This window comes from Elaeis guineensis, chromosome 1 (genome assembly GCF_000442705.2).
Source record: "Elaeis guineensis isolate ETL-2024a chromosome 1, EG11, whole genome shotgun sequence".
In the NCBI taxonomy this organism is placed as follows: domain Eukaryota; kingdom Viridiplantae; phylum Streptophyta; class Magnoliopsida; order Arecales; family Arecaceae; genus Elaeis; species Elaeis guineensis.
In genome coordinates, this window is record NC_025993.2 from 128,431,686 (window position 1) to 128,575,864 (window position 144,179).

General features: G+C 39.0%; 1 protein-coding gene, 1 long non-coding RNA gene and 1 other non-coding gene across 7 annotated transcripts; 1 reads left to right on the plus strand and 2 right to left on the minus strand.

The window, feature by feature from the left end:
* Window positions 1-23,703: 23,703 nt before the first annotated feature.
* LOC105061299 (WRKY transcription factor SUSIBA2) lies at window positions 23,704-88,242 on the minus strand. 5 transcript variants are annotated; one of them, XM_073261879.1, is made up of 6 exons: window positions 88,110-88,242; window positions 87,538-87,975; window positions 53,672-53,851; window positions 26,224-27,101; window positions 25,956-26,114; window positions 23,704-24,617 (listed from the first exon to the last, which is right to left on the minus strand). In XM_073261879.1, the coding sequence occupies exons 2-6, from the start codon at window positions 87,886-87,888 to the stop codon at window positions 23,984-23,986; spliced, it is 2,202 nt and encodes a 733-aa protein (XP_073117980.1). In that variant the 5' UTR covers window positions 87,889-87,975; window positions 88,110-88,242; the 3' UTR covers window positions 23,704-23,983. The 5 variants fall into 5 exon arrangements, with proteins under 5 accessions (XP_073117980.1, XP_029116594.1, XP_029116592.1 ...); XM_029260761.2 differs by lacking the exon at window positions 88,110-88,242 and having other exon boundaries at window positions 23,704-24,259; window positions 24,386-24,617; window positions 87,538-88,059; XM_029260759.2 differs by lacking the exon at window positions 88,110-88,242 and having other exon boundaries at window positions 26,224-27,077; window positions 87,538-88,055.
* On the minus strand, window positions 41,580-51,120 carry LOC140859667 (uncharacterized). The gene is made up of 3 exons (XR_012143369.1): window positions 42,745-51,120; window positions 42,269-42,667; window positions 41,580-42,179 (listed from the first exon to the last, which is right to left on the minus strand). It is a non-coding gene; the product is annotated as an uncharacterized lncRNA (long non-coding RNA).
* A 44,833-nt stretch (window positions 88,243-133,075) lies between the features above and the next one.
* LOC114912753 (small nucleolar RNA R71) lies at window positions 133,076-133,182 on the plus strand. The gene has a single exon (XR_003798585.2). It is a non-coding gene; the product is annotated as a small nucleolar RNA R71 (small nucleolar RNA).
* The last annotated feature ends 10,997 nt before the right edge of the window (window positions 133,183-144,179 follow it).

Sequence of the window (144,179 nt, forward strand, 5' to 3'; positions counted from 1 at the left end):
GCCCCTTCTTAAGAAATCCTTCAAAAGAGTCAAGAAGAAAACAATGATGGTCACTTGGAGCAATAGTGAGGATTCTAGCTTTGATAAAGAACCTCAAGCGGTGGCTAACTTGTGTCTTATGGCACGTGAGTAGAAGATATGTTCTACACCTAAATTTGATTTTACTTTTAAAGAGTTAAAGATGCAGCTTCTAATCTTTTAGATGAATTCAAAAAGCTTAATTTGAAAAATAAAGAATTGAAAAGATGCAATCATGATTTTGCTAATGAAAAAGAAAACTCTTGAAAGAAAATGCTCTAAACTATTCTCTAACCATTTAAAAATTATTTTGAATCTATGGTAATATAATTATATTTTCTGAGACAAGAGAAATGCATTGTTGAAATTATATTTTCTGAAGCTAGCCATATTTAATCTAAATTAATAAAGGGGGAGATTTATTTTTTAAATTGAATTCTAAAATTTAAATGCACTTAAGCTTGATTTTGATGATTCATCTTAAATCCTTCCCTTGAGCTTTTTGATGATGTCAAAAAGGGAGAGAAGAGATGCTGAGTATATGCTTACGATGATTCTATGCTTGAAATACTTTAGTTGATCACTTGATATATTATGTTTGAGAGTATCATTTGCTTACTTAAGAAAATTATATGAAATGAGTATGTATTCTAAAATTATGATTTATCAATTTATTATGAAATATTTAAATGTTTACTAGAATTATGGTATATATGTTATCTTGTAAAAGTATTTTGATATGCATTGGAATTGAGCTCTCTACCTAATTATGTTCTCGATATTCTACCAATGGGGATTATACATTAGTTCTCTGAATCCTACCAATAGGGGTTATGCATTGGTTATTTGAATCCTACTAATGGAGGCTGTTTATTGATGCTTTGGATCCTACAATTGAAAGTTATGCAATGGCACTCTAATTATTATTGAGTCCATTATTTCTGTTCTTGCCTCATGATAGAATATAAGTGTCATCATGTTCAAAGACTGTTGAGCTATATGTCATTTATGTCGATTCATATTTATGATTATGTATATATATAAATATTTGAAAGAATTTGATTACATAAATTAGTATAGAATATATTTTTATATTTATTATGATATTTATTTTTGAATATTATATCTTATAATATTATTTGAAATATCTAGTTAATATATCCATTACTTACTGAGCTATCAAGCTCAACCTTTCTTTTCTTTTTAGATTTAGATACTTAATTACAAATATAGGTATTGTTTGAGAATGAGATTAGAAGCGAGATTTGATTATATCAACATAATTGAGTTGAGATCTATTATTATTATTTTTAAATTTTTAGTTAAAAATTATTGATGTAAGACTTTTAAATTTGGTTATCAGTAAGATTGGTTAACTAATTAAATTTTTATTTTTAGCTAGTTTCATTATGATGCATCGATATCATATTCAATTGCCTCACATACTTATGGAGAGAGTTTTTTATAAGTATGCAATAGCTACCATAACACTTAGCTTGCAAGTTTCGGGTTGAGGACATGACATTGTTAGAAGCTTTAAGACAATCTAATGATCTGCTTACTGCATATCGTCATTAAATACGATGAAGATAGATCAAGTGTAGTAAACCTAAGATGATCTAATTGATATATTCTCTATATAAAGGACTTTTTGATAATTCAAATTAATGTATGTTATCTTATCTTAGTTCTTAGTTTATCAATAATTTGTATTCTAGGAGTAGTAGTAACTTAGAATCTCTATTACCATAGCCTAATGTTACACCTTGATCCCTATACAAATCCATCTTCTTCGAATCATGGTGTGACAATGGTGAAAGTCTTTGAAGGTCAAGGTATCTAAATGCATGCTACATTTTATCCTCTCTTTGATCAACATCTTTCTGAATAATTTGTTGTCAGTGACATGCATGTGCACATATCTATCCCTACCATTTGACTTGTCACCCTTCCTCTCCACTAACAACTTTCATTGTGCACCCAAACAAAAAAGGAAAGGTCAAACATCCACTTTAATGCTCCCAATTGGATCATCATCTAATATGGAAAATATACTATAGTAGGTGTCTAATAGGTGAAAGGGCAAGTGCACAGTCCATTTACAATGGACTCTTTTTTTGAAAGTGCATTTACAATGGACCTATATTACATCCTAACATTGATACCTAGGACATTCAAATTAAACCATGAAATAAAAGAAAATTGTATACATTCACATCACATGCCATGGCCATACCACATGGGCACTTACTACAAAAATATTGACCCATAATTGTTAGTATATCTCATGTACCAATATGCAATCATTGTCAAAAATTGATAAACATGAGATTTCATCAAAAAAGATTCCAAATGAGCTTAGGACCTCTCACTGAACAAATATTCTATCATAATCAATTATGAATTAGTCCCACCAATCCAATAAAATCATCATCCCATTATGTTAACCATATGTTTACTCAAGATGATATGGGAGATGTATGCTCGTCTAACCACAACGTACGATAAGAAAGTAAGATGTGCAATGGGGTTGTAGATGAATATCCCAACAAGAATTAGGGCTGAAGTAATAGACATATATAGAAGTTGACCAAGTTGACTAGAGGATGTCATGCTAAAGGTTGAATATACAAAAACAAGAAAGTGAACTAATAAAAGATAGGCCAAATGGAGAGAACTTGTTAAACAAGCTTTGCTGTGAGAACTTGTTAAATAAGCTTTTTGACATGCCCATCCTTAGGCAATGAGAGAAGCTCCTCACAAGCAAGTTCTTTTTGGGACTCCTAATAGGACATCTACATAGCTAACATTATGTGATTGTAGAAGAAGTTCAAAGAAATAGCTACAAGTGAAGTGGATGTCACATTAAGGTCACCAATGGAGTAGTATGTAACATTTTCAGTTTTGATACTAGAATAGCCAAAAAAAAATGTTTTTGTTGTCAAGAGGTCACAATACATTCTGGCATTTTTTGTTATAGAGGTAACTGATTCTATCATCATAATGGACAAATCAGCTTATCAATCATTGTATGTAAGTGTTGCCTAGATAGCAACCTAAGAAAAGAGGGTAAAAAACTTTAAAACTAGATAACAATTAAGCAAACAAACACAAAGTTTTTAGGTAATCTAAAAATAAACAAGAATGAGTTTGTGTGTGGGTGAGAGATGGTGAACGAGCCAATCAACATGGTAGCAAGTAAAATGAAAATAAAAAGTACAATGCAAGAAAGAAATACAACAAATTTATAGTATTTGGAAGTCTGCTCACCACTACATTCACTCTTCAAGGCTACCACCTTGAGAATTTTTGTTATATTCTCAAAAATTTATAGTCCAACTAACTTTCAAATATTAGGCAAGCCTTATACACTACAGTTTTCTCACCAAAACTCTCTCTCTCTCTTAGTTGATTTTTAAGATTCAACCACTCGCAATCTGCTTTTGGATAAGGCCAAATCTTTCTACCCAAGTTTCACTCCAAAAACTCTTATAATAATTGCTCATATCATTTGATAATTCTTTTTTTAAACATTTTCAAGGTTAGTTATAGTAGTTTTCATGCTCATATAATGGAGGGAGTAGATGGATTTCAGTATATACTTGGTTGCAATATACTTTAATGAATTTTCATAGGAGCTCAACTTCTATGCCATTAATACTATAGAAGACTCTACATATAGGTGAGGACCTCTAATGATCATTTTTAGCCATAGGTCTTCTTAATTTAAGAAAAAATTATCCTTCTTTTCATTTAGACTGTTTGGAAAACTAACTATTATAGTTATTGTCATAGGAGGCTTCTCCTATCAAACTACTACTAACTCTAAAGCTCTCGGAGTCGGCCCTTGAAGACTAAGAGATAGGTCTTGACTATTCATTGTATTGTTCTTCACTGCATGAGGTGACTCCTGGAATATTGGAGGAAACTCCTGACTAACCTCTTCTTATACAGCATAGGGGATTCAACTCTTCATTTATTGGATATGATTCCTATAAGTATTAATTAGCTCCTACAATCAGAAGGTCGCTTATATAAATTTTGTAGTCAACTTCTTGACAATTGAAGATGGCTCCTAATTATCTAAGGTTGACTCTTCAAGTATTATGCAAAAATGTTGCCCCGAAAGATTAGCAACCTAAAGGAAGAGGAGTGAATTGGGTTCTTTAAAAATTTATACCAAATTTAAATTTAAATAATTATGGGCTTCAAATTAAACTAACTGAAGTGATTGCAATATATATTTAATGTGTTACAGTGAAATTAAGGTATAGAAGAAGCAATGCAAGACTTAAAAACAATACAAAGCAAAAATTAAAAGCAAGCAAAGTAAGTAAGACAAGGCATAGCACAAATATAGAAATTTTATAGTGGTTCGGTGCAATTTCATACCTACATATACTTCTTAAGCTCTTCTCAAGAATTTCATTATAATCAGCCTGATTACAATGCGATTATTTTACTTGGATGCACAATCAAATCCAATTGATTTTTTGAGATCATCAATCAAAATCTTTACATCGATTATTTTTTAGATTCACAATCAATTCAATTAATTTTATAGGATCACCAATCATAATCTTAAAAGTCCAATTCTGGGCTTGGATGAGTCTAATTTTAATTTCTTTCATCCTAAAGAGACTTATAAAGAAAACCCAACAATACAAGATATAGAAGTTTTTCAGCACAAATAAAAAATAAAAAATAAAATTTTTTTAGGTGCTGAGAAGAAGCTGAAGAATTGCTCTTTTGAAGCTTGACTTCTCTTTTTTGATGCTTAAAAAGAGGTGGATGATAATGGAGAGGATCACTCTTGATGACTCATTGAATTCTATGCACAAATTTTTTCTCTTTTTTTTTTCTCAAGGATATTCAATAATGCTCGCATAAAATAATGTGTTCCACTCTTTAATCTCTTTTTTCTTGCTTTTCAAATAATTCTCTAGCCTTTTGTAAGCTTGAAAGTGGCTGGAGAGTAAGTTTTGAATGTTGGGAGGCTTCAGCTGACTGTTGGGGTAGAGAAACGGCTATTGATGTAGTACAGAAAAATTAGCCATTACAGCTTCTTCATGTCAGGAGTTGACTCAAATTCCTCAAGAGTTGACTTAAGCTGCTGCCAAGTCGACTTGACCTTTTCAATGATCGACTCGATCTCAAGATTCAAAAATCTTGTATTCTGTCTTTGCTATCTTCATCAGTCAACTCGACCTATTTAGGGGTCGACTCACGCAGAGGTTTCAAAAATTCAATTTTCTATCTTCATTGAGAGAGTCGGCTCTTATTTCTCATAAGTCGACTCATCGTCTATGCCAGTGAACTCCAGCATACCAGAGTCGACTCACCACTCCTAGGGGCCAACCCCTGAACTTCATTTTTCTTCTATTTTCAGTCTGTTTCTGTTCAGGAGTCGGCTCCAATACTTTTGAGATCAACTTTACTAAGTCAAAAATTTAGAGTTTCATCTTTGAATTACTTTGACTTAGCTTCTTTGAGAGGATTTGTCTCCAAGATAAATTCTTCATTTTGAGCACCAAAAAAATTCTATATCCATCCCCAAAATAATGATTAGTACCATAATTATTTAATATTTTATAATTATCAAAATCAATCATAAGGTCAATAACCTCTCTTTTTTGATGATGATAAAATTTTTATGTACATAATAAAACATAATGTATTTCAATTAATTTATCTGTTGGTGCAAAAATCCGCCTGCGCCGGAGAAGCTGGAGCTGCGGAAGCCGCGGTCGCCGTCGGGACCTGCAAGGGAAGTCTAAACCGGAGGTGGGGTTGCTCCGGCAAGATCCTCCGACGCTCAAGTCAGTTCTCTGTCTCAACAAGAATGGAGTGCTCGAGCAGAGATTTTAGCAGAGTTTGAGATAAGGTGAAAGAGCTTGAAAAATAACGTATCTGAGTCCCCCTTTTATAGGCGGGGGAGGCAACGGACTAATGGCGACGTGTGTAACTGCCTGGTAGTGGGCCGCCCATGGTCAGGAGAATTGATTGCGAAAGATAATGGAGCAGACACGTGGGTGTCACCTCGACTTGCCACGTGGAATCCGTTATGAGGGGTGGAGCAGCGTCCGTCGTCAGGAGAATCGCATGGTATCCATCGCAGGAGGTGGAGCAGGTTCGTGGCCGTTACTGTGGCCTGCCATGGGGATAATGGAGCTGTGCGGAGTCCACCACAGGAAGTGGAGCAGGACGGCTATGGCTGCTGCGGCTTGTCAGGGAATGATGATACTGCGTGGAGTCCGCCACAGGAGGTGGAGCAGGGTCGCGGCCATTTTGAGGGCCTGTCAGGGGGCGTGGATCTGTCGATTGAAGCTCGGCAATGGTCGGAGCCGTCGTGAGCGGAGCCCGGCTCCTGTAGGAGTTCGGGCGGAGCTGTTCTGATGTCGGCGGCGGAGTCCGGCTCCCGTAGGAGTCCGGGCGGAGCTGCGCTGATGTCGTCGGTGGAGCCCGACTCCCGTAGGAGTCCGGGCGGAGCTGCGCTGCAAACAAAGTCAAGGGTGAAGTCCGGCTCTGATAGGAGTCCGGATTGAGCTTACCAGCGATTGATATTGAGAGTGGAGCCCGGCTCCCGTAGGAGTCCGGGCGGAGCAGCGCTTGCTGATGGCGGTGGAGCCCGGCTCCCGTAGGAGTCCGGGCGGAGCTGCACTTGCTGATGGCGGTGGAGCCCGGCTCCCGTAGGAGTCCGGGCGGAGCTGCACTTGCTGATGGCGGTGGAGCCCGGCTCCCGTAGGAGTCCGGGCGGAGCTGTGCTGATGCCGGCGGTGGAGCCCGGCTTCCCGTAGGAGTCCGGGCGGAGCTGCGCTGCAAACAAAGTCAAGGGTGAAGTCCGGCTCTGATAAGAGTCCGGATTGAGCTTACCAGCGATTGATATTGAGAGCGGAGTCCGGCTCCCGTAGGAGTCCGGGCGGAGCAGCGCTTGCTGATGGCGGTGGAGCCCGGCTCCCGTAGGAGTCCGGGCGGAGCTGCACTTGCTGATGGCGGTGGAGCCCGACTCCCGTAGGAGTCCGGGCGGAGCTGTGCTGATGCCGTCGGTGGAGCCCGGCTTCCCGTAGGAGTCCGGGCGGAGCTGCGCTGCAAACAAAGTCAAGGGTGAAGTCCGGCTCTGATAGGAGTCCGGATTGAGCTTACCAGCGATTGATATTGAGAGCGGAGCCCGGCTCCCGTAGGAGTCCGGGCGGAGCAGCGCTTGCTGATGGCGGTGGAGCCCGGCTCCCGTAGGAGTCCGGGCGGAGCTGCACTTGCTGATGGCGGTGGAGCCCGGCTCCCGTAGGAGTCCGGGCGGAGCTGTGCTGATGCCGTCGGTGGAGCCCGGCTTCCCGTAGGAGTCCGGGCGGAGTCGCGTTTGCTGATGGCGGTTCCGCCGTGGGTTCCGGCTGTGGGTATTTTATACCCAACACCAGTCCCCCCACATCCGAGTTTTGAATTTCAAACGAAGGAAGTACACAGAAGTACAGCCGGAACCGTCCCTTCGAATCCCGCGCCCTGCCGCTCCCAGATATTTTGGCATTAAATGAGCGCGTGCCGGAGTCTTTTCGAATTGGGGCGGTACGAGGGGACGCTTCGAAGACCCCGCAGGTATGCTATCCCAGGTACGGCACAATTATGGCCCTGCCAACCGCCAGCTGTCTTTAGTCGTCTGCCGCGGGGAGTGGGACACGTGTCGAGCGCAGACTGGCCTGGGGGGATTCGAGATCATTATGGCGCCGGATCCCAGGGTCTATTTAAACCCGTCCTCCCCCCTTCAGGTGTCCTACTCCATTTTTGATCTTCGCTGGCGTCTGTCATCTCCCCGAGAGTCTGCTCTCGCGAACGCCCTTTCGAGCCGTAGGCGCCTTCCGTCTCTCGCCCCCCGGGTCCTCAGAGCAAGATAGGTTAGTGCCCACCTTCTTTCCACCGCCTAGGGATCTTTCGTCTTTTCATTCTCTTCGTGTCTTCCTCCGGGTTGACCTTTGGCGTTTCGTTCCCCTCTCGATTTGCTTTTCTAGGGCCCTTTAGGTTTTCCCCCGAGAAAAAATGTCTTCTGAATCTTCTGTCCCCGCAAGTTCTGGGAGTTCTTCTGCTTCGAACCCCCAGGCCTCCGTTTCTGCGGATGAACCCGCGCTCGGGGCAGGGCCTCGCCCGGTTTTCGTGCCGGGCGCCATTTCGTGTTCGTCGACTCCGGACGAACTTTTCCTGATAAGGGCTCGATACGGGGTCCCTGCGGAGTACGACCTGGAGCTTCCTGGCCCCTCTGATAGGGCCAGCGCTCCCCTTCCCGGCCGCTTTTGCCTGTATCAGGAGGCCTTTCGTGCCGGGCTTCGGCTTCCGCTCCCAAACTTCGTCGCCGCCTTCTTTCGCTTTTTAGATATTTCACTTGCTTCTGTTGCCCCGAATTCCTTTAGGTTTTTGATAGGGTTTCTCTCTCTCTGCCATATAGCCGAGGTCCAGCCATCCCTCTCCTTATTCAGACATTTCTACACCTTCAAACGCCATCCTTCAGCGAAGGACTGGTGGTACTTCTCCCCCCAGTTCGGTAAGAAGGGGTTGCTGAAGGGCGCCCCTTCTTCGATTCACAACTGGAAGGAGAAATTCCTCTTTGTCTACTGCCCGACCTTAGAACTAGGTCTGCCCCGTTGGGGGGCTCTGAGGGATTCCGTCCGCCGGGCTCCCAGCCTGGGAGAGGACGACCTCCAGGCCGCCCAGAAGCTTCTGAGTTACCCCGCTCCTTCCCTTCCTAACCTTCTGAGGGAGCAGCTTCTTTTCAACATCGGCCTGAGCCCCCAGGATCCAGCAAGTATTTATCTTTTCTCGCCTTCTTTTTGTTTATTTTTTTTTTTCTCTCCTCTTCCTTTTCTCTCTCTTCTTTCTCTTCTCTCTCTTTTCTTTTCTTTTCTTTTTTTTTTTTTTTTTGACTCCGGACTGATCGATGTTGCTTCTTTTTTTTCTTCTTCTCTTCCCCCCTCCTTTTTCTTTAGCAATGGATGCCGAAGCCACGCGGATGCTCGCCAAGTCCATGAGAGCCCAGAAGAGGAAGGGCGCGACGACCTCTGGCTCAGCGAAGAGGGTCAAGGTGGGAGAGACGAGCTTGGTCGCGCCCGTCCAGGTGACCCCGGCCATCGACATTCCTTCGGATGCCGAACCAGTGGTCCCCCGGGCTCCCCCAAGGAGCCCACCGATCGAGGTCCCCATTCCGGAGGTCCGCCCCGCGGAGGCGCCCGCCGTGGGGAAGAGAAGGAAATCACTGGCCCGCAGGGCGAGCGGCCACCGAACTGCCGCGGACGAGTCCGTCTGCTCCGAGGGGGGATCGGAGAACCCCTTCAACGACAAGGTTCTGATCAGGCGGTTGCTCGACGGCTGCATTCTGCCCGATGTCGTGGAGAGGATCGACCATGCCGATCCCGAGCAGCGGGCCTGGGATACTCTGGGATCCTTTCTTGAGGTAAGCGGATGTTTATTTGCATGGTTGTTCGGTCTTTGTTGTAATTCTCTATCCGTCCTCGCAGATCGGGCACCAGCTCTTCGCCTACGTCGAGGCGTCGGGCCGCGCGAGAAGGGACCTTCTCCGAGCGAAGGAGCGCTGCCGGGACGAGGCTACCCATCTTCAAGCGAAGACGGCCGAGGTGGCCGCCCTCCGGGAGGCCCTGGAGAGAGAGAGACAGGACCGGGAAGAGGAAAGACAAGCCCGGGAGGAGGAGAGACAAGCCCGGGAGGCGGAGAGACGGAGCCTGGAAAAGTCGGTGAGGAAGGCGGAGGCCGAGGTCGCCCATCTGGCCGAGCAAACTCCGGTTCTGGTCTCGGAGGCCAGGACCCTTGCGGTGGAGGAGTTCAAGGCCTCCGCGGAGATGAGGGAGCTGAACGTCCAGTTCGGCCTGGAGGCATTTACCAAAGGGTTTGAGCTTTGCCGGGAGAAGGTGGCCAGCAGATATCCCGATCTTGGCCTCGAATTCTTGGAGGAGTCCGACGACGAGGCCGGCCCTTCGCCCGCCGCCACAGCAGTTGCACCCCCCGCGCCGAACTCTCCACCCCCCGCTCCCGAGGTCTGAGACCTCCGACCTTGTATCTTTCTTTTGTTGTCATGCTTCCTTTTCATTTGTCTTCAAGATCAATTAATAAAGTCGAATTTCTTTTTGTGGATGATTTTTTCCTCCCTCTGCTCCTTCTTTCCGGCCCTTCATCTTGTAACGAATCGGTCTTTGACGCTTGCCTCTTCCGATGGCAGTGTCTCGCTGAAGCACTCCCCTTGCCCCTGGGGGTCCCGCTGAAGTCCACTATCCGACGGTTGAAAAAGGAGGTCCTCCACTTGACAAGGAAGCTGAAGAAGTCGGAAGGCGAGCTCCGTCAGGCGAAAAAATGCTACTCCGAGGCCGCTGCCGAGGCCGCCCACTTCAGGAGTATTCAAGTGAAGGCGATCATGGACTACAGTCGGAGGAAGGCGAGCTTCACAAAAGAGCTTGAGGAATGTAAGAAGAGCGCCAGTGACCGAACTTGGGCTCAAGAAGCCAGGATCAGCGCCCTTAAGATGGAGCTTTCAGCTGCGCAGAGGAGGATTGGCCAGCTGGAAGGAAGCTCATCCCGGACCCTAGTGCGGGCTGACGATGCCCAAAAATGGTCGCAGAGGGTCTCCGACCTCCATAAGCAGCTTCAAGACGCCGAAATGAGCCACGACGTGCAGCGAGCTAGCTGGCGCCGGCAAGTGGAAGAGCACAAGAGGAGATTTCGGCAGGCGGCGGACGAGGTCGTTCGTCTTCAGAAGCAGCTGGTTACCAGGGCGCAGCTTACGAACGCCCAAGACACCGAAGAGCTTCGGGCCTTGAGAGGCACCGTCGAGGGGATCTCTGTCTCACTTGGGGAGAAGACGGCCGAGCTTCAACAAGTAAAAATTCAACTGGGACTTGAGTGGAAGGCCGTCGCGGACGCAGAGGCGGAGTCCGAAGTTTTGCGGAAGTGGCATCGGGAAGCGGAGGCTGAGAGTCGGCGACTTCGTCAGGCGCTCCAGGATATGCTGCAAAAGAAGGAAGAACTAGAGGAAATGGTGGAGACCCTGAGGCAGTCCTGGTCGGGGGAGGGAGGTGATCATCCTATGTTAGAGGGAGCAGGACCTCCTTAGAGCTCTTTAGTAGTCACCCCCTTTTTGTAGTTGCCCCCCTTTTCTTTTCTTGTCGTTTTGTCCCTCTTTTTCTGGCCGTCCTGGCCCTGTAGCACATATATCGGAAATGAGAAAAAGGCATTTTGTGTTACCTTGTCCGCGCGTAGCACTAATATTGTCGTTCGTTGACCCTTTCTCGTTGTTTGGCCTGTTTGGCTTAGAGGTCGCCGTGGGAAAGGGCTCTTCCCTTCCATCCGATCTCGTCATGTGGCCGAGCCTCGCCACCGCTTTTAACCCTTACTGGCGAAGTGGCGGATGGAGCCCGGCTTTCTTAGGAGCCCGGGCGAAGTCTTTCTTGGGGGCGGAACCCGGCTCCCGTAGGAGTCCGGGTGAAGCTTTACCTGGCGGCGGAACCCGGTTCCCGTAGGAGTCCGGGTGAAGCTTTACCTGGCGGCGGAACCTGGCTCCCGTAGGAGTCCGGGTGAAGCTTTACCTGGCAGTGGAACCCGGCTCCCGTAGGAGTCCGGGTGAAGCTTTACCTTGGCGGCGGAACCCGGCTCCCGTAGGAGTCCGGGTGAAGCTTTACCTGGCGGCGGAACCCGGCTCCCGTAGGAGCCCGGGTGAAGCTTTACCTTGGCGGCAGAACCCGGCTCCCGTAGGAGTCCGGGTGAAGCTTTACCTGGCGGCGGAACCCGGCTCCCGTAGGAGTCCGGGTGAAGCTTTACCTAGCGGTGGAACCCGGCTCCCGTAGGAGCCCGGGTGAAGCTTTACCTTGGCGGCGGAACCCGGCTCCCGTAGGAGTCCGGGTGAAGCTTTACCTGGCGGCGGAACCCGGCTCCCGTAGGAGTCCGGGTGAAGCTTTACCTTGGCGGTGGAACCCGGCTCCCGTAGGAGTCCGGGTGAAGTTTTACCTTGGCGGCGGAACCCGGCTCCCGTAGGAGTCCGGGTGAAGCTTTACCTTGGCGGCGGAACCCGGCTCCCGTAGGAGTCCGGGTGAAGTTTTACCTTGGCGGCGGAACCCGGCTCCCGTAGGAGTCCGGGTGAAGCTTTACCTTGGCGGCGGAACCCGGCTCCCGTAGGAGTCCGGGTGAAGCTTTACCTTGGCGGTGGAACCCGGATCCCGTAGGAGTCCGGGTGAAGCTTTACCTGGCGGCGGAACCCGGCTCCCGTAGGAGTCCGGGTGAAGCTTTACCTTGGCGGCGGAACCTGGCTCCCGTAGGAGTCCAGGTGAAGCTTTACCTGGCGGCGGAATCCGGCTCCCGTAGGAGTCTGGGTGAAGCTTTACCTTGGCGGCGGAACCCGGCTCCCGTAGGAGTCCGGGTGAAGCTTTACCTGGCAGCGGAACCCGGCTCCCGTAGGAGCCTGGGTGAAGCTTTACCTTGGCGGCGGAACCCGACTCCCGTAGGAGTCCGGGTGAAGTTTTACCTTGGCGGCGGAACCCGGCTCCCGTAGGAGTCCGGGTGAAGCTTTACCTTGGCGGCGGAACCCGGCTCCCGTAGGAGTCCGGGTGAAGCTTTACCTTGGCGGCGGAACCCGGCTCCCGTAGGAGTCCGGGCGAAGTTTTACCTTGGCGGCGGAACCCGGCTCCCGTAGGAGTCCGGGTGAAGCTTTACCTTGGCGGCGGAACCCGGCTCCCGTAGGAGTCCGGGTGAAGCTTTACCTTGGCGGCGGAACCCGGCTCCCGTAGGAGTCCGGGTGAAGCTTTACCTTGGCGGCGGAACCCGGCTCCCGTAGGAGTCCGGGTGAAGCTTACCTTTGCGGCGGAACCCGGCTCCCGTAGGAGTCCGGGTCTTCCATTTCGCTTGAGCCGGTGGCGAGGTTCTCGTCATCAGCCTGGCTTGTGGGGGCGCGTTAGGGCATTGTAAGGTCTCTCCCCCCTCCGATCTAAAAGAACCGGGCCTTCAACTTTGCTCATGTCAGGACGAGGTTCTCCTCCTGTTCCTGACATGGCTATGGGGGCACATTAGGGCGTTGCAAGGCCTCTCCCCCCATCCGGTCTAAAAGAACCGGGCCTTCGACTTTGCTCAAGTTAGGGCGAGGTTTTTCTCCTGTCCCTAACAGGGCTGTGGGGGCACATTAGGGCGTTGTAAGGCCTCTCCCCCCATCCGGTCTAAAAGAATCGGGCCTTTGACTTTGCTCAAGTTAGGGCGAGGTTTTCTTCCTGTCCCTAACAGGGCTGTGGGGGCACATTAGGACGTTGTAAGGCCTCTCCCCCCATCCGGTCTAAAAGAACCGGGCCTTTGACTTTGCTCATGTCAGGACGAGGTTCTCCTCCTGTTCCTGACACGGCCGTTGTTTTTTGGAGAGGTCATATCCAGTCATAATACATCCGCGTTAAGCAGGAGGAGTGCGTTAGCTAGAAAGAAAAGTAGATTCAAAATAAAACAGTAGGCAATACATTTACAGTTCTCCCGCTCCTCCTTGAGGCCCTCCGGCGATGGAGTCGATGGTCCCGATAGGAGGCCGGTCCCCGGGCTGCTCCTCCCTCTTCTGCGGTTCGGGCGGTGGGAGGGCTCTTGGCCGGTCTCCTCTACCCTCAGGCCTGCGGCGGATGAATCTGTCGAGCCGACCTCGCCGGATGAGCACCTCGATCTCGTCCTGGAGCTGGATGCACTCTTCGATGTCGTGGCCGTGGTCGCGGTGGTAGAGGCAGAACTTGTTGGGGTTGCGCTTCCCGGGGTGCGTGCGCATCCTCTCCGGCCTACGGATCAGCTCTCTGACCTCCATCAGTACCTGGGCCTTCGAGGCATTGAGGGGGGCGTAGCTGCGGAACTTCCCTGGCGGGGAACCCCACCGAAACCTGTTGTCCGGGCTTCTCTGCCTGCGTGCCCGGGGTGGAGTATGGGCGCGCTTGTGCCCAGGAGGGGATCGGGAGCGAGGCCGGGCTTCCCTTGGCCTCTTCTCAACTGCGGGCTTGCCAGAATCTCCCACCTGGCGTTCCCTTGCAGTCTCTTCATCCTTCATTTTGAAGGCCTCCTCCGCTCGGGCGTATCCTTCAGCCCGAGCCAGCAGATCAGCGAAATCCCTGGGGTACTTCTTCTCCAAGGAGTACAAGAGATCATTCTTCTGAAGGCCACCTTTCAGGGCGGCCATGGCCACTGACTGGTCCAAGTTTCGGACCTCCAGCGCCGCGATGTTGAAGCGGTTGATGTAGGCCCGTATGGACTCCCCTTCCCTCTGCTTGATGTTGATGAGGGACTCCGAACCTTTCCGGGGACGTCGGCTGCTGACAAAATGGGCCACGAATTGGTGGCTCATTTGGTCGAAGGAGAAGATGGTACCCGGCTTCAGTGCCGAGTACCAGTTTCTTGCTGCTCCCTTCAAAGTAGACGGGAAAGACCGGCACAAGATAGCGTCGGAGGCACCATGAAGCAGCATCATTGTTCGGAAGGCCTCCAGGTGGTCCACCGGGTCCGACGTCCCGTCGTAGCTTTCAAACTGGGGGAGCTTGAAATTCGGCGGGATCGGTTCCTGCATAATCATTTGGGAGAAGGGAGGGTCAGTGCAGATATCCTCACCGTAAGTGGGAGGCGCATGGCGGAGTTCTTCGATCCATCGGTTCATCTCCTGGAGCCTCCGGTCCAGGAAATCCTCTCGACTTCGAGTCTCGAGGGTCCGTTGGCAGAACGGGGGCAGGGATCTCCCAGGGGTGGAGCCGTGGTCCGACTGAGGGCTCTCCACCCTCGGATTCGCCTTCTCGGGAAGGACGGGGCGGCTAGCCCAGGTGGCCCGCCCCACCGCCGGGTTCTGGCATTCCGGAGATGCCCCTTCCGGATGCGCTGACGCCTGCGGCGGCTGCTGCTGCATCGCCTGTACGGCCTCGACGAGGCCCTTGACCTGCTGCGCCAGCAAGTCAAACTGCTCCGCGCCGACCGCCGTCGCCGGAGGGGGAGGAGGGGCTGGCTGAGACATGGGAGGGGAGGCCGGAGCCTGAGATCTGGCCGCGGAGGCCGTGGACCGCCGGGTGGACGCCCTGCACGGAGGCATCGGGTGTCGGTCTCGCCGGGGAGGATTAGGAGTAGATGACGGAGAGATGGCCGGAGGTGGCTCCGTTGAGCGCTCCTTCAAGAACAAGGGTGCCGCGAAGACACAGGCCCTTCCTCTAGCGCCAATCCTGTTGGTGCAAAAATCCGCCTGCGCCGGAGAAGCTGGAGCTGCGGAAGCCGCGGTCGCCGCCGGGACCTGCAAGGGAAGTCTAAACCGGAGGTGGGGTTGCTCCGGCAAGACCCTCCGACGCTCAAGTCAGTTCTCTGCCTCAACAAGAATGGAGTGCTCGAGCGGAGATTTTAGCAAAGTTTGAGATAAGGCGAAAGAGCTTGAAAAATAACGTATCTGAGTCCCCCCTTTTATAGGCGGGGGAGGCAACGGACTGATGGCGACGTGTGTAACTGCCTGGTAGTGGGCCGCCCATGGTCAGGGGAATTGATTGCGAAAGACAATGGAGCAGACACGTGGGTGTCACCTCGACTTGCCACGTGGAATCCGTTATGAGGGGTGGAGCAGCGTCCGTCGTCAGGAGAATCGCATGGTATCCATCGCAGGAGGTGGAGCAGGTTCGTGGCCGTTACTGTGGCCTGCCAGGGGGATAATGGAGCTGTGCGGAGTCCGCCACAGGAAGTGGAGCAGGGCGGCTATGGCTGCTGCGGCTTGTCAGGGAATGATGATACTGCGTGGAGTCCGCCACAGAAGGTGGAGCAGGGTCACGATCGTTTTGAGGGCCTGTCAGGGGGCGTGGATCTGTCGATTGAAGCTCGGCAATGGTCGGAGCCGTCGTGAGCGGATCCCGGCTCCTGTAGGAGTCCGGGTGGAGCTGTTCTGATGTCGACGGCGGAGTCCAGCTCCCGTAGGAGTCCGGGCGGAGCTGCGCTGATGTCGTCGGTGGAGCCCGGCTCCCGTAGGAGTCCGGGCGGAGCTGCGCTGCAAACAAAGTCAAGGGTGAAGTCCGGCTCTGATAGGAGTCCGGATTGAGCTTACCAGCGATTGATATTGAGAGCGGAGCCCGGCTCCCGTAGGAGTCCGGGCGGAGCAGCGCTTGCTGATGGCGGTGGAGCCCGGCTCCCGTAGGAGTCCGGGCGGAGCTGCACTTGCTGATGGCGGTGGAGCCCGGCTCCCGTAGGAGTCCGGGCGGAGCTGCACTTGCTGATGGCGGTGGAGCCCGGCTCCCGTAGGAGTCCGGGCGGAGCTGTGCTGATGCCGTCGGTGGAGCCCGGCTTCCCGTAGGAGTCCGGGCGGAGCTGCGCTGCAAACAAAGTCAAGGGTGAAGTCCGGCTCTGATAGGAGTCTGGATTGAGCTTACCAGCGATTGATATTGAGAGCGGAGCCCGGCTCCCGTAGGAGTCCGGGCGGAGCAGCGCTTGCTGATGGCGGTAGAGCCCGGCTCCCGTTGGAGTCCGGGCGGAGCTGCACTTGCTGATGGCGGTGGAGCCCGGCTCCCGTAGGAGTCCGGGCGGAGCTGTGCTGATGCCGTCGGTGGAGCCCGGCTTCCCGTAGGAGTCCGGGCGGAGCTGCGCTGCAAACAAAGTCAAGGGTGAAGTCCGGCTCTGATAGGAGTCCGGATTGAGCTTACCAGCGATTGATATTGAGAGCGAAGCCCGGCTCCCGTAGGAGTCCGGGCGGAGCAGCGCTTGCTGATGGCGGTGGAGCTCGGCTCCCGTAGGAGTCCGGGCGGAGCTGCACTTGCTGATGGCGGTGGAGCCCGGCTCCCGTAGGAGTCCGGGCGGAGCTGTGCTGATGCCGTCGGTGGAGCCCGGCTTCTCGTAGGAGTCCGGGCGGAGTCGCGTTTGCTGATGGCGGTTCCGCCGTGGGTTCCGGCTGTGGGTATTTTATACCCAACATTATCAATATGAATCATGAAGTAAATAACTAAGCATTGGTAAGTAGATACTTCATAAAAGTTTCACTTCATCTTAAGTTCAGAATTTTTAAACATTAGATACATGATATTCAAGAAGGCATTCAGCCATAATACATAATCATTTTAATTAATTATCTCAAGCAAACAAATAAGCAATTCAAGCATCTCAAGTATGTGATCAACTTAAGTAATTCAAGCATATACTCAACATACCTTCTTCCTCTTAACAGTATCAAAAAGTTCCAAAAAAAGATTTAGAAAATATCATCAAAATCAGCTCAAATCAAATTCAGATTTATAACTTGGGCCCCAAGGGTGTGCACTGAAAAATGCCCAACAATCCCTCTTTTTAAAGTATCAAAAAATTTGTATCAAATTTAGATTAAGAAAATAACACTTCTCCTCCTTTTTAAATAAAATAGATGAATCAAATAAATTCTTAAATTTAGTTATAAAATTGCTTCGAGCTTTAGAGTCCAAGAGAGATGGACCTTTTTCAAAACTAAGGAATGAAAATAGGACTTTCAAACCAAAATGTAAGACATATTTTGTTTTTCAAAAATCATCTCTTTATTTTCTTAATAAGTATCAACAAATTAAGCTCAAAAAAGATATTAATTTTTTTAGTTTATCTCAAATGATATCGTATCAAGGAAATAAACTTGAGACCAAATAATATTTTCTTTTTGCCAAGAGGTAAGGCAAAGGAGTATAAAGCAATAGTAGATTGCCTGATACCAAGTGTTAAAATCTTTATTTTTTAAAAAATAATCTTCTTAAAAAATTTTCTTGATACCAATTAGAGATTTAAAAAGAATATTTGTCAAATCCATTTTTTGCAATAATCAATCTAAGAAAAATATTTTTTAAATTCAGCTTAATCTCAATTAATTGTCAAAAATAATGACAAGATCAAACTATGCAAAGTATAAATAGATAAATCAAATGATCAAAACCACATGATCGCTCCAATATAAATGAACTATCCAGTCAAGTAGTATACATATGATTTCTTTTTAAGTTCAAAAATTATTTCTCTCCTTGTTTTTAATAGTTAATGCCAAAAAAATTTTTTTCTTAATTCTCCCCCATTTCTTCCAAAATATACATATTCATTAAATATAAGCTTCATAGGAACATATTTTTCTCCCTCTTAGTTTCATAGACATAGTAAGTTTCCAATAAAGCAAACAATTATAAACATCAAACAAATAATCACATCAACCACACTAAATTTTTCAAAAAAAAAAAAAATTCATTGATTGCAAAAATGTGACTACAAAAAGTAATTACAAAGATAGTAAACATCAATATATCCAAAATGTACGTATGCAAACTATATCTATCAAAAGATGGACTATTAGGGATATTATAGCTCTAACATATGAATCCTAGCATTTAAAGACAGAGTAGGTCAGTATAGCACAAAAAGGTAGGTTCAGACAGGCTAGATGGAGACAAATGTCTAGTGTCTCCAGATGGTTGTCCCTGATCAACCTTCGCTATAGTGATAGCCTAAATCAACCTAGCAGACTCCTTTCTGACCTATGATAGAGTATCTATTAGGTCTCTCCTCACTTGCTGTGCCTCAAGTGTACCTCTAAATCTTCACGTAGACTAAAGTAGTGACCCTGATGAAAATTCTCTCAATAAGTGTATCCTCATCCAATCCATCAAATAGATGATCTGAGCTCTTTGGATGATTGATTAATGGAGGAGTTGTGTTTGTCTGCTCTAGCTAAACTGCTGGCTCTGCTGATCTAACGTGATAAATACTGATGCAAGAGCCTCATCATCATCAATATCCTCCTCATCTCTTGGTGCTGTGCCTCTGCGAAGCCAGCGACTATCTATCTTTTGGAATCACATCCTTCAGAGTGAACGGTTGTTGTATGTATCTATGTGCATCAAGGCTCTAGTGGTCTCTCCCCAGAAATCTACCCCAAACTCTTAAAAGATGAGTGTCAATCATATGCCGTAGGGTAGAGAGGCCTTCAACTGACTGGCTGCTTTCTCCTTCTGATGAATTATAAGAGATGGAAGGTTCAGTAGGATCTCTAATATCACATGGTACAAAAAAGTGATATCTCAACCTGACACAAAGTCAAATCTTCCTATCTTGGGAAAGAAAATCCGACTCGTCATGTGATATAGGAGGCACATCTCAATACTCAATTAGTCCACGCTTACCTCCTCTAACTCATTTATCTCATCTCTATCCAAAATGTATTTTAATCTAAGAGATTTCTTCTCCAAATGAGCCATCTTTAGTGGTCATCCTCAGTATCTGCACTAATCAATCTGCATTTAGTACAATGCGGACGCCTCGAACCTCCAAGTCAATAATCCTATACCCATACTTCATGTTTCCAAAGAATTCTCTTACAAGATTGGGGAAGGTTAAACATCAAGTGAACACAAATGTTCCCATCCCAACTTCATCTTCTGCCCAAAAGAGAAACATTTTCTTTCTAAGAACTCAAATCCACCTTTCTTCCCATAGACATAACCCTAGAGGATAATTACTTCTAAAAGGGGTCGATTGAGGAGGAGGAGCCTGAGATGGGCCTTGCTAGGCTACGGAGGATGGTCTCTGATCATTTCTCATCTTGTTTCTTCATTCACAGATGGGAGAAATACTTAGTGATGCCATAGGGCTTGAAACTTCCGTGCAGGATCTCTTCCTTTGGATTAGACATTTTCGGAGTGCCATTGGATACCAAGAATACAAGGAATCCGATTGAAATTGGAGGGGAAAGCTTTGATTTAGGAGGGAGAGGGTTTTGAGGAAGGTTTTGGCTCAAGAGAAAAAAGATAGAAGAGATAGCTCAATGGGATGACTCGAAATAGAAAATCTATCTCCGGCACAGGAGTCAACTCCTATCAAATATAAGTCGACTCTTGATGAGGGATTGACTCTTTATAGAATTATTTTTTTTATGAAAATAGAAGTTGACTCTTCGGTTCCAAAAGTTGACTCATCAATATAGAAAATAGTTGAAAGAGTTTAAATCCAAATAAAATTTGCTCAAATAGGATATGGATCAATGGCAAATCAAATCAATGGTCAAAAATGATATTTGAATTAGAATAAATGAATCAATTTGGGAGATCAAAAATTAATCAATTTAACTTACTCAAATCAAAGGGAATCTAGATGTAGGCTCTAAAGGTGAAGTTCAACTAGGAGATTTTCAAGTCCTTAAGTATCAACCTATGATGCAATCATACAAAACAACATTATCAAGTATGATTTTTCATGAATAGATAACTTATCTTGAAGTTCTTAGATCATGTAATTTTTGATAAATTTCAATAATTAGATATCTTATGAGGATATCAAAATTTAGTTTGCAAGATTTTTATGTAATTAATTTCTTATACACTCAAGCTTATTTTAATTTAGGTTTCTCAAATGATTAACAATCAAAATAACATAACATCAGTATTAAGTGAGCATTCCAAGCATTCAAGTCATAGAATAAGATCATTACAAATATTGATAAATCATCAAAATCAATCAATTATGCTGAATAATTTCAACAATCAATGATAATATGATGTAAAGAGGATTTAGCTTTTATCAAATATCATCATCCATCTATTTTAAGTCCTAAGCATCTATTCTTTAAAAATTTACTCTTTTCATGCCATTGGATACTTGACATATCTATAAAATCATTTTCTAGATTTTGGTATGCAAGCTTTCTTGGTTCCATTAGAATTAGTGCTTATGGCTCTTTTTGGAACGTAAATTTTTTTAACCAAAGTGTGCCTAATTTATTAGTATTGCATTCAGAAATCTTATAGTCTACTTTGTTATATCTAAAGCAAGTAATAGAATAAATTTCTTGTGAAGCTTTAGTAAATATATGTTTAACAAATTTTTATTTTCTTAAAGAAATACAACTAATTCCAACTTTTTTGAAAATAATCTTTTGATTATTCAACATTAATTGAAGCTTTTGAGAAGTAAATACAAACTTTTCAACTATAGGCTTCAATATTTCAATCTCTATTTTTAGTTTTATATTTTCTTTCACTAGAGATTTTTTAGATTTCAGAAGAGTTTCTCTTTCTTCAGCTAAAGAGTTCTTTTCTTTCAAGAATTTTTCTTTTTTAATCAGAAGTTTGTTCTTTTCTTCAACTAAAAATAGCTTTAACTTTTTGAGTTCTTTATTTTTCAAGCTTATCTTTTTGAAATTATCTATTAATCTATAAAAAGATTCAAATAGTTCTTTAAAAGTAAATCCAAAAATATTTCAATGTTTACCTCATTATTGTGAGTCATGAGGCAAAGAATAGCATTACTTTCTTTCTTTTCTTCTTCATCCGAACTAAAAATATCGCTCTCTCTCCAAATAGCCATCATAGCACTCTTTTTACTTCTTTTGGAGCTCTTTTTGAGTAGGAGGCAGTCCAGCTTGTAGTGTTCTGGTTTGTTGCACTTGTAGTATATGGTATTTCCTTCATTTTTTTCTCTAGCTCTTTTTTTCTTTATCCATATCTTCTTCAGAAACTTCTTAAATTTTTTAGTAAGTAGTCCCAAGTCCTCTTCTTCATTTTCATTTTCTTCTATATCTTCATCCTCTAACTCATCACTTTCTTTTGATTTCACAATTGATTTGAATATGATGGCCCTCTTCTTCTTTGACTCTTCTTCTTCCTTATTTAAGCACACATTCAACTCATGTGTCGTGAGTGAACACTACAAGAATTTATATATTTAGATATAAAAATATTTTATTGATAAAAAATAAATTTTATCGCATAAAATATTTGGCGATGAAAAAATTTTATCACTAGGTTCATAGCCAATGTTCCGTCGCTAAAGATCATTAACGTTGAAAATAGTAATTCATCACAAAATATTGAATATTTTGTGATGAAATAAATTTTATCCCAAACATATATATAATTTATAACAAAATAATTCATCATTAAAAGTCAACAAACAATATTGCCTAAACACCTATTTTATTAATATAATATATATTTTATAATATTATTATATATAATAATATAGCATAATATATTATAAATATTAATATATATATAATATATTATATATATTATTATATTATTATAATATATTATATAAATATTATATTATATTATATTATATTATTATTAGTTTAAAAGTATATTAGGAATGAATTAAAAATATTATTTTTTAGTTAATGAAAAAATGATTTAGCCACCTCTAGGTGGATAATATTTTTATTTATTTTATGGATAAATACTGTTCATAGGAAAGTAACTTATCCATCTTAAAAAATGTGAGAATATAGATGAGTTAGTCAATGAAAAAATTGATCAATTTTTTTATAATATTTATCCAAAAAAAATAGATTCAAAAGGATTGCCACCTTTTTTTGTTAGGACAATAGAGCCCAATCTGGATGACTAATCCATTCATGGTAGACATAATGGGAGCTACAAAGTCAGCAATTCCTAATTTGGTTGATGGATAATCTACCTAGCATCTATTCAGGCATACATAAAATTGTCTACCATCGGTTGACCGATCAAAATGCTGTCTTGACCATCTTTTCTTGGCCTTGTATTTAGCTTCATACTTAATGCTACCACAGAAATCCTGCAAACTTAATCTTATAAAATCTTCCGTACTTCTTAATTGTCTAGAAGGTCTCAAAGCATACCTTTATCCTCAAGAAAGACCGAAGCTGTACCACCATCCATAGACTACAAGGAAACAACATCTTTTGCAGGATTCCGGGAGAGGAGGAAGGTTTACCTTTCAACCCATTTTCGTCTATCCAAGCAAGAATATAAGTTGCTAACTTGGCCCGAACTCGTGATACATACTTGTCCCACCAATGCATGAAGTCTTCGACCATGGATCTCTTAGGTGTGAAGAGAACTAAGGTGCAAATTTAGCATGATTGATGATTGAAATAATCAAAGAGGTCTACCACCTCAGAGCTGGTAATTAAACACGACCACAATAATGCTCATTAAAACAGTAGAGAGGCATACAATGTGTTGGTTGGACAAAACTGAATTAGTAGGGAAAATGTTGGTTTTGCGCAACTCGGCACTTATTTGTTGTCTGAATTCTGGGTGGTGGGGCCGACAAGGAGGTCCCTGGGAACGTGAAAAATACTTCCACCAATCACCCACCGCTTCTCCTACCAAAAAAAAAAAAATCACCCACTGCTTCAGCCTCGCTTAGAGATATATCTAGTCGAGGGAAAAGAAGAGGAGGCCTTGGGGCTCGAAAGAATGGACAGAGGGAGTCAAGACGACAAGCCAAACCATTTCTTAAAACATTTAGCCAAGGAAAGAATCAGCGCCAATATATGGGTGAAATGAAGGCTGAGAAGGGAGGCTTCAGAAATTTTTGCCAAAAGTTGAACCTTCAGAAAATAGGTAGAGAGCCAGATTCAAAGAATCCATAGGAAACCGTCAGCACCAACTTCTTGAGTTAAAATCCTTGTGGTAAAGACAGCTCAAAACAAAGGGTTCTAAAGGTGTGGGCTAATCTTTGACTAAAGCAACAACAGTTTTTTAAATGTATACGGATCAGGGAATAAATATTAACAACCCTTGAGATCAAGGAATGGGAATAAAAGTTTTAGTTAATAATGAACAGAAGTAAAATAACATCAAATAAAGGATGAATTATCCCTGCTTACGTTAAAATAATAGGGGTGACAAAGGCTGCATAACGTTTGTTGTTGATGATCATGATGGCAATACTGGATAAACGGCTGCAACCACATAAAAATTCTAAATGGGAGCTCCTTTTAAAATCGAACAATATACTGGTAAAGCTTACAGATTGTATTAATACATGTGATAACAGGAAGCTTTTCTCATCACAGTTTTCTGTTTTTAAAGGAAAAAAAAAAAAGAGAACATGTAAAATAGCATTTCCGATAAAAAAACAAGCCCTCGAGTCCATGCTTAAAGAATCATGGCCAAAGAGTAGCAAATTAAAGCCCATTAGGATGGGTGTTTTCCCAAGGTTGAGCATCAGAGAAACTGTTAATTACAGAATCATAAGCTCAATTGTCCTGCTCTGGCTTAGGTTGCCTAAATTGCTTCATATCACTCTCCCTGGACTGCTGCATGATCAGGGGGTGGAGTTCAATGCTCGAAGGTCTTCCATGATTGTTAACATCATAACCGGCCAACGTGAGGTTTGAATGCCTGACATGGCTTGTCGGGAATGAAATGGAAAAGTCTTGGATAATGTTTGAAATAGGAATTGCTTGATGAGCTCCTGAATAGCTATTGTTCAATCCAAACGTGCTGAAAGACACAGACTCCAAATGAGGCATCTGCATTTCATAACAGGGAGAGGCCCCAACTTTAGAATTACCAGTAAAGCACCCAGCGTAACCGGCTGTGAAGTTTCCACAGCCAAATTCAAATTTTTTGTCAAAATGAGGAGCCAGATTTTGAACTTGTGTTTGAGGTCTGGAGGCAGTGGTAGATCCTGGTAATGTCATGGAAGTTTGAGCATTAGAGGCAGGCTGCATGCTACTACCCGAAATCATGTGATTGTTGTTCCTTGCCACAGGCACTTCATGATTGTGTTTTCCTTCATAAGTTGTAATCACTGACTTCAAATCATGAGAGGCTCTTTCCACATGCTTCCTTACAGAACATCCTGGATGTGTGCACTTGTAGTAGCTCCTGCAGCATCAATGAAATAATTAAATAATGAGTACACTTAATTATGAAAGAAAACTAACTAATATTAAATGGTCAAGATAAGAAAAGAGGCATAACAATGTGAAATGAATTTCCTGGAACCTAATGCCCTTTTCTATGTGATCCATCCAAATGTACTACCTCAACTGCTGGGCAATGTTAGAAAACAACTTTTGTAAGTCTTATTACAGCATGTCATATAACCTTTAGACGTTAAGACCAGACAGGAAGCTTATAAAAGCTTAAGAGGGTTTCTCAAAGATTGCAGTTGGAGGATATATCAAGAAAATGCGATAAATAAGTACGCTAGATCCAACATACATCCCAAAGAAAATGAAATGTTACAGAAAAAATGAAAAATTGGGTGATACAAGTGACCTATCTACTAATCAAATTGTCAATAAGCGCCAACAAGCAAAAAGATTGACTATACTTTCAATGTGTCAGAAGTTCGTCTGCTTATTCCTGGGGACAGTTCCACCCATCCAAGGTTAGAAAACTTGGTTTCAGCTTCTGTTTCATGTGGGTAATTTCAAAATGAGTTTCAATTTATCCATTTCAACAGTTTGGTTGGTTTCAATTTAGCTTCATTTGACAATTATAAAACAGAAATATCAACTAAAATTATGAGAATGAATCAGTGATAATTAAAAAAAGTTAATTAAGCCAAAAAAACTAAGCAAAATGTCTATAGGATGGAACTGTAAAAAACCAACTTTATCTTGTTCTTGATCTTAAGATGTATCACTTTGCAAGTGTCACAAGGAAGAAAAGTTGTTTTTTGAAGACAATAATGATAATTAACAAAAAAAAAAAGGAAAGAATAATTATAAAGATATATTTAAAAGCTATTTAATTTGAGCTTTAGAACAGCAAAACCTCTGGCAAAACCTATATTTTCCTCTGAAGCTCTTGGAACATAATGGTGCAATGTTCCAAAATCTTCTCAAGACCTGCAAATCTAAGTTCTATCTAGTGGAAATGCTTTGGGGATTGAAAGAAATGAGGAAAGGAAAATTGGCAAAGATAGCTCCTATATGCAATAACTTTGGTCCAATTAATTAGCATTGGGCAAACATCTACAATCAGCCCTAGTTTTGGATCAGTTGCAAGGAGAATCTGAAAATTCACTTTTGGTTTTGGAGTTTCCAGGCAAAAATTTAAACCATGAACTTTCATCTTTCCTTAGACTTGGTAAAGGAAGTACTTTCTGAAGGTAATATGAAATCAGTATCAGATCAATTATTGATACCAATCCTTTTTACTTTGAGCAAAATGACACTGCAACTAAAAGAGTTTAAAATGGTTAGATACATTTACCTCGGATTTGGATTTCCTTTAACTACCTTCTGCCCATACTTTCGCCAGCGGTATCCATCATCTAGGATGTCCACCTCACTGACTGTCTGAACAACCACTCTTGGTTCACGTACAGCACGAGAAGCTGGATTACTATCAATCACACAGCTTTCTTTTTTCCTAATTAAAAAAAAAGGAATTGTTATTCAAATTTAGATCTTCTCAAATATTCATAACAAGAAAAAAAATCTCAATGACGTTGACAAGAATTGCCATATAAAAAACAGACCTTCTCTTCGACTCAGTCTCATCATCTTCATCATCATCCTCAAATGGCATGCTCCCCTGGGTAGCACCATCTTCATCAACACCTTGACTAGCTAAAGTTGATGAAAGCTCTGGAATATCTGTCAGGATATTTGAGCATTTTTCTTGTGCAGTGGACAGAGGATCTGAAAGCTCAGTAACAACAGATGTTGATGATGTCAACTCTAAACCATCAGCCCTCAAATCTACACAATTTTTATCTTTAGATCCTTTTTGAGAATTTCTCCAAATTGATCCCCCTTCAACGTTTGTAATTGACCCAAAGCCAGCAGCAGAATCTGAAATCTCATTCATTAAAAATGATGACCCAAATGCAGATCTGCGAGTTGGTTGTGGCTTTGGATGATTATGAGTACCCTTGTAAATAATTTCTGTAATTTGGCCATCAAGTGAACGCTCTACCTTTTTCTTGACTTGACAACTTTGATGAGTGCATTTGTAGTAGCTCCGAGGATACTCACTACCTTTGACATGTTTCTGCCCATATTTTCTCCAGTTATATCCATCTTCTGATGGTCTTCCTACACCCGAGCTAGAAAATGACTGGTCTTCTTCGAAAATCTGCTCGGACTGTGTATCCTTTCCATTTGACAAATCTTCAGGATGATGTGCTTGATTACTTATTGGAGGATGATAGCATGTCTGAACAGAGCTGCACTTTGCTTCCACCATATTATCTTCAGAAACATTTACATCTCTCTGCAAATCACTGGCATATCCCTTTTCTTGTTTTGTGATGCAGGCTTGATCCTCAAAATCCATTCGCATCTGGACCAGAGAGTGACCTTGGTGGTAAAAATCAGCAGCCCTTAAATGCTTAACCAGATTAGATGAAGAAACCTTAGCAAGTCAAAATGTTACACATAAGAAATAATTCGATGGCAAAAATTTTTATAGATAGGTATCAACATTACAAGCAGTTAGCAGAAATATTAAGATAATATGACAAAATATAGCATACACAGACAGTTAAAAGCATTGACTTTCTTCCTGAAATGGGAGTAAATATCATGCAGCAAGTTAAATCATGGAATGCAATTTCTTCACAAGCCAATGGCATCTTCATATGGTCTGCCAACCTATGTCTTGCTCAGTATAAGTGTTTTTCTTTTGTATTTCATTTTTTACTAATCAAGACTACAATGTGATTTCCACCACATACTACAAAAACATCAATTAGCATCAGTCAGCCAATATAAAATTAAAAAGACTCCAATAACAGTGGTTGATGGATATGACCAAATTAGACTGGCTATTACATGGACAATCAGAAGTTAACAAGCAAGGGAAGCAATAGAACGGAACAATATGCTTATAATGATCTAATATTTAATTTATCAGTAAATAAAACCACTCCATTGGTAGCCATTTATCCAAAAATCAAGATCAGTAAGGTTCGCACAACACAATGTTAGCAAAGGCTGAACCAAGTGGGGAGGGGGCAGCAGGGTCCCTGGCTCTCCCAAAGTTCATGAATTTCTTTCTTGGTAGGTGGCCCTCCTTCAAAATAAGATGGCAGCCATATATGCCCCCCTCTAACATTTTGCTACAAATAAGAGCAATCCATTTTCCTAAAGAATTAAATTTTCTGTTTCCTTTTCTTCTCCAAAATCTGGAAGCTTAGCTACTCCACATAAAGAAAGACATTTGTTCTCTCCAATCAATCCTAATCCCTATTCAAATCCCAACACATCACCCAGACATCTGACCAAGATCACTTTCTCCCTCTCACAATGCCTTCTTCCTACGGTGCCACCCACTGTTTAACAAATAGTCATCTAATTAATTCTCAATCCTCAAATATCAACTTAAAAATAAACGTGAATAGTATAAGAGTTAAATTAGGAGTGTTTTCATCAAAACTAGTGAAGTATCTGTCCAACCGAATCAAAGTCATCCATCATATACTGATGACATGATACAACAGGAAGTAAAAGATAACCTGCCTCCTAGGATTCTCCCATGGACTCATGGTTCTTTCTCCAAAATTCAGAAAAGAAAAGAAAAAAATCCAAGACAAACCTCCTCCCACTTTCTCTACAAAGAAGAAAAATCTCTGGAACATGAAGTTGGCTAAGGCACAATCCAAGCCTTAAAACTATTGCTCTCTTTCCAACCTTTTTTTCTTTTGCAATAACTCAAAATCAAAAGTAACTCCTCTAGGCATTTTAATCCTCTTAGCACAATGCAAAGACATTCCAAACCATTTATTGTGTGTAAATTGTCATATAGTTAGATATCTTATTTTACTAATCCAATATGACTTTGAATTGATTATCCAAATAAGATGTTTATAGTGATTGTCAGTTAGCTTAGTTCATTGAAATCATTCAAATTTAACTTCAAAACATTTTAATTTTCTTTTCAATAATTTGATGATATATACATTATTAGCTTTTTCTATATATCCACATCCCCCCACCCTACCCCAAAGAAATAAAAAGAACTGAAAATCCTAGTTCTATCCTGGAATGTAAGTAAGATAATTCCACTTATCACAAGAAAAATACTGTAAGGGATAACATTTCATTGTCAAAGCCCTAAAGTAACTTTGAAGCTAGATATATATCATAAACCTATCATCATAGTTGCTGTGGAGCGCCAGAAATTACTAACCTTCTTTCTTTTCCATAATTTAGTAGAACATCAATGCATCTTTAACCTGGTAATCATTAGATAAGTGATGGTAGCATAAAAGTATTGTTAGGTGCTTGAGACAGACAGCATGTGTGCTGCAAAACTAGTGTAAACAAGATTTTGCACAACATGTACAAGGAGGCATCACATCTAGAAAGGCCAGGAATGAGTTAATGATATTAAGCAGGGTCCAAAAGAAACTCATCATTTTCTGGGAAATGCCTCACAATATTTTCCATATCATAAATGTATTGCATGCTAGTGCAAAACAGTTCAAACAATGAAAATCAGCAACTTTGTTGAAACAGCAAGTACTGGTACAGAAATAAGTCAATCTCAAAGCATAAGAGGTACTACAGCAAACATAGCTGATATATTAGTTTCAAAATATGGATATGGAGTTGTCATGAAAAACCGTAATGATTGTGTCATTGATATAGTGGATGTGACTACATAAGCCTGAAGATGTGCTCTTAATATCAATGTTCAATGACATACCAATCACAATATGGAAGACATCTTTTTATAAGATGTCGGTGAGGCAAACCACCACATCATCCACTTGGGATAATTAACCAAATAAAAGAGTTATGAGATAGATGAAGACATTAGCAATGAACTAGTCATACATATAAAGTAAAGAGATGTTCCTGTGATGTTACAAGACCAACGCAGATCTTGATGATTTGGAAAACAAGAATAAGGCTCAGAATGTTTTATGGGTTGGAACATCACATGGTAACGAGGGTCCAAGAAAGCAGGATAAAGGTAGAAAAGTTAGTACATTAAGATGAACGTGTGGTAAAAGTAGGAAGAGCATAGTAAGGAAAGAGTATTTCAAAAGGGATATAAAAATCATGGTAACTAAGGTATGGACTTGTGCAACAGAAATCTAAGGCTCCCCTGTGGAAAGGTGCTTCAATATGTTTAGGAATACAGCAAGAACTTACATGACATGGAAGAAGTTGTGAAAAAGGGTCTGCACTAGCTTAAAGTAACAATAGAGTTAGCATCTAACAAGTACTGGTGTATGGAGTTTCAGAAGGCTGACCTTATATAATCAAGACAAGGCATAATGGTTAAGGTCATGGTCATTTAACCAATTTAAAGTATTATACCTGAAACTAGACCAATTTAACCATATCATCATAATATCTAGTTTAGCATATACTAGGTGGTCATCAACTATTACAGATATGACGATCAATTTTTTCCCATACATGGTACCACAGAAATGAAATTGGAACAGCATTAGCTTCATTATTCATGCTCTATCAATACACTGACTTGCTCAAATTTAGTTGCTTTGGTCATTCTTTAGCCTTAAACCTGACCATTGATCATCCTATTGGCCAGTTGCTTCTCTTTCAATTTTACTTCAAATTAGGTTTCACTGAACCAAATGGAACTGCCCATTTCAAGGTGTACCGAACTATACCAGCAGCCGATAGAGATGGTTTCAGCATTCGAAACAAAACACCAATGAGGACAGAGGAAGGGAGAAAGAAAGAGAGGAAGAGAGAGGGGGGGGAGAGAATAAGAGGAAAAGGCTGGGCAGGCCATCAGAGGCTATTAGAGACCCACTGAGGGTGTCAGAGGGCCGTCGAGGCCTCTGGAGCTCCACCTTCCTTAGGAGAGAGGAAAAGAGAGGGGGAGGAAGAAGGAGAGGGAGAGGATGGAGATGCCGACGGTGGCCAATGGAGGACCACAAAAGCCCCTGGATGGCCGGATCTTCCTTTCTATCCTCCATTGGATTGAAATAGAGACAACTTGCCTATGTTTCAATCATGATTTAAAATTTTTTTGCCAACTCACAGTGAGTTGGCAACCCTGTTTCGATCTACGGATGGCGGGGAGGAAGATCCTGCCATTCGAGGGCCTCCGCAGCTCTCCAGCGGTCATCGTTGGCATCCATGCCCTCTCCTTCTCCTTCCCTCCCTCTCCCTCACCTCTCTCTCTCTCTCTCTCTCTCTCTTCTCTCAGGTCTTCCTCTTGCTTGCTGCTCCAGCCATCCTGCAGCCCTCTGGCAACCACCACCAGTCTCCCCGCCCTCTCCCTTCTCTTCATTCCTCCCTCTCTCTCTTTTCCTATCTTTGGTTCTCTTCTACCCCACTCTCTCTGCTACGTCAGTTCGGGCCCAACACGGAATGGCACAAGGGCCTACTGCACTGTACCTTGATTCAAATCCATAGACCATTTTCTAGACTTCAATAACAGCAGCATCACATGCTTTAACTTTAATTATCCACGTTTCCATTAAAAGGTAAAAATTCATTTTTTTTACAAAATGAAAAGAAAAAGAAAGCCCTCTACTCATTCTTAGATGTATTTGGGGAGTATTCCAAACATATAGGGAGTACGGAATCCCTTTTAAACCTAAGAAGTAGGATAAATTTTAAGTATTTGATACATATTTAACCATATTGAAGTACTGAATCTGATACAAATTGGTTATTGGGATGGCATGCATTTGACATATTCATGAATACTATTTTAAAGACTCGTTTAATTTCATCTTTAAGAGTGATCATGACTTTCATGAGATTTCACATCAAGGGCATTTAAGATGTCTCAAGTTTATTTTGACAAGTCTAATACATGCTGGTCATGAACTAAATCAACAAAACTTGTCCACGTTCAGCTTAAACTATGAATACAGTAAAATTATTGAGTGCTAGTGGTTGGATTGGGACCACAAACAGATTGCAAGACCTAACTGGACTGGCATAAGCAAGCAAAAGAAAGGTACATACAAGAGTTCGATCAATTAACATTGATTAGACAATTGGCTGAAACTTAATCTCAAATGGTTAGCTAATGTGTGAATGGGCCACACTTGGCTATACAAGATCAGGTTAGATCGCAGCAGCCTTATATAATGTGTGTTGCATATCTCTCTCATGGTTCCCCCAAAAAGCCTAGAAATGAATTTAGCATCAGTGCATAAAGTAGTTAGACAGCTAGTTCTACTCAAGGAAGCCAAGCAACCATTCATGTCCTTGACAGCAAGCAAACATTTCAAATATAAGGCATGAACAAGCACAAAGTGATGATTTAATTCAAGGGGTGATCAAATGTTAATAGTGTTCTGAAATTGGCCATGGATCTTTAAGCAGCATTTTCCAAGCTAAACTAAATGATCAGGTTAATCTTATCAAGGACGAAGGAGAGCAATTGAAAAATTTGTGAAATCAGATCTTGGAAATCAAAATGATGACATATATGAAGTTGAAGATATTGAAGAATGAAATTGAAAGTAATATAGTAAAATATTTATTATTTTGAAGACATATGATTGCATCGCTAGCTAATGACAAAAAAGACTGGCTTCATAAAAAACTTTTGAGCTTGCTATATTGCTGGGAGAAAGCCCTATACTTGATCATTGATGATGGAAGTGATTAGAATCTAGGTACCTAGGAGATGGATGATCTAAAGCTTAAGATCATATTTTCAAACAGTGTCAAGGTTTGCCGTCTCGATACCGACCTCGTACCAGTACCATCATATTATAATGTTAGTACATGGTTCGTTATAGTATAAAACAATGTATCGAGTACAAAACAATGTACTGAGTGTCGATACGATATGAGATAGCATATCGGTACAGACCAGTATGGTATGGGACCAGGCAGTACAGCAAACCATGGTAAAAATAGAACTGCATCGTCAGTACTACATCATTCTAATGAGAAAAGGGGATCGAGACAGCATCTGAGTCACCAAAACTCTAAGAAATCAGGATGTATCAACCATCCCAATCAAAATTGGCAGGTACGAATCAACACCAAGCCCAGTTCAGCCGGTGTGATGCACAAACAATGGGTCCTAGTCAAGATAGGTTCATACCAGCTGGTACCTAGCCCAATTCTGCTGATACCAAGGCTGTCCGAAATGGAATGACAATTTTTTAAAAAAGATAGGTGGGGGGCTGGTGGGTTTAGCTAGCTCTCCCCTTTTATGTCTTGAGACAGCTACTTGAAAAGGCTCTCTCTCTCTCTCTCTCTCTCTCTCTCTGAGAGAGAGAGAGAGAGAGAGGAAAAGGGAAGGAGGATGGTGGTGTTGCATTTCCACCCATCAACCCATGCTCCAAGATGTTGAACACTTGCTGGACTGGGTGAGAATACATTTCCATCCCCCTTTTGTTTTTTGACCACAAAATGCTAAGAAAATGAAGAAACGAGGGAGTTCATGCCAAATTTTTCCATTAGGCATAAAATTAGGATTCATTGTGGGGTGGATATCACCTGTCATACACTAATTTTTTACTTTTATTTATTGCCTATATTTTATTTTTTATACATCAACATTAGTCCTAGATTAAATTAATTATCAAAATAAAAAAATAAAAATGATTTTGTATAGAGTATATTAGATTTTGATTGTTTATTATCGAATATATGGGAAGCATTGTTCTTTAGATGGTATAACAACTGTGCATGGTACAAAAGAGTTAAGGTAAGAAATATGTCTTCATCAGCCCATAAATTTGATGATCTCTCTTCCTAGTTGTTAGAGGGTAATCTGTTATTCAGATAGAAGACCTGAGTCAGGCATATGATGAAGCTTATAGGGCCGATGTCACAGCACGGTTGAAAACGAAGGTACCCAATCCTGAAGATAGACATGTCTCTTCCGAACCATGAGAGGGCTGTCTGAAGGAGATCATTTAGCATGTAACTCTGACCCCCCCATCCTAATTTCGGACCCTGACGATCCTTGATTCCTAGCGATCTTTCTAAACAAAACATCAAAGTCCGGCTGATTCCGACTTCGGTCTCAAACCTAGACTCCACCAACCGGTCCCAGTCTCCGCGACAGCTGACATCTAGACAAGCTGATCTCTGACTTCGATGGCAGGTAAGCTTCGAACACCACCGATACTTATTCCCATGAGCACGACTATTCCCAGCCATTTCCTTCCTTGGGCATCCATCTCCATCAGACTATGCCGAATCCTTCTCGATCGAAGCCAACCCAATTACATGCACTCTCATTTCAAATTCAAAAGCGCCTACGACATTACAACCGGCTCCGAAATAGAAAAGGCAAGTGTAACCATACGATCTCGAAGATTTCGATAGAAAATCTCGTCATATCACGTCCAAATCAATCAGGCAATCTATCCAAAACGGCCTTTCAGCCCTCATCTACAAAATAATCTTCAGGGGACCCCCAAAGAACCTATGCACAATCTCTCTTAGCACTCCTCTTCTGTTTCTTTGAGATCTGACTTGAGCGTCGGAGGATCCCCATCAGAGCCAACTCCAACCAGGACTTGTTTTGCAGGTCACATCCCTAGAAAGGTGCGCCACCGCTCCAGCTACTCCGATCAAGTTTCGAATTTCAGTGGCAATAGATTGGCACTAGAAGAAGAGCCTGACCCGATTTTGAGCAAGAGATCGAGACAATGGCCCCGCACAGAACATCTTTCCAACAATCTAACACCACCTCTCGAGCGGCGGAGAACACGGCCAATCCCCAAGACCAGACACAACCTCAGGAGGTTCCTCCACCTTTGCCACCAATGGTGGCCGTTAGCATGGAGCAGTTCCATCTGCTATTTCAACAAGTGCAAACCTTGACTACTACCGTCCAGACAATGCAACAACTCTATACTGCACCAACGATGACAGTGCTGATGTAGCAAATCAATGTTGCATCGATGACAGCAATAGTGCAGCCAATTAATGCTACACCAATGGTGGAGCCACAATCACCCATCCTGTATAGAAACCTGCGCCACTACTGTAGAATCGACTGCCAATCCCCTCATAGAGTTCTAAGTGGGGCAGATAAATTCACCATAGCCGACCTCGAAGTCCAGAATGGAGAAGACGGTGGTCTTTGAGTCCCTGTTCCAGGTAGAACTCAACTCCCAACCGATAGTCTCCCCCACAATGCTCAGAGAACAGCACCGCCTGGGATGCGAATATCAACCGCAAACTCTGAGAGATGAACGAGCGAATCGAAGCACTCCACAACCAGGCCCCTATATGGGATGATGGGTATCACATCGATCCCCTCTTCAGCACCTGGATCATGCAGGAGCCACTCCCCAGCAACTTCAAGATACAGCAACTGGAGAGCTACCACGAGATTACTAATCCCATGGATCATTTAGAGAGCTTTAGGACTCTGATTCTCCTTTATAGAGCTATCGATGCTATCTTCTACTGAGCTTTTTCATCTACTTTAAAGGGAACAGCTCGACACTGGTATTCAAGTCTGAAACCGTGGACAATCCGCTCATTCGATCAAATGAGTCACTTGTTCGTAGGTCACTTCTTCAGCAGCAGGAGGCAATGAAAAGGATCTGACTCCCTGATCAACATCAAGCAGAAGGAAGGGGAGTCAATCCAATCCTATCTCAGTCGCTTCAATGCGGCTGTACTGGAGGTTCGTGATCTTGATCAATTAGTTGCTATAACAGCCTTGAAAGATGAGCTTCTGAGGAACGGTCTTCGGTACTCTTTGGAGAAGACCTACCCCCGCAACTTCGCCGATATATTGGCTCAGACGGAGAAGTACGCATGGACTGACGAAGCATTTGAAAATAAGCCTCCGACAGATGCAGCTACTAGATAGAAGAAAGAAGAGACGAAGTATCCATCAAGGGATCAGCAGCCCTCTTGCTCTCCAACCAAATATCGGAGGTCCCGAACTCCCCCACAAAACCCCTAACAAAAGAACTTCAGAGGAGAGCAATGCACGTCTCCACCTAGGAGATTCACAAATTACATGCCGCTGAATGCTGCCCGAGCCTAAGTATTGATGGAGAACAGGGATCGAATCCCTCGGACAGGAAGGTTGCGATCCCATCCAGAAAGCTAGAATCCAAACAAGTACTACCTCTACCACCGCGACCATGATCATGACACCAAAGACTGTATTCAGTTTCTGGATGAAATTAAGGAGCTTATTTGGCGTGGCCTCTGGATCGGCTCATCATGCATCGGTAGCAACAGCCAGAGGAACAACGGAGGTTATCTCGCCCACCAGAACAGCGGCAAAGGGAGCCCTCTGGAAAGCGACCTCTCACCAGAGTAATAAATACAATAACTGGAGAGCACCGAAGCAGAACAGAGGAATCAGCCGAACTTGCCAAGAAACAGAGAACTGAAGAGTCCATTGCCTTCACTAAAGAAGATGCTTAAGGAGTTCAGTTCCCGCATAATGATGCAGTGGTTGTATCTTTAAATATCGCAAACTATGATATATGCCGCATTCTGATTGATAATGAAAATTCGGTAGATGTATCATTTTATGATGCTTTTTCCCAAATAGGTACACCCCCTCAACGCTTAGGACAACTGGACCCCCCTCTTGTGGGATTTACTAAAGATGTGGTACCTATCGAAGGAGTCATAACCCTCTCTGTAGTAGCCGGACGATCCCCCCGATGGTCCAAGCCCAAGTTGATTTCTTAGTGGTTCAGGCACCATTAGCCTACAATGCCATCCTTGGACGCCCAGGACTCGATGCCCTTCGAGCGGTAGTGTCCACCTACCATCTAAGATAAAGTTTCCAATTGAGTTCGGAGTTGGCAAAGTTTGCAAAGATCAAGTTCTAGTGCGACAGTGCTATACTATCGCACTTCGTGGTGCAGGACCTCTGAAGCTTACCCAGTGGATGGACTACACACTCGAGATGAGCTATCTAAAGAACGTGGAAGGCCTGTGGAGGATCTAGAGACAATCCCACTAAATGATAGCAACAAAGAGCACACTGTTCAGATTGGATCCAAACTCAATCAGTTAATCAAAAAACATCTCGTCTTTTTTGTTGCAGAAAAATACGGATGTGTTCGCCTGAACCCCAGCTGATATGCCAGACATCGATCTGAATGATGCATCGGCTAAGCATCAACCCGAACCACCGGCCCATCAAATAAAAGAAAAGAAGCTTCGTGCCCAAACAACAGAAAGTAATAGCTAAAGAGGTGGACAAGTTACTCGATGCTGGCTTCATCCGAGGGGCAACCTACCCAAGCTAGATTGCAAATGTGGACCTGATGAAGAAGGCGAATGGCAAGTGACAGATCTGCATCGACTTCATTGATCTCAAGAAAGCATGTTCGAAAGACAGCTACCCCCTACTTTCCATCAACCAGCTAGTGAACGTCACTTCAGGGCATGAACTCCTCACCTTCATGGATGTCTTTTTGGGATATAATCAAATCCGAATGGCATCCTAAGACGAGGAGAAAATAGCTTTTATCACTAAACGAGGTCTCTTCTGTTATAGGATTATGCCCTTCGACCTAAAGAATGCAGGTGCAACTTACCAGCATCTCATGAACAAGATCTTCAAGGATCAGATCGAATGGAATATGGAGGTCTACGTGGATGATATGCTCGTCAAGAGTAGGACCTCCCGAACCCACATAGATGATCTCGAAGAGACCTTCCCCATGCTGAAGAAGTAGCAGATGAAGCTGAACCCAGCCAAGTGCACCTGCGGAGTTACATCGGACAAGTTCTCAGGCTTCATGGTGTCTGACCGAGGGGTAGAAGCCAATCCTGAGAAGATCAGAGCCATATCAAAGATGACCCCACCTAAGAATATAAAGTTCAACACCTCACAGGCAAAGTGGCTACGTTGAATAGGTTTGTCTCTAGATTGGCTGAATGCTGTCTCCTATTCTTTCAAACCCTGAGACAACCAAAGAACTTCCAATGGACCGAAGAGTGCCAATAAGCCTTTGAGGAGTTAAAAAAATATCTTAGTTCTGCAGTGCTCCTCAGCAAGCCATGAATTGATGAACTCTACTTATATTTGGCGATATCACCAACTGCCATAAGTGCGATGTTGGTCCGTGAGCAAAATAAAATCCAAAGGCCGACCTACTACGTCAGCCGAGTTTTGCATGACGCAGAGACCAGATATACCAAACTGGAGAAGCTAATCTTTGCCCTCATCATTGCAGCCCGAAGGCTCCGGCCCTACTTCCAAGCACATCCCATTGCGGTGCTGATTGATCAACCACTCAAGGTAGTTTTACATCAGCCCAACACTTCTGGACGACTGGGGAAATGGGCGATTGAACTTGTGGAGTTTGAGATAAAATTTTAACCTCGACCCTCTATTAAAGCTCAGATTTTGGCAAACTTCATCGTAGAATGCACTATCCCGGATGATCCAGAAACACCAAAGCCGACTCAGGAACAAGATACACCAATGGAACAGAGTTTATCATGAGAACCAGATGGCTCTTGGGTAGTGCATGTGGACAGATCATAAAACTTTACAGGATCGAGAGTAGGCCTATGACTTCTTAGGCCCGAAGGTTTGTTGCAGAATATGCCTTGAGGTTCGACTTCCCAGTCACTAATAATGAAGCTGAATACAAAGCTCTCCTTATCAGATTAGAATTGCAAAGGAGCTTGGAATGCGGAAGCTTAGAATCTGCACTGATTCACAGCTGGTGGCAAGACAAGTGAAGGAAGACTTTGAGGCCCAAGAGGAGAATATGAAGTACTTCCAAAAGGTAAAGGACCTAACTTCGATGTTCGCTGATTTCGACACTTAGCAGGTACCTCCGTCCGAGAATTCAAAGACCGACCTATTATCCAACTTGGCAACATCAGCTCCAAGAGACCTCCCCCAGAAGTCATTCTTAGAGGTTCTGAAGAAGCCCAGCACTGAAGAACCTATCCTAATCTTGCAAATCGACAACAAACCTTGCTGGATGGACCCCTTCATCTGCTTTCTACGAGACGGAGTGCTACCAACAAATTTTAAAGAGGCTCAGAAGATCAAGCACCAAGCTTCCCGCTATATTTTTTACTAAGATAAGCTTTATAAAAGATCCTTCTCACTACCACTTCTCAAATGCCTTCGTTCCTTCAAAGCCAAGTACGCCCTTCAAGAGGTGCACAAGGGGATATGCGGAAACCAACTAGGTGACAAGTCACTGGCCTACAAGATACTTAGATAGGGGTACTACCGACCTACAATACAAGATAATGCGGCTAACTTCACCAAGCGCTGCGACCGGTGCCAATGGAACGCCAATATTCAATACCAACCAATAGTTCTGCTGGTCCCGATAGCCGCTCCACCATTTGCATAGTGGGGGATGGATATTCTAGGTCCCTTTCCACCAACATCGGATCAGAAAAATTTTTGCTTGTAGCCATCGACTACTTCATCAAGTAGGTAGAAGCTGAGCCCCTAATTAAAATCACCGAAGTTAGGGTAACAGACTTCATCTGGAAGTCCATTATTTGCCAATCGATCTCCCACCGATGCTGATCACCAACAACGGACGTCAGTTCTCAAGCTCCAAATTTGTCGAGTTATGTCAAAGCTATGGCATCACCCAACACTTCATTTTAGTGGAACACCCGCAAGCCAATGGCGAAGCTAAGGTAACTAACCATACTCTTTTGCAAGGATTGAAAGCCAGGATCGATCGAGCTAAAGAAGTATGGGTGGACGAGCTATATAGTGTGCCCTGGACCTATTGAACCACTCAAAGGACCCCCACAGGAGAAACTCCTTTTAACCTCTCCTTTGAAACAGAAGCCATTATTTCCATAGAGATCAGACTCTCTTTACATCGAGTCGAGGACTACGACGACTGGAGTAATACAGAGCAACTTCGTACAAATCTAGATCTGCTCGAAGGAGTTCATGAAAAAGCACGAGGGCATATGGCGGTCTCCCAACAAAAGGTAGCACAATACTATAATTTCCTGGAACAAAGTTTAAAGCTGGTGATCTGGTCCTACGACAAGCCGAAGTCTCCTAATCTAGAGAACGTGGGAAACTATTTTCAAAGTGGGAAGGCCCTTATCAAGTGGACGAAGTCATCAAATCAGAGACTTATCGCCTCAAGCAACTAGATGGGACACCCTTGCCTCGACCATGAAACTCAGAGAATCTTCGAATATATTATCAATGATGTTTTTTGGCAATCAATTAATGAAATGATTCTTTTTCAGGAATATTATTGTATTTTGTGACCAATAAGCCAAAGCCCTCGGTGATTAAAGAGCAGGGGATAACCTATAAGGACCTCCGAAGGCTGCTCGCTTTTCAACGAGCCAACGTCCGTGAAAATCTTAGTCATGCGAAAAGTGGGGGCCAACCTATAAGGACCCCCAATGTTCGCCTATCCAACTCCGTCGTTCCAACCTACATGAACTGAAGACCTCGATGACTAAGAAGCGGGGGATAACCTACAAAGACCCCCAAAAGGCCACTCACTTTTCAGCAAGTCAACATCCATAAAGATCTTAATCATACAAAATGCGAAGGCTAATCAAAAGAACCTTCAGAGGGCTAACCTACAAGGACCCTCGACCCATCAATTTCGATAACAAACGAGAACTAACCTATAAGGACCCTCTACCTGCCGACTTCGAAAACATATGAAGCATAACCTAAAAGAACCTTCAGAGAGTTAACCTCTAAGGACTCTCAAAGCGAAGGCTACAGTCGGTCTACAAGTATCTCCATGAAATTCCTCAATGCAAGGATTATATGCGACTAGATTCGAATTATGCAAACATAAAATTGGCAAAGCATAAAAGTACAGGTGAAGTGAAAGTTTCAAGTTTATTTTACTGATAAACTTATTACAGAAGCCACAAAATAGATGTTTACAAGAAAAACAAAAAAGTACATCGATTATTCGAAAGGTTTGCCTTCAGTTGGTGGAGCATCGGCATCTGATACTCTTTCGGCCGCGGTACCCAACATCTCTCTAGTTGCTCAACCCATGTGAGTAGGGAGATGGGAGTCAACTTCGGGAAAAAGCCACCTGACCAAGCTCCTACACTCTTCGAAGCTGACATCCAAGGCCATGGCCGATACATCCGCAACTTTGAGAGTTGCATCACGTATAGTCCCGACAAGCCCGTCTTCTAACTATCTGACCATAGCTTTGGCATGGTTGGCAGCCGCTGTGCTCGCCGCAAGCTTGATGCGAAGTTTGGCCATCGCGGGCCTATCTTTACTTAAAGTCTCTGAGAGATCGGCAATAATCCTCTGAGTCGAGATAAGTTCGCTCCTAATAACATCGACAATTGATCTCTCGGCATCCACCACTCGATTGAGTTCTCTAATCAGATCCTCAGTCGAATGAAGATTGCTTTGAAGTTGACCGATCTGGGCAGCTAAATCTAGTTTGATTTCATTAACGGCTTTGCTCGATGCTATGGCATACTTTAGCCCTATTATCTCATCCTGAGCCTTAAGCAATTATTCGTTGTAGAGAACTGTTGTCACCGCAATCTTCTAGTTATTATTTCCAACAGACTTTGCGAATTTATCGTGCTCCTCAATCAACCTGTGCTTTTCAGCAAAATACTTCCTGTCTGTCTGCTTCAAGCATTTCCTCAGGCGCTCTACTTTTGCCGAAGCTTCATCGTTATTCTTCTCCAACTTTCGAAGTTTTTTTTTTAGCTTCGACAGCATCTTGCTGAGCCCGATAGAGGTCTTTTTTAAGGTTCTCAATCCGAATCCTCAAAGATAGGACTGTTAGCAGACACTTGACATGATATTGAGTAAACGCACGATCACAACAGTCACACCGAACCAACTGAGATAAACACCACAAGCAAACACAAACCGAAGAACATGGATAAAAATTATTTTTTCATTGATATCAAAATTTTCATTACATTGATAGAAAAACAAAAGAAAAAAAATATAAATTCAAATATTCCCGACCTCGGTGTGAGCATCAACGGAGGCACTTGAGATAGCCACAACCGGTTGCTCCGACTCTGACGGCAACGGAGCTGGCGAAGCTTCAACAGGAATGGAGTCCGGCACAACCTCCAACATGGGAGCAACCTTGGAATGCCTGTCAGCAACCTCAGCAAATGGAGGAACCCCACTTCTAAGGCTCCTTCGGCTCCTCCCTTTTCCTCTTCTTCTTCATCCAGAAAGCCCAGATCTATCTCCGAAAAGCGAGCAGCCACCCTCTGATGGAAGATGTCCCACCTGATGATGAAGGCCTCCTGGCCGAAATCGATCTTTTTCTAGGAGAATTCTTCAAATGCATGGAAAGCTTCCAACACCACGCACCCAGCTTCAGTTGCCCGATCCTCTACCTTCTTCTCAGCTTCAGCAGCCTTGACCTAGGCCTCCTACCGCTGCTCCCTCTCCGAAGCCAAGTCAACGTCACCTTGGCCTTCGCAGCTTCGACCTCCACCAACGCCTTTTTCAGATGAGTAATTTCGGCTTCAACGGTTTCTAGCTTTGACTTGGGCTTCAGCAGCATCAGCGTTGGCCTTGGCCTTTGACTTTGGCAACATAGTGATCCATCTACATTCAGAGGGCAAGAAGTCAGTCAAAAAAAAAAAAGAAAAGAGAAAAAAGAGGAAGAAAGAACCTATCCAAACTATGGAAGATACCATCCGCTTTTGCTGCTTTGCGGAGCTCTCCCCCTCGATCTTTTCTAGACGGTGTCAAAAAGCATTGTCTGGAAGACATTGTTGCGGTCTTCTAGTCATTGAACATATCGCCGATGGACGGTGAAGTGGACCCCTGCCTTCACTCTCCAGACACTTTAGTAGAGTCTAGCCCCGCCTAGGTTGGATCGATCTGTAGGGTAGGGAGTGCAGCAGGCTTCGGAGGGCGAGACTGAATCAGTGTGATTATATGACCCCGACCTAAGCAGGGGTCGAGGGGAGCGCTTTCTTTTGACTTTCACCCGAAGTCTTCACCTTCTTCTGGACGTCAGCAGCAGCCAAAGAAGGTGCCTTTCTCTTTGTCGCATCTTTCTTCAACTTCTTCAGCTCCGTATGCCTCATCTTTGCAATAAAAAGAGAAGTCAATATCTGTATAAAGAAAAAAAATCAAGCATCAGAAAAGTTAGAGAAATCCTCACCTCTGGGGTTGGCCGAGCTAATGTCAGCATTAAAAAGGATCTGCTCCGATAACAACTCCTTTAGCAGAAAAATTTTATACCCCCTCAAAATTATGAAGTGCCCTAAATCCTCATCCCTAAGCTTCAAGACCTGAAAGGCAGGTACTAAATACAACTCCATGAATGAGCAAAATGAAGGCCCTCTGCTCGGCAATGCAATTCTCATGCTCGATTTTACAATCAAGGTTGGTGCGGAAAAGAAAAGAGGGCAGCCTGACCCCTTTTAGAGTCTCTCAGCCGACCCCAATATGTTGTGCAGGATCCGATACCACATGGTGTAGCAGAAAGAAAGAAGAAACAAAACAAGAAATACAATACAAATACGTGGATCGGCCTCAAGCCTATCTCCACAGAGCGTACAAGCTTCATTATGAGAGAATAAAACACAACCAATACAAAAAGAACTCACCACTTAACCCTTGTACAAAAGTCTGTCAACAAGAAGTCCCAAAACTCTCATAAAAGCTCTCTGAAATCTCTCTTGAAATCTTTCTACATCTCCAGAACTCATCAGCTATCCAACGCAACAAACAGCTCATCAATCGAGCTATATAGGCTCCAGAATCTCAAAAGCACTGTTACACTAGGAATATTAAGTCCCAATCAACCCTAGAACAATCCATGGCCGTCCGATCATGATCGGCTCACACCAGAGTCGTCCGATCATGCACTATAGCCTCAGATCAGGCCTGATCACATTCGGAGTCATCCTCAGCCGTCCGATCGCGAACGGCTCGCTCTAAAGCCATCGGATCACACAAAATCGCCTGTAGATTGTGCGTGGACTGTGTGATCGATCCACACGGCCTCCATGGACCGCCCAGCACCCTGCGGTCCACAGTGGATCGCACAGGGCACTGGGCCTGGGTGCCTGCGCACGCATTGAGCGGCCCACGCACTGGGCCGTATGTGCCTGCGCGCACACATCCGCAGGGCCCGACTGCACCGCTGCCTCGTGCACCATGCCACCTGCTCCGAGCTTCTTTCGCACGTATCTTCACCGTTTGGACTCTGTTTGGACTATTCTTGGGCTCGTTGAACTCCGTTCGTTGCTCTAGACTTCGCTATAGGCTCAATGTGGATCTAATCTTGAGACATATTTTCTAACAATCTCTACTTCGACTCGATATTCGGCCTCCATCTCTCTGAGAGCTTATGATCCATCTCACCCCCACGCCCTGGGGCATGCCTACTATCTCATAAAGGGGCAAACGTGGGAGTCGAGCCAGGCTGTTCGATCCCACCTTCGTCATAGGCTGTGTCCACTCTGATTAAAAATCTGCTCAGGAAAGTCTCCTACGGCAATAAAAACTTTACTCTGCGACGTCGCCTCTCGTCCTTCTGAGTCTTCCGTCTAGTGTCCGATCCACCACCTGAAGCTCCACCTCACTCTGCGCTCCTCCAGGCTCCTGAAGCTCCACCTCATACTGGGCTCCCCGCTTGATAGTAATATCCTCTCATCCTCTTCTTCCCCTCCAGAATAACTTATCGCCGCGCAACACCTTCAAGATTTCTCCACCAGCTACCGCCCTGTAGTCTCTCGAATCCAGTCTGCTCAATGAGATAAAATTCTATCTGAAATCGGATATATATCGGACCTCCCCCAATCTCCTCACTAATCATGTGTCCCCAGCTGACCATCCCGATGCCTCTGATCATATAGCTCGATCCATCCGACAGATAAATAGTACCCTCACTGCTCTCTAAAAAGTCAAATTACTCCTCTGTAACATACATGATAGATACATGCAGAATCTAAAATTCACTACTGGAAAGAAATAGATACCTCATCAGATATCTTCAGGATATCTTCTGACTCGCTACTGGCCGTCGCTGCAGTAGCCCTCGTCTGATCTCTGAGTTGAGGACAATCTCTAACTAAATGCCCCAACTCATCACATCGATAACATCTCAAGTCTCTCATCCTAGACTTGGACCACCCCCGTCACAATCTCCTGTTGCTTGTCTGCCGCCTCCTGCTCCTCTAGAAACCACCAAAGCTGAGCTGCCACCTGAGTTCGAAACTGGATTCTCCCTCCTGAGAACCTTGTTTTGAAGAATCACCACAGTGACCTCGTCCATCTTAATGACACTTTTCTCCACTAGAAAAGCAGTTACCAAGGACTCATACGAAGGGGGAAGCGATGCTAGCAAGACCAGCATCCTAATCTTCTCAACTTTCTCACCAACGCTGAGAAGATCGGCGAGATCTTTTGAAAGTAACTGAGATGCTCCTGTACACTGTCCCTCAATCATTTGCAGCTGGTAGAACTGCCTCTAGAGGAAGTGTTGGTGAGAGACTTCGCCATGTACAACTGCTTAAGCTTCGACCACAGCATCGTCGGAAAAGTCTCATCAAGCATATGGATTACCACCTCATCCATTAGGTACAAGCGGATCGTACTCACCACCTATATCTGGAGCCATCTCCAATCCTGTACCTTCATGATAGTCGGCTTCTCCTCGCACAAAAGAGCATCGATCAACCCTTGCTGGATAAGCACGTCCTTCACCCTTGCCTGCCACAAAGAGAAATTGCTCTTTCCATCACACCTGTTGATCTCTATCTTGATTATGCTTGTCTTCTCCATCTTCTATCTTGATCACCACTATTGTAACCTATGCTTTGGTACCATCTTACTCTGATATCAATTGTTATGCAGAATCCGATACCACATGGTACAGCAGAAAAAAATAAAACAAGAAACACAATACAAATACGTGGATCGGCCTCAAGCCTACCTCCACGAGACGTGCAAACTTTACTATGAGAGAATAAAACCAACCAATACAAGAGGAACTCACCACTCAACCCTTGTACAAGTCTCTCAGCAAGAAGCTCCAAAACCCTCACAAAAGCTCTCTAAAATCTCTCTTGAAGCTTTTCTGCACCTCTAAGACGTCACCTGCTATCCAACACAATAAACGGCTCGTCAATCGGAGCTATATAGGCTTCAAAATCTCAAAAATACTATTACACAAGAAATATTTAGTTCTAATCAATCCCAGAACAATCTATGACCGTCCGATCATGACCAGCTCGCACCAGAGCCATCCGATCACGCACTATAGCCTCAGATCCAGTCTGATCATGTCCGAAGTCATCCTCAGCCATCCGATCATGAATGGCTCGCTCCAGAGCAGTCGGATCATGCAAAATCGCTCGTGGACCGTACGTGGACTGCATGATCGATCCATGCGGCCTCCATGGACCACCCAGCACCCTACGGTCCATAGTGGACCGCACAGAGCGCTGGGCCTGGGCACTCGCATGTGCACCCGCACTAGGCCCGCTAGTGCACTGGGTCGTGTACCTGCGCACGCACGTCCGTCGGGCCTAGCTACGCTGCCATCGGCCTCCGTCGCCTCGTGCGTCGTGCCATCTGCTCCGAGCTTCTTTCATGCACATCTTCACCGTCTGGACTCCGTTTGGACTGTTCTTGAACTCGTTGGACTCCATTCGTCGTCCTGAACCTCGCTGTGGACTCAATAGACCGAAACTTGAGGCATATTTTCTAACATATGAAAATCTCCATTCTTCAACAGAGAGCTCCAAAACAAAAACGAACCGATCCTTCCAACTATGGACCGAAGAAGGAGCCCTTTTTATTAAGACAAAAACCCCCCTCGAAGGAAAGACGCACCATCAATCATCGGTACGTCTCTTTATGATACAGAAGGATTGAAAAAGAGAGAGAAAGGACGGACTTCGGCCTTAGAACAAAGAACAATAAAGCCGATAATGAAACAAAAGAAGTTAGGAACGATAGAACAAAAAGAGATGTCAAAGAAGTGGAGGAGCTCAATAACAAAAGGATGGATGGATAGTCTAAGTCCGACCTTGAAGGCTTCTTCATACAAACCAATCCTACCGAGAGAGGGACTACCGATCCTACCACTAAGGCCAGAAGATTTAGTTCAAATGAAGGGATTCCATATCGGGCACTGATGAGACCCAAGTCCCCTGCATCCAGTTTGGATCCAATTGTATCAGGAACAAAGGATGGTACAACACCATGTCTTTTATCCAAACCAACAGAATCTTCCCCCGAAAAAGAAGATTCAGAAGACCAGCCTTCGTTGAGACTCCCAGAACCAGCCATCGGAAGACATGAAAAAAATAGAAGATGAATACAAGAAAGGAAAGAAAAACTAATTAGACTTGAGAAATGAAGAAGAAATCAGAGAGGAGAAGAAAACCAACCTATGATAGCACAGGAGATGGAGACGGTGGATCAAAAGGGAGCCGCCAGCGATCTGAAAAGCTCTCGAAACAAGAAGGCCAATCCAAGAAGGGAAAAAAATTTAGAAAAATCTGAAAGCATAAGAAAGAGAAGGGAAGGGATACAGCCCCTTTTATAGGCACAGAAGGATGGAATGGCCCAGATACCAAATTCCTCCTAACCGTCCGATGATCGACACTTGGCACATCTCCGTTGGACAGCAGGAGATGACAGTCAGCTCATTAAGTGCCACCTTTCAAATTCCACCAACTGCTCCGCTTTCCATGGTCATGATTACCTGCTGATGTGACTTTTCGTTCCGCCCAAGGGCCATAGGCGCCATTTTAGTGGCAACGACGGCGTGTCTTTGGCTACTCATGTACTCCCTTCATCCGAACCAGACTCAAGAATAAGGGGCATATATTGGGGGGAGTGTTACTCAGACCGAAGACATGAGTCAGGCATATGATGAAGCTTATAGGGCCGATGTCACAGCACTATTGAAGACGAAGGTATCTGATCCTGAAGTAGACATGTCTCTTCCGAACTATGAGAGGACTGTCTAAAGGAGATCATTCAGCATATAACTCTAAACTCCCCAGTCCTCACTTCGGACGCTAGCGATCCTTGATTCCAGGTGATCTTCCTAAGCAAAACATCAAAGTCCGACTGATTCGGACTTCGATCTCAAATCTAGACTCTAATCGGTCTTAATCTCCACGACAGTTGACATCTAGACAGGTCGATCTCTGACTTTGGCGGCAGATAAACTTCAGACACCACCGATACTTGTTCCCATGAGTATGACTAGTCCCAGCCATTTTCTTCCTTTGGCACCCATCTCCATCGAACCACACCAAAGCCTCCTCGACCGAAGCCAACCCGATTATCTGCACCCTCATTTCCAATTCAAAAGCACCTACAACATTACAACTGGCTACGAAATAGATAAAGCAGATGTAACCGCACGATCTCGAAGATTCCAATCAAAATCTTGCCATATCACACCCAAACCGGCTAAGTAACCTGCCCAAAACGGTCCTTCAGCCCTCACCTGCACAATGATCTCCAGGAAACCCTTCAGCCCTCACCTACACAATGATCTCCAGGAAACCCCCAAGGTATGTGCGCACAATCTCTCTCAGTACTCCTCTTTTGTTTTCCTGAGATCTAACTTGAGCGTCGGAGGGTCCCCACTGGAGCCAACTCCGGTCAGGACTTGCCTTGTAGATCACATCTCTGGAAGGACGCGCCACCGCTCCAGCTACTCCAATCGAGTTTCGGATTTCAGCGGCAACACTAGTCATGCCAAAAAAGGGGTTCATATACAAAAACTATTCCTACTTCTTAGTGCAATTATGTGCAAAACATGATCGAGAAATGCATACAAAATAACCACCATTTTATCGAAAGAAATAGTAAGCACTTTCTTTTGAAGAAATATTTGATATTTCCAATTCATCTTTCAATCCACTATTTGCACTTAGTGCCACTTAATAGTTTGTTTCTGTTTGAACCCTCCACTTAATAGTTTCTTTCTATCTGAACCCCTTTTCTGACATAACTTGGAGGAGAGGTTCAAAAATTTCATTGATGATAAGTACATATTTCCTCCCAAAACTCTTCTACATAAGCCATTCAATTTGATTCTACCTTAGACAAGAGAATGCTGCTCAGAGTCCTTTACCACAACCTGTTTTTAACTGGGCATATTTCTAAATTTCTATGTTCTTTTGAAAACTAGGTATATTCGCAGCATATTAGATAAGTCATAATTTAAACCTATATTACTTAATGAGTCAGTGGTGACTATAGTGAGCTTTTGCTATATGGAGTCAGTAAATTTGTTTTAAATATTTAGGGAAAATGCATTTTTGTACCATCAACTTTTGGGATATTGGAACCTGAGTCAATGAACCTGAGGGTGTAGCAATTTAGTCAGCAATGTGGACAAGTCATGTGAAATCAGTAAATTGGAAGAACAGACCTCAACACTGTTTGCTCTTTAGTTTCATACGACTGTGACTTTTAAATCTGCTGATGTTGACCTGGTGATTAATTTGATGATTACAAAACAACTGAGTGACTTATATATATTTTTGGAGCAGTTTAAGTTGTTTTTCAAGGAAGTTTTAGAAGCTTGAACAGTTAGAGAAACATGGAGGAGCTCAAAGGATCAAACTTTCCAAGTTGGAGGCAAGTTTGAAGGTGTTCAAAAATTTCAGAAGCATGAGAGCTGACTCTAGTTGGCTAGAAGTTGACTCAGGGTGTTGGCCGGTCAACATGATGGTTGGCATATACCAAAAGTCAACCTGGACCAAAAGCTGACCTGCAGGTCGACCCCTGAAGTGCCACAAGCAAGAAACAGAGGACACACTTTTCTGGTTCTTTCAAGAGTTGACCTATAGATCGACCTCTATTCTAGCAGGCTACCATGGCTAGTTATTCAGAGTGCAGAAGATGCATTTAATGAACTCCAACCACTCTCCAATGGTCTCCAACGACCAGTATTCACTCTCTAGCAACTATTCATCATAAAGCAGCTTCTGGAAGGTGAAGAAATAAGAGATGGATCAAGAAAGAAAGCACTTTCAAAGAAAAAGAGCACTAATTAAGTGAACAACATTTAACACAACTTCAACCACCACTTCAAGAATTTTCATTGAATGTTCCCAACTAAAGTGCACATCAAAAGGGTATCTTCCAGTAGTTTTAAAGAGCTTTAATTGGTTCATTTCTGCTCATTAAGAAGCTTTAATATTGATTTCTCATTGTATCTCTTATATTTATAGGAACAAGTTTCGGTTGAGTTAGAGGGCAAATGATTAATGCTCCTTTATTAGTTCTAGGATATTTTAACAAGATCTTTTAAAGGTTGATTGTGATGCATCAGTGGTAGGAGTTGGGGCTATTTTGAGCCAAGAATAGCATCAGCGTAGTTGTCTAGGACCATGATAGGAGGCCACCTTTGAGGTGATATCCCTTTTGTTAATTACATGCATAGAATGTGTCTTTTTCTTTTCCCCACCTCCCACCAATCACTCTCTCCCCCTTTCCCTCACTATCTTCCTTTCTCACTCTCTCCCCTCTTCGCTCTCTTCTTTATCCCTCTCTCTCTTCCATTCTTTGCTGCCTCTCAACATCCCACATATACTCTCTCTCTCACGCATACCCTCTCTCCTCTCATACACACTTCATCCCTCCTACGCTCTTTCCTTCACTCTTTCTCACCTTCTCTGTCATGTCAAGGAATTAACACCCGACAAAGGTAAAAGTTTTGTTCCTCGAATTTTTCATTTAATAGTATTAGCTCAGAAGGAAAGTATATAAAATTGCTAGATCATTGTAGTTGTCCATACTCCATAGAATAGGGCAGATAATAATGCCCTGACTTCAGGTTAATTATTGCACTACTTAGATGTGGAATTAGGTCCTAAGAGTTTTGTACTTTGGAAGGGATGACTGTACCTTTTAACTATAAAATTAAGTGATCTTGCGGATCTTTTCTCACTCTCTCTCCCTCCCTCTCCTTATTCCTTAGCTCAATATGGTACACCTCGGTACCATACCGAACCAATGGCTAGCTAGTATGATCCCCAATACTAGTTTAACTAACCTTGACAAGTATTTTAAACTTTGAATTACCTTGTTTTAGGTTAATGTCCAAGGTGCTCAAGAAATTTGTCAAGTGTTTCATAGGCATGAGGAAATAAGAGTCTTTATATGTTCCCTTCTTATCTATAAAGGCATTGATATCCTGTATATACAATCATATCCTATGAATCTGGTTATTATGATAAGAATATGTTTGTGATGTTTATGGTATGATATGTTGTGGAATGAATGGAACTTTCAAGTCTGAAACTAATATTTTAAGTGTGTTATGAAATTCTATATCTGTAGTAAATTGCTATTTGGTTATATTATGTTGAGTATGTTAATGTCATGCACATGCATTTGATAACTAGCCTCATAAGATTGATGCTGCATCACAGGCTGGAAACATGACATGAAATTGTTGCCCCATCATGGGATGGAAACATGATTGTGATCAGTACCTAGCCATGAGGCAGGGGCTTGACCAAGGTTGGGTTATCTAAAAGAAAATAAAGGCTCTTCCATATTTTGGGTAGTGAGTATAGGTGATCTGGAACTTGGTGAAATTGCCTAATCTTTTATTTATCTATAGTTGAATTGGTAATTCAATTTTATATATATATATATATATATATATATATATATATATATATATATATATATTTTGGATAGTTTGTGAAAGAAAAAAAATTCCTTGCTATGTGTGTGCATGCAAACTAAATTATGAGCATATGTTGATTACTTGAGTTGGCTCTCACTATCTTGTTTATCTTTCTTTTTCCAGATGCTACGGCATAAAGGCCAAGAGGGTATCAATATGGGAGTGTGATTAGGAGCAAGGCTAGCTACTTGTGGTGTAAACTAGACATCATCTTTTGGTTAGGAATCATCTTATCTTTTATTATTCTGGCAATATGGAAGCATTATTTATAACTTGTGGGTGCTAATTTCAATGAGTGTAGGTTGAGATGGCATGAGGCCATGCCAAGAGACCATTTTGGTTTTGCCGATGTCTCAGCAGCTTAAGAGCCTATGAACCAGCATACTAATGAGACTCACCAGCCTGCTAGTGGTACCCACTGCAGAGAGGCACCAATGACCCTGCTAGTAATGCCCAATGAGTAGGGATAAATCTGAAAACCTACTTGGGAGGATAGGTGAATCCATCTAAACTGATGCAAGTTCTTATAGGAGCAGTGGAGCAACAAGCTGTTAGGGCTAACATGGTAAGGAGGATGGAAATACAGCAATAGCAATTCATCCAGTAGCAACAACTAGAACAGCAGTAATTTATGCAGCAACAACAGCAACTCATTCAACAGAATTACAGCAATGGTAGTTACAGCATCGGCAATGGCACCAGGACACCAAGGCTCAACAAAGGCAGCAAAGTGGCTGCTCTGAGTTTAGGAGGCTAGCTCCATCAGTTATCAAGGGGACTACTAAACCCCTAGAGGCTGAGAAACTATTAAAACCCTAGAGGCCGAGAATTGGCCAAAGGAGATGGAGAAAATATTCACAATTATGAGATGCCTGGATGAGGTGTCTTCTGCTACCTACATGCTCCAAGAAAAATCATATGAATGGTGGTAAATGATGGAAATGAAAACATGAGAATAACATGAAGCTATTCAACTTGGTTAGGTTCTATAAAGCCCGCTAAGAGAAGTACTTCCCTGAAGTGTGAAGATATAGAAAGAGCAAGAGTTCCTTTCACTGAAATAGAGAGGTGCATCAGCAGCCCAGTATGAGCCAAATTCATTGAGTTGGCTAAGGTTGCCCCATACTTGGTGGAGGATGAGGAGATCTGAGCTCATAAGTTTGAGATGGGGTTCAGGCATGAAATTAAGAAGGAGGTGGTGCCATTTGAGACAACCACCTATGGAGCTGTAGTGAACAAAAGCCTTGATAATGGAAAGAGAGCTCCATGAGGAACACGTAATTGGGGAACAAATTTAGAAGAAGAACAGTCCTAGTGGATATTATGGACAAGAGTAGTAGAAATTTTGGAGATTCAGCCAAGAGGCCAACTAATGCTACCATCAATGGCCAGAAGCTACAAAGATGTGATATTAGATGCTTCTGATGTGGGAACCTCATTACCAGCAGGAATCCAGATAGGACAATATTACGGGTGGCAATGCTTTACTGTTTAACCCATTTAACTTGTTTCAATGCATTGTAGATCGAGTTAGAATACCAGTTAAACAAAATGGTCGGGTTTGGATCTAAATTTTTGACCTATTTAATAAACAGGTCGAGTTTGGGTTGATAAACTTTTGATCTATCATGTATCTGATCCGACCCATATCTTGTTCAACCTAATCCTATTGCCACCCTTAGACCGAATCAAAGGAAGGGCAAAAGGCCAAGACTCAAGATCGAGTTTATACTCTTACCCAGAAAGATGCCATGGCTTCTAACTTGGTGGTGATAGGTATGATAATTAATTTTTTGTGTCCTAATTAGTGTGTATACTTGATCATCTTAATGTTGCTTGGGTTACATGCTTACAAATTTAGTTAGGAACAGTTATACAGCTAAGACTGAGTTGTACCAATATTATTTTGGTATCTTCTGCATATGCATGTCTAGTTGGATTTGGTGCTACCTACTCATTGTACCTTCTAGTTTTGCTAAGAAAATGGTATCATGTCAGTACCTTTCGAGCACAAGTTGTAGCATGGCAATAAAAATTCAGTAGTATAATTTTATGTGGCGCCATAGTATTTGTTGAAGTCTGTTCCTGAAGTAAAATTCTTATGCTTATTACAGTCATAACAAATTTACTAAACCAGCCCCTTAAAGTCAAGCAATATGTAACATAATATAAACTGATAAAAACTGCAATACATTACTTGGCCTCAATGTTATCATCTGCAAAGTTGAAATTTGATGGAAATAGTTACTGACACAGGTTAAATAACTTTAATAAAAATATGCAAGAATGATCCAACACATCAACCCTAACATTACTAATGAAAGATAACTCTTAACACTCAGTTTCAATATGGATATGTGAACCGTAGGCAAATTTGATACAACAAAAATAGAGGGCCAGAAATTACTTGTTGAGCACTTTGCAGACATGGAACAGAAACATTGTTAGTTTGAGTCTTAAACATGAATGACGAATCAATATCCTCACAGTTGGCTTTATCTGTACATGCATTTACAGCATATAGTGCCAGAATTTCATGACCGGGCGATGGTAGTTGAAAAGATCCAGTAGTTGGCGATGGCTGTGCCTACAGAAGGAATTTTCCAGATCAATTACAAGAAGAAAATAAGTTCATATGTTGGACATTTTTGCTTAGATAAAAATGCCACAGAAGTTAAAGAAGCACATCATTGTAACATAACTTCCAAGAATTATTTCTTGGTTTCCAAATGTTACTAACAAAAAGATATTAATGACACACAATTGCAAGAAATAAAACAGTTCCATTCTAGGGTATCACCAGCAGAGATGCAGGTATAAAGTTTTGGAATGCTGAACAAGAGGATACTAGAATGACTAAGGGCCTGTTTGGAAATTCTTAGAGGATTGGGCTGAAAATCCTGCAGGAACTGGGCTTGTTGGCCCATCTAGTTTCATCTTTTAAGGAGCTTCTCATATACCAGCCTGAATCCCAGGCTTTGGGCTGCGGGAAGAAGTAAAGGACCCACTAAGGTATTTTTCTTTCTTCCCCCAGGATTTGGGCTGGGAAGTGTTTGGTTGATAGAGCCAATCTACGAATCCAGCGGAAAATTCAGCCCAATCATGCTATATTTCCCAAACAGGCCCCAAGTTATCAATTAAAGGGATTTTCACAACTAGGATGGGTGGTGTTGGTTCCCTTCGAGTATTTCTGAAAAAATAATATCCTACAAGCCAATCGCATATGGAATGCAATGGGGTGTTTTTCTATAATTTGTCTTCCAAACTCATATATTTGATATTGTTATTTAATAAAATAGACTTTTCGATTCATTATATGCTGCATCTTATTATTATTTTTAAGATTATAATGATCCCCATAAATCTGGACAATGATTTAAGGCCGTGATGAGATCACGCCAGTGAGATCTAAATGCTTGATAGCCCTGACCTAAAATATTCTCAATCATTGGTTCATTGAGTCGGAGATCAATAATACCAGTAAGACTGACATATCCTATGTATGCTCCATAATGAGGGTGGTTGATCTCACAACCACTTGTGTGGCGATACTAATACAAAGATGTGGGTGCTCATTAGACAATGAATTTACTGAATAGATCTACGAGAGAACATGTGATGGAGTCTTATTTACATGTCAGCTAAATGTTCTCTAATGGGAGTTGTGCAAGTGATCCTTTGATCTGAGATCACCATGGTACCTTGTGTACGTGAATCCATGTTTTGATTCACTTCCTAACTTGGTTCTCTGATCCTTGTGTGGGGTGTTCTGGCTGTGGTGAAGTATGCATGGAGATTGTGAGTGGCCAATAAGGGATAAATCACTCCTAATAAGGGGAGCGAACATCTTATGTGATTTCATAAGTTGATGATTCTGGAAGTCTTTAGCCAAAGCAGGATGATAATTAAATAAGAGTTTCTAATGTATCATCAACTGAATCATCACCTTCTGATCGAGATATATTTAGATAACCAATTGAGCTTGACATGATTCTATGCCCACAGCTCATCTGAGATGTTGTTTAACTGAAGGATTGAATTGCACCGTAACTTAACACTGAAAGATATTTTGATGATTTCTACCAAATTTCATCTCTTTCAGATGGTCATGACACATTGCTAGACATTAATCTTGACTTGTGGACTCGTTAGAATTAAAAAAATTTAATTCGAGAATTAATTAGGAAGAATCCTAGTTAATTGGGACTCTTGAGCTGACTTAATTTTTTCAGATTAAGGTTAGGTCATAAGTCTGTGTCCACTGCTGGCTAGATTTAAAACCCAATAGATCACACACTTTGGAATTTGGTCTTGGTCTGATTTAATTAGGATTTAATGTAAATCCTAGAGGTTAATTTAGTTTGCTAACACATTGTGTTAACCAAGTTCCAAATTAGGTTAAGTTCCAAATGTTTGAGCTAAACTGAACCTGTTGCCTTTGACCTGAGATTAGGTCTATTTTAATTGGACTCTTACCCAACTTGAAAGAGTTTCAAGTGTGGAAGGACTCCTCCACGCCACTCTGGTTTCACGCCAAAAAATAAATGCCGCCACCCTCTTTTTGCGTTAAGAAGAGGAAGAGTCCTTCTTCCTTAAGTCTCTTAACAATCTCATCGGTTTCCACTGTTTCCTTAATTATCACATGCCAAAAATAAATAAGAAATTATGGGGCGCAGAAGAGGAAGAGTCCTTCTGTGTGAAGCCTCTTCTGCACCACTTAATTCATTGAAGAATTAATTTCTTCGCGTGAGAGTGGAGCGCCAAGAGTTGGCGCCCCTTAGGTCTCCTTGCCGTCCCTTCTTCACCTATTTAAATGGGGTGCCTCTTATAGGATAAGTGCTGGATTTTGGTGAAAAATCAGAGACCTTGGCGTGTGACAAGAGAAAAAAATCTGAAAAACATCAAAAAAAAGACAAGAAAAAAAATTGAGTGAAAAAATAAAAAGAAGGGAGGTGAGAAAAATAGCAAGTGAGGTGTGCTTGTCCTAGGATTTGATTTTTCATGTGTTGGAGCACAAAATCAAATTCTAGGTTGTGAGACTTCTGGAGAGAATTCTCTTGACATGATCCTAGTGGAGAAATCGAAGGCAATAGAGCATTGATGCGATCGTTCTTCGAGTACGAAGCCGGCAGTGTTCTTGTGAAGAAAAGACTGCAGCGGTGCATCGGTTGGAAAGGACCTTGACCATCTTCTATGTGGATCACCATTGAAGGACTTCTACTTTAAAGACTCATGGAGATCACTTTCTTACCATACTGCTCATTTGAGGAAGTATAAGTTTCTATCTCTTTGTATACTTGGATTTTATTTTGTTCGACATCTACAAGGTGATTTTAAGGTTTGAATTTCGGTTCGACAATTTTAATTGTTAAAGCTTTCGATTTGCATATAAAAAATTTTTAAAATTCATATTCTGCTGCATGACCGGAACCCAACAATGATATCAGAGCCAGATTTGTTAGACTTGATCAAACAAGTGCAAAAGTTGTAATATAGATTTGATCTAATTCATATTTTGCCAAAATATTGCATCGATTTCTAGCATCGGTCTTAAAATCAAAAATTATTTTTGACTTTTATTTGAACCATGGATTTAAATTTCAGTTATTAAATTTTGAATTTGTGATAATATAAAATTTAATGGTTCATGGTTGTTTGGTGCTTAAATCGTTTTTAATTAAGGATGTATTGCATGCCTAATTCGATTAGAGTTTGTTTTATATTGACTGAACTTAATATATGTTAAGTCATTTGAACACTCTTTTGTGATTATTGTAATCATTTTTGGCATGACAATATAAATGATATTATAACTTGAAAAAGCATGTTGAATTGCATGATTTGTTTATTACATATTATGTAGTAGTTAGGATGTGCCGAGACCAGTCCAAGACCCTCTATAAAAATCAAATTAAATAATAGTGTTGGGATTCACTTACAAATCAAATATCAAATTTATTTGATCAATTTGTGTCTAGATAAACGTTAAAGGTAGTTTTCTATTTATGTTCGTATGCTGGCCTGACCAACTTTGTTGGTGTCTAAGAAAAGCTACGAAAAGCCTCCCACCTACTGACCTGGCCAATTTGGTCTTATTGAGTTTTGGACTTAGATTGATTAATGATGTAGACACTACAAAGGCCTTCCTTCATACTTAATCAATAGAGTATGTCAAGATCTTCGTAAGCTTATTGCGCTATCCACAAGGTTTATTATAGAAATTGATATGATGTTGACTAAGTGCATACTAATGCTTATGGCATATTGGAATAGTATTGCCTTGTTGTGCTATTTACAAAGACTACATTGTTGAAGTATGACCATATGGGAATGAAGTGTTAACTAGAACACTATAGTTTGTTGTGCTATCCACAAGACTATGAGTGATCTAGAGATAAAAGAAAAATATTGAAAATTGTATGAAGTACAATTAGTAAAGAGTTACTTACTCTTGAACTCATGAATGCTTGTTGTGCTATCCACAAGATGTTTGTGAGGAATAGGGATCTCAATCCTACTTAGAAACAGAATGATGTTTCTCGTTTTTCACACTTGAGGGCTATGAAATTCGTTAAAATAGTAGAAGACACAATTAGACAAAAATCCTAATCTAGTTGTGCATGTCATCATGAGTTGTTCGCTTATACTGTGTTCTTGTTATTATAGATTAACTGCATAAATGACATCCTCACTATTACTTCGAGGCATACTAGATGCAAATAAATTGATCGGACCAAACTATATGGACTAATTGAGAAACTTGAGAATAGTTCTCACTCAGGAGAAAATCTCCTATATACTGGATTCATCTGCACCCGATACGATCGGAGAAGATGCATCCAAAGAAGAAAGAGCCACATATAAAATATGGAAGGATGACAGTGTGATTGTCAAGTGTATCATGCTTGCCTCAATGAACAATGAGCTTCAAAGGCAGTATGAGAACATGGATGTTCCTTCTATACTCCTTAATCTAAAGGAGTTATATGGAGAACAAAGCCAAACTGCTAGATATGAGATATCTAAGCAGTTGTTCCGTGCCCGAATGATGAAGATACATCTGTGCAAACTCATGTTCTTAAGATGATTGATTTGATCATTCGTTTGGGACAACTGGATTTTGCTATGCATGGTGAGCTTAGTCAGCATTTGATCCTGCAGTCACTCTTCGATTCTTTCTCTCAGTTTGTCATTAACTACCACATGAACAAACTAAATATTAGCCTACTTGAACTGCTGAATATGCTTAAAACAGCAGAGAACCATTTCAAAGGTGAAAAGATTCCAGTTCTTCTTGTAGATAAGATCAATAAGAAGAAAGGCAAAAAGGGTTTTAAGAAAAAATTGAACCTTAAGGCTAGCATATCCAAGAAGAAGGTGAAAAAGATCTCCGCCAAAAGTACTTGCTATCACTGCAGCAAAGACGGACACTGGAAGAGGAATTGCAAAGAATACCTTGCAACTGTGAAATATAAAGAAGCAAATGTTGCTAAAGGTTTGTATATAATGCAAACAAACTTATCATTAAGTACTTCAATTTCAGATTCTTGGGTATTGGATACCACCTGTGGCTCACATCTTTGCAAATCGTTACAGGATCTGCAGAAAATAAGGAGTCTGAGTAAAGGTGACTTCGTGCTGTTTGGCACTAGTGGAGAGTCCATCTAGCCAAAGTCGTGGAAACCAAAATATTGAAGTTGTCTTCGGACAAAGTTTTGAAACTGAAGACCTGTTATTATATTCTAAAAATTGTTAGAAATATTATTTCTATACCCTTGTTATTAGAACAAAGTTTTGAAATAAAAGCTAAGAACAATGATTGTTCTATCTATTTTTCTAATAAATTTTATAAAAATACTTTTATTGATAATAGTCTTTTATTTCTATAACTTAGTGATAATATACTTTATGTTGATAATATGAAGAAAAGGAAGAGAGGATGTGAATGTCTCATACCTCTGATACTGCCGACTTGGTCATATAAATGAGTCAAGAATTAACAAATGATACAAAGATAAATTCTTTGATCTTTATGATTTTGAATCATATGGAACTCGTGAATCTTGTCTCATGAGTAAAATGACCAAGACTCCATTTACTGGACATGAAGAAAGGACGAGTGATATTTTGTACCTTGTACATACTGATATTTATGGTCTATTGTCGACTCAAGCCAGAGGTGGATACTCCTACTTCATCACATTTACTGATGATATGTCTATATTTGGATATATGTATTTAATGAAATACAAATCCGAAGCCTTTGATAAATTTAAAGAGTATCAAAGAATGGTTGAGAAACAAACTGATAAAAGTATTAAAACTCTTCGATCTAATCAAAAAAAATACTTAACTAGTGAGTTTCTCGATCATTTAAAATAAAATGGTATTCTCTCTCAATAGACACCTCCTTACACTCCACAATTAAATGGTATTGCGGAAAGGAAGAATCGCACCTTATTAGATATGGTGCGGTCCATGATGTGTTTCACGAATCTTTTGATTTTCTTTTGAAAATTTGCTCTCGAGGCTGCGGTATATATTTTAAACAAAGTACCAACAAAATCTGTCTCTAGCGCTCCATATAAGTATGAAAAAGGAAGAGGCCCAGTCTCAAACACCTTAAGATTTGAGGTTGCCCTATTTATGTCAAAAATATTGATGGACATAAGCTTAGTGCTAAATTAAAAAAAATACAGGTTTGTAGGTTATCCCAAAAAGAGTATAGGATACTACTTCTACCACCCTGCTCAATAAAAGATGTTTGTTAGTAGGCATGCCGTTTTCTTGGAGAGAGTTCATCCAAGAAGGAGGCAGTGGGAGGTCAGTTGAACTTAGAAAGTTCAAGACCTACAATCTATCCAGAATTCACAAGCTGACTCTCAACCAGATGTGCCCATTATTGAGGCACAACCACCACACAAACCTCTCCGAAGATCAAGTAAAGTGCGTAATGTACCACTTAGGTATGGATTTGTCATTGAAAATGACAACACATCTCACATCATTGAGAATAATGATCCTACGACCTATTCGAAAGCTGTCATGAGTGATGACTCTGACAAATGGCTTAAATCCATAAAATCCAAAATGGACTCCATGTATACCAATCAAGTTTGAACTTTGGTTGATGCGCCTGAGGGTGTGACCCCAATAGGCTGCAAATGGATCTTCAAAAGAAAGATTGGAGCAAATGGCCAGGTAGAGACCTATAAAACTAGGATGGTGGTAAAAAATTTCAGACAAAAACAAGATGTTGATTATGAAAAAACTTTTTCGCCTATAGTCATGTTCAAGTCTATTCGGATTATGCTTGCTATTGCTACATACCATGACTATGACATCTGACAAATGGATGTCAAGACTGCCTTCCTCAATGAAAATCTTGAGGAGAAAGTCTATATAACTCAACCAGAGGGATTTGTCTCTAATGGGAGAGCAAATCAAGTATACAAGCTAAATAAATCTATTTATCGATTAAAACAAGCATCGAGGAGCTGGAACATCCGTTTTGATGAAACAGTCAAATCATTTGGCTTTATCAAAAATATGGATGAACCTTGTGTATATAAGAAGACTAGTGGGAGTACTATTATCTTCTTGATCTTGTATATGGATGACATACTGCTCATTGAGAATGACATCCCTATGTTGCAATCGGTCAAGACATGGCTATCACAAAAATTTTTCATGAAAGACTTCGGTGAAACGTCCTATATACTTGGTATAAAGATCTATAGGGAAAGATCGAAAAAGATGTTTGGCTTGTCTCAATTTAGGTACATAGACCTTGTGTTGAAGAGGTTCAACATGGAGGAAAGTAAAAGAGGTTACTTGCCCATGGATCATGGCATACAACTCTCTAAGATGTCTCCTAGGACACCTAAAGAGAGAAATAGAATGAGTTCTATTCCTTATGCTTCGGCTGTAGAATCAATAATGTATGCTATACTGTGTATCAGACTTGATGTGGCTTATGCCTTGTCCATTGTAAGCAGATTTCAGACTGATCCCAGGAAGGATCATTGAAAAGCTGTAAAAAATATATTCAAGTACTTAAGAAGGACTAAAGATATTTTTCTTATATATGAAAGATCTGATTTAAAACTGAAAGGTTATACTGATTCTAGTTTTCAATCTGATTCGGATGATAGCAAATCCATATCTTGGTATGTATTCATCTTGTATGATGGAGCAGTAAGTTAGAAGAGTTCCAAACAGCAAACTGCTGCTGACTCAGTCACTGAGGCTAAGTACATTGCTGCTAGTGAGACTACTAAGGAGGCTGTCTGGATGAAGAAGTTCATCTCAAAATTGGGTGTGGTTCCGAAAATCGAACAAGTGCTCCTTTATTATGACAATATTGGGGCAATTGCTCAAGCCAAGAAACTGAGATCTCATCATAAATCTAAGTACATCCTAAAACAGTTCCACCTCATTCGGGAGATAGTTGAAAGACGCGATGTGATCGTGGAGCGAGTTGACATCAAGAACAATATAGCGGATCCATTCACTAAGACCTTGTCATTGCAGTAGTTTGATCGCTACCTTGATTGTATAGGCATCAAGTATAGGGACGATTAGCTTTAATGTAAGTGGGAGATTGAAAGAATAATGTCCTACAAGTCAATCGCATGTGGGATGCGATGGGATGTTTTTTTATAATTTGTCTTCCAAACTCATGTATTTGACATTGTTATTTAATAAAATAGACTTTTCGATTCATTATATGCTGCATCTTTTATTGTTTTTAAGATTATAATGAACACATAGGTCTGGACAATGATTTTAGGACTATGATGAGATCACACCAGTGAGATCTAAATCCTTGATAGTCCTGACCTAAAATATTCTCAGTCATTGGTTTATTGAGTCGGAGATCAATGATACCGATAAGACTGGCACATCCTATGTATGCTCAGGAATAAGGGTGGTTGATCTCACAACCACTTGTGTGGCGACACTAATACAAGAATGTGGGTGCTCATTACAAAATGAGTCCACTGAGTAGACCTATGAGAGAACATCTGATGGAGTCTTATTTACATGTCAGCTGATTATTCTCTAGTAGGAGTTGTGCAAGTGATCCTTTGACCTGAGATCACTATGGTACCTTGTGTACGTGAATCCATATTTTGGTTCACTTTCTACTTTGGTTCTCTGATCCTTGTATGGAGTGTTCTAGATGTGGTGAAGTGTGCATGAAAGTTGTAAATGATCAATAAGAGATCAGTCACTCTTAATAAGGGGAGTAAACATCCTATGTGATTTCATAGATTGATGATTCTGAAAGTTTTTGACCAAAGTAGGATGATAATTAGAAAAGAATTTCTAATATATCATCAACTGAATCATCACCTTCTGAACGATATACATTTAGATAAGCAATTGGACTTGACATGATTCCATGCCCACAGCTCATCTAAGATGTTATTTGACTGAAGGATTGAATTACACAGTAACTTATCACTGAAGGATATTTTGATAATTTTTATCAAATTCAATCTCTTCCAGATAGTCATGACATGTTACTAGACGTCAATCTTGACTTATGGACTCGTTAGAATTAAAAAAATTTAATTCGAGAATTAATTAAGAAGAGTCCTAGTTAATTGAGACTCTTGAGCTGACCTAATCTATTCGGATTAGGATTAGGTCATGAGTCTGTGTCCACTGCTGGCTAGATTTAAAATTCAATGGATCACACACTTTGAGATTTGATCTTGATCTGATTTAATTAGGATTTAATGTAAATTCTAAGGGTTAATTTGATTTGCTAGCACATTGTGTTAACCCAAGTTCCTAATTAAATTAAGTTCAAAGTGTTTGAGCTAAACTGAATCTATTGCCTTTGATCTGATTGGATTAGGTCTATTTTAATTGAACTCCTACCCAACTTGGAAGAGTTTCAAGTGTGGAAGGACTCCTCCATGCCACTCTAGTTTCACGTCAAAAAATAAATGCCACCACCCTCTTTTTGCGTTAAGAAGAGGAAGAGTCCTTTAAGTCTTTTAACAATCTCATCGGTTTCCACTGTTTCCTTAATTATCACACGTCAGAAATAAATAAAGAAATTATGAGGTGCAGAAGAGGAAGAGTCCTTCTGTATGAAGCCTCTTCTACGCCACTTAATTCATCAAAGAATTAATTTCTCCGCATGAGGAGGTGGAGCACCAAGAGTTGGCGCCCCTTGGGTCTCCTTGCCATCCCTTCTTCATCTATTTAAATGGGGTGCCTCTTATGGGATAAGTGCTGGATTTTGGTGAAAAATCAGAGACCTTGGCATGTGATAAGAGAAGAAAAAATCTAAAAAAAAATCAGAAGAAAAGACAAGAAAGAAATTGAGTGAAAAAATAGAAAGAAGAGAGGTGAGAAAAATAGCAAATGAGGTGTGCTTGTCCTAGGATTTGATTTTTTTCATATGTTGGAGCACAAAATCAAATCCTAGGTTGTGAGACTTCTGGAGAGAATTCTCTTGGCATGATCCTAGTGGAGAAATCGAAGGCAATAGAGCATTGGTGCGATCATTCTTCGAATACAAAGCCGGCAGTGTTCTTATGAAGAAAAGGCTACGGCGGTGCACCGGTTAGGAAGGACCTGGACCATCTTCTGTGTGGATCACCATTGAAGGACTTCTACTTTGGAGTCTCCTAGAGATCAACTGCTCATTTGAGAAAGTATAAGTTTCTATCTCTTTGCATGCTTGGATTTTGTTTTGTTCAACATCTACAAGATGATTCTAGAGTTTGGATTTCGATTTGATAGTTTTAATTGTTAAAGCTTTCGATTTACATGTAAAAGATTTTTAAAATTCATATTCCACTACATGACCGAAACCCAACAATTTCTAGACCTTCCCCCAATGTTGCATGAGACTCGTACTGAAGCCGTCTAAAATATGAATAAAAAAGGAAAGAAACAGATTTTTCTTCCATTGCATGTCTAAAGTTGATTGAAAATAGAATGTTGTGTGCATGATGCTTCAATGAGAGAAATTAACAACCTTACAAATTTCAAGTCAATGGTACATGGACATTATACTATCATACAGTAGTTTGTGCTGAAAGAATTCATTGGTAGAGTGAGAAAGAACATTAGTAAAGAGCATGAGAAGCACCTCAAGAACACTCGAGGAAAAGTGTTCCGGCCTTCAGGGTTTGTTACTACTAGGGCATTGTGCTGTGCTTCATATGGCTCCTATAACATGACATGAGTGCAACCCAACAAAGGAAGACACTAGAAAAATTATAGTAACATGCATCAAGAATTGATGATAGAGAAAACTGTTGTTGTGATGCTTCATCAGCGGATATCCACAACTTTTGACTCAATTCAACTAAGCCTTAATCCGAAACTAGTTAGAGTCAGCTAAATGAATCTATTTCCTCCATCCTGCTCAGTTTAGAGCCATACTTTTTAAAAGATATTAAGATATCAAATCCTTTCTTACTAAATACCATGTGATTTTCGGTCCATCATTATCCATTTTTGTTCCTTCTACATGTATCAAATCTTTCCTTTGTATTAGTGCATCTCTCTGCCTACATTCTAAATGTCCAAATCATCCAAGTCACCCATCTCTCAATTTGTCCTCAATTGGTGTCTCCTCAAACTTTTACAAAATGACTTCATCTCCTATTCCATCTTTATTTCTGCATTACTATATATCCATATCAACATTCTCATTTTGGCCACACTCATTTTGTACATGTTTTCTATCTATCCAGCATTCCGTACCATAAAGTATGGCTGGTTGTATGATTATCCTACAAAATTTTCCTTTTTCAACTGGGCAAGTATCTTACAATCACATAATTTTCTAATTGCATTTCTACAAATCATCTGACTTGCTCTATTCTCTTTAGGATTCATGTTTATAGGTTGTGATTATAGTTTTGGACTGGCTGTTGACCTACCGAAACTCTCCTCCTTTATTTGGGCTTATGACCACCTATGTACAGAGTATTACACATTAAGCACAACATAGACCGAGTTTGGGGAGACTTTCCAGACACAGTTGAAGCATAAAATGGTTGCACACGAGCATCTTCAAGTGTTTGCATAGTCATTATAATAATGAGCATTACGATCATATTGTCGAAAATATTTATGTAAGAAATTTTGCTTGAATCCATTAACATTGTGAAGACTCCAGTTTATTCAATACATCCTAAATTTTTCACCTGGGAAAGACTAGCAAAAAAGTACATACAATGATGTTCATCCTACATTACTTGCCATATAATAGCTGGGTGGCCATGTTTATCTGATAAGCCATCTTCATGTAGGCTTTTCAGTACATACACTTTCATGCATAATGCATTAGGATAAGAAAGTTTCAAAGTATATGAGAGGAACTTTTTAAATGAGATGGCAGCAACAAAGCCACACAAAGATCTCTTAGTGTGAAGGAGGACAAGAAGGTGGGCAAACAAAACCTCTCCAGCAATACTTTAATCCGCCTAGGCCAGGTTCTTGATAGCCATCAAAGACCTCATCACAAGGGTGGCCAACCAATCTGAGGACAGTTTGCTGACACCCCTTCACATATGGATCTGCTGCCACCTAAGAATCCTTGACATAGGAGTCGAATACTAACAGCATAGGAATCCTGCATACAGAAGATCTCTTTTTCTAATTTTCTTAAAAAGTTTTAAGAGGCAGCATAGTCCACATTTTGAAAGTGAAGGACATGTAGAGTTATGAGGAGGAGAAAAAGGATGGTTATAGGTTGAACTGTTGAAGTACAGAACTCTGAAATCATTTAAACCAAGCTTTTGAGTGATTTTAGTGCTAGTTTTTCTACACTCCAAAGGGAACCAAATCATTGTAGTCTAAATGGTTATCTTTTTTGAAAGTCAAGGTAGTCTACTTTTGACTCAAATAAACTAACAAGCAGTATCAAGAACCTTTAATGAGATGACAACATAATTTGGAGCTTTATTAGCCTTTTCAAAACATGGATGAATTCTCTTTAGAAGTTACAACAATCTCTGCCCCTTTATTTGCACAATTCTTTCAATTGCAGTCAAAGGTAGAGCACCATTCAACAAAAAACAACCAGCTGATCAGCTAGAACTTGGTAAGGTGCTGATTCCTAATTAAGAAATAAAAGAAATAAAAGAAAGAAAAGTGGAAAACCTCACATTTGTCCCTGTATTATCTATTTTTGGCACTGTTTAAGCCAATCTTCTGAGCTAAAATAATATAAATCAAAAATATTTTTTGCTTTCTTGGTAATCCAGCAATGAGTTTAGGGAAACATCATAAGCATTTGGAATGAGTAGAAGAGTTCATTATTTAGCATAATAGCCAGAATTTAGTTTATGTATGCAGAATTGCTAATGTTAGCATTAATAACATAAACATTGTCATCGATTACCCTAATTTTACTTTAGAAGACAAGATTACATATTCCCATGTCATCTGCCCAAGTATGTCTTAGATGTTGAAGCTACTGCATGCATAAGAATGACCTGGTTATTTACCCATTAGTTCATGCATACTATGGACAGGTTACAGCCAATCTCTGGCAAGGGTAACCCAAAAACAACAAGGCCACTTAGCTTCCTCACTTCAAAAAGAAAAAAAAAAAAAAAGGAGAAAGAATTAAAATTTCCCCATATTTTTTAGGACACTTTAAGCAGTGTGCTAATATTTTTAATATAAAATTATCAAGATTATATGAACACTTTAAGCAAAGTATAATTATATTCTTAATATAACTTTGTCAAAGTTATATGACACTTTAAGCAAAATGTCAAGTGCCCTCATATTTTCAATGTAAAATTATCAAGATTATATGGACACTTAAGCAAAGCATCATTATCTTGTTAATATAAGGTTATCAATGTTATATGAACTCCTTAAACAAAATGTCCTTATTTTAAATATAAATATGCATGGTTAGAATCAATTTTTAACTATCTTAACATAGCATAATTGAACCTAGCAAACAAATTTAACAACTTATAGACTCATGGCTATTCCATTAATTTATTTGTTAAATAGCACATATAGTTCTATGTTTCTCTCTCTTGAATAAGCATCTAAAACAAGGGTCGCCATCCTGGCATCAGACCCTATACTGGTATCATCCTATTATAGTGTTGGCATGCAGTTTGATACAGTATGAGACAGCATACCGAAAATTAGTACCATACAAGACAGCATACCAGTTTGGCACTGATACAGTGTGGTATGCCACGTACTTGGGGGGTATGGGATGGTATGGCAGACTATAATCTAAAGACACATACAAACACATATATGTATGTGCTGTGTCCCAATGCCTAGGTTTTCGAAGGCCGCGATTTCCAACATTTAAGGACACTTGGCATCTATGCCAACTGTCTAGGTAACACTAGTCATGAGGGATTTAGCTTGCTTTTCTGTGTCTAAGTGGTAGGAAGAAGGTGGACTTATGGTTTCTCTAGAAGAGTTATTAGTAATCCTAATATTTTCTTGAAAACATGCTAATCCCAAGGACTTGACCGGCAATATTTTTCTAGGCCTCAAGTCTACTTCAAGTCCTCATTCAGTTAGGTTTCATTTCAAACTTTACCAGTAAATTAGGAGCCATTTTTTAGATGTAATTAACACCAAAATAACTAGTTTTGTGTGTGTAACAGATGGTTGACTAGTTTCCTAGTTTGGAGTTCTAATTCAACTCAATTTAGGTTACATGTCAGTAGTCAACCAGCCATTTAGCTTCCTAGTTCTAGTCAGCTATTTGGCTTGGGACTAATTCCTCTCTAGATAGTCCTTACAGTAGGATTTCTGACCAGACAAGCCTCTTTTCATAAGAGGTGGTATAGACAAAAGATATCTAGCAAGCACCCATTAATTAATCATGTGGAGACCTCTCTATATGTTGACACACACATTGAAATGCAAATCTAAAAGCAAGAATAGATATGTGTTCACATGAGAAGCAAAGAAACTAGCAGGAGACAAGTTTGCAAGTTTTCTCCCTTTCCACCATTCAGGTGTAGCCATCTTGCTTCTATGATGCATTGGCCTAGCTCCGCTCAACAACACCGAGAACTTCATCTGCCATCTAGAATATATCATTCCACCACCCCTTCAGCATCCCCTCTTTTCTCTCACCCTTCTCCTCATTTTGTCAAAATCCAAGGTTCAAAAGCTGCCCGAGTTTGTTGGCCTTTGCCTCACCACCAATGGCCTCCACTCTCATCAGCATTGCACTTGTCCAATGAGGATGGGACTATCAAGTATCAACACTAGGCTAATCCTCATGCCAAGGGCCTCCAAGAGGTACCCAAGGTCAGATTGGAATGAATAACGCCTTGAGAAGGTACCCTATTGGTTGTCAGTGTAGTAGAGGTGGCAAGATCACCCATAATGGAGGTGACAAGAGCACTACAGACCATAGGTCACTCTTCCTTGGAGATCTTCCTAATTGACACAAGATCTTGGGTGGTTGGATACCAATTTGTATTATTTTGGATGGTAATGTGTATTGGATGGCAAAATGACATGCTTCTTATGTGTGTATTAGTTGGCCATGGACTCTGTATTTGCAAAATAATGTTTTGTACAATATTTTACCTTCGTCTGACATGTGTATTATATGGAAAAATGAGGTAATTCTTAGACCTGTAATATTTGAATATATGTTGTGTATGAATATATCAGAGAGTTAGAGCAAAAGGCCCAACAACACCCCCCCGCCCTTTTTTCCCATTTTGTGATTTGGCGCACCGGCAAAAGCTCTGTTAAGGGGGTTTCTTACAGAAAAGAGGCTGGTACACTAAGATTTCATGGGATGGGGTGCATGGCATGCTAAGAGGGCCTCATATGATCAATTAAGGGGCCTCATCAGAGGATGTTTGTCCAATCCAACTTTATGAAGGTCTTAGGACAATTGTACAGAGTTCATATGAGAATAAAATGCACATTTAGGTCATTTCCTTCTCCTCTTTCTTCCTTGTATTCTATCTATATTATTCTCTTTTCCTTTTACAATACTTCCCCTTTTCCTCTATTCTTAAGCTATACTTCTTCAGCCGTGATGAGACACCAGTTTCACTCATAAACCAGATCTGGATAAATTCAACTGGTGGTTTCCTCTCGAAAACAGTTTAGTGTCAGTTCTGAAGTTGATTAATCTTACAGATGAGTGGAAGTGGTCAAAGTTGTATTCAGGTCAAATTAGATTTGAATGAGAATTTGTCTTAGAACTATATTCCGTAGCCTTTAAATCTCAAGGCCACACCAGAAGAACACAACTTGATATGATGAGTTTATTCTTTTTAAACAAATAGTGGGTTTCAGTTGTGTGCTTTATAAGATGTAAGAATTAAGTTTTGAATAAAACAAGTAAATTGATCTTTTGCGCAAAATGTTTCCAGAGTGCATCTTTCATTTTGATGCTTACTGTAATAATGGAGCATCCGTTGTTGTATGGGTTATACCCTATATTAACCATCACTTTTTACAAATTTTGGATTGCCAACACTCTTAAAAACTTGACCATTGGAACAGGAGCAACACTTTGTAGCATTCCAAAAACTGAAGTATAGTGATTCTGTTGCTCCAAAGTGCTAAATTGGCAAAAGATTTTGGAATGTTTTGTTAAATTAGACCACTTGGGGAAAATTTGATGCTTCAACTCTCATATATTCCAAGTATTGGCTAGATTGACTGGAAGATTCAATTTCTTATAACAAATTGTCAGTCTTTTTCTTACTTTAATAAAATACCATACGTACTATTTACCTAGCCCACCATCTATCATAAACATATAAGAATTTACTTTTGTACGCAAAGGTTGGAGCATTGTGTGTCATTGGCATGCCAAGCTAGCACTAGAATAGTGCATAATGTGATGGGCTTTGCCTTTCCCTGTTTGTGTTTGCAACAGACTAGATGCTAAGTACTAGCATGAAGCTGATATTGTGCTTCCACTGCATGTCAGTAAGGCAGAAGCATTGGATATATTTACCATGCTGAATAGCACTTACATTGATGATTTTATGGAAGTGCCAACTTGGGAAATTTTTGGGATGTCATTGGGTCAAACATCTTTGCAGAGCTTGACAATAGATAGCTGCCAAGTGACTAGGTAAGACTTAGTGTAATATCTAGTTTGTTCATTGTAAAGCCAAAGTACAAGGTCAGGTCTTAACAAAGACATCTGGAGTTCATATAATACAACGAGAGGTTCTAATAGTTTTCCTATAAAAGGAAAATTCAAGGATGTGTGCAGGTAGTTAGGTACTATCATATTTGAATAAAGTTTTAAATCTTTTGAAAGAGTTAAAAGTACTAAAACTCTAAATAGGCTGCTTGAGATGATAATTTGCATGAAACATTGTTAGGACAAATTTTATTTGGAGATTCATAAACTACTAAAACTCAGTTTCTTATTTGTCCTTTCTTATTCCTTTCTGAAATATTTCCTTCTACAATGTTGCTTGCTAATTGCAAGAATACAGCATTTCTTTCCTTCAAATTGGTTCCGGACCAATTAATCTTATTTCCATATAGGCAATACATTTGAAATTTAGAAAGGAAGAATCATAAAACATTAATTCAAAACTAGGATTTATTATCACGTATAATGCCAATTTCACTAAGAGACGCATTTTGTGTATTATCCACATGCCCCAAAGCATCAAAAACTTGAAAAATCCAAAAACCTCAATAGAAAGAAATTTCTATTCAACTTATGCATGTATCTATGTGTTGATTGATATCCCTATATCTCTTGATTTGTGTCTACAAATCAGGGATTGTAATTTATGTATTTCCATATCTAGGGTAGGAGATATTTGTCATTGTTTTGTTTCCTACTGTAATTGATTCGAAAAATCTGTATAATCCTAAACAGAAAATATATCAAATCCTGTTTAGGAAATATATCATTAGGAGATCAATAGATTCATTGTACCTAGATCTTTATTCTCTATATATAGAGGCTCTTGTAAAATGAAAGATATACAAGCAATTCTAATTATCAACAGTCTTAAGTTGGTATCAGAGCCTTTGTCAAAATCTGGTGGACCCACTGTCCTCCATTGAAAGCTTCTAATCAGTCGAATCTCCATACCATGTATCTTTCCAGCAAGCCTCGGTAACACTGTCTTTGTCCCCTCCTTACATTCCTGCCTCTGTTTTAGTTTTCGCCGTTCTGTCCCTGTTTTTGGTCATCATCTCATCGTCAGATCTGTTTAATAAAATCATTCTCTCATGGCTTTCGCATTAGATTTGAAGAAGGCCTTATTTTCTTTGCTTTCTCTTCAGCCTTTGTCTCTAACACGGCTGACCGTGGAGGTCGAGGCCATGGTCGTGGTGGTAGTAGAGGGGGCCGTGGATCTGGTAATCACCATCAATATTTCTTTTGTAATTGCTTGGGCCATACTCGAGACCGGTGCTATTCTTTGCATGATTTTTCAGAGAAATCAGCTAATGTGATACAATCTCAGGCACCAGATATTAAGAGTGACAACAAGAATGTTTTATCAGACAGTGAATACAAGGAGTATCTTTAGTTTAAAGCAACCCAACAAGCTTCATCTTCAGCTACTATTACCCATACTGATAATTCTACGGTTTGCCTCTCTTATTCTTCGTCTGGTGGATCCTAAATTTTGGATTCTGATGCTTCTGATCATATAGCCGACAATCCTTTCTTTTTCTCAAAATTATCAGCTCCCAAAACACCACATTACATCATCCTCGCCAATGGCTCTAAAGCTAAAGCCACTGGCATTGGTCAAGCTACACCTCTCCCTTCTTTATCCTTAAATTCTTTTTTTTTATACCAAGTTGCCCCTCTAATTTAATTTCTATTAGTCAACTTACTCGCACTCTTGACTGCTCTATAACCTTTACTGTTGATTCTTTTCTTATACGGAACAGACGATTGGCGTAGGATCTAAATCACAAGGACTTTATTATCTCCAGCCTCCATCCTCTACCATATGTGCTGTCACAGAGTCTCCTAGTCTCCTTCACCGTCGTCTAGGTCATCTGAGTCTAAATAAACTAAGAAAGATGATCCCTCATCTCTCTCATTTGCAGTCTTTAGAGTGTGAGTCATGTCAACTTGAAAAACATGTTCAGGCATCCTTCAAGCAAGATAAATAATCAAGCAAAGTCTCCTTTTGACATCGTTCATTTTGAAGTTTAGGATCCTAGTCGTATCAGTTCTATCTTAGGATATAGGTACTTTGTTACTTTCATTGATGATTTTTCAAAATGTACTTGGATATCCTTAATGAAAGATCGTTCAGAGTTGTTTACTATTTTTCAAAACTTTTACAATGAAATTCAAACTCAGTTTGGACACCCTATTTGCATTTTGCGTAGTGATAATGCAAAAGAGTATTTTTTTGCTCCCTTCAATTCTTTCATGGCATCTCATGATATGATTCATCAATCCACCTGTCCACATACTCCATAACAAAATGGCATAGCACAAAAAAAATATCGTCATATTATTGAGACAGCTCGTACTCTTTTGTTACATGCTATGCACCCTTAAAGTTTTAGGGTGATGCTGTCCTCACCGCTGGTTACTTGATAAATTGAATGCCATCATCTGTTTTAAATAACCAAGTATCTCATTCTCTTTTGCTTCCTAAGGACCCTCTTTACATGTTCCCCCTCGTGTTTTTGGTTGTACCTGTTTTGTGCATGATCTTTCTCCAGATCTTGATAAATTGTCTACCCATGCTATTAAATGCATTTTTCTTGGTTACTCTTGGGTTCAGAAGGGATATCGGTGTTATTCTCCTTTCACACATCGATTTTACATATCTGCAGATGTCACCTTCTTTGAGGACACACCTTATTTCAGCTCATCGATGGAGCCTGAATCCATCTCTCAGCTCTTACCGATTTTCTATCTTGATCTATTAGTCTCTATTTCTTCCGAACCTCTTGCTCCACCTGCTCAGTCGATACATTCCTCACCACGCCCACTTATCATTTGTCAGCGTCGACCACAACTTGGGATTTCGGAGACTATTCCCACTCAAGATTCAAGTGATTTATTTTCTACTCCAACGTCTCTACCTGTCTCGGGCCTACTTGAGCATTCCACTGACTGACCTATAGCTCTCCGTAAAGACATATGCTCTACTCATAATCCTCATCCTATTTACAATTTTTTGAGCTATCATTGTTTATCTTCATCTCATTATGCCTTTGTTTCTGTCTTGTCTTCCGTTTCTATTCTTAAAACTGTCTAGGAAGCACTTTTCCATTCGAGATGGCGTCAGGCGATGATTGATGAGATAGCAGTCTTGGAATCCAATAACACATGGACTCTTGTTCCTTCCCCTCCTTGAAAAATCTACGGTTGGTTATCGATGGGTTTTTTACTATTAAAATGGGCCTTGATGGACAGATGGATTGTTTGAAAGCACGTCTTGTGGCTAAGGGCTATACTCAGATCTTTGATCTTAATTATGGAGACACATTCTCCCCTATTGCTAAGATGGAGTCTGTCCAGCTCTTCTTATCAATGGTTGCCATGAACTATTGGCCTCTATATCAGCTGGACATCAAAAATGCCTTTCTACATGGTGCCTTGGAGGAGGAAGTTTATATGGAGCAACCACCTGGGTTTGTTGCTCAGGGGGAGACGAATCTAGCTTGCAGGTTACACAAATCGCTATATGGCCTTAAGCAATTTCCCCGAGCATGGTTTAGAAGATTTAGTTAAGTCATACAGCAATTTGACATGGTCTGTAATGAGGCAGATCATTCTATATTTTATAAACATTCATCCTCTAATCTATGCATCTACCTTGTGGTCTATGTCGATGATATTATCATTATAGGTGATGATCATGACGGTATCAAAGGCCTAAAGCAGCACTTGTTTCAACACTTCCAAACTAAGGACTTAGGCCAATTGCGGTACTTTCTTAAGATCAAAGTAGCCCAATCAAAAACAAGCATCGCCATCTCTCAAAGGAAGTATGCCCTTGACATTCTGGAAGAGACTGGGATGCTAGATTGTAAACCAATCGATACTCCTATGGATCCAAATATGAAACTTCTACCAGATTAGGGAGAGCCCAATTCAAACCCAGGCCGGTATCGGAGACTGAAAATTAAATTATCTCACCATGACCAAACCAGACATATCCTTCACTGTTAGTGTTGTAAGTCAGTTTCTTAACTCTCCTTGTGACATTCATTAGATTGCAGTGGTTTGGATCTTGAGATATTCTCCTGGAAGAGGATTGATTCATAAAAATAGAGGCTACAAAGACATTGTTGCATATACAGATGCAGATTGGGCAGGATCCCCTAGTGATAGAAGATCGACTTCTGGGTATTGTGTTCTTATTGGAGGCAATCTCATCTCATGGACAAGCAAAAAACAAAATGTGATTGCCAGACCAAGTGCAGAAGCAGAATATCGAGCTATGACCTTTACTACATGTGAACTTATATTGTTGAGACAACTACTTCAAGAATTGAAGTTTTGCAAGATAGACTCTATGAAACTCATTTGTGATAATCAAGCAGTTTTGCACATTACTTCCAATCCAATCTTCCATAAGCGTACTAAACATATAGAGATTGACCGCCATTTTATCCGAGAAAAGATCATCTCTCGAGAAATCACTACCTGGTTTGTGAATTCTAATGATCAACTAGTAGATATCTTCACCAAATCACTTCGGGGTCCGAAGGTAACATACATATATAACAAGCTTGATGCATATGATATATATGCACCAGTTTGAGGGGGAGCGTTGATTGATATCCCTATATCCCTTGATTTATGTCTACAAATCAAGGATTGTAATTTATGTATTTTCATATCTAGAGTAGGAGATATTTGTCATTGTTTTGTTTCCTATTGTAATTGATTCGAGAAATCTGTATAATCTTAAACAGGAAATATATCAAATCTTGTTTAGAAAATATATCATTAGGAGATCAATAGGTCCATTGTATCTAAACCTTTATGGCTCTATATATAGAGCCTCTTGTAACATGAAAGATATACAAGCCATTCTGATTATCAACAGTCTTAAATCTATGTATCCATATACATGTGTGTGACACATCCACGTGGATGCTTGGACTATGAATGTGGGTATGCATGTATTTATGTGCATACTGAACTGATTAGTCAACAATACCTTCTATTAAACACAAACTTTCATTTCTTATGAAAATGAAGAAAAGAAAATGGTAGAACACTTTGGTGCACTTGCCCAAACCCTTAAACTATTAGCACTTAAAATAGTTGAAATATTGTAGTGCCATCATTTGAATTATGCTAGTCTTTGATAGGGCATTCCAAGAAGTTGTGCCACTTGAAACTTGAAATCAAGGTATGCTAAACTGGTACCGCCGGCCGTTTCGGCCGGCCGACGGTATAGCTCGATATGATTTCATACCGTACCAAACCGGAAGAAAAAAAGAGAAAGAGAGAAAGAGAGAGAGAGAGAGAAAGAGGAAGAAAAAAAAAAGAGGGAGGGGAAGGAGCCGGCGGGGCCGCCAGACGGCCTCCGACTGGTCGCCGTGGCCGTCGGAGGGCGTAGTCCACACACGCGGCGCCGCAAGCATGAAACAGGGGCATCGCCCCTGTTTCGCAATTTTTTAAAAAAACATGGTTTTAAGTGAAGTCGACAAACGATTTGTCGGTTTCACAATTTTTGTTTTTTTTTTTAATTCTTAAGTCGGCAACCCAGTTGCCGACTTCATAAGTTTAAAACAAAAAAAAAAAAGAAAAAATCGAAACAGACGTTGTCTGTTTCGAAAAAGAAGGGGCTGGAGCCGCGGAGGGGCTCTGCCCGCTCGACCGCCCTCAGACCGTCGGCGTCGGCTCGCCGGCCACCGGGAGCCTCGCAACGGAGGCACCGTCCGTCCGGTAGGTTCTCCGCCCCTCCTCCGAGCGCTCTCTCTCTCTTTTTTGCTCTCTTGAAAGTCCTATCGGACGATACGGGGCTCAAAAGCCCTCCGACAACCGCAGCCGGCCTCCGGCGGCTCCCACCTCCCTCCCTCCCCTCCCCTCCCTCTCTCTCTCTTTCTCATTTTCCGATCTTTTTTTTCGATACCGTCGGTGTACCGATTTTACCGGCCGAATCATGCCGGTTCCCCGTCGGTCCGATACGAGATGGGGTGTACCGGCCGGTTCGGCACGGTATGGCAAACCTTGCTTGAAATGCTCTCTAACTAATGTAAGTGGGGCATTAAACATCTAGGGAGCCCTTATATCATGCCATGTGGTGATATGTTATGAGCATCAAAAGTGTTGACATTGGTCTATTGTACCATCCCATATCGCCTAATATGGCTTGTACCACCTGATATAGGGCATACCATACCATACCAATCTCGTACCAATATACTATCTTGTATCATACCAACATTCGGTATGCTGTCTTGTACCATACTGAACCATGTGCAGACACTGTAATAAGATGGTATTAATAAAGGGTCCAATATCGAGACAACAAACCTACTATTGACCCTACAAAATTCATAAAAATTTACTTATTGAACTAACAATTGGTCAGATGAGTCATGCACCACCTTTGAAAGTTATGAAAAAAATGTCAAGCAATAAAGACTTAGATTTTCTAGCAAAAGCTATTCAAACCTTATATATTTTATCAGACCATTTTTTAATTGCTTTCTAGTGGTAAAAGTGTCTTTAGTTGCCAAATTTATTTTTGAACTAGTTAGATAAACCTAGCATCCTACTTCATAGTAAATATGCATGTTAATTCCTTATTTAAAGTCTATAAAATACATATTAGTGTTGAAGTAAGTCTAGTACACATACCAATAATACAACTCAACTTCAATAAACCTTGATCCCAAACTTGTTGAGGTCAGCTATATAAATCCTTTTCCTTCGTACTAGGACATACTTCTTGAAAGATGTTGAGATATGAAGTGCTTGCCTACTACTTCATACCATGTGATTTTCAACCTACCTCTACCCCTCTTCATTCTCTCTACATGTATCAGATCACTCCTCGTTGGTGCACTCCTCACCTATGTTGTACATATCCAAACCATCTAAGTCGTCCTATCCTCAATTTGTGCTCAATTAGTTCTATCCAAGGATCACTGACTGGGAACCGAACCCCACGCTGGCCAGTGGTGGTACGAGTTGGTACGTCCCCATACCTGACATATCGGGCCCGAACCGACATGGAAATGGGGGATGAACCAACGAAGAAAACAGAGATTAAGAGGGGGAGGGAGGGAGAGAGAGGGAAGGAACAGAAGGCCGGTGAAGATGCCTGCGGTGACCGCTAGAGGACCGTTGAGGCCGCCGGAGGGCCGCTCGAGGCCTCCCAAGCTCTACTGTCCTCCATGAGAGAAACTAAGAAGAGACAAAGGAGGAGAGAGGAGGGAAGGGAAGGCGGTGAGGAGGCCACCAAAGGACTGCTGGATGACCGCCCGGCCCAAAACCCTTCCATGGCTGTCGCAGGTTCAAAACGGGGGATTCACCCCTGTGTCATTGGATCTTTTAAAAAATTCGACAAAATAGGAGCAAAGCCCCTATTTCGAACCCGTGGTGACCACGAGAGGGTTTTGGGCTGCCCGATGGCTCCGACGGCCTCCCTGCCGCCTTCACCTCCCTCCTCTCCCCTCCCTTCTCTCTCTATCTCTCTTTTCTCAGTTTCTCTCGTGGAGGGGCGTGGAGACTCGATGGCCCTCCAGCGGCCTCGACAAGCCACCACCAACCTTCCCTTCTCCTTCACTCTCCTCCTCTCTCTCTTCGTCTCTTTCCTTCTCTCTTGCTCCATTTTCGGCGACATTCCGAATTAGACACCCGAATCGCACCGAGTAGCTGCCAGTATAGTTCGACACACCCCGAACTGCCAAATTTGGGCTGGTTCGACGAACACTGATTCTATCTCTACCTTTTTATGAATGATTTCATTTATTATTCTCTATTTTCTTATATTACTATATATCTATTTCAACATTATCATTTCAGTCACATTCATCTTGTGAATATACCACCTAATATTCTATACAATAAAGCATTACTAGTAGTATATCTGTCTTGTAAAATTTTTTTTTCAACTTAGCAAGTATCCTATGATCACATAATATCCTAGTTATACTTCTCCATTATCCAATCCTATGGATAACATCCTCTTCAATATCCTCTTATTAATAATCAATCTTAAATACCAAAAATGATCACTCTTAGGAACTGAAGGATCCTCAATTTTCATTCCATTTTCATCTCTATCTCTAATTTTACTAGAAACCGCATTCTGTGTATTCCATGATTCATCGAACCATTCCAAATCAGATGGTTTAAGACATTCTGAGCCGTACCGACCGCAAACCGAGATGGTTCAATTTTCCCAATCGGAACACCGGACAAAGGCAGAGGGAAAGAGAGAAAGAGAGAGAGAAGAGGGGAGCGAAAGAGGGGATGATGCCGCTGGAGGGCCAGCGGTGGCCCGTCGAGGCTGTCGGAGGACTGCGAAGGCCTCTGCGGCTTCGTGTCACCCAAAAGAACATTTAATTGAGAGAGATAAGAGAGAAAGGGGGAGCGAAAGGAGGCACAGCCAATGAAGAGACCGTCGGAGGGTGCCGAATAGCCACTGTGGCCATCAGATCGCGGAAAAGGCACGAACGGAGCTGTGGCCGCGGAACAAGGGCAACCACCCCTGTTAATCGTTTTTTTTTAATGATGATGAATAGTGAAACCGGCAATGGATTTGCCGACTTCACTTAAGTGAAGCCGGCAAACTAATTGCCAGCTTCATTGTGGTGGAGATTTTTTTTAAAAAATCCTATGAAATAGGGGTGATCACCCTTGTTTCATGCACGTAGAGCCGCAGGCTGTGATTTCACCATCCAACGGCCATGGCAGCCAGTCAAAGGTCCTCCGATAGCCTTTCTGTCGCTTTTCCTCCCTCCTTTTCTTCCCCCCCCTCTCTCTTTCTCGACTACGATTTGGCGGAGGAAGCAGAGGCCTTGATGGCCCTCCGAACGTGGTCGCAGCCCACCTATGGCCACCACCGACATCTCCTCCAACCACCCTCTCCCTTCCTCCCCCTTTCTCCCTCCCCCTCCACTCTTTCAATCATTTCCTCCTCCCTGATTCCTTTCTTCACTTTTATGTCAGTTCGCGTCGGTCCGGTCTAGTACGAACTTGTACCGACTCGTATCGCCGACCAGCCGATACAGATTTCAGTACAAATTCTACGGACTTTGAATGAACTATATTCTATCTTGGTCCTACTTAACCTGAGTAGCATGCACCAAGAAATATCATCTTAAATATGCCTAATAAGCTCCATAATTATCATTATTTTGGTTGTTAAAAAAAAAAAAAAGAATGACCACAGAGATAACAAGCTCAAACTTTGTGACCAATCTATTAAATCCCATATGATCACCAGAAAAATACTAAGCTATTGGCATACAAAAGAAACAGAGCATATTCCAAATGCACAAACACAAAACATGCATCATAAGGAGTATGCACCAAGATTAGTATATCATGCCATGAAAGAGTTGAAAAAACAAAGAGGGCAGCTTCAGATTGTCTAATAAGAAACATATTTTTCAAGACACCTATGCTATGTATCAGCCCATGCAACATTACATCGGAGTAATAAGCCGTGGACAGAGCAGTGCATAGCAGCATGAGGTAGCAACCCCTTTTCTACACATCACTAACATGGTGCATCATATGACATATTGTCCAGCGCATAATTAAATAAATAATCAAATTCAACATTTAACTTCATCAATAAATAAATGCTCCTTTGTGCCAAATAAATTTGGATGATAAGATAAAAAGTTCCACTTGCAAATGTAAAAAATGATGCACAAAGACAATAAAGAGCCTATCCATAGAGATTCCACCGTAAGTGTGGGTTACAACTCCCTGGACACAATGTGAGCAACAACCTTCCCCAATTAATATGCAGACCTATGTTAATTTGATGTCGACCCACTTTAGAAGGAAGTTCTATGTAGTTCATGCTGGTAAAAGTGGTGTTTGCTACATGTAAATGGAGTCCTAGCACTATTCATATGAAGGAATAGTTTACTTGTGATCATGAGATTCAAATCACAACTTAATAGAAAATCCAATTTCAGAGGATGTAGTTCAAGGGAAATTTTCAAAAGATCTGAGTGTTAAGGACACAATCATTGTCGCTTCTATAACCATTTCATGTGGAAAAAAAAAATAAAATGTTTATCTTGATTCTTCATAATTCAGAGTTTTGCTCCATCCAAATTCTAAGATTGATTAACATGCCCAAGAAGCCTTCCACATGATTTGATTATTAGTCACAAAATATATGAGCATGTCCAAGGAGCATTTTGGCTACACAGAGTTCGATGTGCATGAGCTTGTGCTATAAAGAGTTTCCAAAAATATATCGATGTGCAGACTTCAGTTGTAGACATGCACACTTCATTTTTTTTTTTTTTTTTGTCTTTATTGGCTTTAATCTAGTTGGGGCTTTTAGGTATTATACTATTAAATAATTGAGTCACAGGATCAGTATGAAGTTGCCAAAGGTGATGCTGCCACAGATAGTAGAAGTCTGGTCAGCTATACGTGGAAGTAAGAGTCCTACTTATGTAGGCATATATGGCAACTTGGTAACTTCTTTTAGAAGCTACAGAGTTAGTTCTTAGTTACTAGAAGTGGATGTGGCTCTGGGGACAAGTTTAGATATGGTACCAGGAAGTGGGTCTCTTAATTTTTTTCTTTTCTTCACAAGGTGCGAGGATGAGTTTCTGTTCAGATTCCAGAGAATTCAGCACCATAAACAAAAGCTTCCTACTACTAAGAGTAGGCTTAATATTTTCTTTATTGGTTTAATATTTTTTTTACTGGTTTAATATTTTCTTTAGTGGCATTAAATGTGAATACAGGTACACGGCAAAAGTTTTATGCTTGTAGTTATGCTCTTTATGAAAATTATTAATGAATTCCTTTTTTCTTTGCATGTTTTCCCACAATGTATGCTTCAGCCATAGCTCTGTTTATCTTCTAATTCCTTCCCTTATTAAATTTGGGGAATTAGCCAAAGCTTGCAGATCACTGCCATTTTGTTTCACATGAGATGGTAATAAGAATGAAAATTTTAAGGTTCATAAATTATAAGTTGCTATTAAGGATGGTTTATATCCAGCACCTAAGTGTTCATTTGCAAAATGGTCATGTTTTTGCCACTGGAAGTTTAAACTTTCCCTGGATGTCGAATGTTAGTAAGTATTCTACCTCAAAATAGCCATGTGAAGCTCATTTTTGACCTGCAATTTCTTTATACCTCAAAGCCACTCATTAATTGGTTTTGCTAAAAATATGTACTACACAGAGCATAGCTGGATATAGAGAATTTCCAAGGAAAAAGGGCAACAATTCACCAGGTTGCTGTCAGGGCCACAGCAAAATACTGTCTCAATAAATCCTAGTGAAAAATTCACCCAAGGTGCACACTAGAACAGACTATTGTCCTCAGTAGCAAATGTACCATGCACAATAAATCAAGAATGAGAGACCTGTCCTCTATTGTTTTGTTGTGGCATTGAATGACCAAGGTGATATGGCACAATAAGATTCGTCCAAGCTCACTAACAACATGGCGGCCAGGGGAACCCCTTAAACTCTCTGCTGCATCCTGGTCAGGACCCCCAGGCCAACCAGGAGATTTAAGATAAGCAGACCAGGAGCATTTGGCCTACAGAGCCAAAATATCTCAGCTCCACCAGATGACTGATTAACCCAGTGACCGGTCCGAGCCAAGTAGAGCCCTCTCACAATAGGGGTGGTCTAATCATTCTACCTGAATGTGTGCAAAATCCCAGCAATTCCAACACATGCTGGGTGGTTATAGCACACCCCTATGTCGTTGCGCTAGGTTAGCAGATTGTTATAGCATGACCCAGAGTTTGTTGGGATACGATTTGCTGAAGATATAGAATTCCAACTATAAATAAATCCAGATGATATAAGAATATAGTAATGAATAACTCAAAAATCACCTTAGCTAGGGGAGACTTGATCTTCCTGTTCTTTCTTTCTCATTCAACCTCACTTCAAACCCTCTCTGACTTGAGCATCAAAGGGCCCAACTGGAGCCAATCCAATGAACTCTCTAACCTTTGTCTGTTATCTTGCAGATCCATAGAGGTGATCCACATCGGCATCCCAAGATCAGTGGAAACAAATTGGCACCATCTATCAGAAACAAAAAGAGAAAAGCCATAAGACTCAAAAGAACCAACCACAGGACATCCATCAAACATACTCCAGAGTCCATGCAGCTTCTGAAGATCCTAGTCTTCTCAGCTCATCCAAGAGTCTCGATGCTAGACAATTCGACCTGCTTGCCTAGCAAATACAAACCCTAACAGCAGCAGTGTAGAACCTATAGCAGCAAGCTAGTAACCCCCTTGCCAACCAACTGAACCACCAAGGTGCCTCGGCACAAAGTGGTGGCAACCACAGCACTCAACATCCCAGGCAAGGCCAGGGGCATGGTTCCTCGAATGCAAGTTCTAATTCCAGCAACTCTCTTCTATGCCAATCGGAAAATCTCAAAGCAAGAAGCTGACCTCCACCACAATATCGCGAAGATGCGACACCAGATCAAGAACTTATGGGGTCAAAAGGCCAAAATAGAAGATGATTTGGAGGTAATCAACAATTCCCCATTACTAAAGAGATCTTAAAGGAGCTCCTATCGAAAAGATTTAAGATGCTACAGTTCGAGCACTATGATGGCACCACTGATCTAGTGGGCCATCTAGAAAGCTTCAGAGGTCTCATGCTGCTTCAGGAAGCCAATAATGCCATGATGAGCCAAGCTTTTCCGGCCACCCTCAAACTCGAGCCTTCAGCCAAGAACAATCACCTTTTTTGATCAACTCAGCCTCCAATTCATCAGCCACTTCCTTGGCAACACAAGCAAGGTAGGATCACCACTGACTTGTTCGCCGTTAAGTAGAGGGACAATGAGTCTTTCCCAAGTTACATCAGCTAGTTCAATGCTAAAACCCTAGAAGTGCATGAGTCAAATCAATCCATTGTGGCATCCACAACAATGAACAGGTTGAAGACCTCATGCTTTAGCTTTTCGCCAGCCAAGAGGCCTCCAAGAGATTTGGCTAAGCTCCTTTCCCAATGGGACAAATTCATCCAAGCTGAGGAGGCTGTTGTCGCTCGGAAAGAGGTAGCTGGAAGAAAGAATGACAAAAAACATCAAAACTGCGAAGAGAGGGATGAGCCTAGAAGGAAGCATAGTTGAGATGAAGGTATCACTACACAACCTCGGAGCTTACCTCAAAAGATCAAGAGGAATGCCCCTCTTAACACTCTGAGGGCCCAGATCGCAATGGAGATCTAGAATTAGGAGTATCTCAATCTGCCTCGAAAGATGAAGTTTCCTACTAGCGAAAGAGATCCAAACAAATTCTGCTAGTTCCACAAGAACAATAGGCATGACACTAAAAAATACCTCCAACTGAGGTACGAGTCGAAGTCCTAATTCGATAAGGACATCTCTGCCACTATATTGGCAACTGGAGGAGTGCCAAGTAGGATGGGCATCCCCCAGATAGGAAAACAACAGGCATCTCGTCGGGGTGATCACCTCAATCCATGTAGGGCATGACCGGGAAGAGCTCATGACCTACAGACTCGAGTAGAGGGATCAGATCCTGGACAGACCAAGGCCATTAGGCAAGGAGGGTGCCAAACAGTTGACCTCTAATGCCCTTGGGCTGGCACAGTAAGATTTATGGAATCAACTTTTATACTTTTTGCCACTAATGAAGTTGTATTTCAGCTCTTTTTCAATGCAATGTCTGACTTCAGAACAATTGACCCATGAAAGCACCTCAAGATTGGCTGGAACCTTCGTTCTATGAGCCTACATGGCTAGGAACTAAATCCGGAGAGTCGACCTCTAGGTACTCCGTAGAGACATCCTAGGATTGGCTGAAACCTCCATTCTATGAGCCTATGTGACTAAAGAGCTAAACTATGAGAGCTGAACTCTAAGTACTTCTACAGAGATACCATAAGATTGGCTAGGACCTCTGTACTATGAGCCAACACAACAATGGAGCTAAATCCGGACAGCCGAACTTCAGGTATTCCTACAGAGATACCCCAAGATTGGCTGGGACCTCTATTATGTCAGCCTATGTGGCTAGGAACCCAAACCTGAAGAGCTGAACTCCAGATACTCCAATGGAGACACCCCAAGACTGACTAGGACCTCCGAAAAGTCCTAGTATCAACCAAACTCGGATTGGAGGAAGTGCATTGGATTTATCATTCGAGCATCATCGATCAAAAAACTCAACCAATCATAAGTTCTAGTATGGACCAGGTTCAGATTGAAGCATGCTCAATCCAATCACTCGAGCATTGCTGACAAGAAGAACCCACCTGATCAGAAATCCTAATATCAACTAGGCTCAAATTGTAGGAAGCATGCTTGGTTCGATCCCCTGAATGCCGCTGACGATCAGATTCCTCGTATCAACTAGGCTTAGATAAAGGGAAGCATGCTTGGTTCAATCATTGGAGTGTCGCCAAATAGAAGAAAACCAAGTAAGGGCTCAAACTCAAAGGCCCACGAGAGACTATATTCTACTCCGACGAGGCAATCTCCAATTACCTCTTGAATGCATCAATGGCATTTTTGCTACCTCAAGCACTTCATCAAATTCTGATATCATGCATTCAGAATACATTGTGGCTTATTCCATTGGCTCATCTTATATGATCTTATCTTATTATGATCTCACGTTCTTCTTTTTATCTCAGGCTAGTAACCGAGCACATTATGATATTACAGCTTGGTCTCAAAATACCTAGCCCATCTCAAATATTAGGATTCCATTGGCTATGGCTCTATCTTGGTCTTCTGGCTTTATTCAGCCAACCTCAAAAGCATATATCTTTGGATTAACTGAGTTCACCTTGGTTTATTTGAAACAACTATCAGCAAGCATCCCAATGACAAGTATAAGAATAGATATGCTCAAAAATAATACCATTTCAATAGCAATGATCAATTACATAATAGGTCAAAAACTAGATTAGATTGCTACAAGAAAAGAGGTGCCCCGAACTAGCCGAACTCTGACTCCACAAGGTCAATAACTCTAGTGAGATCATTAGGGGGCTGCCCTTCACCCCATTCACACCTCTACAAAGAAGACCATGTGGAGGGCTACTCTCCCCTCTCTGATAAGTGGTGCTCACTCGTCGAATCTCACCTCATCTTAGCATGGCTCCCACTGTGGTTGAGATAGATGAGGTCAGGTTGGAGCTTTGCTGCTCCTTTCTGGTACTCTTAGAAGCCCTGCAGAAGGACTCAGTGATCTCCTGCTAAAAATCAGCCAAGGAGATGTACTCCTCCACTACTCAAAAAACCCTCTTTTCAGCCTTGACAACTTATTGTCTAGCTACCTATAGCTCCCTCCTAATTCGAAAATCCTGGAGTTCAACCACCTGCGCCCTGTCCTCGGCAGCTCTCAGCTTGGCCTTCATTTTAGCAAACTTCCAACAGGCATAGTATTTATGGGAATCATTTCAATTGCCAGCCTATTCCAAAGAAGTCCTAGAGCGGCCACAACTTCAGCCACTTTTTTCCATGGCCCTTCCACCGTTAGCTAGAACACCTCGATGTGATGTTGAACACCCCATTCCTAAGGAAGATCTATGGAGTGTTATTGTGCAGCAAGGGAAAAAGAAGATAAATGGAGGGGATCAACCTCCTCAAAACAAATGAAGGAGAAAGAGCCACCACATCACCATGCAAGGATGGTCCAAAGCTTTATGGTATGTTGGTTTTATGGGAATCTCCCTAGGCAACCAAAAAGGACACTTAGAACCTCCTCAAGCATGGTGGATTTGTGGGAGCCTTCACCTTCCTTTAAAGAAGTAGGGATAGCCTAGATTAGTCCTATCAGTCATCTTCCCATTGAGATCAACAGATATGCATCACACCGACATTACTTTGAATGATCAAGTGACACCTCAGGAGGTAGTGTCAAGACTCATCCTTCAAGGGACACCACTCAGGAGTTAATGCCGTCTTTAAAATGTCATGAAGTCTAACAGATGGTTACTTTCTTCATCCGAATCAAAAAGGTGCTTCAGGATTGGAAGTGGGGGAGGCCAATGTTGTGGCATTGAATGACCAAGGTGATATGGCACAATAAGATTTGTCCAAGTTCAAAAACTACATGGCAGCCAGAGGACACCTAAAACTCCGCATTCTAGTCAAGACCATCAAACCAATCAAAAGAGTTAGGACAAGTAGATCAAGAGCATCCAGCCTATAAAGTCATGGTATCTCAGCTCGACCAAGGAACAGGTCAACCCAACGACCAGCTCAAGCCGAGTAGAGCCCTCTTGCAACAAAGGCGATCCAACACTTCCGTCCAAATATGTATGAAGTCCCAGCAATTCCACTATATGCTGCCCAAATACAACACACCCAAAGATTGTTGCACACAACCTAGAGTTTGTTGGAATACAAACTGCTGAAGATGTGAGATCCCAACTATAAATAAATCTAGAGTTCCTCTGTAAGAAGGTAACAACGAATAACGCAAAAATCACCTTAGCAAGAGGAGACTCTATATCTATTCTTTCTTTCTTCCTTGTCCCCACTTTAAATCCTTTCTAACTTAAGCATTAAAGGACCTGACTAGAGACAATCCAGCAAGCTCTCCGATCTTTGTCTGTTGTCTTGTAGATCCATAGAGACAATCCACATCAACATCCCAGGACCGGCAGCAGTATGTTTTATTCTGCATTGATCATATAATTAGCAACGAATACTCAACCAAGCCTTTATCACAAACTAGTGAGGACACTACATGAATCCTTTTCCTCCATTCTGCTATGTTTAGGCGCAAATTTTGTAAAAGATGCAGTGATATCAAGCTCTTTCTCCCTGCCTCATCCTATGTAATTTTCAATCTACCTTTACCCCTCTTTAGTCATATAGTCAGCAACAAATGCAGCACAAAAATAGAAAACACCACTAATATGCAAAATCGACAACAATCCATAGCTTCTACTACATGTGACAAAATAGACACGAACCGAGTGATATAAAACAAACTAGCATCGAGCATAAAGTGCCGGATCATAGAACAATAGTCTCACTACAGATCCATGACTCTAGAACTACCACTCTACATGTATAGATGGGTGATGGATGAAACAAACTAACATGGCAGCAGTTAGCCGCTACCAACGTTTAAAGTATCAAGCAAACGGCTGCAGAGCCGACTGACCTGAGAATTTGGGAGCATCACAGGAGAGTCGAGCAGCGCGGTTGGGCTGAGACCGGGCGGTATGGTGAGGAACGGCGATCGGACGCCCGGCGATGACAGAGGGCTCACGCTCCGGAACCGGGCGGTGTTCAGCCTTGGGGTGGGGTTGAACCCGGACATCGCCGCCCTCCTCTCGGCGATGCTCCCCGCGTTCTTCCCGGCGCTCGGACCAGGCTCCATACTCCCACCACCCACGCCGCCTCCACCACCTTCTCCGGCCTCCCCCCACATCCCTATGGACTCTTCCTTCTCCTCCATGCAATGCACTGATGATGTCATTTGATTCTTCCGTGCACTGCTAACTGATTCCATGTATACTCACCCATTCATGTATAATAGAATAATTAGGAAAAATACGATTTTTTTTCCTTCAAATCTGGAAGGGGCACAGGAGCGTAGCTGTGGAGGAACAGGAAATGTGTGTTACGCTTTGCTTTGAGTTAATTTTCTTTGGTTGTTAAAGAAAGATATAGGGAAACAAATTGGAAGATTTTAAGAGGGCAAGAGGGAAAGGAGGAAAAGGACACACGAACTTTTTAGTCTTTTTGTGAGAAGTTTGACGGGGATGTGGATGCTTTGACCGAAGGCACGGAGAGGGCCGGGAAGTGGGGAGGAGGGGCGTGGTGGCCGTTTTGAGGGGCCGGTGTGTGCCATGTGACGACCGACTCAATAGTTGTTTTTTTTTTTTTTTTCCTTCCCTCTGATGGAAACCGAATCGATAGTTTTGATGAGCGATAGGTGCATGCAATCAGGTCGAATCTCAATTTCGCCGCCTCACCCACATTCATCGAGACCAGCATCTATTTGCAGCACGGGAGGAGATGACGTGGAGAGTGAACGCCGATAAAGCCTTGCCCCACCAGCGTGATCCTGTCACGCCCCAATCACGAGATAAAGATGGCGACAACCACCACATCCATATTTTCTATAAATATACAACATATCTCATCATAGGATCAAATACATCATTATAATAATAATTTAAATAATTAAAATTTAAAATTTAATTTATCTATAAATCTAATTATAAAAATCTTATATCTATGAATCATAAATAATAATTTTATAAATATAATAATAAATTTAAATTATATTGATGCTATCGAATATCACTTCTAATCTCATTTTCAAAACAATGTTCGTATCTGTAATGAAGCATCTGTATCTGAAAAAGAAAGAAAAAACAATGAGTTAGATAACCCAATAAACAATAAATATATTGATTAAATAATTTATTTAATAATATAAATTATAATAATTAAATATAATTTATCATTAATCAGTGTACAAACATAAGCAAATTCATTTTCAAAATACAAATTCAATAATGTTATTATCATTCAAATATTGATATATATAATGTAGATCCAATTCGAAATCAATCTATTCAATAATCTAATTCAAAATAAATTATATTTAACTCATCATTCTTTAACTATAACTACATTTATATCCTATAATAAGATCGAAATATCGTACTTATATCCTATATCGGATCAGAATGCCACACTTATATATATGGCAAGACTGAAATAATATACTGATATTCTATGATCGAGCCAGAATACCATAATTATATCCTGTGGTCAAATCAAAAACAGAATCATAAGCTCAATAACAGTTAGAGTATCAGTGTATAACCCCTAACTGATAAGATTCAAAATATAGTTAGATTGAAAGTTCAAATCCGATTCATAATAAATTTTTTTTCATAAAATAATACATATTTCATAGTCAAATCAAAATATACAAATATGATTTTTGATCACCAAATAGTTATAATAATAGTCCAAAAAATATTATTTCAAAACTTCATATCAATTTTCATTCAAATCATATTTTTTATAAAATTTATAAATCATATACTAAATCATTAATAATTTATTCGATATTCAAAATAATATTATAAAAATAAAAAATTTAGAGAAGATGAATTATTATTTGTCTTACGAGCAAATGATTCTGAGAATCTCTCTCAAAATTCGTTATCACTGCATTAGAAGTCCGTATATTTTGTTGTGTAAGAGTAGAGACCCTTAGGTCAAGATTTTTAGATTTCCATCCTTATCTTGTTCAGCTATCGAGGTAGGTTGACGCTCAATCCGGTGGCACTCAGCTATTTCATAATCTATTTTACCATATTTAATGCAAGCACCAATAATCCAAGGATATCATTATCAATATGAACTTTACCGCAACTAGAACATTTGATGTTGCCAGTTGGACCAAATTTCTCTTATTCGAACCCCCAATATGTTTACTATCTGTCCTTGAGATTCAATTAGTTTATTTATTTTCTTTTGATTTCTTTTCCTTTCTACACATTCTTTAATAACTTCTTTTTTAATTATCAATGCTTTATTCACCACATCTCTGTTAAATGTATATCCTAGAAGCTAATCTTGACTGACACATTTCTTTATCTAGGAAAACTTTATACTTGACAGGCAGTCTTTATAACCAATCATATCATATATGTCCATGATTTGTCCTAAAAATTAACAAATATGATTTTATATATTCTCAAGGTATTGAGAATTTGAGACGTACATCATTAGTGGTTAATTTTTAAATGCTCCAATTGAAAGATCGTCATGGAGGACAGTGATCAATTCATTCAAGATCGGTGTACAGATCACCTTCCTTTCAGGTAGATGAGTCTCGAGTCTACAGTATGAAGAGACTGGAGTGAAAGTACATGTAGTTGTTAGGAAATAACTTGCACTGAGCATGACCAATACGAGAAATCACTTGAATGTCTACTCACTCATCAGTGATTTTCTCATGCTGTAGTAGTGTGACTGATCTCTTGACCTATGGTGCATTGGCTATTCACAGTGAGGCTACTTAGTTTGACTATATACTTTTTTGGTTCCTAACCATTCGATCCTTACTGTATATGTTGACTATTACAGGTTCAGATTTGCTGTTTGGAGTAGGATGCACCTATATAGAATCTATCAATCTTCATAGAAAAAGAGTAGTCATATACGATTCGCAAGACTGAGTTCAGAAAGTCTCGACTGGTTATAATGATTCGGTTGTATCAGAAAGGTACAATCATTTTATTGACATTAAATCTTTCAGATAAAGATGGAGTTGGATCGAATAACTATTAGGTGAGAGACCAATGATGGCTTTGCACTCGTTGGTGAACAATGGGTCGGACTTAACTAAGAAATGTGCCAATAACTGTTCGGTGAGACCACAGGACTTAAGAGACCAAGTTGCTGTAACATACTTAGAGAAGCATCCGGATAAAGAGTTATCCACGCATTGATGTACTTGTCATCAATAACTGTTAGGTGAGGTGCCATACATCGATGGAACCGTAGCATCCACTAGAATCACTTATCATGTTAGGATTTTCGTTTCTCCATCCGAGAAGTGTGAGAGACTCAAAAAATCAATAGGAGCCTTTTATTTATTTTTAAAGTCTCTAGAATAAATTTTTACAAATATAATTATTTAATTAAATCTTTACTCTCTGTGGTTAATTATATCAGCTTCTAACCTCTAACTCGAATCCTATATATCAACCACTTAATCGAAACCAATTACATATTCTGACTCAAAAATCTAAGAATACTTCTTAGCTTTTAGAAATTAAGCCATGTTCTTGATCATGTTAATCCAATGTCATCAACTTGTCCAATCCATAGTCAACAAGCTATACTTGACAAATTGTTGGATATTGACAATTAGGTTAGGTGCTATAAATTGGAGTCTATGGTTGATGAACTCCAATGTATGTATAAGGATATATAGACTGCCAACGACATGCTGATTCATCTGCAACAGTTGTGAGATGATCAGAGTCGCACAACGTATAAGATGCATGATGGACAGTTTGTCCATAATCGCTATTTGACAATAATCAAGGATATTGAAGAGCTTGAGAAACTCGACATGACCATGCATAAGAAATTGCTAATAAATTTGATCCTGCAATCCTTGATTCGTATAGATAATTTATGAAACTATTATATAAATAAATATTATAGCACCTTACCTGAATTGGTCAATATGTTGGTAACTAAGAGACCTTGAAAAGTTCAGAGATACATACCTAGAGAACCTAAAGAAATATTGACACATATTTGGAAGGTATGTCGAATTGCTTAAATATGATCTTATGATTTTCTCTTTTTCATTAGACTTGAGTACATATTACGTACTTTAGTATAGGGTCTAAAGAAGGAAGAGGGCTGAGAGAAGGTGAAGTGACTCTTTTGAATCGATAATGGCACAAAAGTTGCACTGTGGCCATGAGTACCTAACCTCAGTGATTACCGTTTGGATTTAGTTCTTTATCATTTGCATGGTGATGTATTTGTGAACTTATTTGAGCAAATAATGAATGCCATTGGATTTGAGAGACCCAGAACTAAATAATCTGAAGTATATAGATGGTTCTTTTGACTAGGTCATGTATGAGAAGAAATGATTTGCCGATTAGGAACAATGGATCTTTGGGCTCATTGACTGTTTAGTCATATCTAGTCTGTGAATCATCTCTTTAAGGATTAATGATCAAACTATCCTTTATGGGACAAAGGGATAGAACCGTTGAGATACTTATCCTAGTACACATACGATATGCATGGCCTATTTGATGAGCCAGACTAGGAGGTTATCATTACTTCATCATCTTTATCGATGATCAGCCATGGTATAGGTATGCATATGAGATATAAATTTGAAGACTTTGAAAGATTCAAAAAATTCAGATAAGAAGTAAAAAAATAAATCGAAAAAACTCTAAAGATATTTCGATCAGATCGAGGATGCAATACCAAATAAAAAATTTTACGATTTACTTAAAGAGAATGGCATAGTTTCATGATGGAATTCTCTTTGTACACCTCAACCTAATAGGATATTTGTAAGGAGCAATGGCATTGTATAAGATATAGTCCGATCCATCATGAACATCATTAATTTAATTATTATTTTTTAGAAACAAGATTTAATTTTTAAAATTTAAATTAGATTTTTTCTAAAGTTAATTTTACCACACCGTATGAGATATGATATGGTAGACAAGTTAAAGGATAGATCTATGAGAACTCGTTTGTGGGGTATCCCAAAAGGATTTGAGATGTCACTTTCTATTCTCAGTGGTTCACAATGTAATTATGAGCAATCATGATATTGTTTTGAAAGCAGTGGAAGGATGAACTCAAAGAGAGAGTCTCTAAATAACAATGAGTAACAGGACCTGTACAACCTATTTAAGATGAGCCAGTATATGTAGTACCTCCTCCATCTCGTAGATCTAGTAGGATCTTTCATTCTTCTGAAAGGAACTTGATATTCTTACAGAGGATTAGGAGAAAGTGTTTCTCTAGGAAGATTAAGAATCTAGAGATATCCTGAAATCTATAATGAGATGATGTGGGACATCAATCCTGAGAAATGGATGTGTGGATAGTGCTACTGAATGGATATCTTTGGAAGGTATCTATATGCAGTGGTCTATAGATTTGACTTTCAATGATAAAAATCACATTATAAAATTTATTTATGGATTTAAGCAAAAATTTAAAAGTCAAATTAAGTTATTTTAATGATATAATCAAATTGTTTGATTTCATCAAAAATAAGAAAGAATCATGTGTTTATATAAAGGTCAGTGGGAGGATCCTATACTGACACCGGTTATAATGTAGTTGCATATAGAATTTTCATCAAAGATCTAGTATAAACATCTTATATTCTGGACATGAAGGTCTATAAAAGTAGATCTTAAAGGACATTTGGTTTTTTACGGACAAGTACATAGAAGAGGTGCTGAAATGGTTTAGCATAGAAATCTCCAAAAGAGATCCATTATCCTCTGGGACATAGATGTATGCCATGCTATGTACTTAATTTCGTATATCTTGTTGTAAGAGTCATGAGCAAATATTTATCGAATCCAGATTGAGAGCACTGGATTACGGTGAAAACATCTCTAAGTACTTGAGAAGCACTAAGAATTTATTTCTGATCTTTAGAGAAGGGTTAGAGTTAAGAGTAGAAAGATACACTGATGCTGATAGTAGAATGTCTACATCAGCACGTATTCTTGAGTTATGTTGGTTTGGTATGTTGGAAGGGTTCCAGGCAATCGATCAATAAAAGTTGAATATGCTATAGTTATGCAAGATGCATTCTGATTTTTATGATAGTTACAGAATTGGATGTCATATCATTAGATACTATGACATTATACTGTAAAGATAAGGTCCATAGTTCTTGCTAAGGACCCAATGTCTCATCAGAAGTCCATGCACATAGAGTAGGTATATATGCGATCACCTCGAGTAGAAATACATAGAGGTCCAGAGAGTAGACTTCACATAGGATGTGGTGGGCTCGCGTCACTTAGCCAGCTAAAGATCGAAGTCTATCTTCAGAAGATGAGGCTTAGGTATATGGCAGCTTGACTTTAGTGCAAATGAAAGTTTATTAGATATATGTCCTAGAAGCCAATCTTGACTAACACATATCTTTATCTTGGAAATATTTTGTACTTGACAGACAGTCTTTATAACCAATCATATCATATGTGTCCATGATTTATCTTAAAAATTAATAAAGATGATTTTATATATTTTTAAAGTATTGATAATTTGATATATACATGATTAGTGGTTAATTTTTAAATGCTCCTAATCAAAGGATCATCACAGAGGACAGTGATCAATCTATTCAAGATCGATGCATAAATCACCTCCCTTTCGGACAGATGAATCTAGAGTCTGTGGTGTGGAGACACTGCGGTGAGAGTGCAGATGGTTGTTAAGAAATAACTTACACTGAGTGTGACCAATACGAGAAATCATTTGGATATCTACTCACTCGTCAATGGTTTTCTCGATACTGCAGTAGTATGATTGATCTCTTGACCTACGGTGCATTGGCTATTCACAGCAAGGCTACTTAGTTTAACTGCACGTTCTCTTGGTCCCTAGCCATTCAAATCTTTGCTGCATATGTTGGCTATTGTAAGTTCAACTTCGTTGTTTAGAGTAGGATGCACCTAGATGGAATCTATCGATCTTGATAGAAAATGAGTAGTCTTATACGATTCACAAGATTGAGTTTAGAAAGTCTCTGGCCAGAGTAAGTGTGAATACTGAAAAAAAGATCTCACAGGATTCATAAATAAATTCGAGTCGAACCAATCTAGCATATGACTGACGATGGGATTTGAAGAGTTCTCTATGATCTCCATCTAGTCGGGACTAATGATAGAAGAACTGTATAACACGTTAATTGCACCTAAGGGTTTATCATTTTTGTTCTATTGGGTTGCCATTATATGCTGCTAGGCATCACTGATGAATTATGAGAACTCACCAGGATCATTTTCGGATCAACGATCTTTGTTGAGGTGAATTGAAATCATTCCAATCCATCGAAAGAAGTTTCGATGATACTATGATGGAGATCATGGTATGTCTCACTACTAGATAGAATAGAATTTAAGGGATCACACACAAAAGGAGTATGATCTGATCAATGATTTGGATCATATTCGAATTATCAATCGGATTAATAGTTTAAATTTTAAAAACTACTAATTTGTAAGTGTTACAGTTTTGGCAGCTGCTAATTGTTAGTGTAGAGACTTAATTGCAAGTGTTGTAATTTATTTTGGGATGATTAAATTATGGATCAAGTTTTGATTAGTTTAAATCAAATTTTATTTAATCAAATTTGATTTAATTTAATGCTAATTGGGTTCAATTATCTGAATCAGATTTGGATTACAATTCTGATTGGATCAGATTTGACAGTCTTTCGAATTCGATTCGAACTCGATTTGAATCCGATTGAAATCAAATAAGAATCAGATTAAATCTAATTCTTTGAGCCCACTCTTACTGAGCTTGTCTCTCTTAATCTCGCATAGAAATAAGGAGGGCACGTGTGGAGATGTGCCCTCTTTTTGCTTCTTGCGCGTGTGAAAGATAAGGGGGCACCAATAGTTGGTGCCTATTGGTGCCCCACCTTATTTGGGATTCTTTCTCCCTTTTGACTCATCTTTCCTTTTGAATTTGAATTAAAAAAAAAAAATATCAGATGAGGATCAGAGTTGGGCATGGGATTCCTTTTTTGTACGATAAAAATGGAATGTAAATGTAAGTATGCGGTATTGAAAGGAATGGGATTCCTTCTCGCCAACAATTATTCTTTGCACCTTCTTTATGACCATGGGTTTCCTTATAGATAAGATTTGAATTTGAACCTGACTAAAATGGGATTTGAATCAGGTGTGGCATGGGATGAGACCAGATTTTTATGCAACAAAAATCAAGAATGAAAAGAAGGCATGCGCTAATATCATGAGATGTTTTTCTTTCTTGCCAAAAATCTCTTCTCAATGCCTCTTCTTCCTTCTTTTTACACCCCATGCCCAAAATCTGATTAGATCAGATCTAGAGAGAGAAAAAGAGAGAGAAAAGAAGAGAAGAAGAAGAGTCTTCTTTCACTTCTTGATGGTCTAGTTCAGATCCCATCAGATCTGCACGAAGGAGTTCACATGGCCTTCATCTTCTTCAGGATCTAGAAGAAAAGATCCAGATCCAAGATTGAGAAGCGAGACCTATAAGATTCTAAAACATCGATGGTCTCGATGCTCTAATTAGGTATCTCTGTGTGGATACCAGTAGAGGTCGGATACTTGTGTGGCTACGATCAGAACTCCGGACATCTGCAGGATCCGAAGGCATGAAGATGAGATCTCTGATTTTTTTCTACTAACAATTTGTTTTGTTTTCAGATTTTAGATTATGATGAAGTGTTCATGTGAAGATCCTAAGCATGATTTTCAGATATGATCTGGTACATATTTTTAAATTAAAATTATTTTAATTTATTTACTTCCACTGTGTATAATCTGATTTATGAAAATTTTTAAACTACACATACGAAACCACCGCTTTCTAACGATCTCTATAAGTAGTTAATTTGTATGGCACTACTTGTTTACTAATTTCTATCATTATGCTCATTTCAAATTTATACACTCGATCATGCTCATCCTTGATCAATCTCAGAACAAATTTGACAAACTCCATAAATTTAGCTTCATATTTTGTAATTATCATATTTCTTTATTTTAGATAAATAAATTTATATTCTTTTTGAGTTTTGATAATTTGAAAAAAATACTAATCATAAAATATCCTTCGAAATCTCTCTTAGATGAGTTATTCCCTATCTTGTTCTATTTGTGTTCCATCTCTGTTCTATTTGTGTTCCATCTCTACCACTAGTTAAATGCTTCACTTTATAATAAATAAGCTACATAATGAATTTTTTCATCATCACGGTACTCTTGGACAGCAAATACCTTCTCCATTTTTATAATTCAATTATGTGCTTCCAAAGGTTCAATAGTGCCCTTGAAAATTGATGGAGATAATTTTTTAAATTTTATAATATTATTTTGTTGATCTTACTACTTTCTACATCTTTGAGGTGGTGATATTTGTTGTTGCACTTGTCGTTGTTGCAATAACTATTACTATAATTGCTATTGGGATTGCACCAAGCCAACTAGTGTCTGCATTATTTGGACCATACTTGTTCTTGCTGCTCCATCTAGATATTTTTGGTGGAATCAATGACTCCTTTTTGCTGAGGGATAACACCAACCTTCTGAAGAGTTCCATCATGTTATTGGTTTGATGTCTTTCTAGCAATTCTCAAAGCAGCCCTTTTTATCAGATGTGGAGCCATCTTAATTTTGCATAAACAATGAGTTTTCTGAAATTCTCTTTTAAAACCTAATATCCAAAATCATATTTTTATTAAAATTTAATCATGATTATTTTTAAAATAAAAATTTTGAATTTCAAAATTCTCATGAGACTTGCTGAGCGATAACAATCGACATCCCAGTCGGTTCAATCTTGGGTATTTAATTAATCAACTATAATTCAAAGATCATGCTCGGATGCAATCGATAGTAAAATCTAATAATGCTCAGCCCAATCAATATGAGGAATAGTAAGTTGTTCGTTAATCAATAGTGAAGATCTCTTCATGAAAGATCTCTCAAGGTTATTAAAAAGTCTTTCTAAGAGCCAGAAAATCACTATAAAAAAAAGTATAGCTTTAGAGATGGTTCATCTGAGATGGCTAAAAAGCAGTCTCAAAAATTCACTTTTGCCGATGGCATTGAGATGGCTTAAAGACAACGGTCTTCTGTGACGGTCAATTAAGATGGCTTAAAGATGGTGATTAAAATTTTTTTATTTTATTTGAGTACTAGAGACAGTATAGAGATGGATTTGAGATGGCTAGGCTTTCAAAGATGGCATAGGGATAAAACATTTAAAAATAAATAAACTTTCAAAGACGGTATGATGATAGCTAATTAAAAAATTAATTAATATTCTTCTGTAATGATTTTTTTTGTCATCATTTCTCCTCTACTTCGATGGTCCGATGATGGCTAAATTAGAAATTAATTAATATCTTTCAGAGATGACTTAGCCGTTAGTATTTGAATCTATGGAGTCACGCACACAAGTCAAACAAAGTAGGAAGGAGTTGACCTATGTTTATATATCTAATCTGAAAGTACTTGACTTGATTAAATATATAAGCTAACTTGATTGAGAATTGAGTTATAGGTCAAATGGGATTGAAGAGTTGACTATGTCTAGCTAACACTACATATGAGGTTCAGGTTCAATCCCAGAGATGAACAATTTCTGTGTATGATTTATGAAACATATAAAAGATTAAATTTAAGTACTAATTAATTTCAGATTAGATCTAAATTAGATCCAAAATCTAAGTTAGACTTGGTATAAAAGTCCTAAAGAGTTTAGGATTGACAGCTTTTTGAAATTATTTCGAACCAACTTCGAATCGGATTCGAATCGGACTTATTTTGGATAAGATATGAGTATTCCTACTTGCACTGAGAATATCCACTCATGAAGTATGATCAAAAATTAGTTTGGTGCTTATTTGGGATATCCCAAGTGGGTGTGGGAGTGGGTGCAAAGTGGATGTCATAAGTGATGGCAATTATATCTCATGTAGGACTCCTTTCATGAGTATTGGACCAATTCAAATCAAATTTGAATAAAGAGTCCTCCTCTCTTTGGATCATGAGAATCATCTATAAATAGAGAGGGTCTCTACCTATGGATAAGAGAAGAGAATAGAATAGCAAACAAATCAAATTGAGAGAAGAGAGAAAGAGAGAGACAGGCATGTAAAGAGAGAGGTCCTTCATCTTCTACATCTCTTCCTTTGTTGCCACCTCTTCTCCTTGGGTGTGGATCCTTCTTGGATATCCTACCTACTGGTATGAGGTGTCACATCATCTCATCTCATTCTTCGATTGATTGTGTATGCGAAGTCAATTGGATTGGAGTTCATTCTGCTTTCCTGCAGCGTCTGACGTGCATGCGAAGTAGAGGATCTGCATATCCAGGCCTCTACAAAGATTTATATCAGATAATTTAGGATTTGATCCCTGATTTTACTGTGATTTTGGTAAGAATTTGATCTTTAAACAAGTAGAATATTAGAAAAAAATTTTAGATGCAACCTGAATATTTTAGAGGAAAACTGTTTCCTTCCCTTCAGCTTGGAGAAGGCCAAAGTTGCAAATTCATCAAGTTGGAGATGAAAATGATATTTTTGAAATCTTAAGAATATTTAAGATTATTTTGAATCATTTGGAGGCAATTTCAAAGGTTTTGAAAATCAAAAATAAAAAAAAAATCTATTCTAGATAAAAGAGGGTGACCCTTAGGTCATCCTATTTGAAAAGGAATGCTGACATGCTGATTTTTGGATGGCATACAAAAAGAGGTGACTCCTGTGCTAGGAGGCAACTCATAGGGCAACCCCTACTGTTCCACAGGCCCAAATAGAGAGCCTATATTTTTTACTGTGTAAAGGGGGCGACCCATGGGATGACTCTTTTGCCAGGGGATGACCTATGGATCACCCCTTATAGTTCTAACGCCCCTAATAGGTAATTTTCTAACCCATTTTTGACATACTTAATGCTCCTTAATCACTCTTCAATGGCTTTAAATAGCTGTTAAATATTCTCTAGCATTGATTGAAGATATAAAGGCATTCAAAAGGAGGAAAAACTCAAGAAAAATTAATAGAAAATCTATTCAAAAGAGATTAAAGCTCCAAAATAAAGAAGTATTCATTTTAAGCTCAACCACATCTCTAAAGTATATTCAACTCTCCATTCCATCCGAGGGTGTCCTTAAAGGTTTCTCTAACTTAGAGTAAAGTGTATTTATTACTTTATTGTGCTCATTAAGGAGCTTAGCTTGATTATCATTGTATAACTCTTTCATTTTACTTGTTCTTGTGTGTACAAGTTTTGGGTGTTCCAAAACTTAGGAAAAGGTTGATCCAAACATAGAATCAAATTATATAGGGTTGGTTTGTATCTAAAAAATAAGTCTCTAGCTTCAGAAAAGATAAGATTGATAAAATCTAATAATTGTAATCGTTGTATACAATTAGTGTATTGGAATTTTCAAGTAAGAGATTGAAAAGTGGATGTAAGTGCTAGGTTGGTACCAAACCACTATAGACTCCTTTGTTTATGGTGTTTTGATTTCTCTTTTTGCTCTCTTGTATTAATTTCTTACTTATTTATTTCAATATCTAGCATATTGTTCATTATTATTGCTACATATGACATATGTCATCTCAGGCATACTTTGTGACACATATTCTTCACTTAATTTTTTTTTAAGAACCTAATTCATCCCTCTACTTGGATTGCATAGCTAGACAATAAGTGGTATCAGAACCTGATGCTCAAGCTCTTTCTTGATTTCATCATCAAGAGCTAAAGATTTATGGCAATCTAAGTCGGTACTTCACTTATCGAGAGGCAATCCACAAATAGACCTCCACTTTTTAATTTATCCAACTACACCCATTGAAAAGCTTGTATGAAGATCTTTATCTAAGTACTTGACTATGATATATGGAGTATCATAGTCAATAGATCTCACACACCCATCAAATTGATTGATGGTATGCACTCTCTCAAGCTCGAAAATGAATGGGATGAGATTGATAAGAAAATAGCTCAGCTCAATGCTAAAGTTATGAATATATTATATTGTACATTAGATGTAAATGAGTTCAATCGTATTTCAATATATCATTCAACTCAAAAAATTTGAGATAGACTAGAGATAACTCATAAAGATACAAATCAAGTTAAAGAATCAAAAATTAATATGCTAGTACATAGATATGAACTCTTTAAAATGGATCCTGATGAGTTTATTACTTAAATTTTTACTCACTTTGTCGATATTATTAATGATCTTAAGAGTCTTGGTAAGTCTTACCATAACAGTGATCTTATAAAAAAAAAATTTAGATCTCTACCAAGAATATGGAAAGCAAAGATCACTACGATTCAAGAGGCAAAGGATCTTAATGTTCTACCCTTGGAGGAGCTTCTCGGATTGCTCATGATGCACAAATTGACCATGAGATGAAGAAGAGACCAAGAAGAAGAAAATGATTACTCTCAAGTCTACTACACGAGAAGAGAAGAAATCTGGGTAAACTAAAAATATGATGAAGATGAAGAATTGGCCCTCATCACTTGAAAATTCAGAAGATTCATGAAGAAAAGAAGATAAGAGATGAGAAGAAGGTCGTTAACAAAGGAGGAGCCTAGCAAAGAAAGAGGCAAGAAGCATCCTCTCATATCTTATGAATGTAAGAAATCAGATCATTTCAAAAAAGTCCCTAAGAAGTTTAAAAAGAAAGCAGTGGCAGCTACATGGAGTGACAGTGATGATTCGAGCTCTGATGAAGACACCCACAAAAAAAACCAACTTGTGCCTTATGGTACATGAAAATGAGGTAACTTTTATACCTTCAAATAAATTTACTTTTGATGAGCTTCAAGAGGCATTTCATGATTTATTAGATGATCTAAAGAAGCTAGGACTTAAGAACAAAGAACTAAAAATAAAAAATTAATCTTTGTTAAAAGAAAAGGAAGAAATTTTAACTAAAAAGATGACTTTAACTCAAGAAAATTTGAATTTAAAGAAGAAAGTAGCTAAGTTAAAATCAATAGTAGAAAAGTTTACTTTAAGTCCAGATAAACTTCAAATGATCTTTGATAATCAAAAGGTGGTGTATAACAAAGCTGGTCTTGGTTATAAATCGTTGAAGAAATAAAAATTTTTAAAAAATATTTTTATCAACTCCTCTCATGATAAATTTTCAAATTTTATGTTTCAGATATGAGAGAGTAGGACATAAATTATATACTTATTTTTCTAACAAATTTGATAGCTCAAATGTAAAGAAAGTATGAGTTCTAAAAGGAACCATAATGACTAACCAGAAAAGATCCAAAAGAAATTGGCTATCTAAAGTTAAAGCTTAAATTTCTATGTAGGTATGTCTTGTAACTTGAGGATCAAAATGAAAGTGATATCTTGATAGTAGGTACTCAAGATATAGACGAGTGATGAATCCTAATTTGTCACTCTTAATGTAAAAAATGGAGAGATGATCACCTTTAGAGATAATGATAAAGAGAAGATCGTCATCATATGTAACATCGGTATTACTCCTGCTAAATTTATTAAAAATATTTTATTGGTTGATAGTTTTAAGAATAATCTATTTAATATTAGTCAATTCTATGATAAAGATTTTAAAGTGATTTTTGAATCTTTAGTATGTATTGTAACTTGTCCCAATAATGATGGCATAAGATTTATTGAACATAGATATGGTAATATTTACATGGTAAATTTGAATGATCTTTTCATATAAAATTTGCAATGCTTAGTAGCAATGAATATCAAAATTAATGAGATCAGTTGGCTTTAACACCGTAGACTTGCACATGTAAGCATAAATTCACTTTCAAAATTTTTCAATAAGGATTTAGTAGTTGGTTTATCTTAATTAAATTTTGAAAAAGATAAAATTTGTAATGTATATCAACTAGATAAACAAACTAAAATTTCCATCAAACCTAAAAATATTATTTTAATTTCTAGACCATTAGAGTTATTGTATATAAATTTATTTGAATCAACTAGAACTACTAGCTTAGGGGGTGAATGATATGATTTTGTACTTATCGATGATTTTTCATATTTTATTTGGATTTTATTCTTGACACATAAGGATGAGGCATTTTTAGCCTTTTTCAAATTTTATCAAAAAGTTTTAAATAAAAAAACTTTACCAATTCTTAATATTCGTAGTGATCATGGAATCGAGTTTAAAAATTAAGATTTTAAAAAGTTTTATGATGAAAAAGGGATTGAACATAACTTTTCTGTACCTAGAACATCTCAACAAAATGAGATAGTAAAAAAAAATTAGGACACTAGAAAAAATGGCTCATACCATGCTATGTGAAAGTAACCTTTTCAAATATTTTTAGATAGAAGTTATTAATACGACATCTTAAACCATATTTTAATTAGACCAATCTTAGAAAAAACATCCTATAAACTTTGGAAAGGTAGAAAACCAAACATTGGGTACTTTCATATTTTTGGTTGCCAGTGTTTTATTTTGAACAATGGTAAAGATAAGTTAGAAAATTTTAATGTAAAATCCAATGGAGGCATCTTTCTTGGTTATTCTACAACTAGCAAAGTATTTAGAGTATTTAATAAATGAATCTTAGTTGTAAAAGAATCAATACATATAGTTTTTTATGAGACTAATGATCTTCTATTAAGGAAAAGAAAGGTTGCTAGTGATGTAGGTTCAATTGAAAAAGGAGTGAAGGAACTTATACTAAAAGACTCAATGATGTATAATGAGAAAGAATATGAAGACAAGCATAAAGATGATGGTAAAGAATAACAAGATCTACAAGAGCAACCTTAAGGTACAAATAATCTTTCAAAAAAATGGAGGCATGCTCACAACCATCCCAAGAAACTTATAATTAGTGATCCTACATATGGAGTAAGAATTTGTTCATCACTTGGAGATGAATGCAATCATTTTACTATGTTCCCTCATTTTGATTCAAAAACTATAGATAAAGCTGAAAAAGATCATCATTGGATTATGCCATGTAAGAAAAACTTAATCAATTTGAAAGAAATAATTTATGGACCTAGTTATACGACCTAAAGATCATCCCATAATTAAAACTAAATGGATATTTAGGAATAAATTAGATAAAAATAGAAATATAATTAGAAATAAAGCAAGGCTAGTAGCCAAAGGATATAACCAATAAGAAGAAATTGATTTTGATAAGATTTTTGCACCGATAGCTAGATTAGAGGCTATTAGACTCTTGCTTGCTTATGCTTGTTACATGAACTTCAAATTATTTTAAATAGATCTTAAAAGTACTTTTTTAAATGATTATATTGCTGATGAAGTCTATGTAGAGCAACCTCTCGACTTTGAAAACCATGCCTTCTCAAACCATATTTTCAAATTAAATAAAGTATTATATGATTTAAAACAAGCACGTAGAGTATATATGAAAGATATAGTAAATTTTTACTAGAACATGATTTTTTTAGAAGAAAAATAGATATCACTCTTTCCATAAAAAAAATATTAAGGATATTTTAGTTATTTAAATATATGTTGATTATATCATATTTAGATCTAGTAATGAAGTTTTATGTGATTTTTCCAAACTCGTGTGAAAGAATTTAAAATGAGCATGATGGAAGAACTTACATTTTTTTTAAATTTCTATTCAGACAAATGAAGGAGGTGATCTTCATCGACCAAAATAAATATATAAGAGAGCTACTAAAGAGATTTGGGATGGAGAATGCTAAGAATGTCGGCACCCCTCTGCCCTTCATGCAAATTAGACAGATGAAAATGATAAAAATATTGATTTGAAGCTTTATAGAGCATGATAGGTTCCTTATTATGTCTTACTAGTTACTACTGGTATACCTGATATCATATGTAGTATGTGTATTTGTACTAGATTTCAATCCTATGTTAAGGAATCACACTTAATTGATGCTAAAAGAATCTTAAGATATTTAAAAAAAACTCAAAAATTAGGTTTATGATTCTTCAAACAATCATCAATAGACTTAATAGGCTATTCAGATGCAGACTTTGTTAGATATAGATTAGATAGAAAAGATACTAGTAAAATTTATCAATTTCAAAGAGTAAACTTAATCTCAGATTTAACAAAAAAATAAAATTTGGTGGCATTACCTATGGCCAAGACCGAATACATTACAGCCGAAAGTCATTATGCATAAATTTTGCAGATTAAGTAAAACTTGAGGACTTTGGCATTAAGCTTGACAAAATATCCATAAAATATGATAATGTTAGTGCAATCAACTTAACTAAAAATCAAATCCAATATTTTAAATCTAAGCATATAGAAATAAGACACCATTTCATAAGAAAATATATACAAAATAATGATGTGATGATTGACTTTGTTTGCTTTAAAAAATAATTAACTGATATATTTACAAAGGTATTAAGTGAAGATAGATTTTATAAAATTAGAAAAGAACTAAGAATTTTAGATCCTTATGTATAGGGCATTCTCCTTGATCTCAACTAGATATTTCCTTCAATATCTTTGATTCAAACCTTTTGAGCCTTGATTTCATCATTTTAAGCTCAAATTTCTTGAAACTCATGACCATTCTTAAACTTCCAAATTTTTTCTAAATTTTTCTTCATTTTTTTAGGGAATATGCATTTTAGTCCAAAAGGGACACCCTCAGGTTCGTCCTATTAAAAATGGGCAATTTAAGGGGTGCCCCATAAGGCTTTTTTGTCTTTCCATCTAGGTTCACAGGACGCCCTATTTTTTTTTGAAAATACTTCTTTCTCTCCCATCCCACAGGCTGACCCTTTTTTCTTCCTTACAACTGAAACCCTTCCCCTTCTTCACACTGAGCTCTTCTTCTCCACTTCAAATCCATGAGATCCAACCTCCATCTCCCTCAAATTTCTATAAATCCCACCTTAAATCAGGTAGATCTCTCACCTGTTGACCCTATTTGGATGTAAATCAATCAATTTGAAGATCCATTCTCACCCTAAAACCCTCTCCTCATCTAAAGAAAATTCTAGATTCCTTCTTCAAGCCTCAAAGCTTCTCTCTCCGATCCATCTCTAGAACTCAGCGCTTCCGACCTTTTTGGTTGAATCTTGCTTTCCATCATCTCCCTATGGTGCCAAAGATGAGACTCCCACTAAGAAGGAAGTCCACCTGAGTCCTAGAAGAAGAAAGGAGAAAGTGGGCTACTTCAGTTTCATTCCATCTTCCTCATCTGTAACTCCGTGAAAGGTACCTCTCTCAACTAGAAAAATTTCTTTGGGTAAAAGCATTGACTTCAGATTTTTGCAAAAAGAAGGTTTTTCTTTTGGGGAAAAGATCAATGCTCTAGGTTGGGATTTTTATTGTATACTTAAGGAAACAACCTATATTGATCTAGTTAGAAAATTTTACCAAAATTTTCTTTACATTGATGAGAGAGCTAGATCTATTGTTAAGGGTGTGGAAATTTTATTGAATGCCTCTCATCTTAGCAACATTCTTCATCTACCCTATGAGGGGAGTAGTTCAAATGAATTGAACAGCAAAGAAGATGGTTTGAAGTCTATCTTGGGAAAAAAGAATGTGAAGTGAGTAGATAAAATTGAAGCTAAGAATTTAAATATTGAGATGAGGCTCCTTCACCACATTGTGACAACGATTTTCTTTCCTAGAGGGGGAAGACATAATTTTCTTTCCGAGAGGGATATCTATTTGATGCATTATATTATCTATGAAATCTCCATTAATCTTCCTGCACTTATAATTAAGACAATGCATGAGGCCCATAATAGATCAAAAGCCCCTTTACCTTATGGAATGGCACTCGCGTTCGTTTTTAGGAGTTTTGGTATTAGTTTTGAAGGGAGGCCACTAGCTGCTTATCCTACACGAATACCTACAATGATCATTCACTACGTCGGATGGATTTTTCCAAAGTTGATGGTCGTTGGGTGAAGTATAGAGGTGCTGGTGATGATGACGAGGAGGATAGAGCTAAAGGGGAGGGACCATCTTCACTACTTCGTGAGCATAGCCCCAACATTCATTTTATTTTTGAGCTTAAGACAAGTCCTTTTGAGATAGTTGAGAGAGATTCTTCTAAACCCTAGTCCATATGTCGATCATGATGTTGACCTATCAGATTGGAAGATGATCAACTGCAGAATATTTCAGAGCAGATCGTTGGTATTCTTCTTGCAGTTAGAGATACTTCTCAGGAGGAGAGCTACTATATGGCTCCCTTATCAGATTAGTCCATGGTGACTCACATCTCTATGATGACACAGATGATTTTTGATCTAAGCATGAGAGTTGAGCCTCTTAATGGCACTATTCTCAAGCTTAGCGGCAGAGTCTTAGATATATATAGAGAGAGACGAGAAGACTAACTCTTCCTGTCAGATTGAGTGATGATACTATACATTTATCAAATTTGACAGTCGAGGTAGGTAGGCTACATGGTTTGATTGGAGCAGCAAGACTTCGAGATAGGAGATTAGAAATTCAGACGATAATATTTCTATTGCGATCAGTTCACTTCTGCCGTCCATGGGCATGTGATGACTTAGCTTGACTCTATTAGGATTCTGTTACTTGCTAGAGCCTCTACTTCTTCCCAGCCTTTTAGACCACCTAGTTTCTTTACCCATGTTAGTTCCTCTAGTAGAAGTCGAAGCCGACGTGGTCGTGCCTCTTCTAGATCTTTTATCCATCATGAGATTTCTTCCTCTTCTGATTTTGATGCTTAGCTTTTTGAGTAATCTTTTTGTGCCTTATCTTGACCTTTGTTGTATTTTGATCGATGTGGATATGGATGGCATCTTTTGATGTATTTTGACTAACATTATGTACTTTTGGATTATGTGAACTCAATGTAACACCTTGATATTTTTTTGGTTGAACCTATGTACATTTAGCTGATGTGAACTTAATGTATTATCTTATATTATGTAGTAAATGTGAAATGTGACTCTTGTTAACATTCTCTACTATGTATTTTGTTATGAACATTCTTGATTGGTGTATTCTATTATAGATCATCTTGTCATTTAAGCAGTAGGTTCCTCATATTTAATCAAAAAAAAAGAGGGGAGTAGATATTAGACAAAAGTGAGAGCATTTCTTATCTAAATTTATGATGTCAAAAATAGAGAGTAGAAATAATATATTGTTTATGGAATAAGCAGAAATGTATGCAAATATTGATCAAATTTTTGATTTGTAAATTTTCAATACCATATGTTAGAACCATAGTACCTAACCATGCTTTTAAAAAAAAATTATCTAATCTATGTCTATATTCTCTATCATTCACTCTAATGATGTATCTTATTGTCTAACTTGACCTTGATACTATGTATAGAGCTCGTGCGTTAAAAAGATGCATCAATTGAATATATTTGTATATGTCTTGATCTTAAGCTCATATATTTTTAGTAGTACTATCTTACTCCATTGTTTTATATGCCTTATTCTGCTTATACTCAAATATTTTATCATCATCAAAAAAGAAAAAATTATTATCCCAAGATTGATTTTAATGATTACAAAATATTTGAGAGGAGTATTAATAATTATTTATCTTTGGAGAAGCTTAATTATATGTTTTAAGAAATTCAAAAATTTTGAATTGATAAAGATACTTGGAGAAAGACAAAGCTACAAATTCATCAAGTTAGAGATGGAAATGATGATTTTTGAAAGCCTCAAAAATATTCAAGAAGACTTCAGATCATTTGAAAAAAATTTTAGAAGTTTCAAAAATAAAAAATGGAAGAAAATCTATTCCAAGCAAAAGTGGACGACCCCTAGGTCATCCCTTTTGAAAAGGAATATTGGCATACTGATTTTTAGGATAGCACACAAAAAGAGGCGATCCCTATGTCAGAAGGTAGCCCATGGGGTGACTCCTACTATTCCACAGGCCCAAATAGAGAGTCCATTTCTTTGCTATGCAAAAAGGCGACCCATGAGATGACCTCTTTACTAGGGGATGACCTATAGGTCGCCCCCCACAGGCCTGATGTCCATAACAGCTAGTTTTCTAGCTCATTTTGGCACATTTGATACTCCTTAATCACTCTCTAATGGTTCTAAATAGTTACTAGACATTCTCCAGTATTGATTAAACATATAAAGGTATTTAAAAAGAAAAAAAAATCAAGAAAAAATCTATTCAAAAGAGATTAAAGCTCCAAGATAAAAAAGTATTCATTTCATGCTCAACGATCTCTCCAAACTGTATTCAACTCTCCATTCTATTTGAGGGTGTTCTTAAAGGCTTCTCTAACTTAGAGTAAAGTGTATTTATTACTTTATTAGGCTCATTAAGGAGCTTAGCTTGATTGTCATTGTATAACTTCATTTTACTTGCTCTTGTGCATATAAGTTTTGGATGTTCCAAAACTTGGAAAAAGATTGATCCAAACCTAGAATCAGAGTGTATAGGATTGGCTTGTATCTGAAAAATAAATATCTAGCTTGAAAAAAGCTATAGTCGATAAAATTCAATGATTGTAATCATCGTATACGATTAGTGGATTGAAATTTTTAACTAGGAGCTTAGGGAGTGGACATAGGTGCTAGGTTAGCACGAAACCATTGTAAACCCTTATATTTGTAGTGCCTTGATTTCTCTTCTCGCTCTGTTGTGTTAATTTCTTGTTTCAATATCTAGCATATTGTTCATTATTGCCATTGCACATCGCATATCTCATCTAAGGCATATTTTATGATATATTCTTCACTTAATTTTTTTAAGAACCCAACTCATCCTTCCTATTGGGTTGCATAGCTGGACAATAAAAGATGTGAATATTATATATCTCTGGCACTACTGACTTAGCTATGTTGGTCAAAATAAATAAGTTATATAAAAAAAAAGTTCTTTGATCTATATGATTTTGAATCATATAGAACTTATGAATCTTATCTCATGAGTAAGATATCCAAGAACCTATTTATCGAATATGGAGAAAGGGCAAATGAGTTATTAGACCTCATATATATGGATGTTTGTGGGTCAATGACAACTCAGATCAAGAAATTCTCTCTAAATGGACACCTTCTTACACACCATAATTAAATGATGTTGCGAAAAGAAGGAATCACACTTTATTAGATATGGTGAGGTCCATGATGTGCTTCACAGATCTTCCAATCTCATTCTGAAGATATATCCTAGAGACTATTGCATATGTTCTAAACAAATTACCATCTAAATTTATTTCTAGCATACTATATGAGATATGGAAAGAAAATAGGTCGACCCTCAAATATCTAAAGATATAGGGCTGCCCAGCTTATGTCAAAAGAGTAAAAAGACATTAGCTCAGTGCTAGATTAGATAAATATAGATTTGTAGATTATCCTAAGGAGAGCATAGGATACTACTTCTATCATCTTATTGAATAAAAGGTGTTTATTAATAGGGATGCCATTTTTTTAAAAAAAGAGTTTATCCAAGAAAGAGGACAGTAGGAGGATAGCTGAACTTAAAGAAGTTCAAGATTTGCAAACTATCCCACAACAACCTATAGAGAGTCTACAAGTTGATTCTCAACCAGATGTGCCCATTGATGAGGCACAACCACAATACACACTTCCTCTCTGAAGGTTAAATAGAGTGCCTAATATATTACTCAGATATAGATTTATCGTTGAGAATGATAATGAGCCACACATCATTGAGAATGATGATGCCATGACCTATTTGGAAGGTCATGAATAGTGACTTTGACAGATGGTTTAAGGTCATGAAATCCGAAATGGACTTTATGTATACCAATCAAGTATAAATTTTGATAATGTGCCTGATGGTATGACCCTAATAGATTGCAAATAGATCTTCAAAAAGAAAATTGAAGCTGATGGCTGAGTAGAAATCTACAAAGCTAGACTAATGACAAAAGATTTCAAATAAAGATAAGGTATTGACTTTGAAGAAACTTTTTTACCAGTAACTATGTTTAAGTCTATTCAGATTTTGCTTACTATAGCTGCATATCATAACTATAAAATCTAGCAAATGGATGTAAAGACTATTTTTCTCAATAAAAATCTTGAGAAAGAAGTCTACATGACTCAGCTGAGGGATTTATCTCTAGTGGCAAGGTAAATCAAGTTTGCAAGCTAAAAAAATCTATTTATGGATTAAAGCAAACATCGAGAAGTTAGAACATCCATTTTGATGAGATAGTCAAATCATTTGATTTTATCAAAAATATGGATGAACCATGTGTGTATAAGAAGATAAGTGAGAGTGTCACTGTCTTCTTAGTTTTGTATGTAGATGATATACTACTCATTAGGAATGATATCTCAATATTGCAATCGGTTAAGACTTGGCTATCACAGAAGTTTTTTATGAAAGATTTAGATAAAATATCCTATGTACTTGGTATAAAAATCTATAGAAATAGATCCAAGAGGATGTTAAGCTTGTCCTAATCTAGATATATAGATCTCATATTGAAGAGGTTCAACAAGGATGGATGTAAGAGAGGTTACTTACCCATAAGTCACAGCATACATCTCTCTAAGAAGATATCTCCTAAGACACCTAAAGAGAGAGAGAGAATGAGTACAATTTCTTATATTTTGACTGTGGGATCTATTATATATGCTATGCTATGTATTAGGTCTGGTGTGGCTTATATTTTGAGCATAACAAGCAGATTTCAGACAGGCTAGGAAAGGATCATTGAAAAGCTATGAAAAATATTCTTAAGTACTTAAAAAAGACTAGAGATTTTTTTCTAATATGTCGTAGATCGGACTTGAAACTAGAGGGATATATAAATTTTAATTTTCAATCTGATCCTCATGGTAGTAAATCCATCTGAGGATATGTATTTACTCTATAGAGAAGAGCAGTGAGTTAGAAGAGTTTCAAACAGTAGACTATAGCTGATTCAATCACTGAGGTAGAGTACATTGCTATAAGTGAAATTATCTAGATAAAAAAGTTCATTACAAAGTTAGATGTAGTTTCAAAGATTGAATACCCCATGCCATTTTATTATGACAACACCGAGACTGTTGCTCAGACAAAGAAACCAAAGCCTCATCTAAAAATTCAAACACATCTTAAGATGCTTCCACCTTGTTCATGATGAGATCATAAAGTGAGTCGATATTAAGAACAACATAGTGGACACATGCACTAAAGCCTTGTCATAATAGTAGTTTGACTTTTGATTGCATGGGCATCAGATATAGGGGTAACTGGCTTTAGTGCAAGTGGAAGATTAAAAGAATAATACATTACAAGCCAATTGCATAGATGATGTGATGGAAGTTTTCTATTTTATCTTTCTGCTCATATACATGACATTGATTATTTATTAATAATATGAGGTATTGTATTTCATCGTATGCTGTATCTTATTATCTCATTTATGATTTGATTAAAATTATAATGAATCTCATAGATTAGGATAATAATTTTACGGCCATGATGAGATCATGTCAGTGAAATCTACAATCTTAATTGGTCCAATCTAAAATATTCTCCATCATAGGATCAATGAGTCGGAAATCAATGATGCTGATAAGATTGGCACATTATGTATATGCTCAAAGAAGAGGATGATTGATCTCACAATCACTTGTGTGGAGATGTTAATACAACGATGTGGGTGCTCATTGGAGAATGAGTTCACAGAACTGATCCATAGGGTGAATATTGATGGAGATTACAAGCATGTCAAAAGATGGTTCTTTGATGGGAGTGGTGCAAATAATCTTTTGACCTGAGATTACCATAATATATTGTGTATATGAATCTATTGATCAATACACTAATATGTCATAAGAAGTATTAAAACTATTAATATTTAATCTTTAAATATTTTGTATTTGATACTTCTTATATTTTTTTAAAAAAATTATTAATAAAAATTTAATCATACACCAATTAGCAAAAGCTCTCCATATGTGTAGATGAATTCTGAGTCCAAACCCAAGCTTGTTATGTGCATGGCACCTGACAAAATGCGAAAAAAATATAGCACACTTCATGCAGATGCATGTGGCATAGAGGGCTGGACATAAGCCCAAAAGCCCAAAGCACAAAGACTTATCGAAACAATGCCATTCGGTCCACATGCAGCGTACAGGAGAAGACGAGCACCGGTTCATGCATGGTGTATGGGAACAGGACCGCTCGATCTTTCATGCAGCTCATAGTGCATGGAAGCGGGTTCGGGCAGGCGGGTTCTAAGGGGCATGAGCGGGCATGCATGCGGAATGGGAGCATGGCTATGAGCATGGGTTCAAGTGGTTGAAAGCGGGTGTGTGCACGTGATTCTCACCTGGGATGCTAATAGAGATGCGAAAAGAGGGTGGCTAGGGTTTTGGGGTATCAAAATCAAAGAAGAAAACAAGGAGGTGTGCAGGACTCTAAAATCTGGTGATGGCTCGGACTCTTAAGCTATAAAAAGGGGTGTGGAGGTGATCTTAAAAAAGGGAGAAAAATTGGAGAAAAATTATAGAGCAAAGAGAGAGGAAGAGAGGGAGGTTGCCAGGTGTTGGAGTTTTGGGAGAGAGTTTTATGGTGGCATAAGCAAGTTCTGCATCTTCTTCTTCACATTTTTCTCCAACAATCAACAAAGATGGAGCTTTTGACGGTGAGTGAGATCTAATCTATGAGTAGCTAAACCATTCATCCTCGGAAGAGTAGATGAAGTCCCTAAATCCAAATTTGTATTTTATTTCTTGATCTCATTGTATATTTTTTTTATTATGCAATCAACTACTTAAATATTGTAAGGCTTCTTTCTTTTTGAATAATATTGAATAATTTGCTAACATAAATATTTGCTATAATTTTATTCATATGTTTAAGTAGTAGTTTTTTTTATTTTATGGTATGTGATCTTGAATAGTTTATGACTACGTAGAGATGAGTCGTGATCTAAGGGTATGATTGATGCTCAGCGAGATAAGTTATATTGAGAACAAGATCATAAATTCATCTTTTTATTATTACTATGACTTGTAGTTTGTAGTGATTTCGAATGCTTTTAACTAAAATACAAATATGTCATTAAAGGATGGATTCAAAAATCCTGAGGATCTTTTTTCAATTTGATTTTTCTCAGCTTTATTTCTGTCAAACTTCTTTTTTTCATTCCTCTTAAAAATCCTAAAATTCTTATTCCTTCACTTTATTTTTTTAATTTGAATACAACTCAGCCCATTGATCACCCTAAGGATTCAACATCTGATCTCACCCTATTCTATATAATAGTTGAATCAGATTAAATTTTTATCTTTGGTGCTTATGACAGCAACTAAATTTTGACATCATTATCGAAGATCATTGGCATGATTGATTCAACAAAAAAAAATTAACTTTAATTTTTCATAATACACCTAGGACATTAGAGACTAATCAAAAGACTTTTATGTGGACATCTTGTTTCTTTGCATAGCATCTTCATAATTTATCTTAAAAGATAAAATCCTAAATAAGATAAGATGAGAATTTTATCATCCTTCCTTGGCTCATAAACAAACTCCTTGCATCTTGCATAAATCCTAACCTTAACTAAAATTAATTAGACATTGGCCCTAGGGACATTCGAGCTCGATAGGATAAGGAAGCCTAAGAGTTGGACTGAGTTCTAACTGATTGATTGATCAGTATCTAGGCAAGTGGTTCAGGGATCTCAATCTCAAAGAAAGATGGTTATCTAATTAGGTCTGCTGTGAAAGCACGGAGAACCTCCCACTGATCTTATACTTACTTGACTGACTTGGTTAGTCAGTTCTGAATTTAGAGTGCTCAAAGACTAACTTAAAAGTTAGGAGCTATCTAGACATAGGGTGAACCTTAGTTTGGAGTATTTTTTTTGTGCAACTTGTTTGTTAACACATTTATACAAAAATAAAAAAATCTTCTCATCTATCTTCTAAATCTAGGATCCTTTAGGTTTCTCATCTTTAGAATTCTTCTTCTCTTTTTCATATATATTTTCTAAAAAAAAGAGAGATATTCATAGAATAGGGTTATCTTTGAATTAAAATTTTTGGTTGCATGCTTAGTCATAGATCACTGCTACTAGAACTACAACCCTTAGATCCTAAAATTGGGAGAAACAAAAAAGCAATCCATGCTAGGATCATGGCTGCACCCGATGAAGCCAACCCACCATGTCAATTGAAGGAGTACTTCACTCCATCATATACTTACTCCCCATATATCAAGTGCCTTCTGTGGAGGTTATGAAGAAAATTTGTGGTAGTGCAGTACATGCAATTAAAAATTTTGTACAGCAAAAATAATAGATTAAACAATTTAATCCTAATCACATGTATAAGATCTAATCTTAGACTACCACATCAGGATCTTTGATATGAAAAATATGTGCTTTAGATCTAAAAATAAAAATCACATCGATCTCATCGATGCTGAAATTCTAGATCTAACTATTAGATCTACCATAGAAATTAAAATAAATTAGAGATCGTTACCAAATAAATTTTGATCTTGATCTCCTCTGATCCAACGGTTGAAGAAGGTGTTCCTCAGGTCACTCACAACCATACGAAGTCATCTGACCACTCCGAGCTTGAGCAATGGCTCCAGTATTAAGGCAGTACAACAAGATAGGACCATCAACAGAGGGTGCCACTCCGAGCTCATCGATGAACTTCCACAATCATACAGTTTTCTTTGCAGCATCGGATGCCATGATATACTCTGCTTCATAAACAGAGTCACCACAGTATTCTGCTTGAAATTTTTTTAGTAGATTGCTCTACCATTTAGGATAAAAATATAATCCGACACACTCTTACTATCATTATGGCCTGACTGAAAGCTAGAGTCGGTGAACCCCACAAGTTTCAAATCAGTTTCACCATACACAAGCTACTGGTCCTTAGTATTTTTTAAATATTTAAGAATGGTCTTTACGATCTTTCAATGATTTTTTCTTGGATCAGACTGGTATCTACTCATTATCCCTATTGAGTATGCCACATCTGATCTTATACATGACATGGCATACATAATAGAATCCACTACCGAAGCATCTGGAATTTTACTCATATGCTCTCTCTCTTGAGGAGTTATCAGACAATCTCTTTTTGAAAGAAAAATTCCTTAGCCTATCAGAAGATAGCTTTTCTTGAAATTCTCCATGCTGAACCGTTTCAGCATAGTATCTATGTACGTGGATTGGGAGAGCTCGAGTAGCCTCTCAGATCTATCCCTATAGATCTTCATTCCTAGGATGTAGGCTGTTTCTCCCAGATCTTTCATAGAGAATTATGACGATAGCCACACTTTTATTCTCTGTAATACAGGGACATCATTTTTGATTAAGAGAATGTCATCTACATACAACACAAAAAATACAATTATCGAATCATTTATCCACTTATATATATAGGATTCCTCTCCATTCCTAACGAAGCCATACATTCTGATTACCTTATCAAAATATATGTTCCAACTCTGAGATGCTTGCTTCAATGTATAAATAGATCTCTGAAGCTTGCACACCTTAGACTCATCTATGGATATGAATCCTTCAGGTTGTATCATATACACTTCTTCATTCAGCTCTCCATTTAGGAAAGTTATCTTCACATCCATTTGTTAGACTTCATAGTCCAGATATACTGCTATCGTAAGCATGATCCGAATGGATTTGAGCATTACCACAAGAGAAAATATCTCATCATAATCAATACCATAACGCTGATGATAAGTCTTGACAATCAAACGAGCTTTATAGGTCTCTATCTTTCCGTCTGCATCCCTCTTCCTCTTGAAGACCCACTTACACCCTATAGGCTTTATCCCTTCAGGTGGATCAACTAATATCCATACATCGTTAACCTTCATGGACTCTATTTTGGATCTCATGGCTTCAAGCCATTTATCAGAGTCAGATCTTTACATTGCATCCATGTAGGTGATCGGATCCTCATCGTTCTCATCGAGTTCGATAGGATCTCCATCCTAGATCAAAAAATCTAAGTATCTATTCGGCTGACGCGGTACTCTACCAGATCGCCTTAAGGATGTTTGTTCATTAGGCTCCAAATTTGATCTCATCGAATTTGATTCAGATTCAATCATTGGTGTCAGTTCTTTTACCTGTCGAACTTCATCAAGTTCGATTTTAGAGGCACTTATTCCTTCATTGAGGAATTTTTTTTCTAAAAAATATGCCTCACTGCTGACAAACATCTTTTGTTCAGCATGCAGGTAAAAGTAATATCCCTTCATTTTTTTGGGGTACCCTATAAAATTATACTTATCGGACTTAGGACTGAGCTTGTTAGTTTGTAATCATGTAACATAAGCTGGACACCCCCAGACCCTAAAGTAAGAGAGGTTCGGCCTATGTCCTGACCATTCTCATATGGTGTCTTACTAACTGATTTGCTCAGAATATTATTGAGTACAAGACAGACTGTTTTAAATGCATATCCCCAAAAAAAGATCGATAAAGTTGCAAACCCCATCATAGACCGAACCATATCCAACATGCTTCAATTTCTTCTTTCTGAGATGCCATTATGCTATGGTGTCTCTAGAGGGATCCATTGGGAGAGAATCTTATTCTCTCTTAGATATGTCAGAAATTTATTGAAAAGATATTCACCTCCTCGATCAGATCGAAAAATTTTAATATTTTTTTAATTTATTTCTCTACTTCATTATGGAACCGTTTGAATATTTCAAACAATTCAGACTTGTGTTTCATCAAGTAGACGTACCCATACCTAGATAGGTCGTCTGTGAACGTGATGAAGTAGTTATACCATCCTCTAGCACATGTGCTCATGGGTCCACATATATCGATATATATCAGACCCAGCATATCACTGGCTCGTTCATCTTTTTTAGTAAAAGATGACTTGATGATCTTTTCAAGCAAATAAGACTCACAGGTAGGTAACAATTCATAATCGTGTTTATCAAGAATTTCTTCTTCAGCCAACCTGTTTATCCTATTCTTGTTGATATGACCTAGCCTATAATGCCAAAGATAGGCATCTATGACATCATCTATTCTAGAATGTTTATTTGAAATGTATATTACATTAGGCCTAGATACAATATAAATGCCATTGTTCAACTGTCCACATAAAATTGTAATACCATTCAAAATAATATCATAAAAATTTTTCTTTATTGATATTTCATAATTTGAATTGGCCAAAAGACCTACAGAAATAATATTTAAAAGAAAACTAGGACAGTAATGACACTCATTAAGAACAATATACTGAGGCTCGAATACAAGCTTGATGATTCCTAAAGCTAGAACTAGAACTGATCTTCCATCTCCAACATTCAGGAATCTCTCACCTTCTCTAAATCTCCTAGTGACCTGAAGACCCTGCAACGAATTGTAAATATGAATAGGGCTTTTAGTATTCAATACCCAGGTCATTATATCTATAAGAAGAAGTTACAAGGTATTATCACATAAGTACCTTGTCCAGCAACTGATTGTTTATTCTTCTTTGGCCTGTTCGGATCAAGAAAAGCGATATACTGAGGATAATTCCTCTTCCAGTGACCCTGCTTCTTGCAAAAGAAGTACTCTGCCTGACTTTGATCAGCTTTGAACTTAGATTTCTGGGACTAACTCCTAGCACCAAGCACCTTCTTATTCTTCTTTTTTTTTCTTTCTTAAATGAACGATGACTATCCGAAGAAGATCCTCCCACTAGATTCACTGACTTCTTATGGAGCTGGTGATCTTTCTCAAAAGTCTGTAGCAACCCCAACAGATTGTGGTAGTTGACTACAGGCTTCGTCATTCTGAAAAGACTGAGGAATGACAGATAGGACTTGGGAAGAGAGTTCAGGATCGCATCTTTTTCCAGCTGTTCATGCAAAGGGAAGCCAAGTTTGCTCAATTTTTTAGTCTACTCGATCATATACAATACATGATCGGTAACAGATGCACCCTCCCTCATCTGAATATTAAAAATGGTGCAACTAGTCTTGTGCCGCTTAATATCGTCGGGAGTACCAAAAGAATCCCTTAACACTTGAAGTATTTTCTTTGGCTGAGCTTTGTCAAACTTTCGACTGAACTCGTCGTTCATGGAGGCCCGCATGATGCAATGAACCATGGTGCGGTCATTGAGCCACTTCAAATAAGTATCTCAGACTGCTCCTTAGATGTTAGGAGTAGGCTCCTCAGATACCAGATCTGTTATCATATAAAGGATCTGCTCGTGCTTCAGGACAATCTTTAATTTTCGATATCAATTATCGAACTTTGGTTCGATAAGCTTCTCACTATCCAACAGTGATCAGAATGATAAGTTTGAGGCCATATCTACGCACACAAGGAGAACACTAAATCTAATTAGTATATAAATTTAATAATCTTAAAAATTTGGACTTTAGTCTAAAGGTCCTCCTACTATTTTATACGAATTGGTAGCCTCTATCTTCAATTCAAAGAATTACTTTAATTTCTTAGCGGGTACCAGAATTCACACAGACTACATATAGGCCCGAAGATGGCTCAGTCAACCCATATGCACCTATAGATAGGTTCTTAACCAATTATTTCTCCAAATAATTTCTAGTATTTAATTTAGCTCTAGATTTCATTTCAGTAGACAATGGGCCTCTACTGAAAGTCAAACCATTAACATGAACCTACTCAGTAATTCAATCTAATGAGTGATCAGGTCCAAAGATGGCTCGGTCAATCCAACCATCATAAGATAGTTCATCAAAGTCATCATATGTGAATGATAATTTCATTATTCAGAGAGAACACCAGACGGATAGCGTCTGCAATGTCAATCAGAAATAATGGATCTATTATCACTCACCTTAATGGGAGGCTATGATCTAGTTATCACCATAACCAGCTTATTTTAGGGACTTAATAATTTAGAAGATTTAATCAATTTAGAGAAGAGAGAAGAGAAGAAAAGATCAATCAATAGATCATAATCCTTCCACTGACTTCACCAAGTCACTGAATCGGATTAGGTCATGCTGATTGAACAGACACCTAGATCAGTCACACTGATTAACCATAATGGCATGGGCTAACTCGAATCACTTAGCAATCTATTCAAAATCTAGTTCACCAAATTAGCCGGATAAGTGAGATCGGTGGGAGGGTCTGCTAAGCTTGTCTTAGACACCATCGAAATGATCAGATAAGTTGCTCCCAATTAAAAACTATCGATCAAAATACCAAACTTACCTTAAATACCAATTGGTTAACTAGTTTTGATTTGACCAACCTAATAGTTCGGATTCAACCACTGAGCCACAATCAAGATCCATTTGGTCTAATCAAAGATATGGATTTGACCATCTACAACTATTGTACTAGAGAAATTCTGATTAATCTAATTTAACATTTGGTTAGACTTAATCAATTTCTCTACATGGTCAATCAATTCTTTGATTCTAACTTTAAGTCTAATCCAATTAAAGAGAAGGACCTGATTTGAGCTAACCCATGCCCCATATTTTATGCAATATCATTAGATCTAAATCACAATTCTATATCCAATCATCTTGATACTTAATTCTCAATTAAGTTTTGCATCAACATGGTTAAGGTTTCGAAAATGATTTTTCATATAAACTTTTTACATCAAGTCATAAAATTCTTTAGATCAAATTTAAATTTTTTATAATTTTAGATCAAAATAATTTTGACTAAATAAGATTAGATGTAACTAACTATCTTCGCAACTTGCATCACATACAACAACACCTAAGATTTCAAGATCTAGGATTTTGCAAGAAAGTAAGTTTTTCTTTTTCACTTTCTTCTTCATGGGACCTCACAGTGGCACCCCTACACGCCATGAAGAGCACCCCATTGAATAGGAGGAGAGGGTCATGAAATTCTACTTGCTCCTATGATCGGACGGTCTGATGATTACCCAATCCGAGTACTTTACTACTCAGAACATCTAATCTAAATAAATAATAATCAGATCTAAAAATAAATTAATTTATATCTAATTTAAATTATAAATAATTAGATCTAATAATAAAAAATTAGATCTAAAGTCATATTAATTCATATCAAAATAACTTGGCTCTGATACAAGTTGAAGAAAATTTGTGATAGTGCAGTACATGCAATTAAAAATTTTATGCAGTAAAAATAATATATTAAATAATTTAATTTAATTATATGTATAAGATCTAATCTTAGACTACTTCATCAAAATTTTTGATATAAAAAATATATATTTTAGATCTAAAAATAAAAATCACATCGATCTCATCGATGCTGAAATTCTAGATCTAACTATTAGATCTACCATAGGAATCAAAATAAGTTAGAGATCATTTCCAAACAAATTTTGATTTTAATCTCCTATTATCCAATAATTAGAGAAGGTATTCCTTAAGTCACTCGTAATGACATAAAGTTGTCTGACCTCTATAGAAAAATCCATGTGAAGACTGGTGCAGTTCAGGGGCTCGAAGATGCTAGTCTGCGAACAACTTAGACAACTAACCTATTTCTTCTTCTACAAGCACCTTGGACACTCCAAAGTGATAGGACATCTAAAGAAGGAAGAGAAGAGGAGGATAAGAGGCTCTAGAAATAAAAAATCTACAAGAGAATTGATTATGGGACATCCAAGAGAGGGGTCCCCTTTTTATAGATTAGGAATTAGGACTTCCAAGAAAGGATGCCATAAATTAATGCCAAAACCCCTTTTTGGAATCCTCAAAAATTTCAAAAAAAATATTAAAATGTGGAAAATAAATTTAAAGTCTCACACACCAAAAGATTCTTCAAAAAAAATAAGAAAAAAAATAATATAACTCTAATAATATACTATATATGAAAAATTCTTTTTCTAGTCTGCATCTTATCTTTAATTTGGATCACATTCGAATTAGGCAAGAGATAATATTATGACTCATCAGCTATAACTGACCACCCTTATTAGATCCTCTCTTATGATGCCAAAAATCATAACCCAAATCCAATTAGATATGGAGAAATTAGAATGGATCTAGATGTAGCGCAAAAGGTAAGGATAGAGTCCTAACCTGACTTGGACTCTTCATTTCTAATTCAATTCTAATCCATACCAAATTTAGATTGAAAATACTGATAGAAATAAATCTAATCCAATTAAAAATTTAAATATCTTATCAAATTTCTAACCCAATTAAAAATTAACTGAGTCCAAATCCTGATCGAATCAGAATCAAATTTCTCTTGTAATCAGATTTGATCATATCAATCCCAATCTGAGTTGAATTGAATCTAATTCAATTAGACTTATTTCAAAGCTCTTTACTCAATCAAATTGAGTCAATTAATAATCTAATTATTAATTAATTCTTCATAAATGATAAAGTCTCAATCCCAAGAGACTCTCCCACAGAGTCTTAGTCTAAGTAGGACTCTTCACCAGAGTCACAATCCAATTAGACTCTTTAGCTATCAGATCTGATCAAATCTTCTAATGCGTGTGACCCCATAGGTTCGAACCTAAGAGGATAGCTTAGAAATAACTTTCTATACTAATCGATGTAACCATCTAGCAATGATGACCTGATGACCGGATGGGTCGAAGTGTTGTAAAGCAACCTTTTAGAACTTACTGGCGTATGGTTACTGTATAATTCATCCCTTTATCCCAAATGCTCAAGGTGACTTAGAGTTTAATTGTCAACCCTAATTAAGTTGACCATATTATATTTCAACCTTTCAAATCTATCTCATGGATTACCTTGGCCAAGATTTTGCTAAATTAAAATACACTGATGCATATCTCCTATCAATTTAGAGGGATCAATTCCATCTTGACTCGCACATCGATTTGATAAGTACTTGACTGTACCCAGTATTCTTTCATCACTAAGTTAAAAACTCAGATAGTTCGATACTAAAGTACAGTGAGTTGCTTACAAGTCACCGTAGTGGTCTCAGATCGGAGGGACACTTATACCTATACCGTTCACAAGCTATTCTTGACAGCAGAGTGCTTGGCACATAGTCACGTTCGATGCGAATGTACTCCTACATTTCATCTGCATGTATAACAGTATCTTCATACTCCTTGGTTAAGAGGACAACCAACTCATATGGCAAACAATGACTTATACTTAATATCGCTATCGTCCTAGTAATAGCGTATCATTTGGTCACGAATAATTTTAAAAACTTAACGACCAATTCTCCTTTGTCGATTACTATATATAGTCCTAAAGACTTTATTACAACATAGGAGTTCAAAGATGGTCAATTTGTAATGAAAATGCTAAATAACTTTTATGAATAAAAATTTGTATACAGTTTACAAGATGAGCACGATCATCTAATGATTGGCTTTGGGATACATTTTTCAACAGGCTACCCAGTATGAAATCAAGTCCAGCATCATCCAAATGCTACTATCCTTTTATGGACTTAGCAGTAAGGACCCTTACAAATATCTTGATGAATTTTTTGAGATTTACTCTACGGTTAAGATCTAAAACTTCTCTGATGGTGCACTTAAGTTAAATTTATTCTTATTATTCCTTAAAGACAAAGCTAAATACTGGCCAAACTCTTTAAACTTGATAACCATTTCAACCAGGGAAAAACTTTAGAGATAATTTCTTGAGAAGTACTTCTTATTAGAAAAATGAATCAAATTAGAAAAGTCATTATCAATTTTTTTTAGATAGAAGGAAAAATATTCCACAAAACTTGGGAGAGGCTCAAAGCCCTCACCCGCAAGTGCCCCCACCACGCGATACCCAAATGGCAACGAGTCTAGTGCTTCTATGATGGACTATCAGAGAAGCACGGGCAGATGGTTGATTCCTCCTACGATGGGATGTTCATGCTCAAACACAAACATAAGACTCGGTAGCTATTCGAGACCCTTAGTGAAAACTCCTTACACCATATGTTTGCCACCTGTAGAGACACTCCCACATTTGGATCAAAAAGAGGTAGAATTTATGAAGTAGGCCATTCCCTAGACATCCATAGCATGGTAGATGAACTGTCATAAAAACTCAACTGACTACTGCAAGTCAGGCACACCTCCACCCCATCCACACATATGCAAGATGTTTGTACCATTTATTCGAGTCCAACCCATTCTATGGGTGATTGTCCAGCCGCATATCAATTTTCTGAGGTTGTGCCAGAGCAAATTCATCAGGTCCAAACCCAAACTACTCTCAAACTGGATAACAATCCGTACTCAAACACTTACAATCCTGACTGGAGAAATCATCCAAACTTCTCCTGGAAACCATAACCTATGGTTAACCCAATTGCACAGAGACCTAACTATCCTAAGATACAGTATCGAAACACATCCTACCCTTAGTACCAAAATGCCCCACAACCTTTCTCTTGCAACCATAATCCCACTTGAGGAGAAGGTGCTACATGCGTTGAAAGGGTTAAAGATAAACACACAGATCCTTCACTCCCATAATTGATCGATAGCTAAGCTAGAGGTCCAAATAGATCAACTACCTATAGCCTTCAATAGGAGAGAAGAAAAAAAATTGTCCAGCAAATTCATAAGTAATCCGAAGGAGCAGTACATGTCTAAAAGTTCTAATGCCAATGAAATTTTTTCTGAGCATGCTAAATCAGTAATGGCCTTGAGGAACGGAAAGATCTCAGAATAGCCAAGAAGAACCAACAAGCTGAAAACTCAAACTCTGACCAAACCTGAACCATCTGAAAAGGAAAAAAATCTTAAGAAGAGGGATGACCCAACTCCTCTAGGCCCCACACTAAAGTTCTATTTTTGAGTGCTCTAGAATCTCCTACACCATTCAATAAGAAGAGAAGAAAATTGGATGAAATGATGGAGCTATTCAAGCAAGTCCAAAACAATCTCCCCCTTCTCGACGTAATAAAATAGGTCCCAACCTATGCCAAGTTTTTGAGGGATTTGTGCATAAAAAAATATAAATCTAAAGCATAAATTCTAAAAAAAGTTTATCTTGCTGAATAGACCAGTTCAGTCTTCCAACATACTACCCTCCCCAAGCTTAAGGATTTAGATGCCCCTATCATCTCTTGCATCATAGGGAACCTACATATCGAGAAAGCTCTATTGGATTTAGGGGCTAGTGTGAACCTTTTGCCTAGTTCATTCTATGACCCTTTTGGATTTGGCGAGCTAAATCCCACTTCGGTCACTTTGCAATTGGCAGATCAATCCATTAAGGTACTGCATGGGATGGTCGAGAATGTACTAGTCAAAGTAGATGAATTTTGTTTCCCTGTTGATTTTCTGATCCTATATATGGAATTGTGTAGCAATCCAAAACAGATTTCTATAAGTTTAGGATGACCCTTTCTAGCCACTGTGAATGCTTGCATTAATTGTAGGATGAGAGTCATGGGTGTTTTATTTGGGAACAAGAAATTGAGGCCAAACGTATTTAGTGCTTCCCAAGAACCACAAATGGATAGCTATTTCGAAGTTGATATAATTGAACATCTAATAGAGGAAGCCATTCCCATGATTTTATCACAAGATCCTTTGGAATTTTGTTTGGCTCATTTCAGAGTGGATGATTTCGATGTAGATGGGTGCATAGCCGAAGTGAATGCCTTATTGGAAATACCCCACTCTAAAACCACTCTGCCATGGACCATAAAGTATGAGCCATTATCCGAGTTAGCCAGCATCCCGATAGCTCCTTCACTAGAATCACCATCCACTTTAAAACTAAAGTCACTTTCTGGCATCCTCAAATATGCGTTCTCAGGACTCAATGACATCTTTCTGATGATCATTGCATCAGACTTGACTGTTGCCTAGGAAGCCCAGCTCATTGATGTTCTAAAAAAATATAAAGAAGTGATTGGGTGGTCTATTGTCGATTTGAAAGGCATAACCCCCTCCATCTACATGCATCACATTTACTACAAATCTGATGCAAAATCATATAGAGACATGCAGAAGAGATTGAATCCTAACACGTGGAAAGTAGTCAAGAAAGAATTCGTAAAGTGGTTAGATGTGAAGATTATCTACCCAATATCCGACAGCAAATGGATCAACCCCACACAGGTAGTATATAAGAAAGCGGGCATTACCGTTGTAGAGAACAATGAAGATAAACTATTGCCCACTCGCACAATCATTGGGTGGCGAGTGTGCATCGATTACAGAAAATTAAACACTATTACTAGGAAAGATCATTTTTCTTTATCTTTTATTGATCAAATCCTAGAATGGTTGGTAGGCCAAAATTTCTTTTGTTTCCTAGATGGCTATTCAAGATACAATCAAGTTCTTGTATTCTCGGATGATCAAGAAAAGACCACCTTCATATGTCTTTATGGCACGTTTGCCTTTTGCTACATGCCCTTTGGACTTTATAATGCATCTGCTACCTTTCAACGATGCATTCTGGCCATTTTCTCAAACATGGTAGATAAATTTCTCGAGATCTTCATAGATGACTTTTCTATATTCGGAACCACTTTTGAGAACTATCTTCAGAATTTGTCTGAAATGCTGAAACATTTCAGGAAAACAAACCTAATCTTGAGTTGGGAGAAGAGCCATTTTATGGTTCAAGAAGGAATCATTTTAGGACACATTGTATCCAAGAGGGGGATCGAGACAGACAAGGTGAAGGTAGAAATAATTTTTAAACTACCACCCTCAACTTCAGTTTGATAAATACGATCCTTTCTTAGTCATGCGGGATTATATAGAAGATTCATCAAAGACTTTAGCAAAATTTTTCAACCCTTGTGCAACTTGCTAAGGATACTCTCTTTGTCTTTGATGATAACTGTGCCAAAGCCTTCCACACACTTTGTGCTGCTTTGACAACAACACCTATCATTAGGCCCCTTGATTGGTCCCTCCCATTTGAAATCATGTGTGATGCATTCGATTTCGCAATCAGTACAGTGTTAGGGCAAAGAGCAAATAAGAAACCACACATGATTTACTATGCTAGCAAAATCCTTTCGGATGTGTAACTAAATAATATCACGATTGAGAAAGAGTTGCTAGCCATTGTGTTCACCCTAGACAAAGTTTGCTCATATCTTCTAGGATCGAAGGTCCTCGTATACTCGGAACATGCAGTCTTAAGGCATCTGCTCGCAAAGAAAGACACAAAGCCTAGGCTGACCAGATGGATCCATCTCTTACAAGAGTTTGATTTGGAATTAGAGATAAAAAATATTCAGAGAATGTAGTAGCAGGCCACATTTCAAGGATCTTTGTCGAACACACCCCAAGCACCAATATGGTCAAGGATGGATTTTCTGATGAGCAGCTTTTTGCAATATCTTTCAACAATCCTCCTTGGTTCGCCTATATCATTAATTACTTAGCCATAGGGCAAACCTCTTCTCATTGGTCCAAGTAGCAGAAAGAGAGGTTCTTCGCACAAATCAAACACTACTTCTCGAAAGAACCTAATTAACTATTTAAACATTGTCTGGACCAAGTAATTCATTATTGTGTGCCCGAGAGTGAGTTTCATAGTATTCTAATCTTCTGTCACTCTCTAGCCTGTGAAGGATACTTCAGTGGGAAGAAAACTATAGCAAAGGTGCTGCAGAGCGGGTTCTATTGACCAACACTTGTCAATGATGCACACGAATTTGACCGCAATAGTCTTAAGTGCCAATAATCAGAAAATATTTCTAGAAAGGACATGATGCCTCTCACCCCCATTTTAATCGTTAAGATCTTTGATGTTTGGAGGATCAATTTTATGAGACCTTTTCCAGCCTCCCATAGATGTGTCTAAGTGGGTAAAGGGAATACCCACTAGGACCAACGATCACCAAGTAGTGATCAAATTTGTTCAACATAATATTTTCAATCATTTTGGCTTTTCGAGGGTGATCATCAGTGATGAAGGCACTCACTTCATGAACCAGCACTTTGAAGCATTGATGAGGAAATATGGCATCACACATAAAGTAATCCCCCTACCACCCCCAAACTAATGGTTAGGTCGAGATATCCAATAGGAAAATTAAGCATATCTTGGAGAAAATGGTTAGGCCCGATAGAAGGATTGGTTCCTTCAATTAAATGATGCACTATGGGCCAACCACATTGCATAAATGACTGCTATCGTAGGCGTCAAATAAATCACTAACTCAAAATTATGTAGATAGTAGTGAGTCAAGATCGAAGCCATAAGGATAAATGGGGTTATGTTCACTTTTGATTTGAATTTTTTAAGAATTTTAATTAAATCACAAACTAAAAATATGAAAAAGTGAAAATATGGTTGAAAGGAAATAAAAGTTGAACTAAACTGAAATTATAATTTAATGAGTAAGCAAATAAGAAAGATGTCTCAAGATTTTGATTTAATTTTTTTTCATAAAATATAAATTAATTTTTTATTATATAATTATTAAAGCTATGATTGATCTCCAATCATAATCTATCTCGCTGGATACATATCTCGATCTGCTCCTACGTAGTTATAAGTTATTCTAAGTATCAAATCATGAAAATAAATAAAGTATCCTATAATCAGATCTTGATCATAGCCTATCTTGTTGAGCATAAATCATATCCTTAGATTATGACTTGGCTCTACGTAACCATAGGCTATTCAAAGATCTAAATTATAGATCAAATTAAAACTATAATTCTTGAAGTAATGAAAAATCAATTTTATTCATGAAAAAAGTCATTACAATCAAGCTTAATTGCATAATAAAAAAAGTAAAATATAAATATTAAAAAAAAATATCATCTACTCCCTTAAAGACTCAGAGTTTAGCTGTGCATGGTGTCTGCAAACATCATCTTCATGAAAAAAAAAAGAGGAAGAAGAATCCTGGTAACCACGCTCTTTTTCTCTCTCAAAATCCTTACAAAAGTTTTAAAATAAAAAGAGAATAAAAAATTGGATATGGAAGCTCTCTGCTGCCTTCTTGCTGTTGCTCATGTTCTTCATAAATTCTCTATGGTTTTCTAATTTTATAGGTGAAAATTATGCTTAATTTGAGTAAGAATTGGACTTTGAATCATTGTCCAACTTCTAGACCCTAACCAACCATCAGATCTCCATCAAACGGCCCAAAAATGGCTTAAATCAGTCCTATAGCAAGTCGGCGATGATTCTAGCTGTCGGATCGCATTTGGCGCATGATATGTGCCGTCAGATGGCATAACAGAAGCTTCTGTCTCAATTCTCTTAGCCGACACTCCCTGAACTGTTCAATCATACACAAGATCACTTTCAGTCATCCGATCACGCCAAATAAGTGGGCCACCACCGCTGGATATGGTTAGAAAGAATCACAACCATCCGATCGCATGTTAGATCGCCCATCAGCCATTGATTAGAGCACAAAAGCCTCCCACCCCTATGAACCACGATGTGGACCGCGATGAATTTTTGTGGACCATGCGCTCGCGCTTGTGGACCAGCGGGTCAGTCCACCGTGCACCAGATGCTATATTGGGCTTGGGTTTAGGCCGGTTTGATCTAATTTTGAGCCCAATTTGAGCCTATTTTGACTTGAATTGGGGCTTACCTTTGTCTCTTCATTCAGGTCCGTTTTAAATCTGATTTGCTTTAAATTTTTGTCCCTTTAACCTATGAATCAGACTCTTTTTATTGACAACCATCTTTCTTGCAAAAGATCAATAGAAATATCAATTCTTAAAATAAAGATGAATTAATCAATAAATTAATACTTTTATTAACATATTTAATGTACTTATCACACCTCCAATTTGAATTTTACTCATTCTCGAGTAAAATAGATAAATTACTAGTGCATACCGACTCATCCTTGAATTAAAAATTATCTTAGGCATTTCTAAAGACAGCTGATACCCAGTCAGATTATTAAGGTGGTACTTCATCAGATTATTAATTTGATCTAATTAGTGGTTGAGTGAAGCCCATAAAAATTTCTAGAGTTTTTTCTTTATCAACTTTTCACCTCACTCTTTAAATCATCTAACTTGCTGTGGGCCTGGTGTGGTGTCTTTTTATAGTTTAGTCCCTTTATTCTTTCTTTTTTTCTCTCTTTTTTTTCATGTAGTCAGTGCAATGACCTAATCCCTTAAGCTTTCTAATTGACTCTTATAGTGAGCTTTAGGCCAATGACTCTCAAATCAGTTGGCTTTAGGATATTAGGTGTAGAACACCCTTCAGACTTACTGACTCGAGTCAAAAAAGCTATGAGTTAAGACTGACTCTATAAGAGATTTCTTTATATTTTCACTTTTTGACACAAACAACAATGCTTGCTTAGGCAAAAGGACCCGGTTACTCAGTGAAAATGTTAAAAATCTATTTTATTAAGATAGACGTTTTGCATATTTTGACCTTTCCACTTATACTCCCATGAAGTAGATTTTTTATTGAGATCAATAGACAGAAGGTTCTGAAATTACTTCAAAAAAATTTTCTGATCTAAACCCTACCATTTATTGGGTTTTCTTAATAATTTGCTCCTCAATATCTCTAAAATTATTTAGATTGTTAATCAATCATTGATTAGGATGCCTATATAACTTCAAATCGAGATAAAATTCGGATACACATAATTAATTATTTCTAACCATACTTAAGGACTTAATTAAATCAATTTTTCTCACTCCCCCCCAAATTAAATGATATTATCCTCAATGGAGGAGAGAAATAGAATGTGATAAGTAAAAAGAAGAAAAAAGGAAGGAGTTCACTTGGGCTTAATTTATTCGTAGTTCAGTTAAATCAATTTTTCTCACTTCCCCCAAATTAAATGATATTATCCTCAATGGAGGAGAGAAATAGAATGTGATAAGTAAAAAGAAGGAAAAAGGAAGGAGTTCACTTGGGCTTAATTTATTCGCAGTTCAGCTTGGACTTTAAGGATAGCAGATGTAGGTCTCTCCTAACTTAGCTTCGATAACCCTAAAGTAGGTCCTAAATAAATTGAAAAGAATAAAAAAGTAAAATGTAATAAATTGAGTTGCCTCCCAATAAGTACTAAATTTAACATCTTCAGCTAGACCTCGTGAACCTCACTATCATGCATATACTGGTTCTATCAAGTTGATGGGTACACTTAGCCATGGCAGATGGTTGGATGAAGTCCAATCAATGATGGTCCACACTAAATTTTCTTGATGATATATCTTTGGATTATGATTAGTAGAAAGTGGCTTGGGTTGCAAAGTAGGTGTTAATTCTAATACAAGAGCTAAATAATATCAGATGATTCTAAAAATGGCTCCTACTTTATTATCCATGATGGGTCTAACAGATCACTCAGCTTCTCTACGTCATCTACGCCCGCATAGTTCAAAAATTTGTGAGAAGGATCCTCAGTAGGATTTCAGGACTTGGTTCTTGAGGTAGCACTTGGTTTGGGCAGTCCTTTGTTGGATCGATGATTATCCCTCTAACAGCTTCTTCATATTCTTTTTGTACACCTACAATTTGAGCTTCCTGATCAAAGATCACATTAGACTCTAAAAATAGATCTTTTAACATAACTAGGAGTGGCTTTTGGTCTAATGTAGGTGGGGTTTCTAATGAAGAAACTATTGATGTGATAAAGGGAAGGGGCATTTGCTCATATTTCATGGTCCATGGAGGATGAGAAATGGATGGCTCTAATGAGGCATTCACTTCTTCTATGTACTCATCTATGTCGAAGTTGTCTATATCAAAATGAGTTAGACAAGCTTGTAGAAGGTATTGTGTGGGCATGGTAGGGGTGGCTTCTTCTACAAGTCCCTCTAGTACATTTACTTCGCTAAACTCTTCACTTTGAGATCCCGTGATAGCATTGAACACATTCAACCTTAGCTTTTTATTTCTAAATGATACGTCCATGGCTCCTGTCTTACAGTTAATGCATATATTTGCTGTGGCAAGGAAGGATCGACCTAAAATGATTTGGATTTAGCTAGGATAGCTTCCAGATTCCATCTCCAAAATAAGAAAGTCTACAGGAAAGTAGAACTCATCCACCTTGACCAATACATCCTCAATCATCCCAAGGGGTACCTTAATAGATCTATCATCTAATTGTAAGATAACCAGCATGGGTTTCAATTCTCCAAAATCGAAAGGTTCATAAACTGAGCTCGAGAGAAGGTTGACACTCGCCCCTAGATCTAACAAGGCTTTCTTTATGGTCAGGCCACCGATGACACAAGAGATGATAGGGGCACTAGGATCCTTAAGTTTGGATGGTGTGGCATATTGGAAGATTGAGCTAGCTTATTCAGTGAGATAAACTTTTTTGAGGATGTGTGCTTTAGATTTTCATTTTTGTGTACATAAATCCTTCAAAAACTTGGCATAGGCTGGGACCTATTTCATATAATCTAAAAGAAGAAGGTTGATGTGGACTTGTTTAAATAGTTCGAGCATTTTCTTCATCTTGCCCCCATTTTGTCTGAAGGTAGAGGTGTTTCTAGAGCACTTGCGAATGGAACTCTAAGTACAGGTGCTAAGAAAATTGATTCATCCCTCTCCTTGGGGTCTTCCTTATTGTTAGGTAGTTCGGTCTGAGTTTGGGTTCCAGACATATTGGCTAGTTGTGGCTGTTCTAAGACTTTTCCACTTCTAAGGGTCATCATAAATTTAGCTTGCTCAAAAAAAGTTTCATTGACATTCAAGTTTTTAGCCATATACTACCCTCTAGGATTGCTTATGGGTTGGCTAGATAGCTTTCCCTCTTCTCTCCCACTGAAGACTGTAGCTAATTGACCTATTTGAGCCTCTAGCTTAGCGATGGATTGTGTATGGGAGTGAAGGATCTGAGTGTTGACTTCCAATCATTTCAATACTTCAAGACCTCTCCTCAAAAGCTGAATTATGTACAGTGATGGAAGGTTGAGGAGTATTTTGGTAGTATGATCCTTGCCTACACGTTGGGTCCTAATAATTAGATGTAAGCATCGTAGGACCAACCCCTAGTTATGGTCTCCAGAAAAAATTCGGATAGTTTCTCCAACCAGGGTTATATGTGTTTGAATATGGATCATTTTCTGATCTACGAGCTGGTTGGGTATAAGATTGCTGGACTTGCTTGTGTACGAACTCAAAAAATTGGGATGCAGCTGGACATTTAGTAATAAAATGGGTTGGGTTTAAACAAATGGCACAAACATCCAAGACTTGTGTGGATTGGGAAGAGGTGACCTGGCCAACTTGTAGTAGTTGGCCGAGTTTTTGTGTCAATTCATCCACCTTGCTGAGTTTTTGTGACAATTCATCTACCTTGCTGTAGATATCTATGGAATGGCCTATCTCATAAATCTATCTCTTTTTGGTCTAATCATGAGGGGTTTCTACGGGTGGCAAACATGTGGTGTAGAAAATTTTTGCTAAGAATCTCGAATAGTTATCAAGCTTTATGTTCATTTTTTAGCATGAATGTTCCACCAAACGAGGCGTCAACCATCTGTCGGTACTTTTCTGATAGACCATTGTAAAAGCATCAGACTAGTTGCCATTTAGGTACGACATGGTGTGGGCATTTATGGATCAAGTCTTTGAGCCTCTCCCAAGTCTCATGGAACATTTTTCCATTCATCTGAGAAAAACTAGTAATGACTTTTCTAATCTGATTTGTCTTTCTTTTGAAGAAGTACTTCTTGAGAAATTCTCTCTGAAGTTGATCCCAGGTTGAAATGGTTACTAAATCTAAAGAGTTTAGCCAATACCTGGCCTTGTCTTTAAGAAAAAATGAGAACAATTTTAACCTAAGGGCATCATCAAGAAATTCATCCAAGTGTTTGTAAGGATCCTCCTTCGATAGTTCATAGAAAGATGGTAGCATTTGGATAATACTGGACTTGATTTCATATTGTACTGCTTCCATGGGAGGAGGCTGGATACATGGCGAGTAGGTGTAGATTGAAGGAGTTAAGTACTTCTTCAATTATCATGGTGGGTCGGTCTCTTGATTTGGGTCTATGGTTTTGATTCGATTTGTTCTGATCATTTTTTTTAGTTTTAGGTCTAGTGGGTGTAAAGTAGATTGTAATGATCGGTATCCTAGCATGCACCCATAAAATCAAATCGAGTTCAAATTTCAATAAGTTTTTTTTTTGGAAGAGAAGAGAAGAAAATGAGAAGAAAAAGAGAAAAGAGTTCTAAAGAAAAGGGCCTAAGGAGTCCTAAATCTAGAGATGATAAAGAAGAGTGCTTTTAATTAGATTAAAGTTTTCAATAGCAAGTAAGTTTTGCAATCAATCCTAGCTAAGGATTATCCTAGATCTAGACAGCTCCTAACTATTTCAAGGCCGTCTTCGAGCACTTCAGGTAAAAGATTAGCTATCCAACTAGCCAGGTAAGTGTAAGGTTGGTGGGAGATCCTCTCGTTACTTTTCTTAGACACCAATTAGAATTAGTCAGGTAAATGGACAAAACCAATTAAAGAATCAACTTCCTTCAGGATCTTGTCTCTAAATCACTTTTCTAGACACTAGTCAGAATAACAAACCCTAATCCGGTCCAACTCTTAGGGTTCCTTGTCCTAATGAGCTCGAGAGTCCTTAGGGGCCAACATCTAATTGATTTTAAGTTAAAGGCTTAGGTCAATGCAATATGAAGAGTGGTGTGATTTGTGGGCCAAGGAAGGATGATGAAATCCTCACTTTATGTTGATTAGGGTTTGTGCCCTTAAGCATGCCGCACATCCAAGGGGAGGGGGATGTTTCCAACACCCTCTCCTCCATCTTGGTCGGCCCAATAGGTGAGAGATTATCTGGTAAATATGGTTAAGTACACCAAATTTGATATGGTTCATGTTTGGATTCAATTCAAATTCGATTCGAATATGATTCGAATCAAATTCGAAAAGGCTACTAATCCTAATCTAATTAGGATTTGGGTCCAAGTCCAACTTGGATAATTAACCCAATTTAGCCTTAATCAAGCTTAATTAACTTAAATCTGATCTAAAATAATTAGGACTCAAATCCAATCTTTCATAATTCTTTGGATCATAGATTTGATCAAATTCATCTCAAAATCAAACCTACACCTCATGTACAATGCTAGCTGTACATAGTAAATATTTAATTCTGAATGATCCATAACTTAATTCTCAATTAAGTAAATCTATATATTCAATCAAGTCTCATGCTTTCAAACTGAACATATAAATATCTGATCAATTCTTTCCTACATTGTTTGAGTTTATGCATGACTCCATAGATTTAAACACTAAGCCGGTAGCATAGGAACTACTTCTATCGAAGTGACCATCTAGCAATGATATCCGATATTTAGATAGATCAAATTATTGTAAAGCAGCATTCAAGAATCTCGACATATGTTTACTGCATAATTTATCTCTTTGACTCTAATATTCAAGGTGACCTAGGATTTAACTGTCAATCCTGGAATAGTCATTCTCATTATATTTCAATCTTTTTTAAATCTTATGACACATCATAAGGATTATTCTGATCAAGATTTTACTGGATTGAGATATAGTGATACATTAACTCCTATTATCCAAATGGGTCAATCCCATCTTGACTAACATACTGACTTCACAAGTACTTGATTGTACCCAGCAGCCTTCCATCACTGTATTAAAAATATAAATAATCTGATATCAAAGCACAGTGAGTTGCTTACAAGTCACTATAGTGATCTCAGGTCAGAGGGACACTTATGTCCATATCCTTCATAAGCTACTCTTGACAGTAGAGCACTCTACAGGTGAGTCACTATTCGATGATGATGTACTCCTATATCTCACATGTATGCCATATTAATGTCTCCATACTCTTTGGTTAAGAGAATAACTAACTCATATGGCATACAATGATCTATACTCGATAAACGTTATTGTCCTTTTTAATAATATATCATTTGATCACAAACAAGTTTAAGAACTATTTGATAATTTTTTTTTATCGATTATATTATAGTTCTAAGGACTCCATTGTTGTGCAGGATCTGGTACCATGGGTGTAGTAGAAAGAAAAAAAAAAAAAGAAATACAATACAAATATGTGGATCAACCTCAAGCCTACCTCCATGGGACGTGCAAGCTTCACTATGAGAGTAAAACATAACCAATACAAGAGAAACTCACAACTTAATCTTTGTACAAGAGTCTCTTAATAAAAAATCTTAAAACCCTCAGAAAAGCTCTTTGAAATCTTTCTTGAAGCTTTTCTACACCTTCAGGACATCACCAGCTATCCAACGCAATAAACAGCTTGCCAATTGGAGCTATATAAGCTCTAGAATCTCAAAAATACTGTTACACAAAGAATACTGAGTCCAATCAATCCTAGAACTATCTGTGGCCGTCCGATCGTGATCGGCTCGCACCAGAACTGTTTGATTATGCATTATAGCCTCAGATCAAGCTTGATCATTCTCAACCGTCTGATTATGAATGCCTCACTCCAGAGCTGTCAGATCGTGCAAAATCATTCATGGACCGTATGATCGGTCCACGCGGCCTTCATGGACCACCCAGCACCTTACGGTCCATGGTGAACCATGCAGGGTGCTAGGCCTGGGTGCCCATATGTGCGTTGGACCGCCCCACGCATGCACCTGCGCACACCGGTGCTGGGCACGCCAGCGGGCTAGGCCACACGCTCCTGTGTGCGTCTGTCAGGCCCGACTGCACCACCATCGACCTTCGCAGCCTTGTGGTCCGTGCTGCTACTCCGAGCTTCTTTCACGTATATCTTCACCATCTAAACTCCGTTTGGATTGTTCTTAGGCTCGTTAGACTCTATTTGTTGTCCTGAACCTCATGGTAAGCTCAGTGTGAATCAAATCTTGAGGTATATTTTCTAACAATCTCTATCTTGACTCGATATTTAGCCTCCACCTATCTCCGAGAGCCTATGATCCATCTCACCCACATGCCCTAGGGCATGCCTGCTGTCTTATGGATGGACAAATATGTGAATCAAGCTAGGCCGCTCGATCCCACCTCCATCATGGACTGTGTCCACTCTGACCAAAAATCTACTCAGAGAAGTCTCCTACAGCAATAAGAACTTCACTCTGCAACGTCGCCTCTCATCCTCCTGAGTCTCTCGTCTAGTGTCCAATCCACCTCTATCTAGAGCTCCACCTCACTTTGGGCTCCTCCTAGCTCATAGAGCTTCACCTCGTATTGGGCTTCCAATCAGATAGTAATATCCTCTCATCCTTTTCTTCCCCTCCAAAATAACCCTATCATCGTGCAACACCTTTAGAATTTCTCCACCAATTACCATCTTGTAGCCTCTCGAATCCAGTCTGCTCAGCGAGATAAGATTCCGTCTAAAATTGGATATGTATCAGACCTTTCCTAATCTCCTCACCACACCATTATGTGTCCTCCAATTGATCATCCCGATGCCTCTGATCACACAGCTTGATCCATCCGACAGACAAACAGTGCCCCATTACTCTTTTAGGAGTCAAACTGCTCCTCTCTGTAATATACATAATAGGTGCATGCAGAATCTAAAATCTACTGTTAGAAAAAAGTAGATACCTTATTAGATATCTCCAGAACATCATCTTCTAACTTACTACTGGCCGTCAGTGTAGTAGCCCTCATCTGATCTTTGAATTGAGGGCAATCTCTGGCTAGATGCCCCAACTCATCACATCGATTACATCTGATCTTGCTCAAGTCTCTCATCTTAAACTTGGACTGCCCTCCTTATAATCTTCTGTCACTCTGTCTGCCGCCTCCTGCTTCTCCAGAAACCATCAAAACTGAACTACTGCCCGAGCTCGAAGCTGGGTTCTCTTCTTGAGAACCTCATTCTGAAGAATCGCTGTGATAACCTCGTCCATCTTGATGGTGCTCTTTCCTACTACAAGAGCAGTCACCAAGGACTTATACGAAGGGGGAAGCACGTGAGCAAGACCAGCATCCTAGTCTTCTCCTCAACTTTCTCACCAATGCGGAGGAGATTGGTGAGGATCATCTGAAAGTGATTGAGATGCTCCTACATGCTCTGTCCCTCAGTTATCAACAGCTGGTAGAACTATCTTCAGAGGAAGAGAGTGTTGGTGAGAGACTTTATCATGTACAACTCTTCGAACTTCGACCACAGCATCATCGAAGAAGTCTCATCAAGTATATAGATCACCACCTCATCTGCTAGATACAAGCAGATCGTACTCACCGCCTGCATCTGAAGCCACCTCCAATCTTATACCTCCATAGTAGTCGGCTTCTCCTCGCATAAAAGAGCATCGATCAATTTTTGTTGGATAAGCACGTCCTTCACCCTCGCCTACCATAAGGAGAAATTGCTCTTTCCATCAAACCTATTGATCTCTACCTTGATTGAGATTATTTTCTCCATCTTCTATCTTGATCACCACCATCATAACCTATGCTCTGGTACCACCTTGCTCTGATACCAATTATTGTATAGAATCTGGTACCACGCGGTGCAGTAGGAAGAAAGAAGAAATAAAATAAGAAACACCATACAAATACATGGATTGGGCTTAAGCCTATCTCCACGGGGCGTGCAAGCTTTACTATGAGAGAATAAAACACAACCAATATAAGAGAAACTTATCACTCAACCCTTGTACAAGAACTAACCACTGAACCCTTGTACAAGAGTCTCTCCATAAGAAGCCCCAAAATCCTCATAAAAGCTCTCTGAAATCTTTTTTGAAATCTTTCTGTCCTCCAAGATGTCATCAGCTATCCAACACAATAAACGGCTCATTAATCGGAGCTATATAGGCTCCAGAATCTCAAAAATACTGTTATACTAGGAATACTAAGTTCCAATCAATCCTAAAACCATTCGTGGCCATCCGATCATGATTGGCTAGCACCAGAGCCATCCGATCATGCACTGATCATGCTCGGAGTCATCCTCAGCCATTCAATCATGAACAGCTCAATCCAGAGGCATCAAATCATGCAAAATTGCCCATGGACTGCGTGTGGACCGTGTGATCGGTCCAAGCGGCCTCCATGGACCATCCGACACCCTGCAGTCCATGATGGACTATGTAAAGAACTGGGTCTAGGTGCCCATGTGCACTTGCACTAGGCCCGACCAGCGAGCTGGGCCATGCTATCCTGTATGCGCGCGCATCCGTCGGGCCTGACTACGCCACTGTCGGCCTCCACTGCCTTGTGGTCCATGCTACTGCACCAAGCTTCTTTCACGCGTATCTTCACCGTCTGGACTCCATTTGAACTGTTGTTGGACTCGTTGGATTCTGTTCATCATTTTGGACCTCACTGTGGGCTCAGTGTGGACCAAACCTTGAGGCATATTTTCTAACATTCATCATAACATAAGAGTTCAAAGGAAGATACACTTTTATGATGAATTTGTAAATAACTTTTATTCATTCATATACATATTATAAAGAGCTCAATCATTTACATATAGACAATTGACTTTAGGACATATTTTTCAACAACTCTCACTTAAATTAAAGTCAATTAGGACAGTATCTAATACCCATCTTCCACTTATAGTTATCAAACTCTTTGATCCTGAAAGCTTTAGTGAGGGGGTCAATCAGATTTTTCTTTCCATCAATCTTCAGCAGCTTGACGTCACCTTGATCGACGATCTCACAGACTAGGTGATAGCAATACAGAATATGTTTGGTCCTCTGATAAGACTTGGGTTCCTTGGTTTGAGCGATGGCACCAGTGCTGTCACAATATAGTAAAATTGGACCTTCAACTGGGGAAACCAGTCCAAATTCACAGATGAACTTTCTTAACCAAATAGCTTCCTTTGCAGCATTAGATACCATAATGTATTCCACTTCGCATATCGAATCAGCTACTGTGTGTTGCTTGAAACTCTTCTAGCAGATCGCTCCATCAAATAAAGTGAAAATGTAGCTAGACATATTTTACTGTCATCATGATCAGACTGAAAATTAAAATCACTATATCCCATAAGTTTAAAGTCTGTATCTCCATAAATTAACCATTGATCCTTGGTATTTCTCAAATACTTAAGGATTGTCTTCACAACCTTTCAATGGTTCTCTCTGGATCAGACTAATACCTACCTACTACTCCTAGTGAGTAAGCCACATCCAGTCTCGTACCTATCATAACGTATATAATAGATTCCACTGCTGAGGTATATGGGATTCTACTCATATGCTCTCTCTTTTGAGGAGTTGTCGACAATCTTTCTTAGAAAGAATAATTCTTTGGCCTATTGGTAGATAGCTCTTTTTAAAATTTTTCATGCTCAACCATTTCAGCACGATAGCGATATACGTGGTTGGAGACAATCCAAGCAACTTTTTTGATCTATCCTTATGGATCTTCATCGTTAGGATGTAGGATGCTTTTTCCAAATCCTTCATGAAGAATTATGATGATAGCTATAGCTTTACACTTTGTAAAGTAGGGATGTCATTTTCTCTTTAGAGTATGTCATTTATATACCATACAAGAAAGATGACTATAGAACTATTAGCTTATTTATAAATGCAGGGCTCCTCTCCATTCTTAACGAAGCCATACATTTTGATTGTCTTATCAAAATACATGTTCCAACTCCGAGAAGCTTGCTTCAGTCCATAGATGGATCTATTTAGCTTGCACACTTTAGATTCGTTTGTGGATGTGAACCCTTCAGGTTGTATTATATATACTCTTCTTCTAACTCTTCATTAAGGAAAGTGATTTTGACATTCATTTATCAGATCTCATAATCTAAGTGTATCGCTATAGCAAGCATAATTCGAATGGATTGAGCACTGTCACAAAAGAGAATATCTGTCATAGTCAATACCATAGCATTTACGATATCCTTTAACAACTACATTGGCTTTATAGGTCTTTATTTTCTCATCTACTCCTCTTTTCCTTTTGAAAACCCATTTGCACCCTATGGGTTTAATCACTTTAGATGGATCAACAAGTGTCCATATACCGTTGATCTCCATGGACTTCACTTTGAATTTCATGACTTTTAGTCATTTCTCAGAATCAGACCTCTACATGACATCCATATAGGTGATCGGATCCTCGTCATTCTTATCTAATTCGACAGAATCACTATCCTAATCAAGAAACCATAGTATCTGTCCAATTGACACGATGCTCTATCGGATCTCTTTAATGGCATCTCTATGACAGACTCTGGATTTGATTACCTAATCAAATCTGACTCTGTAATCCTACTCAGAGGTGTCTGATTTTCTACCTCACAAACTTCACCAAGTTTGATATTAGTGGCATCAGTTCCTTCTCTATAGAACTCTCTTTCCAAAAAGACTATCCTATTATTGATGAGCACCTTTTTTCTTCAGTAAGATAGAAATAGTATCTTTTATTTTATTTGGATACTCTACAAATGAACACTTATCGAACTTGGATCCGAACTTGTCGGTCTGTAAACATTTGACATAAGTCAGATAATCCCAAATCCTAAGATGAGAGAGTGTTGGCCTATGTCTGATTATATCTCATATGGAGTTTTAGTGATCGACTTGCTTGGAACGTGGTTCAAAATATAGCATGCAGTTTCTAAAGCGTATCCCCAAAAAGAAATTGGCAGAGTCGCAAAGCTCATCATGAATTGAACCATGTCTAACAGTATTCGATTTCTCCTTTCTAACACTACATTATGCTGTGATGTCTCAGGAGGGATCCATTGTGAGAGAATCTCATTCTTTTCTAGATATGTCAGAAACTTATTTGAAAGGTATTCACCTCCTCGATCTAATCAAAGAGTTTTAATATTCTTCATAATTTATTTTTTTACTTCACTATGGAATCATTTGAATATTTCAAATGATTCAGATTTATACTTCATAAGATAAATTATCCCTATCTAGATAGGTCGTCAGTGAAAGTAATGAAGTAATTATACCCATCTCTAGCATTTGTGCTCATGGGTCCACATACATCACATATACTAGACTTAGAACATCAGCAGCTCGCTCACCTTTTCCTTTAAAAGATGACTTTTGTCATCTTACCAAGAAGATAAGATTCATAGATCAATAATGATTAACAATCATCAATGTCGAGAATTTCCTCTTTAGTTATCTATCCATCCTGTTCTTGTTCACGTGACCTAGCCGACAATGTCAAAGATAAGAATCGCTGACATTATCTACTTTAGGATGTTTATTAGATATGTACATTGTACTAACAGACTGTGATAGTAGATATATACCATATTTTAATTATCCATGCAAAATTATAGTATCATTTAAAATGATATCACAAAATTCATCCTTTATTAAAAAGTTGAAACCAACTTTGGTCAAAAGGCCTACAGAGATGACATTCATAAAAAAAGAAGGACAATAATGACAATCATCTAACATGACAATCCTAGACTCAAAAATAAGCTAAATAGTTATCAGAGCTAGAACTGGAATAAGGCTTCCATCTCCAACATTCAGAAACCATTCACCGTCTCTGAACCTACTGACTTGAAGTTCCTGCAATGAATTATAAATGTTAATTGGACTTTCGATATCCAATATTCAGGTAGTAATACCATACACTGAGAAATTACAAGGAGTTATCATATAAGTACTTTGTCCAGCAATAGATTGCTGCTTTCTCTTGTTTGGCCTGTTGGGTCAAAAGAGGCTATATACTAGGGATAATTTCTCTTCTAGTGATCCTACTTCTTATAGAAAAAGTACTCTATCTGACTCTTGTCAACTTTTGACTTCTTGCTCTGACTGGACTTTGGAGCCCCAACATGCTACACCTTCTTCTTGTTTTTCTTCTCTCCTTTCTTAAAGGGATGACACCCAGAAGAGGAACTACCCACCATATTCACCAACTCTTTTTGAAGCTGGTTATCCTTTTCAAAGGTCTGCAGTGATTCTAGCAAACTATGATAGTTTACTACAGGTTTAGTCATTCTATAATGACTAAGAAAAAGTAGGTAGGATTTGGACAAAAGATTCAGAATCACATCTTTCCTAGCTATTCATGTAAGAAAAATCCAAATTTGCTCAGACGCTCGATCTGCTCGATCATGTATAGTACATGATCAGTGATCAGCGCTTCTTCCCTTATCCATGTGTTGAAGATAGCACAAAGCATTTTGTGCCTCTCAACATCATCAAGAGTGCCAAAAGACTCATTCAATATTTAAAAATTTTCTCCAACTGAGCATCCTCAAATTTTTAATTGAACTATTGTTCATAGCCGCCCTCATAATGCAGCACATAGTGACTCGATCATTGAGCCACTTCTGATAAATATCTCTAATTATACCATGAGCGTTCGGGGAGGACTCCTCAAGTGCAAGATCTGTAATCACATATAGGATCTTCTCATGCTCCAAGATAATCTTGAGCTTTTGATACCAACTATCAATTATCCGATGAGCTTATCGCTGTCAACAGCAAGCAGAGTGATAAAGTATTAGCTATTTTTGAAAAAAAAACATAAGACCTATTAGTATATAAATTATTTAATCTTAAAAATTTAGACTTTAGTTTAAATATTCTTCCACTATTTTATATAAATTGGTAGCTTCTATCTTCAATTCGAAGAATTACATTAATCTCTTAGTAGATACTAGAATCCTCATAGACTGCACACAAGCATGAGTATGGCTTTACCAATCTATATGCATCTATGGGTAGGTTCTTAACCAATTATTTTTTTAAATAATTTTTAGTAATAATTTTGCCCCAGGTACCTCTTTGACAGGTGTATGGTGCTTCCACTAAAAGTTCTGATTAGATCCAACCATTAACATGAACATACTCAATGAATCTAACTGATAAATGATTAGGCCCGAGTAAACTCTGACCAATCCAACCATTCATCAAATAGTACAGTAGAGTCATCATATACTGAATGATAATTTCAATATCCAGATAAGCACCAGCCGTACGGTGCTCCAATGCTAATCTAAAATATTGGACCCATTACCATCCACCTTAATAGGAGGCTATGAAGCAATTATCCCCATAACTATTTTATTTTAAGGATCTAATAATTTAGAAATTTAATTAATTGATTTAAGAATACAGAGAAGAGATTAACCAGTATTTTAATGATCCCCTACTGGCTTCACCAAGTCATTAAAGAGGACTAGAAACAAGCTAGCTCAAGAACACTTAAATTAGTCATATTGATTAACCTTAATGGCATGGGTCAACTCAAATTATTTAGTGACCTAATGTAAACATAATCTACCTAATTGACTAGATAAGTGAGATTGATGAGAGGGTAGCTAATGCTTGCCTTAGACCCATATAAGTCAGATAAGCATACCTTCAATTAAAAATCATCGATCGTACTGTCGAACTTATCTTAGACACCAATTGATCGATTAGTTTTGATTTGATCAGCCAAAAGACTCAGGCTCGACCACTGAGCCATAATCAGATCCATTTGGTATGGTCAAAAATATAGACTTGATCAAGCTACAACTATTGAGGTTGATCTTAGAAAAATCTTGACCTAAGTTAATTTAACTATTGATTAGATTTAATTAATTTTTCTATTTGGTCCATATTTATTACTAACCCTAGGTCTAACCTAGTTAGATGACCTGATTCAAGATAACCCATAGCCCCTTAGTTTATGAGGTGTTTAAGACCTTCAATTCTCAAATCTAGATCTTTTGATAATCATATCTT

Excerpts from the sequence above, each read along its gene's own strand:
- LOC105061299 (XM_073261879.1), bottom strand. The coding sequence starts at position 87,888 with ATGGAATCAGTTAGCAGTGCACGGAAGAATCAAATGACATCATCAGTG. Across the intron at positions 26,115-26,223 it reads GAGACTGAGTCGAAGAGAAG|GAAAAAAGAAAGCTGTGTGA; the intron begins GTCTGTTTTTTA and ends TTTTTTAATTAG. Across the intron at positions 24,618-25,955 it reads AAAGGAAATCCAAATCCGAG|GAGCTACTACAAGTGCACAC; the intron begins GTAAATGTATCT and ends TTGATGCTGCAG.